Raw genomic sequence first — 142,721 nt, 5'->3', positions numbered from 1 at the left:
CACAGGAGTGTTTTCCTGAGAGATTAAATCAGAGAAAGGATGGCTTTCCTAGGCAGAGCAGAGGCCGTGCCCTGCTCAAGATCTAATTGCACATTAAGGCTCCATAACAGCACCCTGCCCCAGCATAAGGGGCGAGGACAGACTCCACATTCCCCATTCAGGAGCTTCCCATGGGACAGCTGGATCCGAGTCAGTGGGGAAGCAGTCCTCCTACGTCTGCACTCAGCCTGCGTGACAAAGACACTGTTAGGCAACCCCAGCCAGCATGGAGGTTGTGGCCATTGCTCATTGCTCTTGTCAGCATCCCAGCAAAGGAAAGCGCTGGGGGTAGCAGTGAACGGAGTAGCTGCAAGAGGCAGCTCAGAAGAGAACGGCTTGAGCGAAGGGCTTAGCGGAGAGTACTGCACAGCGTATGCCTCGTGGTGATGAGCGGAGGAGGAGAGAGTGAGCGCTCCCGAAGGAGGGCAGCATGGCTGAAGCACTGGACTAGGAAAGCCGTCTTCCTAGCAACCCTGCACATGGCTGCTTGGCAGAGCGGCTGGCATTACTCTGGGCTGGGGGGCAGGCTCCTGCAGCAGCCGAGTGGCGGTACCTGTGCCCTGTGGGGGGAAGGCTGTGCTTCAGGCCCTCCTAACCAAGCGCCTGCAACATGTGGTGGCCTGGATGGGGGGCCTGGGGGCCTGGGGAAGGCAGGCAGGCCTGGAGCAGCCACTGGTGGAGGAAGGGGCCGCACCGCCGGGCTGAGGGGCGAAGCGTGGGTCCCCGGCCCCCCCGGCGTGTGGGGCCAGGCCGCGGGGCTGAGGGGCGGCGCGCGGGTCCCCGGCCCCCCCGGCGTGTGGGGCCAGGCCGCGGGGCCAGGGGGCGGCGTGCGGGTCCCCGGCCCCCTTGGCGCGTGGGGCCAGGCCGCGGGGCCGAGGAGCAGCACGTGGGCCTCCGTCCCCCCTGGTGCGTGGGGCCAGGTCGCGGGCTGAGGGGCGGCGCGCGGGTCTCCGGCCCCCCCCCGGCGCGTGGGGCCAGGCCGCGGGGCTGAGGGGCAGCGCGCGGGTCCCCAGCCCCCCCCGGCCCGTGGGGCCAGGTCGTGGGGCTGAGGGGCGGCGCGTGGGTCCCCGGCCCCCCCCGGCCCGTGGGGCCAGGTCGTGGGGCTGAGGGGCGGCGCGTGGGTCCCCGGCCCCCCCCGGCCCGTGGGGCCAGGTCGTGGGGCTGAGGGGTGGCCCGTGGGTCCCCGGCCCCCCCCGGCGCGTGGGGCCAGGCCGCGGGGCTGAGGGGCGGCGCGCGGGTCCCCGGCCCCTCCCGGCGCGTGGGGCCAGGTCGTGGGGCTGAGGGGCGGCGCGTGGGTCCCCGGCCCCCCCCGATGCGTGGGGCCAGGTCGTGGGGCTGAGGGGCGGCACGTGGGTCCCCGGCCCCCCCCTCGATGCGTGGGGCCAGGTCGCGGGGCTGAGGGGCGGCGCGCGGGTCCCCGGCCCCCCCCGGCGCGTGGGGCCAGGCCGCGGGGCTGAGGGGCGGCGCGCGGGTCCCCGGCCCCCCCCGATGCGTGGGGCCAGGTCGTGGGGCTGAGGGGCGGCGCGTGGGTCCCCGGCCCCCCCCGGCCCGTGGGGCCAGCCGGCGAGCACCGCTGCCCTTCGGGCTCCCCCGGCGGCTCCCACCCGGCCGGCCCCGGCCTCGCCTGCCGGCGGCGCAGAGCGCCCACGCCGCCAGCAGCCCCCACGCCGCGCGGCCCCGTAGCGGGCCAGGGCCCCCCCCGCCTTCCCCCCTCCGCCGCCCGCGGCCCAGCAGCGGCACCTCGCGGCCGCGCCTCGCCCAGCGGGCGCCGGGCCGCAGCGGGCTCCTCGGCCTGGGGCCGCTGCCCGGTTGGGGTCGGGGGTCGGGGCTGGGCCTGATGTTGAGGACAGGGTTGTGGTGGCAGCTGGGGGGGGCGGGGGGCGATCCCCCCTCTCTGAAGGCAGTGGCACAAGCGCGGGGAATCGCCCAGGCGGTCGCGGCGCCCGGGCGCCCGGCATGCCCTTTCCCCGGGTCCGGACGAGCCCCTTTGGAAGCCACTGAGTCACGTCTGTTCGTCTGAAAGTCCTTGTTTCAGGGCGGGAGGCCATAACTCCCGGTGTACAGCGCTTCCCAGGGCGACCTGCCGCGCCGGAAGCCGCTGGCGCCCGGGGGACGCGACGCCTGGGGGACATGGCGCCTGGGGGACGCGACGCCTGGGGGGACACGACGCCTGGGGTACGGGGCTCCTGGGGGACACGGCTCCTGGGGGACGCGGCTCCTGGGGGACACGACGCCTGGGGGACACGACGCCTGGGGGACGCGGCTCCTGGGGGATGCGGCGCCTGGGGGACGCGGCGCCTGGGGGACACGACGCCTGGGGGACGCGGCTCCTGGGGGATGCGGCGCCTGGGGGACGCGGCGCCTGGGGGAACACGGTGCCCGGGGGACGCGGCGCCTGGGGGACGCGGTGCCTGGGGGACGCGGGACACGATGCCTGGGGGGCACAATGCCTGGGGGACGCGATGCCTGGGGGACGCGGCTCCTGGGGGACACGGCGCCTGGGGGAATGCGGTGCCTGGGGGATGCGACGCTTGGGGGACGCAGCGCCTGGGGGACGGGCCCCCGCGTACCCTTCTGCCTGGCCCCCGGCGGCTCTGCCAGAGGCTCCGCTGTGGCTCAGCCGCGGGAAGGCTCAGGCCTCGCCGAACCTGCTCCCATCCCTCTTGGAGGTTCGACCATGGAGATGGCCGGTGCCTTGCGCATAGCTAACGGCCCCCTGTTCCTCGCTGCCTCCCTCAGCGTTGCCTATGGGATAGAGCACCCGCTTTTTTCAGGAGACACAGCGACTCCGGCCGGTCGCTAGTCTGTGCCCGGGGCTGGGCACAGCGGTCAGGCACAGCCCGCAGAAGGGCTGCCCCGTGCTCTGGAGCTGTCTGCCCCGGGCAGACCCATGGCCTGGTGCTCTGGCACTGCACTCTTGCAGCAGCGGAGCTCTGGGAAGCAAATTTTAACAGCAATTAAAGGTCACCCTCGCCAGGCAAGGGCAGGGACAGGAGACAAGGGAAGAAACCCCAAGTTTAGCCTGTTTCACTCAGCAGGGCACCCGTCTGCAGAACTACCATCTCCCCAGAGGTCTGGAGGGGCCTGATGTCTTCAAATCACGGGTCACACTTGTGGATGATGAATGCAGCCTCCGGCCACGGGCTTGATGGAGGCAGAGCAATGGGCTGTTGCTGAAGGTGAACTCTGCAGGGCAAGGGCCCTCTACCCTTCTCGTGCAGTGCCTGCACAAGGCTTCTCTACCAGCACAGCTCCTACCTAGCTCACAGAGCATAGAGAAGCCTGTGTGTGGTTATCGCACCCAACAAAAGCAGCTGGATTCCAAAGACTCTGTCCTTCAGTGCTTAAAACACACACAATTTTTCTGCTCCTACAGGGAACTGTGGATATATGTTTTTCTCCGTGCTGCCAATATTAATTAGATGTCAAGGGGGGGGCAGTTCTTTAAAAATTGTATTTAGTCAACAGTTTCGCATGTCCCAGTGTGGCAATGATCATTTCCAGCTGAGGGGTTTTTGCATGATTCATTAAGAGGCATTTTTTTCATGTCTGGTTTCATTCTGAACACCATAATGCTTCTTTAATGCAGTCCTTGCTGCTCTCTGTGTATGTGTGAAAAAACTTTTAAATTAAGGATAGGAAATCTTTTGCTCTCTCCAGGAGGGATTATAAACATGAGCTGTGAGATGCCAATATTAACAAAATAAGTGCAGTTTTGAAACTGAACTGTAGACTTTCTATATGAATTTCACCCTATAAAAATGCCTATAGATAGTATTCCAAGAACATTCTTTTGATTTTAGAGAAGTTCGAGAGAAGTTAAGCACCACACCCATAGCAGAAAGTTAGCTCCCACCTGACCTAGCCCTAACCCTGAACTACAGAGGGAAATATATAGAGATGCTTCAAGTAGGAAGTGGGAGATGGGATTAATTTGTATGAGCTGTCACTGGATACTGTGTCCCATTCTGTCACTCACCATTCAAAAAATAGGCTGAATAAATGGAAAATGCTGAGATAAGACCTGTGAAAGTGATTCAAGGTTTGGTTTCTGCTTTACGGGGAAATGCCAAGGAAATGCACCTTATGCAAGAGAAATAGCTGGTCACAATCATCACAAAGCAAGAAAGTTCTCAGTAGCCAATGGCTCTTTAAAAGCAACAAAATCTGGTAAGGGGGGACACTGAGGCAAAATGCGTCAGGGTTAGAGGTAGCCTGGCTCTATCTGGGCATGGCAGAGCCCACAGCTGCACGTCTATGCTCCCGTCAATAGCAGGATACAGCCCTTTGGGTCCCCTTTCTGCCTTCTCCAATAAATCTCTACCTGATAATTGAGGGTAAGTGCTTGCCAAGGAGGAGTGAAAATAACCTCTGAACAATACAGCAAGGGATGGTTCTCACAACTGAAGTAAAATCCAGTCTTCCAGGAGACTGGAGACATGGAGCAGAAGAAACTCCCATCTTTTATGCATTCCAGTAGGTGACTGGCTGCTAAAACACCTGGCCTAGAAAATACCTCACCTAGAATTTTAGCTGAGCTCTACATCGGTGAAGAAGTTTTAACTGACAGAGGAACAAGCTGGTGGAAATGTGTGAGGGTCCTGCAGACTTCTGGTCTTGAAAGCTGTAATGCCCAGATGCAGCAGACCTGGCCCAAGCAAATGCCATGATCTCTCTTCTCTGACACTTTTAAGGGCCTTAAAAGGCTCTTTTCAGCACGGAAATCTATGTGGGAACACTGGACATTTAATTTTTCATGAAAAACATATATTTTTTTTTGTGTGTGAGGGAAGGAGTTTTCATTGAACTGCACTCCTTGGTGAAAAATGAACATTTCCAGAACTAGGGTGTTTTTTCTTCCACGCTTTCAGTGCCTCTCCACAAAAAAAAAGAGGAACGGCAAACATATTTAAAAGCCATTACTTAGTCCCTCCCCCCCACAAAGCCTATTCACTATTCACTGCTGTTTTAGCGGTGCTAGGGTCCATAATACCAGACTTAGCCCCTTTTCGCATGTCCTTGTTCCTACCTTCTGACAGTGGAGGGCAGCACGCTGAAGTCTCAGTTCTCCTTGTGAAGCTGTGTAGCTTTGAAGGTAGGATCTTTATAGGGCACAAAGAAGCTGCTTTAGTGGTGATCCAGAGTGCCTCTTCTGTATGTTTTGATGTGCAGAAAAGCTGCAACCTACAAAGGGGTCAAAGAAATTTCAACTCAACAGCAGCTGAAAAAACACCTAGGGTCAGACCCACAAAGGTATTTAGGTGCTTGACAAAGTAACTGGGATGAAGGGTCCAGATTGGAGTGGGGTGTCTACTATCCCTTCCTGAGGCATGCCCGAAACTACCAGAGGATGGAGGTACGTATACAGCACTCTTTTGTCCCTTGATATTCCTCCACACTTGCAATTCTTTGTGCCACAGCCAGCAAGAAGTAGCCATAATGCTAAGCTCATCACAGAGAAGCTTGCAGAAGACAAGCTGTGCTCCCCAAAACTGCTCCAAGACATCCCATGTCACCTAGCAAACCTACCTTTTCACTTCAGAGAGGACTTCTTCCAGGCCCTGTCACTAGCAATAGGGCACAGAAGAGAACCAGTGCTGGTGCTGCATGTTTCTGAGATGAGGGCAGAGGGGTCGTGGAAGGGGAACCCTGCCCTGTAGCAGGCATTTCTTAGGCTGTGTCAAATCTGTAAACAGGATGGATGCCCAGAGAAACCCATTGCACAGTGATCTCCTAATCAGGTGTGGATCCATGGTCTGACACAGTCTGCTCGCCCCTGCACTAAACAAGGTATATATGTCCAACTGGCATCTTCACAACCTTTTGACTGCATCCCAGTGAACCAGACTGAGGCGCCTTGTTTTTGTACTGTACAAGTCAGGGCTCCATTTCTTCTATGGCACTAGTGGTAGAATGAGTAATTTTGATTGTGTGGCTGAACCAGAAAAGGCAGCTGCAGTTCAGCTGGAGTCATCCTGACTCCAGTTTTAGTCTGTGGAATTTTCAGCTAATTAAAAGAAAAAAAGGTTTTGTTTTCAGGAATCTTGGCGAAAATTTTGATACCACTCTCACTCCTGCAAGGAGGCAAGAACAGTGCTGGAGTGTCGAAGTTAGAACTGGAAGCAAGGGATCCTGTATCAGAGGTGAGTGCCTTAGTTACTACGCCTTGTATCTCTGGACATGTCCCACTGCCTTTCTCTGTAAAGCGTAAGAGTGTGAACACACAGGACTGTGAGAAATGACTGCCCCTAGCCAGAGAGGGTAGCTGAATCTTGGCACTGCATCTGAAGAGGTTAGGAAGAAGGCAGACTATTCCTCTGTTGCATCCCCATGGGCTCTGCGAACATTCTGAAGTCCTGCTGTGAATCTAGCAGAAAGCAATGAAAGAAATTTTAGTATTTTATTCCCTCCCTTTTTCTCAATTTTTCATTTTTCCCTTTTGGTCAAAACTGTTCCCCAATTTGACTTACAAATAACTACAGAGAAATGGAAACTGTATTCGTGTTAATATTGCTATGTTCAACCTCTAAACCAAGAACGAAGAACAAATACAAATCTAATATCAAATCCCCCACACCTGATACAGTCATTTATGCTTCTCCAAAGCATTAAGCTGCTACTAAATCAGAATCGTCCTTTTTTTACACTCTGATGTTGGGTGTACATGACTTAATGTGATGTGAGTCACTGGAGAATCAGGCTTTTAATGAATGGTCTGGCAATGACTCTGAAAGCACCCGGGAAAAGACATATGGGAGGAAGCAGGGTTGTCTTTCCACAGCCTCTTTCTTGACCCTTACCTCATTTTAAAGATTAGAATCAATGAAAACACAGCAGCCCAGAAAGAACAGAATAGAGTCCAAAGCACAAAGCATTTTAATGAGGCAAAGTATCCTGCTAAGTCTTTAGGTTTATTGGTATTGAGTACGTTCCAAGCCCAAAGAAAGGGACTCAGAAAGAAGCTATTAAAATATTTGGCTTATGGGATCTGCAATGTAAGCATGATTAAAATTAACTGTAGGCATGAGGAATGGATCTGACTGTACTTTTGCCTATATAATAGCTTATCAGCTACAGGAATCTCTTTTTCAGCAGTAAAATATCTTTATCTTCAGTAAAAGGTGTCCAGTTGAGCATAGGGTGTAACAGAATTGCCCAGTACTGGGAAGAGAAGCAGATACCTTCATTTGACCATAATATAATAATGGTTTGGATCCTGCTTCCAGCTGGGGAAATCAACACCAGTAATCTCCTTGGTCCATGTGGGCAGGTTCTGGTGTTTGAACACCCTCTGCTTCTGATCCAAAGGCCACTAGAAGTCATGGAGATTCCTGTTGCCCACAATGAGTTCATTAGCACCATTTAGCATTCCCTATAGTTTAGTACATTCAGTTATTGTAATAACTTAAGCACTTTCAAGTTTACCGTATCTAACGGTAGGTGCCCAGCTTGCAGACTGGAACTGGAGCCCAGGTATCTCTCCAGTGCACGTGCACAAAGCTCCCAATACTTCTCCTGCTGAGTAGCAAGCCACCCAGAAATTGCTGATCTAGAGTGTGCAGAAGAGTTTGGGCATCTGAGTCTGAACTGCAGGCAAAAGACTTCATCCATGCAGGATCCAGAGCCCTGAACAGGGCTAACAGGAAGATCTGCTCCTCCTGGATGTAAGGAAGTGAGTAAAGTTTACTCTTTTCCAAATTCATTGCTGACTGTTACTGGTGACACTGCAAGAATTGTAATGCTACGGCACTGGACAAGAAAATGGGAGATCAGCATTAGGTCTCTGCAGCCTAAAGAAATTCAGGCTCGATCCTCCCCCAAAAAATCCAAACCTGGGAGAAGTGCAAGAGCCAGGCTCTTCGATTCTTGCTTTTCTGGAAGCAGGACTTTAAGAATGACGGGAGGGAGAGTTACTAGCAGCCATACAAGGGACCAGTGGACATGGCTGACAAGCAAAGACCCTGGCTGATGTTAAAAAAAGAACATATAATCAACTTAAACACATAATCGGGACTTAAGTAGGGGGACCTCAAGCATATACATGTAAGCAAGGAACTGCCTACAAGACAGCATGATGGGGAAACCTCTCACACTCTTTCTGGGAAGCTAGCAAGCTTAGGTGCCTCTCTGAAGTGCCTGCACATTAATGCACAGCAGTATGGGGAATAAACACAAGGAATTAGAGATCTAGGTACAATTGCAGGGCTGTGATCTCATTGGAATCTCAGAAATGCAGTGGGATAGCTTGTGTGACTAGAATGCTGCAACGGATGGATACAGGCTCTTTAGGAAGGACAGGCCAGGAAGGAGAGCAGGGGGAGTCACCTTTATGTGAGGGAGCAGCTGGAATGTATGGAGCTCTGCCTAGGGGTGGGCTGACTGAGAGCTTATGGGTGAGGATGAAGGGGCAGGCCAGTATGGGTAACGCTGTTGTGGTTGTTTGCTATGGGCCGCCTGATCAGGAAGAAGATGAGGCCTTCTACAGACAGCTGGAAGTAGCCCCATGTTCGCAAGCCCTGGTCCTCATGGGGGACTTTAAGCACCCCAATATCTGCTGGAGGGACAACACAGCAGGGCACAAGCAATCCAGGAGGTTCCTGAGGAGCATCAATGACAACTTCCTGGCAGAGGTGACAGAGGAGCCAACGAGGAGAGGTGCTCTGCTGTACGTCATACTTATGAAGAAGGAAGGGCTGGTTGGGGATGTGAGGGTCGGGAGCAGCCGTGGCTGCAGTGACCAGGAGATGGTGGAGTTGAGGATCCTGAGAAGAGGGAGCAGGGCAAACAGCAGGATCACGACCCTGGACTTCAAGGGAGCAGACTTTGGCCTCTTGAGGGACCTGCTTGGAAGAATTCCGTGGGATAAGGCCCTAGAGGGAGGAGGAGTCCAAGAAAGCTGGTTGATCTTCAAGGATCACCTCTTCCAAGCTCACGAGCAGCCCATCCGAGTGAGCAGGAAGTCAAGCCAAGGGGGCAGGAGAGCTGCGTGCATGAACAAGGAGCTCCTGGCAAAACTCAAACAGAAGAAGGACGTATGCAGAAGGTGGAAGCAGGGACAGGTAACCTGGGAGGAATATAGGGACATTGTCCAAGCATGCAGGGCAGGGGCTAGGAAGGCCAAAGCCCATCTGGAGTTGAATCTGGTCAGGGATGTCAAGGACAACAAGAAAGGCTTCTTTCCATACATCAGCAGCAAAAGAAAGGCTAGGGGAAACGTGGGCCCGCTGCGGGCCCTGGTGGCCAAGGGCACAGAAAAGGCTGAGGTCCTGCATGCCGCCGTTGCCTCAGTCTTCACTGATAAGACTGACCCTTAGCAATCCCAGGCCCTGGAGACCAGGGAGGAAGTCTGGAGAAAGGAAGACTTGCCTTTGGAGGGGGATCGGGACGGGAATCACTTAAGCAAACTGGACATACGCACGTCCCTGGGCCCTGATGGGATACACCCATGGGAGTGCTGAGGGAGCTGGCCGATGCCATTGCAAGGGTGCTCTCAATCATCTTTGAAATGTCATGGAGATCAAGAGAGGTGGCTGAGGGCTGTAAGGAGGAAAATGTCACTGCAGCCTTCAAAAAGGGCAAGGAGGAGAACCCAGGTCAGCCTCCCCTTGATACTTGGAAAGGTGATGGAAGAGCTAATCCTGGAAGCCATCACCAGGCACATAAAAGACAAGAAGAGGATGAGGAGTAGTCAGCATGGATTCATCAAGGGGAAATCAAGCTTATTTAAGCTGATAGCCTTCTATGATGCAATGGCTGACTGGGTAGATGAAGGGAGAGCAGTGGATGATGTCTCCCTTGATTTCAGGAAGGCTTTTGATGCTGCCCTTGATACCATCCTCAAGGACAAGCTGAGGAAGCATGGGATGTATGAGTGGACGGTGAAACGGACTGAAAATTGGCTGAATGGCAGAATTCAGGGGGTTGGGATCAGTGGCAAAAGCCCCAAACACACGTAGGCCGAAAGGGCCTGCCTTGAAACACCACTGAAATACATGAGAAGTGCCCAGACGGGGAGGGCAGGGCAGATCTCAAGTGGTCTGCAGCGGCATTGCCTGGGGCAGCCTGCTTGTGCGGGGGCCTGGCCCATCTCCTGGGAACGACGGGGCAGGGCACGATGAAACGGGCAGGGTGCTGGGGGCTCCGGCCTGCCTGCCGCGGCTTGGCCTTGTCTCCAGGAGCTCTCGGCTCCCTGGGCTGCTCCAGCAGTGGCTGCGCTACGCGGACCTCAGGCAGCACCTGGGTGTTTTCCTGCCGGCAAGTCCAAGCAGTGTGGGGCATCGGGTGGCCGTGGCCCTCCGCGAGGCCCACACCCACCTCGGCCTCCTGGCCATAGGAGGAGGCCTGGCCAAGAGGCAGAGGACCCTCCTGGCCCTGCCAAGGCTGTCGGGACCACACTGGCTCTTCTCCCTCCCTCCAAGCACCCTTGGCCCAAGGCCTTGGCGGTGCCCTACCCCAAGCGCCTGGGCACCCTCCCGCCTGCCTTAACGCGCCTGGTGGCCTTCTACGGTGACATGACTGGCTCGGTCCAAGAGGCAAGAGCGGCGTGTGTCGTTCCTCTCCACTTCAGGAAGGCTTTTGTCACTGCTCCTGTGCCATGCGCAGAGGCAAGACACGGAGGTGGATTGGAAACCAGCTGAAGGGCAGAGCTCAGAGGGTTGGGATGAGTGGCGCCAAGTCTAGTTGGAGGCCTGTAGCTCGCAGTGTCCCCCCGGGGTCACTACTGGCTCCAGTCCTGATCAGCTTCTTCGTCAAGCAGCTGCATGATGCGACCGAGCGCACCCTCGGCAAGTTTGCTGGTGCGACACAACTGGGCGGAGGGGCTGATGCAGCAGAGGGCTGCGCTGTCGTTCAGAGGGAGCTCGACAGGCTGGAGAAAGGGGCAGAGAGGAACCTCCGGCAGTTCACTGAAGGGAAGGGCAAAGCCTTCGCCCGGGGGGGAAGAATAACCCCCCGCACCAGTACATGCTGGGCCCGACCTGCTGGAAAGCAGCTTGGCCGCGAAGGAGCTGGCAGTGCTGCTGGACAGCAAGTTGACCCTGAGGCAGCAAGGGGCCCTTGTGGCCAAGGCGGCCAACGGTCTCCTGGGCTGCATTAGGCAGAGCAGAGCCTTGCCAGCAGGTCCAGGGAGCTGATGCTTCAACTCTCCTCAGCCCTGCTGAGGCCACCCCTGGAGTAGTGGGTGCAGTTGTGGCCTGCGCGCTACAAGACAGCTATGGAGCGAGTGCAGCAAAGGGCTGCTAAGATGCTGAAGGGCCTGGAGCATGTCTCGTGTGAGGCAAGGCTGGGAGCTGGGCCTGTGGAGCGCGGAGAAGACAAGACGCCTGGGGGGACTCTTATCACTGCATGTAACTATCTGAAGGGAGGGTGTCAAGAAGATGGCGCCAGACTCTTCTCAGTGGTGCCCAGTGACGGCACAGGAGGCAGTGGGCACATGATGAACCACCAGCACTTCCTCTGAAAGATAAGAAAAACCCTTTTTACTCAGCGCCAGTAGCACCACCATCTCGAGATCCTTGGCTTTCCTGGGGCTCGCTGCGCTGCCCTGCAGCACCCTAGCAAGGGGCGAGTTTGTGGTTGCTCCTTTTGCACGGTGTGCTACCAGGCCCTGCACCGGCGGGGGCTGCGGGACCTCTCGCGGGATCGGCCCGTTGCTCCGCGTCTTCCCCCGGAGTAATCCCAGCTCTGCGGGAGTCGTCCCCGTTGCTGGTGCTCGGTGCTCCCCGAGAGGGCCTGCTCGATGCCTGGCCTGCGGGACGGGCTGCGGTGGCTCTCTCGGGCAGGGGAAGGCTGCATGTGCCTGCTGCGCCGCCTTCTGCTGCTGCGCCTCCGTGGCTGCTGGTGCCATGCTTGGCGCCGTGCCGGGGGCAGGCTGTGTGCGGCAGGAGCAGAGCTGGCTGGCTGGTGGGCAGAGCTCTCGGAGGTTTCGCCACGAGAAGGTGTTGGTGCAGGAGCCCGTGGAGAGCTGGCGTAGGAGGGCCCCGGAGCGTCCTCCTGCCCAGGCGCCTGGTGGCCCCCCGACGTGGAGGCATGCTGGTGCCCGCCTGCAGAAGCTGCCTCCTGTCTCCTGGGGCCAGTGCTGCGGGACCTGCGCCGCAGTCGGCCCCTGCCTTGGGGTCTTTGCCAAGGGCCAGCATGAGCAGTCGCCCGGGCCCTGCGCCGTCGCCGCCTGCTCCTTGCTGGCGAGTGGTCCTCCCTCCTCGTGTGCTGAAGGCGCCTGTGGCCATGATGGTCGTGCCTGGGGGACCTGCTTCGGGCCCTCTCGGGGGCCCCAGCGTGGCCACTGTCACTGCTGGAGGGGCTGCGGTGCCGCCTCCTTGATGCCCAGCGGGAAGCAACTCTGCCTGCTGGCCGGCCGGCGGACGAGCTGCTCTCGGAGCAGCCGGTGCGGTACTCCTGGTAGTCGTCGTCGGCTCGCACCGTGTGGAGGACGGAGTGGAAAGGCCGCTGGCAGAGCGGGCACTCGGCTCTGGTGGCCGACCACTGCCGGATGCAGCCAAAGCAGAAGCTGTGCATGCAGAGGCTGACGTAGGCGGCGTTGTCCACTGGCTCCAGGCAGATGGGGCACAGCAGGTCTTCCGAGGGGTCGGGCGGCATTGCCTGCTGCCCGTGGCTCGAGCTGTTGCCAGGGGCAAAGCCGCCGTCGCCTGGAAGGTCTTCTGCTGAGGACATCATGTGCTACAGAGGAAAGAGAGCTAGAGCTTGTGACGTGTCCTCGAGACGAAGGGAGGAGAAAGCAGAAAAGCGGTGCAAGTGGAGAGGCACAGAGCTGCGCAGTCTTCTTCTGGGCTGCAAGGAAGCAGCAGGAGCCCTGTTCGCATGTCAGCCAAAAGGACCCCCCTCAAAACAGCCCCCTGTGGCCCTGGCTTTCCCCAGGAACGCTTCCCCTCGAGGAGGGCCGGTCCCAGGGGAAAGGCCATCCTGACCCAGCGAGGGCAAGGAAGGCCGCGGCAAAGGGACTGGGTGGGCTACAGGCTGCGCGGTGGGGGCACTTCTTCTCCCCCATGCTCACCCTCAAGTGCTGCACCGAGGCAGTCCCAAGCAGTGCCCGCACCCCCCGCTGCCTTGCAGCAGCCCAGCTCACCTGCACTCCTCTGGGCCTGCACAACGGGGAAGAGCCCGGGCACCTTCCGGGCTGCCCAAGGCACCGGCACCCTCTGGGTGCCCCCGGCCGCGGCACCGCAGCCCTGCCGGCTCCACAGCCCCCGAGTCAGCCAAGCAGAGCTGCTGCTGGCCACCAAGCAAAGCCCCCGAGGCCAAGGCGTCGCCCTGCCGCGCCCTGGACGCCTGGCGGGCCACCCAGCGGGAAGCTTGGGGCAAGTGAGGCCGTCCCCACTGGGCGGCTGCCTCAGAGCACTGATGTCACAGCAGTCCCAGGAAGTCTCTGCTGACGTCACAGGGCTCTCGCGGCCACAGCCAGAAGACGCCCAGCCTGCGGGAGCAGCCCGCTGCTTGCACTGGAAAGTCCATTGCACAGCAGGCTTCAGCCGTGGGGGTTTGCCGGGCCTCTTTCTGCGTGGCGCTCTTGCTGCTTGCGACTGGGCCGGGCTTGCCGTTGGCGGGACTGGCGGTCGGCGGCTGGACGTTGGGTGCCAATCTCAGGCGTGCTGCGGCCTTGCTCCTCCTGTCCTCTTTGGGCAGAGGTCAAGCCGCACGCTGCCAAGCCTCAGGGTGGCCAAATGCCACCAGAGTTGTGCTGCTGACCTGGACAGCTGCTTCTGCCCAAGAGTCCAGCTAAACCTTCCCTCTCTTCCCTCCACCCCCCAGGCCGGCACCATGAAAAGGCGTGTGCTGCCTTGAGGAGTTGGGGTTTGTTGCTTTTTTCCCAAAAGCACCACTTGTCCAGAGTTGGGAGCTGTGTTGGCCACAAGAGGCAGAAAGCCAAAGGCTCGCTAGGCGACGCCCGAAGTGCCCAGACAGGGAGGGCAGGGCAGATCTCAAGTGGTCTGCAGCGGCATTGCCTGGGGCAGCCTGCTTGTGCGGGGGCCTGGCCCATCTCCTGGGAACGACGGGGCAGGGCACGATGAAACGGGCAGGGTGCTGGGGGCTCCGGCCTGCCTGCCGCGGCTTGGCCTTGTCTCCAGGAGCTCTCGGCTTCCTGGGCTGCTCCAGCAGTGGCTGCGCTACGCGGACCTCAGGCAGCACCTGGGTGTTTTCCTGCTGGCAAGTCCAAGCAGTGTGGGGCATCGGGTGGCCGGGGCCCTCCGCGAGGCCCACACCCACCTCGGCCTCCTGGCCATAGGAGGAGGCCTGGCCAAGAGGCAGAGGACCCTCCTGGCCCTGCCAAGGCTGTCGGGACCACACTGGCTCTTCTCCCTCCCTCCAAGCACCCTTGGCCCAAGGCCTTGGCGGTGCCCTACCCCAAGCGCCCGGGCACCCTCCCGCCTGCCTTAACGCGCCTGGTGGCCTTCTACGGTGACATGACTGGCTCGGTCCAAGAGGCAAGAGCGGCGTGTGTCGTTCCTCTCCACTTCAGGAAGGCTTTTGTCACTGCTCCTGTGCCATGCGCAGAGGCAAGACACGGAGGTGGATTGGAAACCAGCTGAAGGGCAGAGCTCAGAGGGTTGGGATGAGTGGCGCCAAGTCTAGTTGGAGGCCTGTAGCTCGCAGTGTCCCCCCGGGGTCACTACTGGCTCCAGTCCTGATCAGCTTCTTCGTCAAGCAGCTGCATGATGCGACCGAGCGCACCCTCGGCAAGTTTGCTGGTGCGACACAACTGGGCGGAGGGGCTGATGCAGCAGAGGGCTGCGCTGTCGTTCAGAGGGAGCTCGACAGGCTGGAGAAAGGGGCAGAGAGGAACCTCCGGCAGTTCACTGAAGGGAAGGGCAAAGCCTTCGCCCGGGGGGGAAGAATAACCCCCCGCACCAGTACATGCTGGGCCCGACCTGCTGGAAAGCAGCTTGGCCGCGAAGGAGCTGGCAGTGCTGCTGGACAGCAAGTTGACCCTGAGGCAGCAAGGGGCCCTTGTGGCCAAGGCGGCCAACGGTCTCCTGGGCTGCATTAGGCAGAGCAGAGCCTTGCCAGCAGGTCCAGGGAGCTGATGCTTCAACTCTCCTCAGCCCTGCTGAGGCCACCCCTGGAGTAGTGGGTGCAGTTGTGGCCTGCGCGCTACAAGACAGCTATGGAGCGAGTGCAGCAAAGGGCTGCTAAGATGCTGAAGGGCCTGGAGCATGTCTCGTGTGAGGCAAGGCTGGGAGCTGGGCCTGTGGAGCGCGGAGAAGACAAGACGCCTGGGGGGACTCTTATCACTGCATGTAACTATCTGAAGGGAGGGTGTCAAGAAGATGGCGCCAGACTCTTCTCAGTGGTGCCCAGTGACGGCACAGGAGGCAGTGGGCACATGATGAACCACCAGCACTTCCTCTGAAAGATAAGAAAAACCCTTTTTACTCAGCGCCAGTAGCACCACCATCTCGAGATCCTTGGCTTTCCTGGGGCTCGCTGCGCTGCCCTGCAGCACCCTAGCAAGGGGCGAGTTTGTGGTTGCTCCTTTTGCACGGTGTGCTACCAGGCCCTGCACCGGCGGGGGCTGCGGGACCTCTCGCGGGATCGGCCCGTTGCTCCGCGTCTTCTCCCGGAGTAATCCCAGCTCTGCGGGAGTCGTCCCCGTTGCTGGTGCTCGGTGCTCCCCGAGGGGGCCTGCTCGATGCCTGGCCTGCGGGACGGGCTGCGGTGGCTCTCTCGGGCAGGGGAAGGCCGCGTGTGCCTGCTGCGCCGCCTTCTGCTGCTGCGCCTCCGTGGCTGCTGGTGCCATGCTTGGCGCCGTGCCGGGGGCAGGCTGTGTGCGGCAGGAGCAGAGCTGGCTGGCTGGTGGGCAGAGCTCTCGGAGGTTTCGCCACGAGAAGGTGTTGGTGCAGGAGCCCGTGGAGAGCTGGCGTAGGAGGGCCCCGGAGCGTCCTCCTGCCCAGGCGCCTGGTGGCCCCCCGACGTGGAGGCATGCTGGTGCCCGCCTGCAGAAGCTGCCTCCTGTCTCCTGGGGCCAGTGCTGCGGGACCTGCGCCGCAGTCGGCCCCTGCCTTGGGGTCTTTGCCAAGGGCCAGCATGAGCAGTCGCCCGGGCCCTGTGCCGTCGCCGCCTGCTCCTTGCTGGCGAGTGGTCCTCCCTCCTCGTGTGCTGAAGGCGGCTGTGGGCATGATGGTCGTGCCTGGGGGACCTGCTTCGGGCCCTCTCGGGGGCCCCAGCGTGGCCACTGTCACTGCTGGAGGGGCTGCGGTGCCGCCTCCTTGATGCCCAGCGGGAAGCAACTCTGCCTGCTGGCCGGCCGGCGGACGAGCTGCTCTCAGAGCAGCCGGTGCGGTACTCCTGGTAGTCGTCGTCGGCTCGCACCGTGTGGAGGACGGAGTGGAAAGGCCGCTGGCAGAGCGGGCACTCGGCTCTGGTGGCCGACCACTGCCGGATGCAGCCAAAGCAGAAGCTGTGCATGCAGAGGCTGACGTAGGCGGCGTTGTCCACTGGCTCCAGGCAGATGGGGCACAGCAGGTCTTCCGAGGGGTCGGGCGGCATTGCCTGCTGCCCGTGGCTCGAGCTGTTGCCAGGGGCAAAGCCGCCGTCGCCTGGAAGGTCTTCTGCTGAGGACATCATGTGCTACAGAGGAAAGAGAGCTAGAGCTTGTGACGTGTCCTCGAGACGAAGGGAGGAGAAAGCAGAAAAGCGGTGCAAGTGGAGAGGCACAGAGCTGCGCAGTCTTCTTCTGGGCTGCAAGGAAGCAGCAGGAGCCCTGTTCGCATGTCAGCCAAAAGGATCCCCCTCAAAACAGCCCCCTGTGGCCCTGGCTTTCCCCAGGAACGCTTCCCCTCGAGGAGGGCCGGTCCCAGGGGAAAGGCCGTCCTGACCCAGCGAGGGCAAGGAAGGCCGCGGCAAAGGGACTGGGTGGGCTACAGGCTGCGCGGTGGGGGCACTTCTTCTCCCCCATGCTCACCCTCAAGTGCTGCACCGAGGCAGTCCCAAGCAGTGCCCGCACCCCCCGCTGCCTTGCAGCAGCCCAGCTCACCTGCACTCCTCTGGGCCTGCACAACAGGGAAGAGCCCGTGCACCTTCTGGGCTGCCCAAGGCACCGGCACCCTCTGGGTGCCCCCGGCCGCGGCACCGCAGCCCTGCCGGCTCCACAGCCCCCGAGTCAGCCAAGCAGAGCTGCTGCTGGCCACCAAGCAAAGCCCCCGAGGCCAAGGCGTCGCCCTGCCGCGCCCTGGACGCCTGGCGGGCCACCCAGCGGGAAGCTTGGGGCCAAGTGAGGCCGTCCCCACTGGGCGGCTGCCTCAGAGCACTGATGTCACAGCAGTCCCAGGAAGTCTCTGCTGACGTCACAGGGCTCTCGCGGCCACAGCCAGAAGACGCCCAGCCTGCGGGAGCAGCCCGCTGCTTGCACTGGAAAGTCCATTGCACAGCAGGCTTCAGCCGTGGGGGTTTGCCGGGCCTCTTTCTGCGTGGCGCTCTTGCTGCTTGCGACTGGGCCGGGCTTGCCGTTGGCGGGACTGGCGGTCGGCGGCTGGACGTTGGGTGCCAATCTCAGGCGTGCTGCGGCCTTGCTCCTCCTGTCCTCTTTGGGCAGAGGTCAAGCCGCACGCTGCCAAGCCTCAGGGTAGTCAAATGCCGCCAGAGTCGTGCTGCTGAACTGGACCCCTTTTTCTTCCAGACAGCAACCTTGCCCGCTTTCCTGGAGCAGGAAAATACATGTGCTGCCTTGAGGACTTCTTTCTGTGTGTGGGAGGGAGGGGATGTCTTTGAAAGAAGTGGCACGGGGCCAGAGCCTGGCGATTTTGGGGGCTCCTTCTCCTTGGTACAGGTTAGGGGACATTTCAGCAGACTGCCCAGAGGCAAAAGCATGGGGCCTGAGCGAGTAACGCACGAGTGCTGGGAGAACTGGCCGCTATCATTGCGAGGCCACTGCCGACCATCTTTGAGAGGTTGTGGTGATGCGGGCAGGCCCCTGAGGACTGGCAGGCAGCTGTCTTGAAGAAGGGCAGCAAGAGGGTGCAGGGAGGGAAGGACATGTGAGGGCCTTGTGTGCGCTCGCAGCTCTTCAGGGCCCAGAGCAGCCTCCCCTGGGGCCTGCCGCACAGCCTGCCCGTGGGTCCCAGAGCCCATTTCCACTCAGGCTGTGGCCTTCAGCGCTGCCCTGAGCTGTGCGGCAGGAGGGCTGGGCTCCAGCTCCGCCACTGCCATGCCCATGCCTGGCGGTGGGCCCCGCTGATCCTGGCCCACACCTCCAGACTCCCTTCCTGGCTTGACCTTGCTCCTGCCTCATCCCCTGGCACCTGCCTGGCCGTCCTGCACCTGGTCCTGACCCGCACCTGCAGGCTCCCTTCCCAGCTTGGCCTGGGCCCAGCCTCAGCCCCCCAAGCACACCTGATGACCTGTCCTCTCCGTAGATGCTGTCATGAGGCCTGGCTCTGCCCTGCTCACTTTGCTCGCGTGCTGTGGGACGCGGCCTGGCTGGCGAGGCCGCTGCCCTGCCGGCAGCTGTTATTGCCCTCGGCTGCCGACTGCCCGTCCCCAGGGAAGGGGCGGCCCTCGCTGCACCCCGACGCTGCACACCAGTCAGGCTCAGCTCGATGACAGGGCAGGCGATGAAGCAAACCATCGTGCGGGGCAGTTGCAAACACAGGAAGGAGCAGAAGGTGTTTGGGAGTAGTCGGCACGGCTTTAGGAAGGGGAAATGAGGCGGGAGCATGCCGAGAGCCTTCTGCAATGAGATGCATGGCTTGGTGGAGGAGGGGAGAGCAGTGGGTGTTGCTTGCCTGGACTTTAGGAAGGCTTTTGGTGCCTGTCTGCCCTAACGTCGCCCTAGACAACGCAAGGAAGTCCAGGTTAGGGAACTGGACAGGGAGGTGGAGCGAAAGGCAGCTGAACTGCGGGGCTCAGAGGCTTGTGATCAGCAGCACAGAGGCCATCTGGAGGGCAGTGGCGAACGGAGGAGCCCAGGGGAGGACAGTGGGGCCAAGGCTGTCGCTCACCTTCATTACCGCCCTGGAGGATGGGACAGAGGGCAAGGCTGCAGCAAGCGTGCAGATGAGAGCAAAGAGGCAGGAGGGCTTGAGGCAGGGGCTGGCTGGGCCGCCCTTGGGCAGGCCCTCGACAGGCTGGAGAAAGGGGGTGCCGGGAAGCTCCTGAAGCGGAGCGCTGGGAATTGCCAAGTGCTGCCGCTGGGGAGGAAGAGCGGGAGAGGCTGGGGGCCACCCAGCTGGAAAGCAGCTTTGCCGCCAAGGAGCTGGGGCTCCTGGTGGACACCAAGGTGAGCAGGAGGCAGCAGCGTGCGCTGGCAGCATGCTGGGCAGCATGCTGGGCAGCATTTGAAGCAGCATTGCCAGCAGGTGGAGGGAAGTGAGTGCAGCAAAGAGAGGCAGCAAACAGACGCAGCCGTTTGCACAGCAGTTCGTGCAGAAGGGCGCCAGAAGGCAAAGAAGGCACCTCCATTTTCCACAGTGGCGTGTCCTTCCCCAGGCATGGTCATGACACGCCACAGAGCACATTCCCCAGTGGCTGTTGGAGGTGCTGCATCAGCTGTGTCTGAGGCTTCAACCCAGAAGCCTGGGAGGGGAAAGCCTCCGGGAGGAGGAGTAGACGAGTTTTCCAAGTTAACAACTGGCTGTGCCTCTGGTGTTGGCAGCAGGGTTTTGGCTTCTGTGACCATGGGACCCTGTCTGAAGATCAACAGCTGATGGGGAGAGATGGGATCCACCTTACCAAGTGGGGCACGCGCATCTTTGCCAACAGATTGGCCAGCCTGGTAAGGAAGGCTTCAAAGTAGGAAAGAAGGGGCAAGGGGAGTGGTATAGAGACAGGGTAGTCAGTAAAACACCGCTCAAGTCAGGATGCCTCCAGCGGGTGCATGCAGCCAGGGGAGGCAGCATGCAACATGGCTCTGGAGGATCCTCTTGCACCTCTCCTGGGAAGCTGACATGCTTGACTGGCTCTCTGAAACGCCTGTATACCAATGCGCACAGCATGGGGAATAAGCAGGAAGAGTTAGAGATCTGTGTGCGGTCGCAGGGCCATGATCTCATTGCAGTTACAGAGAGCTGGTGGGATAGCTCACATGACTGGAATGCTGTCATGGATGGCTACGTGCTTGTTAGGAGAGGCCGGCCAGGAAGGCGAGGTGGTGGAGTTGCTCTTTATGTGAGGGAGCAACTAGAATGTGTGGAGCTCTGCCTCGGGGTGGATGAAGAGCAAGTGGAGAGCCTATGGGCAAGGATTAAAGGGCAGGCTAACATGGGCGACACTGTTGTGGGGGTTTACTACAGGCCACCTGACCAGGAGGAAGTCGTCGATGAGGCCTTCTACAGACAGCTGGAAGTAGCCTCACAATCACAGGCCCTGGTTCTCATGGGGGACTTCAACCACCCTGACCTCTGCTGGGAAGACAGCACAGCTAGGCACAAACAGTCAAAGAGGTTCCTGCAGAGCATTGATGATAATTTCTTGACCCAGGTGGTGGAGACGCCAACGAGGAGAGGTGCAATGCTAGACCTTGTACTAACAAACAAAGGAGGTCTAGTTGGAGAGGTGAAGCTTGGGGGGTGGCTTTGGCTGCAGTGACCGTGAGATGGTGGAGTTGAGGATCCTACGAGGAGGGAGCAGGGCAATGAGTAGGATTGCAAGGCTGGACTTGAGGAGAGCTAACGTTGGCCTCTTGAGGGACCTCAAGAGGGGAATCTCATGGGGTAGGGCCCTAGAAGGAAGAGGGTCCAAGAAAGCCGGTTACTATTCAAGCATCACCTCCTCCAGACTCAAGATGGGTGCATCCCTCTGAGGAAGAAGTCCAGCAAAGCGGGCAGGAGACCTGCGTGGCTGAGCAAGGAACTCCTGGCCAAACTCCAACAGAAGAAGGAAGTGTACCGAATGTGGCAAAGGGGACAGGCCACTTGGGAGGAATACAGGGACGTTGTCAGAGTGTGCAGGGATGCGACGAGGAAGGCTAAGGCCCATTTGGAATGAAATCTGGCAAGGGAGGACAAGGACAACAAGAAGGACTTCTTCAAATACATCAATAGCAAAAGGAAGCCTAGGGAAAATGTGGGCCCACTGGTGAATGGGGCGGGTGCCCTGATAACAAAGGATATAGAGAAGGCAGAGTTCCTGAATGCCGCCTTTGCCTCAGTCTTCACTGCTAAGGCCAGTGCTGAGGAATTCCAGACCCTGGGGACAAGAGAGGAAGGCTGCAGAAAGGCAGACTCTCCCTTGGTGGAGGAGGATCAGGTTAGAGATCTTTTGTCCAAACTTGACACCCACAAATCCATGCGCCCCGACGGGATGCACCCACGAGTGCTGGGAGAGCTGGCGGATGTTATCGCTAGGCCACTCTCCATCATCTTGGAAAGGTCATGGCAATCAGGAGAGGTGCCTGAGGACTGGAAGAAAGCCAATGTCACCGCAGTCTTCCAAAAGGGCCAGAAGGAGGAGCCAGGAAACTCCAGGCCTGTCAGCCTCATCTCACCCCGCCCCCCCCCCCCCCCCCCCCCGGAAAGGTGATGGAACAGCTCCGCCTGGAGGTCCTCACTAAGCATGTGGAGAACAAGAAGGTGATCAGGAGTAGTCAGCATGGATTCACCAAAGGGAAATCATGCTTGGCCAATCGGATAGCCTTCTGTGATGGGATGACTGGCTGGGTAGGTGAGGGCAGAGCAGTGGATGTTGTCTCCCTGGACTTGAGCAAGGCTTTGGACACTGTCTCCCATCACATCCTCGTAAGTAAACTCAGGAAGTGCGGGTTGGACGAGTGGACGGTGAGGTGGGTTGAGAACTGGCTGGATGGCCGAGCTCAGAGGGTTGTGGTCAGTGGCACAGAGTCTAGTTGGAGGCCTGTAGCGAGCGGTGTCCCCCAGGGGTCAGTGCTGGCTCCAGTCTTGTTCAACGTATTCATCACTGACCTGGAGGAAGGGACAGAGTGCACCCTCAGCAAGTTTGCTGATGATCCTAAACTGGGGGGAGTGGCTGACACACCAGAAGACTGTGCTGCCATTCCGAGGGACCTGGACAGGCTGGAGAGCTGGGCGGAGAGGAACTTGATGAAGTTCAACAAAGGCAAGGGCAGGCTCCTGCACCTCGGGAGGAGTAATCCCAGGCAGCAGGACAGGCTGGGGGTTGACCTGCTGGAAAGCAGCTCTGCAGAGAAGGACCTGGGAGTGCTGGTGGACAACAAGTGAAGCATGAGGCAGCAATGTGCCCCTGTGGCCAAGAAGGCCAATGGTCTCCTGGGGTGCCTTAGGCAGAGTGTTGCCAGCTGGTGGAGGGAGGTGATCCTGCCCCTCTCCTCAGCCCTGGCGAGGCCTCACCTGGAGTCCTGTGTCCAGTTCTGGGCTCCCCAGCCCAAGAGAGACATGGCCCTACTGCAGAGAGTCCAGCGGAGGGCTCCAAAGAGGATGAGGGGACCGGAGTATCTCTCCTCGGAAGAAAGGCTGCGAGAGCTGGGCCTGTGTAGCCTGGAGAAGAGAAGGCTGAGAGGGGATCTGATGAACTCTTTCTGGAGGCCTGTGCCTAAACCACCCTAGTCAACAGAGGTATGCAGATGTCTGCTAGGTCAGCAACTGAATCAGAGACACTCAAGGCCGTGTAGCATGAGATTTCATACTGGTATTTCACAATGCTGTATGTTATCTTCTAAGTCTGTCCCAAATCTGGACCCAGCAGGGCACCGTGTAACCAAAGTGCTGTCATTTTAGTGAGGTATAGAACTGAAGAAATGAACCATCTGGGCGGGGTCATCTCCTGGTCATATACTAGGTCATATACATAGCTCCTTGGGCCATGTAACAATGTGCAGTTTTGCTGGAAACCATCCAAGTGCTCAGATCAATGGATATTCATAAAGAAGAGAAACTAAAGACAAAAATGTCAGAAGACTGATTGAAAGAGGCAGAGGTACCCCATTCCTGTGTCTACATAAAGGGACCAATTGTCCATTATAGGGAATGTTACACTGTCATTTGCAATCATAAAGAGGAAGTGGGAAAAGGCACCTTTATCATAGCAGTGTGTGTAAGCTAGTCTGGACATGGAGCAGTGGTTACCAGTCTTATTTCTCCTATTTTCCAACACCCACATAAATATCCCTATATTTCATGTCTTACATGAAGCCATAGCATAGCAAATTCTCATCAGTGCTATTAATTGTGAGCTCTTTGCTTCTGCAAATTTGTTTTACATCCAGAAATGAGTCCCAGCTCCTCTATGCCTCTCAAGACATAATGGTGGTGAATGCTGATACTCTTGTACTCAGAGCATTAGTAATAACACATACTACATACTCCTGCCTAGCCAAGCGAAACTTTTTCATACATGTTGTGAATTCACAGCAATTTCTAGCAGCTTCCCATGAAGAGACTGTGTATCCTCTTGCAATACACTTTTACCTAGAATGGTTTTGAAAGAAGATCATGAACTTGATCCTGCCAAAAATTCTCAAAAAAATCAACAGATCTTAAGCATTTGAGCTGGCCTGTGAGTTATATTTTTTGAAATGATATGTTGCTTGACATCTAAGAAACTTTCTTTTGACTTCTCTCTAATACCACCAATTATTCTTTCAAGTTTAGTAGACAGAATTTTAATTATAACTTCAGTATCAGGGCTCAGTAGGCATTCAACCTGCACTTACTGTGATATCTAGACTTCATGGATATATTAGAAAATATACACCAGCAGTGACTTTGGGCCTGAAAGTGTCTGTGTGCAGGCAGGCATATGTGTCATAGGAATGTGGGATTTTTTGCATTTCGTTTGTGTGGTTTTGGTGATCTTTCTTTAAAATTAGTCTGTGAGTTACAGGAGGCAAGTAACATGCTTGGTAAAGAGAAATGCAGTAAAATAATCTAGCATAGTTCTTTCTGCTGAATATTATTTTTTTTTCTTGTAGGACTCCCCTCCCCGCCAAAGAACCCCCCCCACAAAACCAAGGCTCTAGCAATGGTTGTTGTGCTGGTTAACAGCTGTGTAAGAGGTCCATGATATTGCAGGGACACTGACTGGGCCACAGCATTTTAAGGCAGGCTAAACAGCGCCAGTCTGATGCTACAAGACAGATTCTTCTGTCTCCTCCACCATGTTAGCAATGTCAAAGGCAGGGATGACCAAAAAGACAACAACTAAAACTGGGTTCTTTCAAAGCGGTAAACACATCTATTGACTCTGATTTCAGAATGTGGCACCAGCTACTGTCCCCAGAGCAAAGCTGATCCTGCCTCATATCCTGGAGATAACAACTGATGGTTGAGCTGGTCTGCATCAGATATTTTCAGGTGGCTGTGGCAACATGTCAGCATTTTAGCTGCCTGGTAACTCCACAAGAGAAGCCTCTCAAAATTTCACTTGTTAACTGGGTAAGCATATCAAGGTGTGTGTTGTTGAAACCTAGGTGAGGGGTATGATCCTGTATGAAGCTGTTGCTCTGGTGACTCTGCCTGAGAAAATAGCAAAACTGCAAGAGATAACACTTCACTACTTATCTTTGAGCAAAACACTGTTAGTGAGTAACTAATATACTATTACTAATATACTATCAGTGTAGTAACAGTCTTTTACTCTCAGCAACCTGAACGATGGCTCATCATTGCTACTGTCAACAGATACTTCATTTTAAGATAATAGATAAAGATGTTGCTGAAACAGGCTGATTTTGTATTATCTGAATTTCTAAAAACAGCTTGGTGCAAATTCAGGCTCATTTAGTGCATTAGTTTTGCAAATGCTGTTGGGATGATTTTTATAATGAACTTTATGAAATCTAAGTAGAAAGATGAACCTCTTTTTTTTTTTTTTGATCACTTCAGACATGCAAGTTGCCTGTCTGCCTATGAGACGCTAGTGAGGTCCATTAGAAAATTCCTAGTGTCTGAAATGTCTTCTTTAGACTATGTCTGAATTGAAAAATAAATACACACACCCAGATTCTGGGTTTAGAGGCTGAGGAAATTGTCTATGGGGAACTTGTGATATCCAAGGCTCTTTTACAGACTGGCTATGTGCTCCGAGTGCACCAGTTACCAGTGTTGCTCAGGCTGGTCTAAATCCACTCAAGTAAAAGCTTGCATAAGATTTTTAACGCCATTTTCAATTTTCTATTTTGTTTTTTCTATGCCTTATGCTGCTAAGTAGGTGATGTTTGTTGTGGGGAGGTATGTGAGTAAGCCCTTTTTCACTGTAGCAATTATAAGAGCAGAACTTCCTATACACTTTCCACTGTTATGGTTATGGGGTGAAGGACTTTCCGATTAAAAACCCTCACTGGCCAATTAGCCTCCTGAACACTAAAATATCACAATGTCCTCCTGTTATGGTGTCCTATGTAGCTATGAAATTCTTCCTGGCAGGTCAGCGGGGAGCAAATAAGGCAAAGCTGTTAACTGATTTAGTGGTCATAAATGAATATAGTGACACATCTGCTGAAAAGGCTGGTCAAGCAGGCAGCTACCAGTGATGAATTTGTTAAGAATTAAGCTGTTACTGCACATTGGGGAGTCAAGTGAAGCTGAAAAGCAGCCAGGTCTGAAGGCAGATAGGAAGGTGATAATGGAAGCAGCTGTTCTGTTCCTGCCTGGGTGACTGAACAGATGCTTACAGTGCTGCCTCAGGGCATTCAGGTCAGATCTGAATTAAGAATAACAACATTCACTGATAGAGCTGATCAAAATAAAGAGTTTGTGTTTCAGGGGAAAAGTGGACATCTTGAAATGTGGTTTTGCTCCAAATTCCAGCAGAAAGAATTACACTGGAAATTCTGCACAGAACAGCATTTAAGGATAAGGTCAGGAATGTTTATGTTGCAGATTCAAACTTTCATAATGAAATATAATGTTGTTTTCATCACTTCATTTTTTTTGGATTATTATTGCATTCTTTCAAAGTGTATCAGCTGTATCATGCAGTGCTGCTGCTAGCATTTCATAATATAACAGAAGAGTAGACATGTTTACAATTTCATTTTTACTTTACAGTCATTATAGGGATCAATTAATCGGCCAGGACAGAAATAGCCATTTTTGTAGGTCAGTCTCCTTTGCTGTAGTGAAATGAAATACTTGTTAGCGATTAAAGTGTAAGCACAAGATGCAAGTGAAAAGCTAGATTAAAAAAATGCTAAATTAAATAATAACTTTGGTATACAGAATCACAGAATGGTTGAGGTTGGAAGGGACCTCTGGAGATCATCTAGTCCAACCTCCCTGCTCAAGCAGGGTCCTCCAGAGCATCTTTCCCAGGGTCGCATCCGGACGGGTTTTGAATAACTCCAGCGAAGGAGACTCCACTACCTCTCTGGGCAACCTGTTCCAATGCTCTGTCACCCTCACAGGAAACACGTTTTTTTCTCAGGTTTAGGTGGAACTGCCTGTGGTTCAGTTTGTGCCCATTGCCTCTTGTCCTGTTGCTGGGCACCACAGAGAAGAGACTGGCCTCATCCTCTCGACACTCCCCCTTCACATACTTACACACGTTGATCAGATCACCTCTCAGCCTTCTCTTCTCCAGGCTACACAGGCCCAGCTCTCGCAGCCTTTCTTCCGAGGAGAGATGCTCCGGTCCCCTCATCCTCTTTGGAGCCCTCCGCTGGACTCTCTGCAGTAGGGCCATGTCTCTCTTGGGCTGGGGAGCCCAGAACTGGACACAGGACTCCAGGTGAGGCCTCGCCAGGGCTGAGGAGAGGGGCAGGATCACCTCCCTCCACCAGCTGGCAACACTCTGCCTAAGGCACCCCAGGAGACCATTGGCCTTCTTGGCCACAGGGGCACATTGCTGCCTCATGCTTCACTTGTTGTCCACCAGCACTCCCAGGTCCTTCTCTGCAGAGCTGCTTTCCAGCAGGTCAACCCCCAGCCTGTCCTGCTGCCTGGGATTACTCCTCCCGAGGTGCAGGAGCCTACCCTTGCCTTTGTTGAACTTCATCAAGTTCCTCTCCGCCCAACTCTCCAGCCTGTCCAGGTCCCTCGGAATGGCAGCACAGTCTTCTGGTGTGTCAGCCACTCCCCCCAGTTTAGGATCATCAGCTAACTTGCTGAGGGTGCACTCTGTCCCTTCCTCCAGGTCAGTGATGAATATGTTGAACAAGACTGGAGCCAGCACTGACCCCTGGGGGACACCACTCACTACAGGCCTCCAACTAGACTCTGCGCCACTGACCACAACCCTCTGAGCTCGGCCATCCAGCCAGTTCTCAAGCCACCTCACCATCCACTCTTCTAACCCACGCTTCCTGAGTTTACTTACGAGGATGTGATGGGAGACAGTGTCCAAAGCCTTGCTCAAGTCCAGGTAGACAACATCCACTGCTCTGCCCTCACCTACCCAGCCAGTCATCCCATCACAGAAGGCTATCCGATTGGCCAAGCATGATTTCCCTTTGGTGAATCCATGCTGACTACTCCTGATCACCTTCTCGTCCTCCACATGCTTAGTGAGGACCTCCAGGAGGAGTTGTTCCATCACCTTTCCGGGGGGGGGAGCTGAGGCTGACAGGCCTGGAGTTTCCTGGCTCCTCCTTCTGGCCCTTTTGGAAGACTGCGGTGACATTGGCTTTCTTCCAGTCCTCAGGCACCTCTCCTGATTGCCATGACTTTTCCAAGATGATGGAGAGTGGCCTAGCGATAACATCCGCCGGCTCTCCCAGCACTCGTGGGTGCATCCCGTCGGGGCGCATGGATTTGTGGGTGTCAAGTTTGGACAAAAGATCTCTAACCTGATCCTCCTCCACCAAGGGAGAGTCTGCCTTTCTGCAACCTTTCTCTCTTGTCCCCAGAGTCTGGAATTCCTCAGCACTGGCCTTAGCAGTGAAGACTAAGGCAAAGGCAGCATTCAATAACTCTGCCTTCTCTATATCCTTTGTTATCAGGGCACCCGCCCCATTCACCAGTGGGCCCACATTTTCCCTAGGCTTCCTTTTGCTATTGATGTATTTGAAGAAGTCCTTCTTGTTGTCCTTGTCCTCCCTTGCCAGATTTCATTCCAAATGGGCCTTAGCCTTCCTCGTCGCATCCCTGCACACTCTGACAACGTCCCTGTATTCCTCCCAAGTGGCCTGTCCCCTTTGCCACATTCGGTACACTTCCTTCTTCTGTTGGAGTTTGGCCAGGAGTTCCTTGCTCAGCCACGCAGGTCTCCTGCCCGCTTTGCTGGACTTCTTCCTCAGAGGGATGCACCCATCTTGAGCCTGGAGGAGGTGATGCTTGAATAGTAACCGGCTTTCTTGGACCCTCTTCCTTCTAGGGCCCTACCCCATGAGATTCCCCTCTTGAGGTCCCTCAAGAGGCCAACGTTAGCTCTCCTCAAGTCCAGCCTTGCAATCCTACTCATTGCCCTGCTCCCTCCTCGTAGGATCCTCAACTCCACCATCTCACGGTCACTGCAGCCAAGGCTGCCCCCCAAGCTTCACCTCTCCAACTAGACCTTCTTTGTTTGTTAGTACAAGGTCTAGCATTGCACCTCTCCTCGTTGGCGTCTCCACCACCTGGGTCAAGAAATTATCATCAATGCTCTGCAGGAACCTCTTTGACTGTTTGTGCCTAGCTGTGCTGTCTTCCCAGCAGAGGTCAGGGTGGTTGAAGTCCCCCATGAGAACCAGGGCCTGTGATTGTGAGGTTACTTCCAGCTGTCTGTAGAAGGCCTCATCGATGACTTCCTCCTGGTCAGGTGGCCTGTAGTAAACCCCCACAACAGTGTCGCCCATGTTAGCCCGCCCTTTAATCCTTACCCATAGGCTCTCCACTTGCTCTTCATCCACCCCGAGGCAGAGCTCCACACATTCTAGTTGCTCCCTCACATAAAGAGCAACTCCACCACCTCGCCTTCCTGGCCGGCCTCTCCTAACAAGCACGTAGCCATCCATGACAGCATTCCAGTCATGTGAGCTATCCCACCAGCTCTCTGTAACTGCAATGAGATCATGGCCCTGCGACCGCACACAGATCTCTAACTCTTCCTGCTTATTCCCCATGCTGTGCGCATTGGTGTACAGGCGTTTCAGAGAGCCAGTCAAGCATGTCAGCTTCCCAGGAGAGGTGCAAGAGGATCCTCCAGAGCCATGTTGCATGCTGCCTCCCCTGGCTGCATGCACCCGCTGGAGGCATCCTGACTTGAGCGGTGTTTTACTGACTACCCTGTCTCTATACCACTCCCCTTGCCCCTTCTTTCCTACTTTGAAGCCTTCCTTACCAGGCTGGCCAATCTGTTGGCAAAGATGCGCGTGCCCCACTTGGTAAGGTGGATCCCATCTCTCCCCATCAGCTGTTGATCTTCAGACAGGGTCCCATGGTCACAGAAGCCAAAACCCTGCTGCCAACACCAGAGGCACAGCCAGTTGTTAACTTGGAAAACTCGTCTACTCCTCCTCCCGGAGGCTTTCCCCTCCCAGGCTTCTGGGTTGAAGCCTCAGACACAGCTGATGCAGCACCTCCAACAGCCACTGGGGAATGTGCTCTGTGGCGTGTCATGACCATGCCTGGGGAAGGACACGCCACTGTGGAAAATGGAGGTGCCTTCTTTGCCTTCTGGCGCCCTTCTGCACGAACTGCTGTGCAAACGGCTGCGTCTGTTTGCTGCCTCTCTTTGCTGCACTCACTTCCCTCCACCTGCTGGCAATGCTGCTTCAAATGCTGCCCAGCATGCTGCCCAGCATGCTGCCAGCGCACGCTGCTGCCTCCTGCTCACCTTGGTGTCCACCAGGAGCCCCAGCTCCTTGGCGGCAAAGCTGCTTTCCAGCTGGGTGGCCCCCAGCCTCTCCCGCTCTTCCTCCCCAGCGGCAGCACTTGGCAATTCCCAGCGCTCCGCTTCAGGAGCTTCCCGGCACCCCCTTTCTCCAGCCTGTCGAGGGCCTGCCCAAGGGCGGCCCAGCCAGCCCCTGCCTCAAGCCCTCCTGCCTCTTTGCTCTCATCTGCACGCTTGCTGCAGCCTTGCCCTCTGTCCCATCCTCCAGGGCGGTAATGAAGGTGAGCGACAGCCTTGGCCCCACTGTCCTCCCCTGGGCTCCTCCGTTCGCCACTGCCCTCCAGATGGCCTCTGTGCTGCTGATCACAAGCCTCTGAGCCCCGCAGTTCAGCTGCCTTTCGCTCCACCTCCCTGTCCAGTTCCCTAACCTGGACTTCCTTGCGTTGTCTAGGGCGACGTTAGGGCAGACAGGCACCAAAAGCCTTCCTAAAGTCCAGGCAAGCAACACCCACTGCTCTCCCCTCCTCCACCAAGCCATGCATCTCATTGCAGAAGGCTCTCGGCATGCTCCCGCCTCATTTCCCCTTCCTAAAGCCGTGCCGACTACTCCCAAACACCTTCTGCTCCTTCCTGTGTTTGCAACTGCCCCGCACGATGGTTTGCTTCATCGCCTGCCCTGTCATCGAGCTGAGCCTGACTGGTGTGCAGCGTCGGGGTGCAGCGAGGGCCGCCCCTTCCCTGGGGACGGGCAGTCGGCAGCCGAGGGCAATAACAGCTGCCGGCAGGGCAGCGGCCTCGCCAGCCAGGCCGCGTCCCACAGCACGCGAGCAAAGTGAGCAGGGCAGAGCCAGGCCTCATGACAGCATCTACGGAGAGGACAGGTCATCAGGTGTGCTTGGGGGGCTGAGGCTGGGCCCAGGCCAAGCTGGGAAGGGAGCCTGCAGGTGCGGGTCAGGACCAGGTGCAGGACGGCCAGGCAGGTGCCAGGGGATGAGGCAGGAGCAAGGTCAAGCCAGGAAGGGAGTCTGGAGGTGTGGGCCAGGATCAGCGGGGCCCACCGCCAGGCATGGGCATGGCAGTGGCGGAGCTGGAGCCCAGCCCTCCTGCCGCACAGCTCAGGGCAGCGCTGAAGGCCACAGCCTGAGTGGAAATGGGCTCTGGGACCCACGGGCAGGCTGTGCGGCAGGCCCCAGGGGAGGCTGCTCTGGGCCCTGAAGAGCTGCGAGCGCACACAAGGCCCTCACATGTCCTTCCCTCCCTGCACCCTCTTGCTGCCCTTCTTCAAGACAGCTGCCTGCCAGTCCTCAGGGGCCTGCCCGCATCACCACAACCTCTCAAAGATGGTCGGCAGTGGCCTCGCAATGATAGCGGCCAGTTCTCCCAGCACTCGTGCGTTACTCGCTCAGGCCCCATGCTTTTGCCTCTGGGCAGTCTGCTGAAATGTCCCCTAACCTGTACCAAGGAGAAGGAGCCCCCAAAATCGCCAGGCTCTGGCCCCGTGCCACTTCTTTCAAAGACATCCCCTCCCTCCCACACACAGAAAGAAGTCCTCAAGGCAGCACATGTATTTTCCTGCTCCAGGAAAGCGGGCAAGGTTGCTGTCTGGAAGAAAAAGGGGTCCAGTTCAGCAGCACGACTCTGGCGGCATTTGACTACCCTGAGGCTTGGCAGCGTGCGGCTTGACCTCTGCCCAAAGAGGACAGGAGGAGCAAGGCCGCAGCACGCCTGAGATTGGCACCCAACGTCCAGCCGCCGACCGCCAGTCCCGCCAACGGCAAGCCCGGCCCAGTCGCAAGCAGCAAGAGCGCCACGCAGAAAGAGGCCCGGCAAACCCCCACGGCTGAAGCCTGCTGTGCAATGGACTTTCCAGTGCAAGCAGCGGGCTGCTCCCGCAGGCTGGGCGTCTTCTGGCTGTGGCCGCGAGAGCCCTGTGACGTCAGCAGAGACTTCCTGGGACTGCTGTGACATCAGTGCTCTGAGGCAGCCGCCCAGTGGGGACGGCCTCACTTGGCCCCAAGCTTCCCGCTGGGTGGCCCGCCAGGCGTCCAGGGCGCGGCAGGGCGACGCCTTGGCCTCGGGGGCTTTGCTTGGTGGCCAGCAGCAGCTCTGCTTGGCTGACTCGGGGGCTGTGGAGCCGGCAGGGCTGCGGTGCCGCGGCCGGGGGCACCCAGAGGGTGCCGGTGCCTTGGGCAGCCCGGAAGGTGCACGGGCTCTTCCCTGTTGTGCAGGCCCAGAGGAGTGCAGGTGAGCTGGGCTGCTGCAAGGCAGCGGGGGGTGCGGGCACTGCTTGGGACTGCCTCGGTGCAGCACTTGAGGGTGAGCATGGGGGAGAAGAAGTGCCCCCACCGCGCAGCCTGTAGCCCACCCAGTCCCTTTGCCGCGGCCTTCCTTGCCCTCGCTGGGTCAGGACGGCCTTTCCCCTGGGACCGGCCCTCCTCGAGGGGAAGCGTTCCTGGGGAAAGCCAGGGCCACAGGGGGCTGTTTTGAGGGGGATCCTTTTGGCTGACATGCGAACAGGGCTCCTGCTGCTTCCTTGCAGCCCAGAAGAAGACTGCGCAGCTCTGTGCCTCTCCACTTGCACCGCTTTTCTGCTTTCTCCTCCCTTCGTCTCGAGGACACGTCACAAGCTCTAGCTCTCTTTCCTCTGTAGCACATGATGTCCTCAGCAGAAGACCTTCCAGGCGACGGCGGCTTTGCCCCTGGCAACAGCTCGAGCCACGGGCAGCAGGCAATGCCGCCCGACCCCTCGGAAGACCTGCTGTGCCCCATCTGCCTGGAGCCAGTGGACAACGCCGCCTACGTCACCTTCTGCATGCACAGCTTCTGCTTTGGCTGCATCCGGCAGTGGTCGGCCACCAGAGCCGAGTGCCCGCTCTGCCAGCGGCCTTTCCACTCCGTCCTCCACACGGTGCGAGCCGACGACGACTACCAGGAGTACCGCACCGGCTGCTCCGAGAGCAGCTCGTCCGCCGGCCGGCCAGCAGGCAGAGTTGCTTCCCGCTGGGCGGCAAGGAGGCGGCACCGCAGCCCCTCCAGCAGTGACAGTGGCCACGCTGGGGCCCCCGAGAGGGCCCGAAGCAGGTCCCCCAGGCACGACCATCATGGCCACAGGCGCCTTCAGCACACGAGGAGGGAGGACCACTCGCCAGCAAGGAGCAGGCGGCGACGGCGCAGGGCCCGGGCGACTGCTCATGCTGGCCCTTGGCAAAGACCCCAAGGCAGGGGCCGACTGCGGCGCAGGTCCCGCAGCACTGGCCCCAGGAGACAGGAGGCAGCTTCTGCAGGCGGGCACCAGCATGCCTCCACGTCGGGGGGCCACCAGGCGCCTGGGCAGGAGGACGCTCCGGGGCCCTCCTACGCCAGCTCTCCACGGGCTCCTGCACCAACACCTTCTCGTGGCGAAACCTCCGAGAGCTCTGCCCACCAGCCAGCCAGCTCTGCTCCTGCCGCACACAGCCTGCCCCCGGCACGGCGCCAAGCATGGCACCAGCAGCCACGGAGGCGCAGCAGCAGAAGGCGGCGCAGCAGGCACACGCAGCCTTCCCCTGCCCGAGAGAGCCACCGCAGCCCGTCCCGCAGGCCAGGCATCGAGCAGGCCCTCTCGGGGAGCACCGAGCACCAGCAACGGGGACGACTCCCGCAGAGCTGGGATTACTCCGGGGGAAGACGCGGAGCAACGGGCCGATCCCGCGAGAGGTCCCGCAGCCCCCGCCGGTGCAGGGCCTGGTAGCACACCGTGCAAAAGGAGCAACCACAAACTCGCCCCTTGCTAGGGTGCTGCAGGGCAGCGCAGCGAGCCCCAGGAAAGCCAAGGATCTCAAGATGGTGGTGCTACTGGCGCTGAGTAAAAAGGGTTTTTCTTATCTTTCAGAGGAAGTGCTGGTGGTTCATCATGTGCCCACTGCCTCCTGTGCCGTCACTGGGCACCACTGAGAAGAGTCTGGCGCCATCTTCTTGACACCCTCCCTTCAGATAGTTACATGCAGTGATAAGAGTCCCCCCAGGCGTCTTGTCTTCTCCGCGCTCCACAGGCCCAGCTCCCAGCCTTGCCTCACACGAGACATGCTCCAGGCCCTTCAGCATCTTAGCAGCCCTTTGCTGCACTCGCTCCATAGCTGTCTTGTAGCGCGCAGGCCACAACTGCACCCACTACTCCAGGGGTGGCCTCAGCAGGGCTGAGGAGAGTTGAAGCATCAACTCCCTGGACCTGCTGGCAAGGCTCTGCTCTGCCTAATGCAGCCCAGGAGACCGTTGGCCGCCTTGGCCACAAGGGCCCCTTGCTGCCTCAGGGTCAACTTGCTGTCCAGCAGCACTGCCAGCTCCTTCGCGGCCAAGCTGCTTTCCAGCAGGTCGGGCCCAGCATGTACTGGTGCGGGGGGTTATTCTTCCCCCCCGGGCGAAGGCTTGGCCCTTCCCTTCAGTGAACTGCCGGAGGTTCCTCTCTGCCCCTTTCTCCAGCCTGTCGAGCTCCCTCTGAACGACAGCGCAGCCCTCTGCTGCATCAGCCCCTCCGCCCAGTTGTGTCGCACCAGCAAACTTGCCGAGGGTGCGCTCGGTCGCATCATGCAGCTGCTTGACGAAGAAGCTGATCAGGACTGGAGCCAGTAGTGACCCCGGGGGGACACTGCGAGCTACAGGCCTCCAACTAGACTTGGCGCCACTCATCCCAACCCTCTGAGCTCTGCCCTTCAGCTGGTTTCCAATCCACCTCCGTGTCTTGCCTCTGCGCATGGCACAGGAGCAGTGACAAAAGCCTTCCTGAAGTGGAGAGGAACGACACACGCCGCTCTTGCCTCTTGGACCGAGCCAGTCATGTCACCGTAGAAGGCCACCAGGCGCGTTAAGGCAGGCGGGAGGGTGCCCGGGCGCTTGGGGTAGGGCACCGCCAAGGCCTTGGGCCAAGGGTGCTTGGAGGGAGGGAGAAGAGCCAGTGTGGTCCCGACAGCCTTGGCAGGGCCAGGAGGGTCCTCTGCCTCTTGGCCAGGCCTCCTCCTATGGCCAGGAGGCCGAGGTGGGTGTGGGCCTCGCGGAGGGCCACGGCCACCCGATGCCCCACACTGCTTGGACTTGCCGGCAGGAAAACACCCAGGTGCTGCCTGAGGTCCGCGTAGCGCAGCCACTGCTGGAGCAGCCCAGGGAGCCGAGAGCTCCTGGAGACAAGGCCAAGCCGCGGCAGGCAGGCCGGAGCCCCCAGCACCCTGCCCGTTTCATCGTGCCCTGCCCCGTCGTTCCCAGGAGATGGGCCAGGCCCCCGCACAAGCAGGCTGCCCCAGGCAATGCCGCTGCAGACCACTTGAGATCTGCCCTGCCCTCCCCGTCTGGGCACTTCTCATGTATTTCAGTGGTGTTTCAAGGCAGGCCCTTTCGGCCTACGTGTGTTTGGGGCTTGTGCTGCTGATCCCAACCCCCTGAATTCTGCCATTCAGCCAATTTTCAGTCTGTTTCACCGTCCACTCATATATCCCATGCTTCCTCAGCTTGTCCTTGAGGATGGTATCAGGGGCAGCATCAAAAGCCTTCCTGAAATCAAGGGAGACATCATCCACTGCTCTCCCTTCATCTACCCAGTCAGCCATTGCATCATAGAAGGCTATCAGCTTAAATAAGCTTGATTTCCCCTTGATGAATCCATGCTGACTACTCCTCATCCTCTTCTTGTCTTTTATGTGCCTGGAGATGGCTTCCAGGATTAGCTCTTCCATCACCTTTCCAAGTATCAAGGGGAGGCTGACCTGGGTTCTCCTCCTTGCCCTTTTTGAAGGCTGCAGTGACATTTTCCTCCTTACAGCCCTCAGCCACCTCTCTTGATCTCCATGACATTTCAAAGATGATTGAGAGCACCCTTGCAATGGCATCGGCCAGCTCCCTCAGCACTCCCATGGGTGTATCCCATCAGGGCCCAGGGACGTGCGTATGTCCAGTTTGCTTAAGTGATTCCCGTCCCGATCCCCCTCCAAAGGCAAGTCTTCCTTTCTCCAGACTTCCTCCCTGGTCTCCAGGGCCTGGGATTGCTAAGGGTCAGTCTTATCAGTGAAGACTGAGGCAACGGCGGCATGCAGGACCTCAGCCTTTTCTGTGCCCTTGGCCACCAGGGCCCGCAGCGGGCCCACATTTCCCCTAGCCTTTCTTTTGCTGCTGATGTATGGAAAGAAGCCTTTCTTGTTGTCCTTGACATCCCTGACCAGATTCAACTCCAGATGGGCTTTGGCCTTCCTAGCCCCTGCCCTGCATGCTTGGACAATGTCCCTATATTCCTCCCAGGTTACCTGTCCCTGCTTCCACCTTCTGCATACGTCCTTCTTCTGTTTGAGTTTTGCCAGGAGCTCCTTGTTCATGCACGCAGCTCTCCTGCCCCCTTGGCTTGACTTCCTGCTCACTCGGATGGGCTGCTCGTGAGCTTGGAAGAGGTGATCCTTGAAGATCAACCAGCTTTCTTGGACTCCTCCTCCCTCTAGGGCCTTATCCCACGGTCTTCCAAGCAGGTCCCTCAAGAGGCCAAAGTCTGCTCCCCTGAAGTCCAGGGTCGTGATCCTGCTGTTTGCCCTGCTCCCTCTTCTCAGGATCCTCAACTCCACCATCTCCTGGTCACTGCAGCCACGGCTGCTCCCGACCCTCACATCCCCAACCAGCCCTTCCTTCTTCATAAGTATGACGTACAGCAGAGCACCTCTCCTCGTTGGCTCCTCTGTCACCTCTGCCAGGAAGTTGTCATTGATGCTCCTCAGGAACCTCCTGGATTGCTTGTGCCCTGCTGTGTTGTCCCTCCAGCAGATATTGGGGTGCTTAAAGTCCCCCATGAGGACCAGGGCTTGCGAACATGGGGCTACTTCCAGCTGTCTGTAGAAGGCCTCATCTTCTTCCTGATCAGGCGGCCCATAGCAAACAACCACAACAGCGTTACCCATACTGGCCTGCCCCTTCATCCTCACCCATAAGCTCTCAGTCAGCCCATCACCCACCCCTAGGCAGAGCTCCATACATTCCAGCTGCTCCCTCACATAAAGGGCGACTCCCCCTGCTCTCCTTCCTGGCCTGTCCTTCCTAAAGAGCCTGTATCCATCCGTTGCAGCATTCTAGTCACACAAGCTGCCCTCCCCACAAGTATTTGCCCCCTTCCCACACATGTACCTATGCATGATTTCATCCTGACATATGGGGGTGATGTAACCTGATGCTCGAATGTCTCTGTTAGCATTTGGGTAAATTTAGACATGTGTCAGGTAAGGACAATGCGGCCATCAGATTATGCTGGAGAGAAGCTGAGAAGTGGTATTGCTGATGAAGCACAAAGGAAGCAGAGGCGCTTCCAAAAATTAAAGCAGCCCGGATGGAACGAGAACCATCCAGAAAGCACGAAACCAGAACCCTCTCCGCAAGGCCTTAGAAATCGCCCAAAGCAGACACTGGACATGAAGATCCTTGATTTATCAACCATGGGGGTTGGCACAGGAACAGAAACGGATTCGCTACGGGTTTCAAAGCTGTTCAGCGGGCCAGGACCGCTCAGCAGTTAAGGGAGGAGGCTGAGAAGGCCTCCTCGGCCCAGGCGCGGGCAGCGCGGGCCACACGGCCCCTCGGCCCACTGAGCAGCCGGAGCCAGGCGGCTGCTGGCTCGGCCCCGCTGCCCCGCGGGCAGGGCAGGGTGCCGGCCTGGCCAGGCAGCTCCCCCGCCGCCCGCTCTGAAGTGGCGGCCCCGGGAAGCGCGGGAGGGCGGCGCCGGCCCCGCCCCGAGGCGGGCGCGAAACGGCCGCTGCCAGCGCCGCGGCCGGCGGCCCCGGGGGGCGGGGCCGGGGGCGGGGCGCGGGGAGGGCAGGGCTGTGCGCCTGCGCGCCATCGTCGGCTGAGTGCCGCGTGGGGGAGGGGTGGGCGCCGCCGCCGCCGCCGCCGCCGCCGCCGCCGCCGCCGCCGCCGCCGCCGCCGCCGCCGCCTGCGGGCCGCGGGGGGGGGCGCGGGGCGGGTCCTGCCGCGGAGGAAGCGGCGCGAGCGGCCGCCGCGGGCGCGGAGTCATGAGCGGTGGGGCGGGGACTGGGGGCCGCCGCGGCGTGTGAGGGGTCGGCGGGGCTGGGGGCGGGGGGGGCCCCCTCGCCGCAGAGCGATGGTGCCGGAGCGGCGGGGCGGGGGGCGGCGGCGGCGGGGCCGGCCCCCTTTAGCGCCGGCGGAGGCGGGCGCGGGGCAGCGGCGGCCGCCGCGCCGGGTGCGGGGCCCGCACCGCCATCTCCTCCGCCTCCTGCCGCCGCTGCTGCTGCTCCTGCTGCCCGCCGGCGCCGCGGGCCAGGCCAGCCCCAGCTCCGGCCCGCACGCCGCGGGCCCCCCGCACTGGCCCCCCGCTGGGCCCGGTCCCAGCCTCAGCCTCTACCTGAGCGAGGAGGAGGTGCGCCGGCTGATCGGTGAGTGCGGGCTGGGGCCGCTCCAGGCCCCGGGCGGGGTGGGGGGGCCGCGGCCGGGTGGCAGCCGCCGGGCGGGGGTCGCGGCGGCAGCGCTGCGGGTGGGGGCGCAGGCGGGGCCGGGGTCTGCGAGCCTGGCCTGGCGCTGGTTGTGGGGGCCCGGGAGGGGGTGGGACGGCCGAGGCGTCCAGGAGAGGAGAGGGGTGTCAGGGGGACGGGGGTGGCGGTGGCAGTCCGGGGGCCTGAGAGGGCGTGGGGGGTGCTCAGTGGGACTGGGGTGGGAGGTCTGTGGGGCTGGGGTGGAGGTGGGTGAGCGTGGGGGCTTGGGAGAGGATGGGGTGGGTGTCTGTGGGGCTGGGGTGGAGGTGGGTGAGCGTGGGGGCTTGGGAGAGGATGGGGTGGGTGTCTGTGGGGCTGGGGTGGAGGTGGGTGAACGTGGGGGCTTGGGAGAGGATGGGGTGGGTGTCTGTGGGGCTGGGGTGGAGGTGGGTGAACGTGGGGGCTTGGGAGAGGATGGGGTGGGTGTCTGTGGGGCTGGGGTGGAGGTGGGTGAACGTGGGGGCTTGGGAGAGGATGGGGTGGGTGTCTGTGGGGCTGGGGTGGAGGTGGGTGAACGTGGGGGCTTGGGAGAGGATGGGGTGGGTGTCTGTGGGGCTGGGGTGGAGGTGGGTGAATGTGGGGGCCCAGGAGAGGATGGGGATTGCTTTGTAGGACCAGCGTGGGGGGACTGAGGGGATCATGAGGAAGGCATGGGGGGAATGGAGGAGTCTGAAGGCACTGAAGGGACTCTCTGTGTCCAGCCATGTATATGTGTATGGGATTTTAGGGGAAGAAAAGTGTCCTGTTTTTTTGTTTGTTTATTTTTTTCCTACCGTAATAGTGAGTACTTCTCCAGGTTCAAGTGACTGGGAATATTGTGCTGCAGGAGCAGCGTAAGCCCTAGGAGAGATGAGTTCAGGCCTGTGATTTAATTAGTGAGGGGAGTGACATTCAGAGGGCAGAGAGGAGACCTGGCAATAATTGGGAGCGTGTGTGAAAGGAATCATAATTTCCAGGGAGGCTGATAATTGCTGCGCAAGTATTCAGAGACAGTCCTATGCGGTCTACCACCTGGCCCAGCACAGAAGACTCTCATAGCAGTTTTGCTCTTGGAGAGTCTCTGGTTTAAACAAAGATTTGTTTTCTCTAGACTTTGACTTGCTTAGGATCTTGTTTAGAGTTGATTGCTAGAGTCTCAAAACAAATACGTCAGTATCCCTAGTGATCTGGCCTCTAGTAAGCGTCCTTCTATATCTGTGTAAGCTGGAAACGAAATCTTCTAACAGCACAAGACTTTATTTGCATCAAATAGACAAAATAAAAATGTCTCCAGTTAATCTGATCTCTGTAAGCACATAGCTGACTGAAGTCAGGGGACCCAGAGCGTGAATAACTCTGTAAACGTTTTCTCCCTTATGGCTTGCGCTGGCGATTAGCATTCTATTGTCATCATTTTTACATTGTGTGTGCTTAACTGCCAGATGCTCTATTACAGATGCGGGATTTGAGGGGGAAAAAAAAAGTCTTGCTGTTTAGCTGGGTTTCTAAACAACTAATTAATCTTTGAAATACTGAATAGTAAGGCTTGAACTCTCCTGAGTCTGACGACTGAAATGAGTACGAGTTGAACTTGCTCAGACTTTTGTGGTTCACTAGCATAATTATTAATCATTCAATAGAACCTAAGGAAGACAAGCTTTTTTGTTTTGTGGTCATTTTTGTTTTTAAGTTAAATTGCATCTCTTAATCTCTCTTAAGGGTGGTATTGCTAGTGAGGCTAAAGTCGCTTACCAAAGATGTCCAGAGCTATTCTATGTCATGTAAAGTATATGACTCTTAGCAATCTCTTCTGTGTCCTCAAATGCTTGGATAAATCTGAGTATAATCTGAAGATAAACAGACACTTTTTTTTTTCTGTTAGCAGTATTCAAATCACCAGAAATCTGTTTAGATCCTGAAAATTAGTTTGCCTTATGTTGTTGATACAAATGGATTTTCACTGTAGGAATACTCCTTTACACATACTAGCTGTTGTACGTAATGTATAGTCTAATGAGACATATATAGACATAGACAAATCAAATCTGGGGTACCTGGATATATTCCTTTTGTAGAAGAAAGCCAGAGGGGCCAGATACATTGGTTGCAGTTCTTCCCACTTTTGAAAACAAAACAAACCACTATTTTAAAATGTTTGATTTTGTCATATCTGAACTATGTTTACACAAAATTAAGTTTATAGTTTAAGAATTTGCATCAGCTTGCATGAACTTCCAAAGAGTACACTGTTTTCTTCAGTTTCTGTAACTTCTTTGAGGGAAACAATGATCTAGTGGATGCTAGAATAGCCATTCACAGTATATAGGAAAATGACTTCGCTAGTATAAGCGAACTGTTAAGTTCAATGGAACTGCCATTCTAAACATGGAAGGTAGATTTTCTTTAGAAAGAAAATCTAAAACAAACTATCTCTGCTACTGCCTTGCTGTGGATGAACAGAACTTTAAGGTTTTCTGAAGTGTTAATAAACTCGAATATTACATAGCCTTTGGTGAGGTTTCGTGTTCTTTTATATTATCCCTATTCAGCTTTGGACTGCAAATTTAATATGGGACAAATGTAAGCACGTGATCCCATGTCTGTTGAGTTAGCTATAGAACGTGATATGACGCGTGTTACCAGCTTCTGTGCAAAGTTAGAGCAACCACATGATCTGGTATAAGGTCTGGTGGGACATACCCGTTCATGATCTTTTCACCAGTTCACTGATTTGCATTGCAATGTTTTTGATCTGCTCAAAAATAGAATTTAATGTCTTATGGAACTGTGACCCATGTTTTATTTTTAGATATGAGTCTTGTAAATGGAGGGTAAATAAATAAAGTGACTTGCCTAAGATTATCTGTGGCAGCTCTTCCTCCTGTGGAGAAGAGACAGGATTGATGGTATGGCTTATAGTGAAAACTGCCTGTTACTTTCTTGTATGCTTACAAGCTTACTAGATTTCCACTGTTAGGCTACCTGATTCTAACCATGTGTCTACCTTAGAATGAATTTTTTTGAAATCTCTCAAACTTTACTGAAAAGAAGACTAGAGAAAATTGGAAAATTGGCTTGCCTTACTGCATGAGATTGTGTGTGGTTTTTTTTTGTTTTGTTTTTTGTTTTGAAAGCTGTAGCAGTCTCATGGCCTAAAAGAAGGACAATATATGGCAGACAGATGGTCTTTATGTCAGAAATATCTCTTGCCGTTCCCATGGAATATGTTCCCAGTCACCCAAACTATAAGTCTTGTGAAAACCACAATTTTTTCCAATATTTGGTTATGTCAGATTCCATTCCCACCAGGCAGAATTCAGAAATAAATAGGATAAAGGTAGAAGGAGAGATTAAGTTTGTCAAGGGTGCTTGGTTGAGAAAATTTCAGAAACGAGAACAGGAGCCAGCAGTGTTTAGGAGAAAATAAGGACAAGAGGGAGTGGGGGAGGAGGAAGAGGAGAAGCATTGTTCGCTGGAGAAGGATGCTAGAGGACCTTTTGAGGAATGTCTGTGAACTCTCTCAGCACTGTGGTCCATAGCCTTTTAAAGTCAGCTTATATGGACAAGGACAGGCATCTTTTTGTCAGTAGTATGGGCCTTGCATAAAGTTAAAGAAAGTTGCTGCTGACATATGTGGATGTAAGTGGCTGTAGGATGGGTTTTATATTTCATCAGTTTACTCCTAAAATACAGGAGATTAACCTCAACCTAGATGCATGCATAGGTTAAAGTATTAGTGAGCTCACAAAATGGGGCATTCCAGGTAGGAAGTATCATTACTCTTACAAAAAGTGGCCAACTGTATACGCGTGATAACACCATGGGATTATACTATGGTGTTAAATTAGTGAGGTTTTTACTCAGTAGAGAGGCTGGCTGTACTTTAGTTAGTGGCTTTTCAAACTTTCATCTGAAATCAGAATGTAGTGCTTACCTAATACTAGAATGCTTCATCTGTCTGCCTTTCCCAATATTCTTTGAGATAAAGGCACATGTTTTTCAGGTAATGAGTTAAGATTTAGAGAACAAGGTCAAAAATATCCACTAATACTAGGTGTCTGATTTGAACTGTGGAGGATTTGAGCTGATCTTTTAAAAGTACCTAGCATTTTTTAGCACTTAATGTGTTAAAGATAAATCTCTCTTAGACTTTAGTTTCAGCTGTGAGTTCCTGGCAATTCTGCGAATCAGACTTACAGAAGACCTCAAGTTGTAGAGTCGGAATATGAGGAACATAGAATTAATAGCCATCTGTGGAAAATTTGGCTTAAGCAGTTTGCCTGGTGTTGCAGGTAGTTCTATCACAACATTAATGAGATAGCGTCCAATTCTTCATAGCAGCAGCAAGGTACTTAAGTTGTGAGGATATTTGAGGATGTTTTTTCTTAAACAGTCAAAGTCATACAGTGTTTGCATCAAGTCTGCAATCTTAGTGTTTTTTCACCTGGTTTCTTCTGAGTAATTACATTGAAAGCAGTCTTCTGTTGATTTTTTTTATATTTGCTCTTGCTTAATTATAGAGTTAAATTAATTAGCACTTCTGTGACTTTTTTGTGTTTTATAATTTTGTTTGAAACCAGTGTGCAGGTTACAAAAATGAGTTGCCACGATAGTGGAATGCCAAACTAATGCAAAATCTGTTACAGTAGAGATTTTTTTTTTTCTATCAAACTGCTGTTGTTTCTTCTAGATAGCTATGTTTTTTGGCAGGCTTGCGCAGATAGCGTATTGTGCGACTGCTGAAGATAGGGGGTGGTGTGATCTAGCACGGCTATTTCGTTCTTAAAGTATTTTCAGACAAAGATATTGAGTCTATACTAGTTTTATGAAGCAATAGTAATAAAATGCCATGCCTGGATTTGACAGTAAGCAGTAGAAACTGTAATTTATATCTGATGCATTTGTTCCATGGATTGTGATACATGAATATTAACCAGCTTTCTTGGACCCCTCTTCCTTCTAGGGCCCTACCCTGTGGCATTCCCCTAAGTAGGTCCCTCAAGAGGCCAAAGTTAGCTCTCCTCAAGTCCAGCCTTGCAATCCTACTCATTGCCCTGCTCCCTCCTCGTAGGATCCTCAACTCCACCATCTCACGGTCACTGCAGCCAAGGCTGCCCCCAAGCTTCACCTCTCCAACTAGACCTTCTTTGTTTGTTAGTACAAGGTCTAGCATTGCACCTCTCCTCATTGGCGTCTCCACCACCTGGGTCAAGAAATTATCATCAATGCTCTGCAGGAACCTCTTTGACTGTTTGTGCCTAGCTGTGCTGTCTTCCCAGCAGAGGTCAGGGTATCAGGAATCAAGAACACTTTAGCATGAGACATGGTCTATGAGAGCATTGTACAATGAGAAATTGTAGGCCAAATGTAGGTTTTTGAATTTTGGACTGAGAGTCAACACTTAATAGTTATTACAACAGTGATTGAGTGGCATCTTAATCTTATAATGTTGCTATTTTGGGGAGTTAGCACCAGGAATTCATGTAGTAAATGTTTTATGATGCTTGCACTACTCTTATAGTGACTGGAAATCCTCTGCATCCTTTGTCTATTGCCTGGTTTGTTGTCACTTTTGCGAAAGAGACCTGAAAATCAATGTGCTGTGGAATGCTAGATGGTCAAATTACTGAAAGCTGAAAGTATCTTTCTTGTGTTTTTTTGCAATGCTTCAGAGCCTTGTTAAAAGCCTAATCACACATCTTTCACTGTATTGGAACCTAGAGCGCCATTGGTTAGCTGGTACTGTGCTTATAAATGATTAGCACCTAAGATTACATTTCCATGTGAGATCAGCAAGTTATTCTGTTTGTACGTGATTACCTATTTAGGATATACACCAAGGAGGTCATCTTGTAGTTGCTGCTCTGTGAAAGAGGAGTCTGCTGAAGCAGAGGTAGTTTGAGTACCCTAAGGTCTTGAAGTAGCAAGTGCCTATGTGACCCATGACCTCTAGTTCAGAATCAACCTCTGATGTGTAGAAGTTCTTAAATCTTTATTTCCTAGCTTTTAAGTGCTCGTCTGAAGAACAGTAGTTTTCTTGCACTTTATATGCAAAAACCCCCAAATATTGTATTGTTTTGGTCCACATACTTTTGCAGAAGTGCAAGATGTCACCTGCTAATGGTCCAGTTTATCATTCAAAAGGAACTTAAAATCAAAAATCGCTGTAGCTATGTGCTGCTAGAGGAAAGTAAGCTTCTAAAACCTCTTAATCTTGACAAGTGTCGTGCACTGTAACAAAACTGAGTTGCTGATGATGGCCTAAAAATAGTCTGACATAATTCACTTAGTTGGATACGCTATTTTTAGGATAATTATTTCATTATATCTCCCAGGAAAATCCTGTAGTGTACTGATAATAAATGACTGCTGCTTATTAGACAGATTTTTTTTTTTCTTTTAGTGTTGTAGGCAAATTTCACACTTAAGTCTGCTTTTGAAAAATAAAAGGGCTTTTAAAAGATGCGTGCAGTAACATCTGGTATCTTACAAGCTGCAGCAGGTTGTGACAAGTTACTTGCATCATAGAGTTGAGCAATCTGTTTTCATTTTGGAACCTTTCAGAGAGCTTGGATGCTTGTCTGTCTGATTTACCATGTACCATGGTTAATGTCAATATTATTTTGAGGTTTATGAGAACAAGCTGGATTTAGAGTTCCTTTGCCTTTTTCCTTTCTATTACCTCACTCTTAATTTACAAAGTTCAAATAACGTGTGGATAGATGTTTCTTCAGAGATGGGTATAGTCATGTAGACCCACTGCCATATTTGTGATGTTTACAAACCAACAGAGGAATATGTTTTTAAAAGTTTGAAATAGTCTGTGGAGTAACGTCGGGAATGTTGCCAGTGGAGGCAACTTTTAACTTGAGTTAGGATTCCTTTCAAATAATGTATTCTGTGTGACTTCTATTAGGAGGGCTGATTAGATGAGGGAGGCGTTCTTAAGTTCTTATGAGTACTGATTTACTCAATATTACTGAAATGGGTGGTTGATTTCTGAGGCCTAATTTATGACACCAGCTTGTGTGTTGGAATTTAAAAATGCTGAGAGTTCAGTCTGAGTCTTTCCTAGCAAAAATAATTTGGTTTTGCCTGCTGACCGTTTAGGAATGACAGCATGGGTACCAAAAGGCTTAGCTTCGTCATGCATTTTTTTTGTCTGAACTCTGCCCTTGGAGGAAAAAGTTGTCAGTTCCTTGGAGGCCAAGGTCTGTCTAGTGATAAATGTTTGTGGCTCTTGTAACATTGATGGGTCAGGCACTTGGAAAAAACTTGACTGCTGAGACTGAAGCCTAGTCTGAGGGGGAAGAAATCCACTGCTCTTTAGTTCCCAAAACTGCATTCCTCTCAGTGGTAGTCTTATACCTGTGATCCGTTTGATGAAATCTTATTTATTATCATTAGTTGTTTGTCTTCTCAGAACACATGCCTGCTTTCTTCTGCTGGTTCTTGGGCAGAATGGGAACAGGAGGGAGGAAACGGAGGCAAAGAACTCCCTACATACATGAGAAAAGCCTTCTCTTTACTTGCAGAAGTAGCCAGCAAGAACGTCTCACAATGCTGTGAACTAAATCCACCAGTAGACAACAGCTAGGTAGTGGGAAATACAAGAGGTAAGAACCTTGTTTACAGCAGTGAAAAACTGCTGGGTAGCGTTTTCCTGAGAATGAGAACTGTGGAGACAGCTATACTGTACTCGCTGATATGTGGGTGCTTTATAATATCAAGCTTTTTAGGAAGCCCTGTGTGTTCCCCTTCTTCCCCCCTTCCTTCTCTTCTACTAATTAGAATTATGTTTTGCTTTGCTTCTGGAAAAGCTGAATTAATGAGACATTCCAAATGCATTTTGGTTGATAGTTATTCTAAGCTGTAGTAAAAACAGGATTTCTTGACAACTAATTCAAAACTAAAACTGTCCAGAGTGAAATATCTCCAAGTTACTTGGTGTCTTGCAGTGGAAGGGCCCTTTCTTAGTAACTGAGTGTATAGTATTAAAATTGTGTATCAGAGCTCAATTGGGAAAGTAGGGAGTAAATGAAGGATGAAGTGCATTTAATCAGTTGTGCTTGATGAATTAACCCCCCCTCCCCCCACATGATGACGGCACCAGCAGATCCCACGTAAGAATGAATGCTAACGCGCTTTGAAAATTGCTTGTGGTAGCACAAAGGGTGAGATGGTAGAGGCTTCAGATGTGTTATTTCTCTCCCATCTCTGCTTTTGTCCTTCTTTCATGCGGATAACTCGTGTGTTTGCACTGACTGCTTTGGAAATCTGAGCAGAAGCAACAGCATGAAACTAATGTGATGCTTTAGAACTTGTCTGCCAGTTACTGGGTAGTGAATAGCCACAATTAAATTCACCAGTATATTGATTTCACTATGCTGCTTGGAAGAGATAAGAGCAATAATGTAAGAACAGCAATTCCAGTGAGTAGACTTGAAAAGATGCAGCTGCTCAGAACGCATAATGGCAGAAGCACAAAGTGCGGAGTTGAGCAGGCCGATAAGCTACAAACTGTTACCCTCTGAAAACTGTTGTGGCCTATAAGAAGTTAGTTTATGGCCTCACCACGGAGCTTAGTTTTCTTTGTAAGTAAAGAGTTTGCCATAGAAGTAGCAAATAGACCTGTAATAATTTGTGTGCAAGTTAGTCTTGTTTTAAACTATTCATGACACTGTGATTGAAAGTCTTCTGAAGGGTCTTAACATATGTGAATGTTACTTAACATACATGAATGTATTATCACATTAGCAATCCTCTGGGTCACAGTTAGAAGCATGAATTTTGAGGCCATGAGGAAGAGGTCTGATGCATTGAGGGTGTTTTGGTTTTTTACTTCTTTGGGGTACTTATTACTGAACTGGTTATCCATGTGACCACCAATGGGGACAGTATTCTGAAAGTGGCTTATACTGTTGTACCTTATTGTCTTTCTTACCGAGATGACTGAATCCACTCGTGTGTGGATTCCTACACTGGGAAAAATTGAAGTGGCACAGCTTGTATGGGTAGGTGACACCAAAACTTTGCAAATACACACTATTCATGAGTAATTTCTGACCTATCTTGCTTATACTTTTTTTGATTGGAATGATTACTGCGATTCAGTTCAAAAGCTTTGTTTACTAGTAAGCCTTTCATCTGAAGTTATTTTATTTCAATGTTTACTACTGGACAATTGCAGTTCATGTGGGTAGAACCTTTCCTTTGTTTTCTCTTCTCAATGTTTAGTTGTATTTCAATTGAAAAGGAGCGATTTGAACACATGGAGCTTCATTTGTGCTACAATAAGTGTATCTCAGAGACATTTGCTGTTGCTGAGAAGTTATTTTTTTATTTCATAAATATACCTAACTGTACTTTGTATGCTAAGAACAAATTTGTGTATAATTTAAATATATAAAGTGACCTTTAATGAGCAAATTAAACAGGAACATCTTTACTGTTTTTCATTAACAGATTCTGGAAAAAGAACTTCAGGGGCTGACCTTTTGAGGGCATAAGGTTTTCAGAGTTAGGCAGCTCAAGCTAGAAAGTAGTCATATCTCAGCGTAGTGCTTTGTAAGCAGACCTCCTCCTGAGGAGAGCTCCTTAGCTTATGTCTTGTGTGCCACCCTTCTCTGATATATAGGGCAACAAGAAACTTGAGGCTTGAATTGATCTTGTAATCTGGAGGCAGAAAAGTAGGGAGCAGTTTTCTTCTGCCAGCTGATGACAGTATTTGCAGTCACTTTTTTTTATGGAAGCTTCGGAGAAAATTTAGTGGTGGTGGCTTCCCTAGTTCCCTTCCTGTTGCTTCCAGCCATGTGTCTACACCATACCTATTTCCTGTCCATCCAATTTATTCTTGCCTGCTAGTTGTTGTATTAGCCCATGACACTCTTTTTTCCTCTTGCCTTCAAATATCTCAGCACCTTGGATCTCTTTCATATCTTTCCTTTGGAGTCAGCCATTCAGGTGGCTTGCATACACTGTTCTGACTGCTAATAGCAAAGTGACTGCTGGTTTTGGGAGTTATATTATGTCTGTGTGTGTGTGTATATTATACATATATGTGTGTACATATAATATATATGTACACACACATATTTATATATGAGATAGACTGGCAAATTTCACTTAGAAGGTGTTCTCAGGAGCAGAGTTTTCTTGTATTCTGCTCTGAGGCAAGAGAGAGATTTCTTTTTTCCCCCTTAGTAGAGAGTGTTGTCTTCTAAGGATTTCCTCAGCTGTTTTTAGATTTTTTCCTCATAAATAGAATATATCTGTGTATGTTTTTTTTTTTTCCTGTAAGTGCAAAAAGGAAGAACAGCAAGGTAGGCTGTTGAAATGGAATTGCTGCTGTTTTATTTGTCTCTGAACAACAGTAAGCAGTTGGGACCTAGGAACAATTAATGTCATCTTTTTAGCGTGGATTTAGATAAATACTGTCAAGCTTAATAGGCTTTCACTTTAGCAAGTGCTGTCTGTATTCCTCTTTGGGGAAGCTTGTTGCATGAGGGACGAGGTCTGCTCTGTGGCTTTCACAAATGGCTTTCACAAATGCCTTTCAATGAGAAAAATCCTGTTTGCTAGTTGTGGTAAGCTTTCAAATTGTATTAAACAGCATCAACAAGGTGCCTTGTGCCAATCCTTCAGTGAAGAGTCATGCGAATTTAATGAGAGCTCCTAACTAGGAGTTTTTCTCCTGTTTGCTAGATGCTAAGAAGTTTGGATTCCCTCCTAGAGAGTACTAATTGACTTTCAAGGATGCAGTCATTGTCTTGAAGTTATGTTGAGTATTTCCTTAAATTGAGTGCTTTGCATATCGTATTCCATATCCAGCTCATGGAAAAATTACCTCCTTATGTACACATAGCAAAGTCCTTTTATAATTTTCTAATTTTATTATTTAATAGTTGGACACAGTCTGTGTGCTCTCAGTGACTACTTGGACAGAGCTAGGTGAGTTTACAGAGTACCTAAGCTATTCAAAATGAGGCATCAGTCTCTGTTTGGAGAGGTTTTCTGTGTAAATGAGAGTGAATCTAACTTTGGAGCCTCACCAAATCACTGTGTGTTACATTAGCAATCTAATTTTAGGCCAATTCCACCAAAAGTTTGCATGTTTCAGTATGTCTTGCTGATGGATCAAGCAGTGATTCTATTTCTAGTCTGTTTTCCATGCATCTGATACTGTTCTTTGAAGTTAAAAAGACTGGTTCATGGGCAGTGTATATTTGATTTCCTTGTTTTGTTTAACTCCCAGCAGTGTTTTCAGCCTTGTGCAACCTTATTGTTGAACTGAACTAATTGAATACATTCAAATTAAGAAAATTTGTACTGGGAAAGTGTTCTCTCTACCCCACAAAGAAAGTTTTTGCAGTTAAGAGCTGATTTTAATCCTTCAGCAGTATTTTCTTGTGCTTAGCTTACTGTAACATTGTGTATTTGCAGAACCTGTTGTAAAGAAACTTTTAGAAGTCACTGGCAAAGTTTAGGATTTAAAGTCAGCATTTCAGGCTTTTGTGTATTTTCGATGAGAGGAAAAGGAGGAGAGGGGAGAAAAGTATGTGATCACTTTCTTCAACAAAATGTTCCTGTGCTGGCCTTCCACCTCTTTGTGTTTGAGAGCCTGTACAGACCTCGGAAACGTATGATGGCGAAGGGATGTTGAAGACTGAGGTTCTTACTCTTTTTCATGTGGAAGTTTTATCCTGGAATAAAAGGCCTCTGGTTTGAGCAGAGGGCTAGCCCAAATGAGCTACTCGAGAGTTGGGGTGTCATTCTCTGGAGCATGCAAAGCTAATAGAATATTTAGAATGTTTAGAGAATAAATAGAATAATGATATAAAGCTAATAATTTGTATAACTGTAACTTTTTCCAATTTATGTCATTCTCGTGTGATGTTCACCCTGCCCATCTCTAAGTTCCTTCGCACAGAACCTCTGTAAGGTGTTATCTAAACCCTTAACAACCTTGTAAAGGCTAGGAGAGAGGTTTCATTGGAATGGGTGTGAATTATTTCAATGGCTGTGACTTAAGAGCAAGAATGGCTTACTTTGTGGCGGTTGTGTTGGTCTGATATCCCACTACAGAGTTTTCTCAGCTGTTTGTGAAGTAACTGCTACAAATTAGACTAGTGTATTAACATAACTGACACTGATTTCGACCATTTCTGTAGCACAGACAGTAAGCTCCAAGAGGGCTGGATAGACTGCTGGGAGAGCTCAGTTGTATACATGCTGTTGTTACCAAATTCCTTTTTTTTTCTGAAATACTACTTCCTGCAGTATGAATACTAGCCCTACTCTAATAGCAATCTCATCTAACTTTCCCATTTCACATTCATTTCAAGTTTCTCATATTTTAGGCAGAATGTTCCCAAATTATGTTGTAATAATTTGAACTCTATTACCTAGGATTTCCTCCGAAATATTCTTAAGAATAAAAATGTATTACTACTGGTGTATGTTGCAGGATAGATGTGCTTCTTAAGAACAAACATCTTATTTTTGCCGTATTGATAGAGATGGGTTTTTTCTATTTTCTTTTACTTAAAATAAAAGAGTTGAAGCTAGACTGCATTTACACAGGGGCGATTGAAAAGTAGTGCTTTGTTAGGCTGCTAGGGTGATATGATCCAGTTTTGTCATGAACACAAGGGCAGCCCAGCATCTTTTGCCTTTTAGAAGAAAAACTAGCCTCTCCCCTTCTTGTCTGAGCTGCTTCAGAATGTTTTGTTATGTTAAATAGTGCAGCTGAATGACTGACTCTCTGTGCTTAAAAACGTCTTTTTTGTTTGTGTTCAACTTTAATTTATGCTTTCAAGTTCGTGCCCAAGGATGGAGGTACAAATATATGGAAGTCAATAATGAGATTTAGGGAGCTGCCTGGGTAAAAGTGTGGGGTTTTTGCCTTGAAATGAGAGCAAAGCATTGGCTGTCCTGTTTTCATGTGAGTTGCTTTAGATTAGTCAAGTTCAAGTAATGAGGAATTAAATCCTTCAGTATTGTGCGTTCTCTGCATATGGACTTATTTAAGGAGACTTAATATACCGCTTAAATCAACAGAAATATTCTGCAAACCTTTTCCCCCTCTGCAGTTTGTGTTGCTTAACAATTTTTCTGGGTACTCCTTTTTAGGTTTTCCTCTTTCTTAAGTATTTCCATCTTTTTAAGTTTTACTGCCTTGCCTAGAAAATGATTATTGAAGAACTTCCCACGTTCCCTAGTTCTTTGTAATGCTTCGTCCATTTATTTCTTCTAGAGCCATCTGTTTTCTTGTTTCATCATTTTATATATGACATAAATCATTACATACTAATTTGGATCTATTCCAGGATGTTCTGAGTGCTCCATTGTATTTGCCCTACTTAAAATGCAAGGTGGGGGAAGTTTCCAGCACCTTAGGAGGAACCTGATGCCTTGCAGAACTACATTTTTTTTCAAATGGTATCAGTCAATATCATTTAATATAGCATTGCAGTTTACTAAGCATTCTTCTTGAAATCTGAAATACTTGGAAAACTTGATTCTGCCTCCTGTTCCCAGCAACCTGCTTCACTTAGGTTGATTACATTTTTTTTTCTGATGCTTTATTCTGAGATGTACATGTTTTAAGAAACGTTTGCGATTGTAGGTTTAGATCATGTCTTGACTGCAACTTGCTTAACTTGATACCATTTTTAGAAGGCGCGTCTGCATGGTTTGAAGAAACTTAGACTACCTAAATAAGGAAGCAGTGCTATTTCAGTATAAGCTTGCTTTAAGCTGCTGCTGCTGCAGTCCTGCTCTCCCTATTGAGTACTCTTTAGCATTCTCACTAATTCAGCGGGTTAAACTGACAGAGAAGTATCACCCACTTTTTTTATGCGTTGGCTTTTTGCCACCTCGACTCCCTGCACTTGGGCTGATGAAGGTTTAGGTAAGTAAGGTTGCAAAGGGGGGTGTAAGTATGCATGTCTGAGGGGGAAAAAGGTGAAATGGAACCAAAGGAATGCTGCATTAATTAGATTTAAACTATCATGGTAATGGAGCCTGAAGTGCTTCCTGCAAACTCCTTAACCATTTTTAATGTCTGTTTCCGAGAGAGTTAATGTTATCATGTACTCAGTCTGGAAATCTAAGTAGTGAGGCTGGCGCAATTTCATTGTGTATTAAAAAGTATGTAGATACAAGGAAAAAATATCTAATTGAGTAGGAATAGTTCACAGCTAATACTAAACGAGAAGAACGGAAGCTACTTGACTCTTCACTGAGGCTGATTATTGTCCTCTTAATCAGAATTTGCAGAGTGACACTCAATTTAATCTGCAGAATGTGTTTGTAATGGTATCCTCGCTTGCTGTTTTAAACAGTCCAGGTTTGTTTTTGGAGGCTGGCGGCCTGTGCAACAGTGTTTTCCCATTGCAATCCCCTAGAGAATTCTAGCCTGACCAACACATGTGCAATTGAGAAACATATTCATTATACTAGCAAAAATATATTTCCTGTAGAAGTCTATTGGAGCCATTTACACACACTCTATTGCGGGGTTGCTCTAGCAATATCTGTGAGTATGGGGAAATTCCCCTTCTTTCAAGAGGAAGAATCACAGAGCCAAGAAAGCTCGTGAGTGTAGTGAGTGGAGTGATGACAGCCTGGATCAAAAATACCTAGTTCAAGTGACTAACAGGCAAAACACACCTTCCTGCCTGGCTACCTGTCTGAAGAACAGGAAAGTTGATTTTTTTTTTTTTTTTTAATTAGTGGCAGGTCAAACTGCACTACTTTACATGTTGTGCTGGCCCGATGGAGATAAATGATTTAGACAAGGCACTTCAGGAATGTAGGATTTTTAAGGAGTGGGAAGGAATTAAAAAAAAAAAAAAACAACAACACTTAGGGATGGATGGATGGTCCACAAGCAAAAAGCAAAACTATACTACGGAGGATGGATTCTAGAATGATTAGAACTTGCTCATCTGTTGTGGTCACAGGTTCTTAGTTTTGCATTGCAAATTGAATTTTGCCTGTAGTCTGTTGCTGGAAAATCACACAGAATCACAGAATGGTTGAGGTTGGAAGGGACCTCTGGAGATCATCTAGTCCAACCTCCCTGCTCAAGCAGGGTCCTCCAGAGCATCTTTCCCAGGGTCGCATCCGGACAGGTTTTGAACCCTTCTCCAGGGAAGGAGACTCCACTGCCTCTCTGGGCAACCTGTTCCAATGCTCTGTCACCCTCACAGGAAACACGTTTTTTTCTCAGGTTTAGGTGGAACTGCCTGTGGTTCAGTTTGTGCCCATTGCCTCTTGTCCTGTCGCTGGGCACCACAGAGAAGAGACTGGCCTCATTCTCTCGACACCCCCCCTTCACATACTTGTACACGTTGATCAGATCACCTCTCAGCCTTCTCTTCTCCAGGCTACACAGGCCCAGCTCTCGCAGCCTTTCTTCCGAGGAGAGAGGCTCCAGTCCCCTCATCCTCTTTGGAGCCCTCCGCTGGACTCTCTGCAGTAGGGCCATGTCTCTCTTGGGCTGGGGAGCCCCGAACTGGACACAGGACTCCAGGTGAGGCCTCGCCAGGGCTGAGGAGAGGGGCAGGATCACCTCCCTCCACCTGCTGGCAACACTCTGCCTAAGGCACCCCAGGAGACCATTGGCCTTCTTGGCCACAGGGGCACATTGCTGCCTCATGCTTCACTTGTTGTCCACCAGCACTCCCAGGTCCTTCTCTGCAGAGCTGCTTTCCAGCAGGTCAACCCCCAGCCTGTCCTGCTGCCTGGGATTACTCCTCCCGAGGTGCAGGAGCCTGCCCTTGCCTTTGTTGAACTTCATGAGGTTCCTCTCCGCCCAGCTCTCCAGCCTGTCCAGGTCCCTCGGAATGGCAGCACAGTCTTCTGGTGTGTCAGCCACTCCCCCCAGTTTAGGATCATCAGCAAACTTGCTGAGGGTGCACTCTGTGCCTTCCTCCAGGTCAGTGATGAATACGTTGAACAAGACTGGAGCCAGGACTGACCCCTGGGGGACACCGCTAGCTACAGGCCTCCAACTAGACTCTGTGCCACTGACCACAACCCTCTGAGCTCTGCCATCCAGCCAGTTCTCAACCCACCTCACCGTCCACTCGTCCAACCCGCACTTCCTGAGTTTACCTATGAGGATGTGATGGGAGACAGTGTCCAAAGCCTTGCTCAAGTCCAGGTAGACAACATCCACTGCTCTGCCCTCACCTACCCAGCCAGTCATCCCATCCTAGAAGGCTATCTGATTGGTCAAGCATGATTTCCCTTTGGTGAATCCATGCTGACTACTCCTGATCACCTTCTCGTCCTCCACATGCTTAGTGAGGACCTCCAGGAGGAGCTGTTCCATCACCTTTCCGGGGGGGGGGGGGGGGGGGTGAGATGAGGCTGACAGGCCTGGAGTTTCCTGGCTCCTCCTTCTGGCCCTTTTGGAAGACTGCGGTGACATTGGCTTTCTTCCAGTCCTCAGGCACCTCTCCTGATTGCCATGACTTTTCCAAGATGATGGAGAGTGGCCTAGCGATAACATCCGCCAGCTCTCCCAGCACTCGTGGGTGCATCCCGTCGGGGCCCATGGATTTGTGGGTGTCAAGTAACTTCTCTAACCTGATCCTCCTCCACCAAGGGAGAGTCTGCCTTTCTGCAGCCTTCCTCTCTTGTCCCCAGAGTCTGGAATTCCTCAGCACTGGCCTTAGCAGTGAAGACTGAGGCAAAGGCGGCATTCAATAACTCTGCCTTCTCTATATCCTTTGTTATCAGGGCACCCGCCCCATTCACCAGTGGGCCCACATTTTCCCTAGGCTTCCTTTTGCTATGATGTATTTGAAGAAGCCCTTCTTGTTGTCCTTGTCCTCCCTTGCCAAATTTCATTCCAAATGGGCCTTAGCCTTCCTCGTCGCATCCCTGCACACTCTGACAACGTCCCTGTATTCCTCCCAAGTGGCCTGTCCCCTTTGCCACATTCGGTACGCTTCCTTCTTCTGTTGGAGTTTGGCCAGGAGTTCCTTGCTCAGCCACGCAGGTCTCCTGCCCGCTTTGCTGGACTTCTTCCTCAGAGGGATGCACCCATCTTGAGCCTGGAGGAGGTGATGCTTGAATAGTAACCGGCTTTCTTGGACCCCTCTTCCTTCTAGGGCCCTACCCCATGAGAGTCCCCTCTTGAGGTCCCTCAAGAGGCCAACGTTAGCTCTCCTCAAGTCCAGCCTTGCAATCCTACTCATTGCCCTGCTCCCTCCTCGTAGGATCCTCAACTCCACCATCTCACGGTCACTGCAGCCAAGGCCACCCCCCAACCTTCACCTCTCCAACTAGACCTTCTTTGTTTGTTAGTACAAGGAAAAGATTTGTTATAGGGGAAATGTTTTAATTGACGTTACTCTGATTTATAAAAATGAGTGGCTGTCGTCAAGTACCTTACAGCAGTGAAATACTGACATTTTTCAAGTGTATGTGTAGGAGTTTCCATGGTTTCAGAAAATATTTGTGCAAATTCACTAGATTTCTCTTCTGCGAGTGCTGTTCAAAGACGCCACCTTTTAATTTAGCAAGTTCCTGATCCACAGTCACTGGAAGCAAGGAGGAGTATATAGTGAAGTGTCACTGTATACTTGTCTTGGTTTTTGTTTCTTCCCCGGGCATCTTCCATTGGCCCCTGTTAGAGACAGGGTACTAAGCCAGCCAGACTTTTTGTTTTTTATGAGTTATGAGCTGTGTTACAAAACTACTTGGATTATTTTTATATGCCAGTCTCTTAACTGGAGTGTAACTTTTTGAAGCAATAAAACTTGAAATTGATTCTCATGCTGCTCTTGTATAATGTTGTTTGAGTTCATGTAATTAACATCACCTGGTAGTATCTAACTTTTTATGGCAGTGCAGGCATTAAAACATTAGCAGTTTATATAATCACATCACTAAGTTTTGTAGCGTGCTGCCTCCATTGAAGCCTAAAAATGTCTTTTTTGGGTGGGGGTCATTTGTTTTTGTTTGTGATGTTTTTGCAGATCTAGGTTTTTACACTTGAAAGCTTCAACAGGGTAGCCTTTTATGTGGCTTCGTATAGAACAACGTGCTACTGTACACGCATCCATTTTTTTAAACCAGTTTCTCTGTAAAGATTATATTACCTCAGGGATTATCCCATTGAAAATTCTCTGATGTTGCAAGTTCTGAAACAGTGTTTCTTTGAACCTCTAATCATTGAGAGCATTTATCAGCAAGAGAAGTTTAGCTATTCCAAAAGCAATTTCACTGTTCCAAAGGTGAATTTTGATTTTATTTTATTTTTTCCCCACCCCGTTATTCTTTTGTCCTAATCATTTTTTGGAATAAATTGCACTTACTAGGTTTGATAGAATATTTCAATAAATTGATGCCTATAAGTTTCCCCATCTTCATGTTCAGATCTAACTGCAAGTGTCTGGTGTTTGTGAGCTCTTTCACACACTCCTCCTGCATTTAAATCTGATGCAGATTCTTATTTAGATGTGTATGCATGTGAAAATAATCTAGGCAAGTTGTTTTGGAATCTTATTTTCTGTTTATGTGAATTCAAAGTTTTATCTTGATTCAAGCTCTATGCGTGTGTATATATTCGTGGGTGCGCTTTTGCTTGTCACTTGCCATTAAGATTTGAGCATAAAAATGGACAAACTGAAGGTTTAATTTTTTTTAACACTTGCACCTTTTCTGTTTAGGATCTGATTTGAGAGCACTTCTCTCTGGGATTCCTCTGTTCTATTGATTTATTACATATATCCAGTCTCTCCCCTTCCTCCTGTATCTGTGATTATATGCTATTGGGTTTTGATTTAAGTTTCTGGATACTAATGAGCCAGTAGGGAATAGAAGTGGTTAATAGCAACAGAATTGAAGGGAATCTCTTGGCTGTCTTTCTGTGCCCTATGAAAATAAGGTGGGTTAAACCTCATTCTGGAATAAGAAAGCAGTTATCACTTTGCCCTGATCTGTGCCCAATTTTTGCAGTAAATAGGAGGAATTACTTCTCAAGTTGGTTCTCTTCCCTTTCTTCAAATGCAGCTTGTCTGCATAGTTCTAGTCACTATATTTGATTTTTTTTTTTTTTCCTTCTTAAAAAAAAGCATTTCATGCTTTCCTAAATTCTTGAAATAGTTTCAGGATGCCTTGAATGCTGTCTTTCTAGAATCATAGACTCTCTGATTTTCTTAACTTTCTAACCGTAATAAAAATAGCTCCATTATTTATGTTCCCAATTGTATGATGAATATTTTAATTGGACTGTGTCCCCTCTGTGTAGCTCATACTTGCAGCATGCACCTGTGTCTGATTTGCTGAATTATGCTCTTAGTATGTCAGTAAATCACTGAGCCTGGATAGCATTTGACTGGGAGGAATGGAGGAAAACGCTGTAGATAGACATAATGGGACTGATCATAAATACAGTATGGTTTTGCACTGAGATGGAGCTGGCATTAATTTTACAGCTACAGGGGATGGGGTTAATTTGTAGTGCATGCTTTGCCGCTAATGTCACCAATGGCAAGCTGTAGGGTCCTGTCCTGCATCTTGAAATATATGAAGCAAAAGATAGAGATTTTCAGAATTCTTTATATCAGAGTATGCATCTCGTTTAGGAAAATGCACTGTAATGTTCCTCAGGAAATAGCTTCGTGGATCTCTCAGTTTTCTAGGTTTACAATAAAGTTCAGAAAGCAAATGGTAGCCGCTAAATACTAGTGCTGCTTGGTGTACAACTGTCTCAAACTCCTCTGGTTACACACTTTGTCATATGATCTAATTACATTGAAGTTAATCCCACAGTGCTTATGTTTCTTGGCCTAATCAGTTTGGAGAGTGCTCAAGAAACAAGCTCTTCCAGTAAGAATTACTTGCAATTAAAGAACTGATAAGCCAAAGCAAAGCATTTGGAGTCCGCAATTATAAATAAGAACAAAATTGGACCTTTCTTTCCCAGGAAAAGACAGAGATTCATTCATGAGAGTCTGTAATGAATTCTGGGGTTGGGGGGGGGGAGGGATATGAAAAATCTTACCTTTCCTTCCATGACATTCCTTCCTTTGTCAGTTTATTTGGCTGTAGCATCTCTCTGAAAATGCTGCTTTGTAAGAATTTGAAGCGCTCTTGTGTTTAGCTCTAACATTAGCAGGTCTGGAGAACAGTGTTTTTGAATTTTGAGGCTTTAGGAGGTATGTGCCTAGTCATCCGAAAAAAAGTGGAAGTAATGGTAGTGAAAGTTGTTTGTCAGAACATGCGTTACTGCTAGTTCTGCTTTTCCCTCTTACTTTGGTTTTTCTTTCCTACTCTCGTTATAGGTCTTGATGCAGAGTTGTATTATGTGAGGAATGATGTTGTTAATCACTATGCGTTGTCCTTCAATCTCTTAATTCCCAGCGAGACGAACAATCTTCACTTCAGTTGGCATGCTAAATCCAAGGTAAGCAGACGTAATTCCTGTTCTGTGTTTGAGTATTTGGTGATTTGTAAGTTCCCACTATTGTAGTTGAACTGTCTTTTTCTTTGCAAAAATTATCATATGCTAAGTGCAAAATAATAATTATCCTAAGTTCTTTATTTTTTTATCTATATGATCAGAGGCAGTGACTTAAGATACTGTATGTCCAAACTGTCTTTTTCTTGTTGTGGAAAGGTTAAGCACTTCTTTTGAAGTATTTTACACTTATTGCTTCAGAATAAACAAATATACAAGTTACCTGGTTATGGAACGTCTTTTGGTGGTGAATTGAACACACAAAAGAGGCAGCCATGAACTGGAGTCTCTGGTAATGTAACCAAAAGTAGAGCAGTTGTGTTCTGGTGATTCTAGAAACATATGCTTGGAGAGAAGTACCTATAAAAGTGCCTATCGTATAGGGTGTTATTACTGAGTCCCAGGTGAAGGGACTTCTATTTCAGTTAATCACCATTGCTGGAGCATGCAGCAACAGCTGTCATAAAGATTGCATATGCTTTTACATTTGAAGGACTTCCAGTTACTTAAATTCATCTACAATAGTAAGCTTTTATATGTTAAGTCTCTGCCAAAAGTTCAGTCTTTATTTCTCTAAAACATGAGCAATGTTTGTTCTTTTTTTGTGTAAGACTGCAATAGAAAGCAGTAATATGTAATAACTTAGAAATGAAACATCGGAAGATACCTTCTGCTAGTGTTCTTCCATCCAAGTTGTAGCTTATGTAAATTTTGGCCTGTAAAGGTATTGGGTAGAATGCAAGCCAGTCCTTTTACTGGATATTGCAGTCTAAGTTCTCAGGCAGTAGATAATGCACTCTGAGTGAAATTCAATCACTTACCATTTGAATATGATCTTTTAAGGAGTTTCCCTATTGTTACAGCTTGAGCTATGAGCTAGGTGCACCACTAACCCTGTTTCTTGAGTTTCCTAGGGCCTATGGGTGAATTTTTGATAAGAATTTTTGAGCTTCTGTAGTCTTGCTTCAGTTACTGTGGTTGCACCATTGTATGTCTTCAGACAAAATACTGCTGCCAAAACACTAATCCTGTGGGACTGGCATAGTGCAATTTGTAGGGGTTCAGATGTTGGATCATGTTTCTACTCTTGACATCTTGACTAAAAAATTACTTAACAATAACTTGATAATATAAATGCATCTTACTGTATTTGGGGGTGGGGGGGAACAGGAGAGAAGAAGAGGGGACAGACAATGAGACCAAATTCATTTAGCTGAGTGCAGAGTGGTAGGATAAGTTTCCAGATGGGGACTCATGGCTCAGTTACGGTAGGTCCTATTCTCTGTGTGACTGAAGAGTTGCAGGATCAGCCTCTTTAAGCGGAAACAAAATCTTGACGTAGTTGAATAAGATGTTTTTAAGCAATTTTGGCCATATAGTTTATAACTGGAAAGTTAGACTAGATGAGTGGGAATTTTCCTAACTGCTGTAGCTTTAGTGAGTAGGCTTTTGAACAAACAAGTAAGAGTAAAAGTATCAGTGAATGAGGCCTTTTTTTTAAAGGAGCACTCTAATTTCTGGCCTAAATTTTCAAGAGTGATTTCAAGAATGGCTTCTGTTTTGGGTTTCTTAAGTCTCAAAAGTCCGATATTCGGACTTCATGTAAGAAAGTTCAGTTTGGGCATCTAAAATCCCTAGCATTCTCTGGATAATTTTTTTCTTCAAATTCAGAATTTGTATTTTATTTTCAGAATTAAATAGCATTTCTTTTTACTACTGGAGAGACTTATTTTGTTTACCTGTTTTTAATTTTCCAACTGTTGTTGCAGGTTGAATATAAACTGGGATTTCAGGTAGATAATCCCATGGCTATGGATATGCCGCAAGCCAACATTTCATTACAAGGAGAGGTTCCTCGCATACTCTCAGGTAAATAAGCGAATTTCTACCCCCAGTCGCCCCTCCTTTGAAGCGTACGCCTATATTGATACTAATAATGCTTTCTGATACTTGGTAATAATTCTTTGTTTTTTCCAATGTGTGTAATGTTGCATAAGAACATTATCTGTTAAACGTCAGATGTTTATAGGTCTTCTGTGGCAGTTATGGCACTGTTAAGAGGGAATTATAAATTGAAGCTACTAGTCTGTTTGAGAGTAAATATTTTTTCCCGTGTTTGGTGGAGGATACAGGCCTTCCTAGTGAGGAATCATGGCATTTTTTCAGTATATACTAAATTCCTGTTCCGTTTCAACAAAAATTAACAATTGCATGGATTTTAAAATCTATATCCTTTAATTTCTCTAGCCTATAGAGATGTAATTTCAGGAAGCATAGGAGTTGTTAAGACATTGATGTTTTTAATGGTAAGTTTAAAACTGGGAAAACTATTTTGAATGTTTACTAGCTCCTCCATAGATTTTTATACTAGAAACAAATATATTTGTTTTGGAAACTAATAGAAAAAATGTATTTGTTTCAGTGTAAACATCCATCATTCCTTCCTCATTCAACTGCGATTCCTCACTGCCTCGTTCCTCGTGAGTTAGGTCCACAAGTGCAAATGAAATACTTATTTTCTTTTTGTATTACTTTTTTGTGCAAGCAGACAGAGAATTGGACTTGTTCTCTCTGCTCTGCTGACATTAGTAATACTGATATATAAGCGAGAAAATAAATTCTGTCGTATTAGTTTTAAGTTTTTGGTTACAGACAGATTTGCAGAGACCAAAAGCTTCAAACTTAACTGCTGTGAAAAAGGCTAACTTTCATAGCATTTTGAAAACACAATGAGGGAAAAACAGAATCCTCTGTTTTTCTGTGATAACAGGAACTAGCCTGGGCTTCTCTTGTGAGAGCGCTTTAACCTCAATGCTAATGGATGGCTAATGGTTATCTACCCCCAGATATGATTTGTTTTAGTAATCTATAAACTCCACTATGGTTCACTTAAATTTATTTGAAATCTGTAACCATTAATCCATTAATACTTGTCTGAAATTACAAGGATTGAAGACTAATGTTCCTTTCTTAATAGGAAGTTCTTTAAAAATGTCTATTTAAAACATCATATAGAAAGAATCAATCCTTTAAAGATTGTTTTACCAAAATGTCTGAAATATAATCAAACTTAACTGTTGTTCATTTGCAGTGTTTCGTGTTGAACTCTCCTGCGCTGGCAGACTTGACTCTGAGGTCACAATATTAATGCAGCTGAACTTGACAATAAATTCATCAAAAAACATCACAGTCTTAAATTTCAAACGAAGGAAAATGTGCTACAAAAGTAAGACATTTAGTTTCAAAAATTCAACAACTGTTAATGTTACAGCAGGATAGAAAAAGGGCGTGGGAAGATATTTGATGAAAGACATGAATAATAATAATCCACCAGGATAAATGACAAAAAGTAGAGGAAGAAACTGGAGTAACATTTGGCCTTTCAGAGAAAAATGAGGACTTTTTTTTTTTAACCAAAAGAATGGACAAATTCCCTAAATATGCCCAAAATATGTGAAACGAAGGAGGAGGGCAGGAAAGAAAAGGGTTAGTGATGAAGTTAGTATGTTGATGTATTCTGTAGATTAAGACTTTTTCACATATATAACAAAAACCCGTTTTCTCTGTTGAGCTTGGAAGGAAGAAACTAGTTTTCTCAAAACTACAGCACTCTAAATACTCGTATTGTTTTAAGACTTAACAACTAAATCCACTTAGCTTACAAATTGAGATAAATTCAAAATGGATCATTTCATGAATATAAGCAGGTGTTAGTCTTTCAGACTTTGAGTACAAAGGATGGTAAATAATGCAGACTTCAAACATCCTAGATCAATTTTTGTGTGTTTTGACTTAGGGATTGAATCTGCAAGCACAATTTGTTCTTAGATTGTTACTTTCTCCTTTTGCCATTTCCTGCAAATATCTTCATAGGCATTGAAAGAAAACTGTTTTGGAGAATCACAAGAACTGTACCCTTCTTAAAATTGGCTGCAACATCCTAATCTCAGGCAGATCGTGAAGATGCCCACTTCTCTCTTTATGTGCTTCTGCTGGTGTTGTTCCGTTTGCTTAGAGCCTTTGGGGACACTAACCAGTTTTCAAAGGGGAGCCTCTCACTTCTTTTGGCTATGAACTTCAAGTATGAACTTGCAGAAAACGTGGACTTTTTAGAACATAATATTACGATACTCATGCTCCTTGCATTGATGTTATGGGGAAAATAATTCTTAATTCCAATTAATCTAGTAGAAATAGGTCTTACTGGTAAAGAATATTTTGAACAACAGCCATTTTTACCTTTACTTCATGTCGTCTTAGGTGCTTTTTCAACTATTCTAAGTGGGGGAAGTCTGTACTGCTTAGCATTCATAGTCTGCTAAACTGCTGAATGAGCAGAGGAAGTTTCCGTAGGCGCTTATACAGTAATTGGGCTGTGAGGCAAAGCCACTTCCTAAATTACATAAAAATAATTCTTACTAAGATCATGTTTCTGTGGGTTCATGAAAACCTGAATTACTTTAAAAGTTGTATATGGAGTGGTATAGAGCATCTTGAGATTCCCACTTGAATTGAGTGCGTGAATTAAAAATATATAGGAACTTGTTAGTGGTTTTGCTCGCAGCGTACCTTAGGAGAAACTCTTAGGTCTAAAAAAGACAAAAAGTAAAGGTCAGATGTTTTTTATTTTCTTCCCAGGGTTACTTTTTGCACGAGTTGAGGCTGAACTGGCGTACCCAAGGGGTCAGAGGATTACCGGGGGTGACACGGGAGGACTGGCCTGGGTTTGAGAGAGTTCTTTCCAGTTGGGAGCAGGAAATGGGCTCTGTGAGTGGGACTGCTCCATTGCAGCTGCAGAAGTCCATCATGTTGTCTCAACTGCCTTGTGAATCCTCACAGTGGGGGTTCATCTGGAAGACTTTGCCACAGCTTGTTTTCCCTTGTTTTGCATCTCTCACCTTAAAGGGGCCAGATTTGTAAAAAGGGGATAAATCTTCACTAAGCTTTTTAAAGAACCCCTTTCACATGAGAACCTGAGTATTGTCCTTGTGGCTTTTGTTCCATTTTATGAGTGTCTAAATAAGCATTGTCTTTTTCATCCTTAAGTTTAAAACCGCCCTCGTGATTGCAGCATCAGCTGACAAGGGGAGGTACCCATGGCCCAGTCCCTAACTTCTTCCTAGGATAAGTGTCATGAGACAGGAGCCATAATTTCTGCCAAAAACTGAGAAGTATTGAATGAACGCTCAATTAAGAAATCATTTCTTATCCTAGGGTAAATGATTCTGTGAGTTTGTTTAGTGTGTGTGTTTGTGTGTATTTATACAGACACCCCATACTCTGCACCCGCTCTTTCTACTATCTGCTCCTTTGGGATTTTGTAGATAAACCAAAAGGGTTTGGAGGTAGGTAGATTCTGTGGGTTCGAGCATGGCCTCAGCAGACTCTGCTGACTGTGATAGTTTGGAGGAGTACCTAGGTATCAGTATTGAAATATATCTGACCCATATGTCTTAAAGCTTTAAGTGTTATTTTAAAGTGGTTAGCTTTTTAAAATGGAAATCTAGAAATAACTGTAGTCCTTCAGTCACCTTGCCTATTTGGAAGAGTGGGTTTGTTTTTTGAGAAATGAGGCAGTGAACTTCCTGTTAAGAACTACAATCATAAATGTGTACCGAGCTTAATGGTTTTCCCTCGTCTGTTTAGAACTTGAACCAGAAGCGAAATCTCCAACATCTGACAAAAACAGCAGCAAAGCTATCTGTAAGTAATTTTGAGTGTGCCATTTACCTCAGTTTTAAACAAATGAGAAACTTGCAGCATTCCCTATGAAAACATTCCCCAAGTAATCTGCACTAAACCAGTGTTTTAGTAGGTTTTTATTAGTCATTTTAATGGGAGTATATACTGGTGAAGAGTGAGGGGGGAGGAAAACTGTTTCTAATCTTATAACAACTTTTTTATATCTTGATGGTGCTGGTTTCCATGCATAACTTTGATCTATTTTCTTGACTTCAGGACCTATTGGTTTGCTATTTTAACTTGTCAATATTGAATGAATGGAATGAGGTGATTTCTTTTTCTTACATGCCTCTTCTAGCTGAAAACATCCCTGTCAGTGTGCTCAGCTACTGTGGCACTCACAATGTGAAGTTTTTGCTAAAATGCTTTTGGAAAGCCATGGAGAACATTGCTCAATTTTCTCTTCACCACCTGCTTCTGTCCCAGGGCAACTGTCACCTCCATAGTACCTGATCTTAAATAGGGGATGGCTAGGGCCACACTGTCAAGGTGCAATGGCAGAATTTTGCCCTAAAATTCAATGCAGTTTAGATTCTTTTGAGAAAGAGGATTAACTGCCCTGCGCTGCTAGTGCATTAAGATGTAGGTCTGGGATCCATAATCCACCCATTATACTCTAAAACCAGAAGCAGAAGCTAAAGTTATGTGCTATGGAACAGTCGGTGAGTAAGCACCACTGGGATGCTGCATCTAGGTATTAATCCCATTTTTATTTCCTATATTGATATATGTTCTGGTGTCCCATTGACATCTGTTTTTCCAGCCCCACTTAGCAAGTCGGTGGCTGTAATTTTGTGTGCTACGTTTGGGGCTCAGCTGAACAGGGAGCCTGGTTTGTTCATGCTGCTAGTACCTGTATTTGCAGTGTGGGAATGGTATGAGGAGTACTGCTGTGTTTCAGGGCAAGAGCACTTGCCTGCGTGGGAGCTGTGGAGGAAAATTCGAGGGGCTGTGCGGAGCAGAGACTACTGGCAGTCTCTGACAGCACAAGACCATTTTAGGAGGCTCCTGACTAGCTTTTTTCACTCAGTGGGAGCTTTCCTTCTGTCCCAACATAATAAATGGAGGCATTGAGCGGCTTGCTGTCCCTGCCCTGCTTTGCTGCAGCAGGAACCATGATGCCTTCCCAGCTAGGGTGGCCATGGTGTCCAGCCTCTGCTGGCTGGCTCCGGTTCCCTGCTGCCACCTGGGTACCACAATGTTTTTGCCAGGGGGGCCCGGGAGGACACTGGGGGCAGCAGCGCTGCCTTCCTGTCACGTCAGCTTGCTTGGAATGATTGAATATCGTTTGCTGCCTTTTTTGAGAAAGGCTCAGTAACTTCTCACTTTCTATTGCAGTTGATCCTGTAAATGCAGCTCCCACCACTTCTACTCGTGTGTTTTATATCAGTGTAGGGGTGTGCTGTGCTGTTATATTCCTGGTGGCAATAATATTAGCTGTCTTGCATCTACACAGTATGAAAAGGATAGAATTGGATGACAGGTATGTATTCAAGCTTTTCAAATGTATTACTTTTGACATGCTTATCCAGGTTTGTTGGAGTTATGGAGGTCTCTGTAGTGGCTTGCTCTTGGTGTCAAACTGTATTGATCACAAGGTGTATAGAGTTGGTAAGTGCTGTGCTCCAGAAAGGCAGCAGTTGCAGGCGTTCTGCTGATTATGAGGTGGGAGGGTTGTGACTTTTGGGATTTTGCAAGAATAGTTGTCTGAGAGACACAGTGGGAAATCTGGATAGAGTCAGATCTACAGGGATTGTCACGATTGAAGGAAAACTTAATAGGTATCTGAGCGCACTGAAATCTGTTTTTTACTGCTACAGGAGCCCAAATTGTAGCTTTTTGTATTTTGATTGATTTACCAGAGTTCACTTTGGCGGTAGCTTGAAGTCTAAGGATTGCAGTTGTTTGGTTCCAAAGCTGAAAAACTGGATCTCTTCTGAAAGTATTTTCAACCCAAATAAACCAAATTGGTAGAGGCATGGGAGAAGAACTTGTAATATGAACCCAAGGGCAGTACAGTCAGCACAAGTCCTTTCCTTTTTTTTTTTCTTTTTTTCTTCCCAAACTTGAGTGGGATTAAACAGGAGAGAGGGAGGCCGAAAGGATGGGTGATTGGATGCTCAACTGAAGGCTATGCGAGCGAGCTGCATCAAATGCAAATGTTTGCAAGCAGTGAGTTTTGAAACAGAATACTTGAAAACAATTAGGCTTAGGTTATAGTTACTGTTGAAAGTGTATCTTGACCTGCTTCTGTTCCTGCCTGCAGCCTCTCCGGGTAGCTTTTCCCTTACCTCAGACAGATGACTTTCTGGGCTCGTGGTGCCATGGTGACTAGTGCTAGAGTTTTTCTGCTCGATATCCGTTCATGTGTTTCTTTTGTTTTTCTTTCTGCCCTTTACTCCTCTCATGTCCCCAGACCACTTGTTTTTTGGGAGGAGGGGGAGAATGTGGGTGATATAAGTAGTAATATTTTGGTTCTTGATGATCTAACCAAATGATTTATCAGCTTTTCTTAGTTCCTTTTTGTGCCTAAATTTTCTACTGCGGGTATTTAATCCATACCAAGTTTTAAAGGATGAGCAACTTTCTTTTATCCGTAAAGGAAAAGCATTAAATTTAGAATGTGTAAGTGCAGAGTCTCTCAAACTTAAATGACTGTCTCAATCTAGCTGTGTTACTAAGTTTGTTCTTTCACTCCATTGTGCTTAACTCTTGTGGAGATAAAAGCTAAAAATTAATCTAATGCTAATACTTTTTTTTAAAATGGCCTTTTATAATTTCTATGAAGTTGGTGTAGATACTGGGATTTGACTTTTTAGAGGGCCACATGGTGATTTGCTTTTTGAGCTCAAAGGTACCTTGCCTTGCCTCACAAAGTATTGGATAGGCTCCTCAGTAGTTCCGGGTGAGAACTGTGGTCCACCAGTGTTGTAGCAAAGGCGCAACAGAAGCAAAACATGCCTGAAAACCAGAACTGCCACAGCTGCATTTTTGAGACTGTTCCCTGTACTGTGCGCAAGACCCAGTAGAGAGACTGACAGGTAATGTTTCCATGCTTGGCTGAGAAGTTGGTGAAATGAACCTCTGTGTTCATAGTTTCAGTGTTATATTAGTACATAACATTGAGACTAAAATATTGTGCATGATTGACTGCTTCATGGAGCAGCTAGTCAAGGAACCATAAGAGAAGAAACAACTTCTGATTTTGTTTTGAATAACAAGCTTCTGATTCCAAGTGTTGCTGTCGAAGGGTTCTGAATCAAAGATGGTAATGTAATCAGGGTTAACAACCCTCCAAGAGCAACAAGGGTTGGAAACCCACTGCTGTTGCTCTTAATATCAAAAAGTAGAACTAAATAAAAGGAGGAAGCTTGTTACACAGAAGCTTAAAACAGACAATTGAGTTTACAATCTGCACAGAGACTATTTTAAGAACGTTGTTCTGAAAGTTCAGAGCAAATGCTAACATACCCCCTACCAAGGGCACTTGAAAAAGTACCAGAGGAAGTTGGCATGGCTAAAAAGCAAGATGATGGAGATTATTAAAAGTAAGAAAGCATCCTTCAAAAAGCTGAAGTTGTGAACAAGTGAGAAAAACAGGAAAGTCTGCAAACGAGCTGAGCCGGAAAGCAGAATGAAGCAGACCAAAAAAAGTTGTTTTTCAAACTTGCAAAAGACATGTAAAAGTGTTTTTATTTATTTTATTTATTTATTTATTTATTTTTTTCCAAACTTGCCTGCAGCAGGAAGCCAGCCAGAGAATCTGTAGGGCTGATAGGTGATCAAATTACAAAAGGAGTTTTCAAGACAGGTAAAGCCATAGCAGAAAAGTTAAATGCAAGTTCCGCATCAGTGTTCATCGCACTTGGGAGATGACCATGCCGGAGTGCTGCTTCCTGGGGAACTCATTAGAGAATGAATTACATTGAAGTGGCTTGAAGGTGCAGTAGCATAAACAATTAAAGCGAGCAGGAATGAGTTGCCAGCACCTGAGAAGACTCGTTCAAAAACTCTAAAGGAAGCTAAGATGGAATAGCTAGACTGCCAACGGTGGCTTTTAACCTCTTGCTTAAAAATATCTTGGAACCCCAGACTGGGAAGACAGTGAAACATGGAACTCATTTTCAAAAAGGTTTCCAAGGAGAGAGCTAGTCTGCCTATGCATCAGTGAGCCTGATGTTTGTATCAAAAATTAGTCAACTCTGTTCTAAAGAAAAGAATCGGCAAACACATCCGTGATTATAGTATAATATGGAAGAGTGGAGTTGAATTTTTTTTCTTCTTTAGATTCAGATGATCTGAAAAATTCAGGTCAATAGCAAGGAGATAATATTTGGTTAATGGAAGTGAGGGTTGAATACAGAATTGCAGGATGATCTTTGAAGAAAGAAAGATGACAAATGAAATACAGTGTAAGCAAATAGTATGTGAAGTGCAAGGGAGAAAGTAAACATAATTTATTGTGCAAAAATGATGGCTTTGGGCTGACTGTTGCTAACTGGGAACATAATTGGGGTTGTTATAATTCCATGCAAATGCTAGCTCAGTGCAGGTAGGGTAGAATATTTTGGTCTGTAAGAGAGAACTGGAAGTACGGTGGCATAGGATGAGCAACCGTTTGCAGCAGTGAATTAGGGACCAGCTATTCAATGTTTGCTCCAGCACAGGAATTGTAGGGCATCAAACAGAACTAGCAGCTGACATGCCCAAAGCAAGCAAAAGGAGATGCTCTTTCAACTAAAATATAGTTAAGTTTTGCAGGGTGTTATAGGTGCCAAAGGTTTACCTAAGTGCAAAGAGAGATTCTACAAATTAATGGAATAAAATCCATTGATAGCTCAAGAGGCCCCAGAACTATGAATTCCTGGAGAACTGGAGGAGTATGCTAGGGAAGCATCACTGTGCTTGCCCTTTTCTTATACTCTCTGCTGGGCATCGCTAGTGCCTGTTTGCTGCTGTCAGGTAGCCATTCAGCATGTGTGAGGGATCTGTACCTTTCTATTTGGCTCGGGCTACTTCTTTCAAACTCTTAAAGTCAGTGTTGATTCTCAGCAGGATGTTAATACTGAGAAGCAAATACATAGAAGACTTCCCTGGTTTTGTTGTTCTTAATATGACAGATGGGCTCTTGGAATAAATGCTTTGGCACCTTTTTTCTTAAAAGTTGGGAACACATACTGGAAAAAGCAAAGTGTGCAAAACAAATAGGAGGGAGTCATTCACTCTCAAAGTACAGAAGTGTTAAGCTTTTTGAATTGCCTGAAATATAGTTTGTCATGTAAGAGAGAGACTTTAAAAATATGTCATCCTTCCAAAGCCTAGTCTGGAAAATGTGTTTCACTTTGATATACTAATTTTGAATTTTTGCATTTAAACAGTCATATTCCTCTCCTTTCTTGTTTTGAAACAGCATTAGTGACAGCAGTAGCTCACAAGGCTTATCCCAGCCTTCCACACAGACAACACAGTACTTGAGAGCTGACACGCCAAACAATGCCACGCCAGTAACCAGTAAGTGTTAATCTGTTTACAGACCTTTGCAACAGACCATCTTGGATACACCTAGGATATTGCTGGTTGGAGTTGCACTGATTTAATATTGAGGAAAGCAGAAGAGCATGAATAACCTCCTGGCTCCTATCAGTTTGCCTCCTCTGATTTAATGTGGTGTGGGTTGTTCCCCCCCCCCCCCCCTTATTTCATAGTCAGGATTGAGGCCCCCATATATCCTGGGGCCCAAGAGTCATCACGAGTATGATCCTGCGTTTCGGCCGACAGGATTTCCTCCCTGTATCTAGATCAGCCTAACAGAAGGACTTCACTAGTATTTGTGAAGCATCTATTTTGTTAACACTGGGAAGAAACTGCCTTATGCAGTACCAAACAGAGGAAGGGGTAGAGTTGAAAAAGATAAGAGGAAGTGGAAGGATCCACATAGCCCTAAGATCGCTTGCCACTGAGCGGCGACCGAAACAAGTGTGGTCATCAGTCCATAGTGCTGATGTTTTTTCTTTCCACTTTGTTGCCGCAAGCAGCGGAGGAAATAAAAGGAAAAAGGCTTTACAAGGGAGCTAGAGAAAAACAGTAGTGCTTTTACTACAGCAGTGTAGTAAAAGAAAGGGTGAAGGGGCAATGGTTTATATATTATGTAATGGACTGATCTGGTAACTGGTACTAGCTGTTCTATAAAGTGGAAAGTTATGTTTTGTGTTAATTCTGTAATTACTCAAGGTATTCAAAATCTATGGGGTGTTTGTTTCTCAAATTATTTTGTCCTCTATAGTAGAAGGATATTCCATGCAGCATAAATCTGGTGAAAGAAGTGTTTCGAATGTAGGGAAGCTGGAGGGTATAGGGTAGAAATACCTTCTTACATGCAGGGTTTGAAATTAAGTAGGAAGATTTGATACAGCACTTGGTGTGCAGTTCTCTGGCTACTTAATCTCATCTGAAGTTGAACTGACGGCAAGATTTTGCCTTTTCCTTTGTGCTGGCGCTTAGGCGGCTAAGTTGCAAGCCAGTTCAGGGAGTTGAACCAGTCAAACTGATTTGTTTTGTAAAGCAATTGGTTTCTGCTTGACTCGGCTTTCTGAACTGGCTTGTTGCATAGCTGTGCAAGCACTGATGTTGGTGCCAAGAGGAGTATGGGTCTGCATGACTGAGCACTGGAAGAAGGCTGGACTGCGTTACCCCAAGCTTAAATTGACTTAAGCTACTGTTGGAGAACCTGCTTAAAGAGATCTAAAGAGAGGTGAGAGTTTATGTTAAAGTGAGGAAAAATGTGAGTCTGACCTCTCAGTGAAGCCAGGCAGGAGGAATGAAATGTCTTTCTGTTAATCTCAAGTTGCTGTTTTTTTTCGGAAGAGTGGATGTTGCCAAACTGAAACTGAACTTTCCACAGAGTTGGAGAAGACCTTAGAATATGACTAATTCTTGAACTGTTTCCCCACCACCACCTGTTTTAGTTGTTAATATCTGATCCCAGTGCTGGTGATGTCATATCAACTTCAATTTTTTTAGGTTGTCCTGAAAAGTGACATCATTTGGTTAACTTGAATAGGACCACTGGAAACTCATTAATGAACCTCTTGCAAAAGGGGAGAGGAACGCTTGGCGTGAAGGTGGCCTACAGTGCAAATTCATATTATTAAACCCTCCTCACCCTGATAAGTGTGATATTTGCTGTACTTTAGTGATACCTGTTTGATTGCTGTGTTCATCTCTACTGTTTCAGAATGTCCTTTAGGTGTTCTGTGACAGCCCCAGTAAAATGGGAGACAGTGAAAATGAATGTAAAAATAAAAACGCAAAATAAACAGGAAGAATGTGCTTAGGCCTTTTGTAGTCTTAGTAGCCTTGTTTTTGGTAACGTTTGAAACTGATCAAAGTGATTCTCAAGATTTTCCTCTAATAATTAATTCATGTTCTTAGTACAAAAATACTCAGGCCTTTCTGAATATATTAGCATTTCTAGATGTGTCTCATGCCCAAAGGAGGGCACTGATAGTTTTGGGTTTTATATTCCTCCCACAGCACATGGGGAAAGCGTTTTCTTCATTCCACAAAGTCATGAGACAGTCACTGACCGTGATCTTTGTTTCCTTGTTGTCATAGAACTGCAAAGTTGTGTTAACCAGCTTCGGTGTGTAATATGGAGTTCTATTTACCTTGTGTTAATGATGAGACTTGCATGACATTTATAAAATTCCCTGTATAATTTTTTTCAGCTTATTATATATGTGTCGTTTTTCTGTTTTTGTTGTTTAATATTACACCTTCTCTTCTTAAGTGCACGCTGCTTGTATGTCTTTACACCTGTAGGTGGTGCTGAGGGGAAGCAATGTGCTTGCATTCTCATAATAAAGGTATTTATATTGTTTTGTTTGGCTCTGCTGGCTCCTCAGGTTATCCTACGTTACGAATAGAGAAGAATGATCTTAAAAGTGTCACTCTAATGGAAGCAAAAGCTAAAGTGAAGGACATAGCCATCTCCAGAGAAAGGATAACTCTAAAGGATGTTCTCCAAGAAGGTATTTACAGGACTTGGACACTTGTCGGCTACAACATAGTGCATTTACAACATGGTGTAGCTATGTTTTATAGCTAAATTTTTTGAAAATTTATCATTGAAGATAATTCAGATCTTCATAAGATCTAGGTGGAGGGAATGAATGATGATCGATGGTGGATGAATGAATGGTGTTTATGTTTCCGGGGGGTAGGAAGGAAGCATTTTTCAGAGTTCATTTGAACAGGGGAAGTGACTACTTGTGAAAAGTAAATAGTTCAGCTTGTCCATATTGATAATCTGATCCTTTAAAGGAGTGAAAGCAAATGTTAGATGGCTAAAGAATGAGATGATCAGTTGTGACTGTAAGAAGCAACTAACTCTTTTTCCTAAATTACTGCTACTGCAGGAGGGCTTTACTCCAAAAAAAAAAAAAAACCAACAAAAACAAAACAAAAAAAACCAAAACCGTTTCAGTCACTTAAATTCATGCAGCCTCCCTTTAGCAGCTTCTGATTTGGAAATTTAATCAACAGAGGCAAATTTATCAGCTCTGTGGAAAAATTTAGGGATTACTTGAGTCTTCATTTAATATTTATTTTGGAAGTGTTCGTGTACATTTTTATTTGGTTCTTGTTGATGTTGACTTTTGTCAACAGTCTTAAATATTTGTTTCATGTCAGTAATCTTTACAACTGCAGCTTCTCTCTTAAGCCTATGTCCCCTGCGCTTGATCAGAATTCAAACTTTTCAGAGCTGGAGATCTGAGATATTAAGTAGTCCTCATCCTTTGCAGGCAGAATTGTTAATTACTTTGATTCCTTATCTGAAAAACAATGGGAGGATGCTAGAACTCCCCATTTAACGTATGGCTTTAAATCTTTAAGCAGATGCTTCTTTCCTGGCTGTAGCGTTGGTTCTACAGAAAGCTTCCTTTATGCGTAGGATGTGTTGTGTGTTCCTTCATGCTGTTTGTTACCTGTAGCCTTAATGTTAGGAGTTATCTGAGGACTAGAAGCAGATTCATAACCACAGTATGTGCCACAGCTATGCTTCTGATGCTTACCACAGAGTGATAGAGATACCTTATTCTGCTGGCTGTGGATTAAACAGCTCTTGAATGCAATCCGGACCCAATTAGTAGTAGGATCTTGTTTCTTGGCCTGCAACTTGCATTTGAGATTTCTGTCAGGAAATCAATTTGGGGTCTGTCAAAACCTTCAAAAGTTAATCAAAGGACTAGAAGCCAGATCCTGATCAAGAAATCATCTGTTTGATTTTTGATTATAGCAGAGCTGGTTCTCTGTGATCTAAGAATGAAAGTGCTTCAGAACTGAAGAAGTGAATAAAGTTTTCAAGAATTCCAAAGTGCTGCCATTGGAACTCAAAGCTGTCTTGCAAATCTTAGCCAGAGGTTCATTGGAAACTTCAAGTATCTTCAATAATTTAACATATTTTAACACTTTAATAATTATTTAAAAATTGTGGTTTTGCCATGGTTGAATCAGCTGGAAAAGGCAAAGCTCAGGGACTGAGAATGCACAAGGGAAGAGGAAAATGCAGGCCCTGTCTCCTTATGTCGCATGTCCTGAACTTCTTTCTCTTATTGGTGACAGAAAGACTTAGCCTCCTGTTCTTCAAATATGGTTGTGTGCACTGCTGGGCTTAAGCAGCACACGATTTTGAACCTGCATTGAACTCTACATTTTGTCTTACATCTAATAAAATTACATATCTAGGAAAAAAAAAAAAGAATAACAACTGTTTCTAATGAAACTGTTACACTTCAGTAAACACAGTGGGTGTTGACAGTAGGCCAACCTTTTACTGTTTTCTACTGAGGTAGACAAATGGCTCAGAGGTTCTGACTGGAATGCAAATAGCATAATCTGCCAGAAGCCCAGAGGAGGACTAGGCAGAAACCTAGATGGCAGGCACAGAATGCTTTCTGTAAGTATTCTAGCATACTGATGATACGCTTGCATCTTAGCAGAGCAATCTTTCAGTGTACCGTTTAAAAAAAAAAAAAGGGGGGGGAGGGAGACTGTATAGGCAGGCTGTGTTACAGTCGGACTATTTTTAGATACTGCGTTACATGACAATTATTTTCTAGTTGTAATTGCTTTTACATTCTTCCTCCAGTCTCTTTAATTCTAGCATTTAAAAATAAATGGATAACATCTTGTAATGAAGCATGTCATGGAATCAAGCTGTTTACTTTTATTGGCTTTTCTGAATCACCGTATATTAGAAAAGTGTATTTGAAGCACTTTAATTGTAGTGTTTTCAAGAACCAAGACAGGAAGGTTTTCTTTAACAGTAAAATAATTCATACTGCATATTGTGATTGCCTGCAGTTTCCTTAGTTAAACTGCCTCTTAATCATATTAAAATTCCAAGATCTCTATCTTGAAGCATTTACTTGCAATTCCGTGGTTGATGATGGAAACATTGCATTGTCTCTAAGTGTTTAGGAACTAAAGGAGAGCTACGCTTTATGCTAGGAGAAAGGCAGCCAGACTAAGACAATCCCTATCGAAGATCGTTCAGCCTCGTTAGATGAAGCAAATCAGTGGGAAAGAGAAAGGGATATAACGTAAGAAAGGCCTGCATGCAGATGGCACACATTGGTCCCATGGCATTTGGTACTGTTTTGTCACTTGAGCACTTTTTGTGGAGATCATTCTTGAGAGGAAAAGAGATTGTTAAAGAAGGATGGTCTAGCTGGACAGTTTTTCTATTTCAATTAAAAAAAAAAAAAGACGCGAAGGCGTTGCTATCCTCAGTTCTATAAAAAGTTAATTCTGAGAGTGTTACAGTATTGAAATTGTTTTCATTCCAGATGTTGAATATTGTTTTTCTTCCAGCAGTAACTTTAACGTTAGTGTTTGAAAAATTTTTGGAAGCAGAGTGACCAAACTCCCAGCTAAGGTCAAACATTTGAATAAGTCAGTGCTCCATGGGGAGGGATGTTTACTAAATCCAGTATTTCCCTGTGAACGTTTCCAAAAAAATTTCATCTCTTGGTGAGAAATGTTTTGACTGGAGAATTCATGACTGACTATGAGAAGATGATGATGGCTGGAGGGGTTTAGTGCAGGCATTTGATGAAGGCTGTGAACTGTCATCGGTATTGATATTCAGCTGGATTCTGTTGCTGTTATTGATTCACTTTGCCTCTTATTTGTGCTTTTTTTCTTCTTTTTTTTTTTTTTGCTCTTTCTCCTGAAGAAGGTTATCTAAACTTTGTGAATTTAGTACATGAAGTTCTGAATTCACCTTCTTCTGGAGAAGTGGTTGGGTTTTTATTAGAATTTTGCTGATTTAATAGGGTATTCAGGACTTCACATTTTATCTTCTGTTATTCCTAAATTTCTGCTGTGGCTAATAAGAATACATTTTAGGGTAATGTTTTCTTAATAGATACTAAATTCTGTTGACTTTATCAATATATGTATTATGTAGTTATAAGTAATTGTGTGTTCTCTTCATAGGCACATTTGGGCGCATTTTCCATGGAATTCTAATAGAAGAAAAAGACCCCAATAAAGAGAAACAAGTTTTTGTCAAAACTGTTAAAGGTATGATTACATAAAGGAGGTTGGGTTTTTTCTTTGGCATTCAGGGGTTTGTGCTGTGGTGCGTGCTGAGGAATCTGCCTTTAACCTTCCACCATCCCCCAACAAACAAACAAACAAACAAATACAAATGCTTACTCCTTAAAAAAACAAAAGCAATTTAGATGCTGCCATTGGTAAGAGAGTAAAAATCCTGTATGGAAGAAAAACGTGTGCATTCTCCACCATTGCCTTCAGTTACTGCATCTTGCATACTTGATGGGCATCAAGTCTTCTAAGGAAAATCATATTTGACAGCCCCTTCCCCTTCATCCCAACATGTCAATTTCTATCCATTTACAGCCTTTTTCCCCAGGCAAGTCGCTGAAAAGTTGCACCTGGAAGGCTTCACAGCATCTTTTATAAGCATGCGTGGCTGTTTAAAAGAATAGGGCTTAGTTTCTGCCATCATTTAAATGAATTATCTTCTAAACTGAATCTGTACAAATCTTAACATGCTTTCTTCCAAAAAAAAAAAAAAATTCTCAGAGTGATTTAAACCATGATAGGTAGATCTTAAGAAATAAGAAGTAAGGTAGGCATAGACGAAAACTACTACATGTATCCTACAGACTGGATCCAGAATTCATCCTCTGCACTCATTATTATAAGTGTTCTCCAGTAGCTTACGCTTGTGTTACAGCAGTCCTATTAAACTGCTTGTACATTGGTTACTGTACTGGTTATTTTTGTAATTGGTATATTATTTTAAAATTTTTTAATTCTCTTTTCAAAGTGGGGAAAAAAATATTTAGGCTTCTGTAAGAATTCTGCATTTTTTGCCTGGCTAATAACTTTAAAATGATAAGAATTTAAAAGAGAAAGGAGATCAGTGAAGCTGCCAGTTGAATTAAATCTTTGTTATCCATTCTGTGGCTTTTTTTTTTTTTTTTTTAGGAAAAATCAATATTTTGCTTAGCGCAAGCAACCTTCTATTATTGTTGGTATGTTTCTCAAGCAATCAGTTGTATGCACGTAATAATAAGAAAACAGTATAGTAAAGTCACTTGGAAAAAGCTTCGTATTCACTTCAAGTGGAGGAATAATTTTTTTTTTAATAATGTGATTTAGAATAACAGTAAATATAAAAGGGATGCCTACTTCTTGAAACTATCACAGAGTAGTCTGAAGTGGCAGCTGGAGATAGATGCAGTTGCATTCCGTAGCTGTACCCTTGTTCTTGAAATAGGCTTGGCAGGATGCTGTGGCTCACCAGTGGAGACAGGTCAGTATCAGATGCCCTGCCTGCTGCTCCAACAAGATACCCTGAACTTAAGATGACCCAACTTGTCTGTGTTGTGAGCTGGGTACCAGTTGTGCGTCATCAGCATAGGCATATGCATACAGATATGCAATCTTGTGTGAAGTTAGCCCTCTTTCTTGCTTAATAAGCAGTAGGGTAGTAAGAGTGAAGGGCTGCTTTGCGGGCAGCAGTGACTGCAGAAACAGCTCTCAGGTGAGACCAGGTTAAGGTTAACTTATGGGTAATTCTGTATCAGCATCCAGCAGTGCTTGACTTATGCTCTGGGTCAACTTCTTTTGTTTCTGCTAATGAGACTTACCAAGGACTGAGCAGAGCAGTGAAGATTTGCTGCTGTCACTTCTGCTCCTCCTCCTGCCCCCTAGATTCAGACCGCCAGTTATTCTTAGGATCACATGACAGTTCTGTGATTTCTTGAGGATAGCCTCTGAAATGTTCACACTTCCATTCTTTGTTTTCTCTCCCTGTTGAATCTGGGAAAGACTTCTGAAAAGCACATACACTGCCCTTGTGAAGATCTTGGAGGCTACCATTTAGCAGGATGGTGGTAGCCAGAATTATGACTACTGAAGAAGTTTGACATAAAATTAATGCTATATATATTTTTTAAACAAAGCAAGTGTTTTCTTGTAGTGAATTTTGCAAGAAGCAAAAGAGCATCCTTAATCAAAAAAAAATTATACTTCTTACCAGGACCCTAGGTAAGAATACTTTTCTTGTATTCTGCTCTTCTGTATTTGCCTCTCCTTGCCAAACAGTTCTGGCTGTCATCTTGCTTTCGTTTGATATGGTTTCAAAAGACTTGTTCCGTATCACAGAAGTGTGGTGCTCATCTGTGAATGACAGGGTCCTCTAATCCAGGGCATCATTCACAATTGCCCATAATCACCTTTTCTGTCTCATTTAGTTCTCTTCCTCCCTGAATTAGAGACACAAAAGCTACCACTCTTATAAGCAACAGTTTGACGTCTGTACAGCACAGTTAACTCTGTAGTTTAGGATTAATTGATAAGACAACATCTGCAAGAATACAGTTTAGCTGCTTTCCATCACCACTTGCTTAACTTCTTCACTAAAATGGGCATTCCAGTCTACTTTTCAAGCTATGCATCTCCTTTGAAATGGCTTGTATCTTTAATGCGGTACGCATCCTGGTTTCTCCTATCCCTTCACCTTGCAGTGAAAGATTAGCAGTCTTAAGGGAATAAAGGTGTTCCCTAAACAGTCTTTAGAGATTCTTATCAGCTTTAAAAAGAATCTCTATGAATAAACAGTTTATAATAGGTTCTGCTGTTACTATTCTGTGAAATAATACTGATTTGGGAAGCAAAAAGCTGCTAGGAGGAAAAACTGTAAAGATACCTTTTTCTTCTTACAGTACTTCATTTGCAGTACCAATATTGAGGACCCTTCTCTTACTCTGACTGCAATAGCTGCATGTGTAGCTGTGTCATGGAATAAATTGGGAATTGGGTCTGCTTGGAAAAAAACATGCAAAAATTCTCCTAACCAGAATTTTTCCTTGATCTTATTTATCCTGTGACCATGCACAAAGTGCTATTTTCGGACAAATGAAGGAGTAGGGCAAGACCACAAAATGGGTGTAGGTATGAGAGCTATTAAACTGACTTAAACATCTGTATTGCTGAACACAAAACAAGAGCTGGAGGGTTATGAGAAAGAAAGGAAAAAGGCTTTAGGTCTTGTAGGTAAGTTATCCCAGCAAAAGAACGGGTTGCTATCCTGTAGGTGGGGGAAACACCTTTCTCAGAACTTCTGAAAAATGTACACTGGAACTATTTCAGCACATGCTGTGAGGAAGAAAGTACAAAGAGTATTTACTTCAGTAATCTCGTTGAGAGGAAAGATAAGCTCTGATCCAGCCCAGAAGAGGTAAGACATTTGAACTATTGTGTTGACGGTTTTGACGTTAAAGTAGCTGCTGTTTTACATCTGGAATTCCCAGCAGAAGAATTCTAGACCAGGCAAATGAGATCAGTAGACTTGTTTCCGACCTGGAATTTCGTAATCTTAGAGAAAATGAGAGCTTCAAGTCAAATTCAGAAGACTTTTTTGTTAGCATGGCTAGACAGTATTACGATATCCTCCATCGGAAATGACTCTCCAATCCTGAGACTGATGCAGCTTTGTCTTCCCATTTTGCCACTCGTTTCTTTGACGTTGGTAGCAGGTAAAAAATCTTAAGTTGCATCACTGACATGTCTTAGTGTTTACAGAAGAACAATAGAAACTGTTTAAGCATTTGATTGATAGAAAAGCCTTTGATCTATGGAAACTTGGGCTAGATTGTGGCCTTAGTTCGTGCAGTTGTATACTATGTCACTGGATATAACCCTTCACCTCTGATACAAACAGCAGTGTACTAGCATACAGGTGGCTTTGAGTGGATGTTACTGTTTTGAGCTAAGCTGGTCGTAACAGCTTTGCAAAGCGCCACATAAAACTAGTGGTGGCTGGACAAGTCGAGAAAGATACTGGTTTACAAGAAGCAGTATGCATGAGACTAGAAGTATTCTCTGAGCCATAGGCAATTCCTTTATATTAGCTTTTGGGAGAAGCCCTCTGATGTACTAGGGGACGAGTTAAAGAAGGATTATTGGTCCATTCAAGTAATGGATTCTGAATACCTCTCATCAAGAAAAGCTGAGAGGATAGTTAATGCTGTGAACGTCACGGCAGTTTAATAGGATTTCCAAATTCCACTACTGTATCTGGGCTTTCCTTATGTGCTTGTCATAATGGACCTTTCCTTTCTCAGTTGTTAATGTATTACAAAATCTTTAACTTTTCAAGGTGGGTTACTTCCTAATAATTTAGACAGAGGAGAATGCGCTGTCAGTTTATTCTTTTCACGTCCAGGAGATGATGAATGTTGTGACTGATATGCTCATTAGACAATAGTTACATCTTTGAGCATTTCCCGCTCTTAGAGGAAATATGTCTGCAATTTTGTCAGTTTGCCTGTCTTTCCCATCTTTCCCATCTCTCCCTGGGATTAGAATTCTTTTGCCAGCAGGATCAAAAAGTAAAGATCCTAGACTGATTATAGCAATAACTGTGGCTGCCTTTCCCACTTCCTCCTTTCCTGATGTTCTCCAGCATTCTGGTAAGGTGTTAAGCATTACCATAAACCAAAAGAGTGCTAACTGAAATCAAGAAGCTTTGGTTTTTCTGAACTTAGTGCTTATGTTTCCTTCTGAAGTGATCTATTGTTAAGGGAATCGGTAACATACAAAAACGGAGAAAGTCTGGGCCTGCCTAACTTTGTCCTGAAAGAGACCTCTAAGCGAAAGAGGCCTATCAGAGAAGTGTTCGAAGTAATTTCCAGGAATGTATTGTATTCCTCACTTTCTCAAGCTGGGATTGACCCAGTAGGTCAAACTTTCAAAGGCCCAGTTTGATTTTCGTGGATTAACATCAGTACAAGAGACGAACAGATTTGAGATTGCTTATTTAGCATTATTTGAATAGCTTCTTGTACATCACAGAATTTGTCCCTGAGAACTGGACTCTTCAGTATCTAGGCTCTTTCACCTGAACTGTTTGTTACGTTATTGAATTACTTTTCCACTGATAAAGTGTTTTTTTGTTACATAGTTTGTAAGCTGACTGCAAAGTTGGAAAAGCTTTTCTTGAAATCTCAATGCCACATTTGTTTATATATGGTCTGAAGGTGGGATCCATTCCTGATTGCCAGAAGTTCCCTCCAGGTGCTGTAGACCGCAAGTTGTTGTTCTTTCATCTAGCTGTAGTGCACTCCAAAGAAAAATGGCAACAGGCCCTGGTTAGTGACAAAACTTCCAGTGTGTATGTTCATTAAATATCTTAATTCATAATTACAAATGTCTTTTTTAATGCTGTATCATCTAAGATAATGTATCTGAATGCCTGAATCTTCAGTATGTGGAATGTTCTGTGACTGGTATCTAAACAGGAAAGTTTAAAGCAAACAAAACAGGGTACCAGTTGGCAAAATGAGAGGTAGCTTTCTGTAGAGTCTAGTAGTCTTCTGAGTACAAAGGTCATACACCTTGGGCAAAAAATGTCACTTATTCCTACCTTTTCTAGATTCTTTGTGTTGGCCACCTAGTTGTTCTTTTGTAGTTACAGTTAACAGTTTCACTGAGTAATAATATGCTAGCAATCATCATGAAAGTTTTAGCTTTTTTTATATCCAAACTTCTTTATAGATAATTTCTCTTCATTCTTTCTTTAAAAGGACATTCGTGAAGATTACTGTTAAAGATTTGTGTCTCACCGCCAGTAAGAACAAGAGCACATATTCCTACCATATTTGGAAACTGCCTTTCTTGGAATATTGGAATCTGCAGATCAACAAAACCTGAATAGGTTGTTTGTGAGAAAGATGAGAGACTCAGTTGGCACTTGGCTTGTTCATTGTGCTTCTCGCTCTGCAGCAGAATTGTTTTATGTAGTTGTAATGCTTGATTTTTTTTCCTTCCTGATAGGACGTTTCCAACCACTCTAAACTTTGGGAAGCGTCTCAGTTGGCCTGGTTCTCTTGCCAGTGATTGACTGATTCTCCTTCTACCTTTATAGCTGCGTGATGAAGCAAACTTTTTTTTTTGGGGGGGGGGGGGGGGTGTAAATCTCTAGATCCTCTTACCTGAGAAAAGGAAGAATGCGCACAGTTTTCTATTTTGATTTACAGGAACATACTGTTCAATTGTGTTTTTCCTGCAAAGGAGAAAATTCTTTGCAGAACAAATGGAATTGTAATATTCCAGGAACATACACAGTGAATTTTAATTTTGGAGAGCCCTGACTCATTTAGCACGTACTGGCCAAGGTACATTTTTGTTTAAAAACAGCCAATAGTGCTATTCAAGATAATTTGACTGCTTCCATTTCATTTTCTAACCACTTACAATTTTTCTTATGTTTCAAGAGTGTTTGAAAACAATCCACCCATGGAAAAACACTGGAAACAAAGTCGTAGTGTGAATGAAGTTTTGTAAATGTCGACATAGGTCGCTAAAACACTCTTTTCCAGCAGTCTTGGCAACCTCCAATGTTATGCTTATTTATTGTGGATCTAGTTAAGAGTAGATGTTCAAAGTGCACCAGCATACACAACCTTGATCATGATATTATAACGGAAGGCTTGCAGAAGGACCTTACTATGAGTGTACTTGGTACATCTCAGGACTGCGGGTGGCTTCAGAATGTTTGTAGTACACAAGGCTTCTAGTATGAGTCAAAACAGGGCTGCAGTGCAAGTTTGTGCGGTGCTGTAGATGTGAAGAAACTCTGCAGATATGAATCTCAAAGAGATTCTTCATTGCCTTGTTTCTGGCCGAGGAAAAAATGTCTCCTTCCAATAGCTAAGTCATTTTGATGAGCCTTTGCAATGGATATTCTGCATCAGAAGGTGTCCCGTGAGGTCTTTTCTGTGTAGTTATCAAGAAGGTGTATATTTAGCCACTTATCTGAAAACAACAGCCGTACTGGTTCTGATCACTGTTCTTAAAGAGCTGCAGGATGAGCCAGGAGCATCAGAACTAGCAAAAATCTTTGCTTAAGCACATCTCACTTCCCTTAAATTATTCCAGTTGTCTGGGACAGATGCGCTTGCCTCTTCCGCTCCCTACTTTACTGAAGTGATCACAGATCACTGTTAAGGCAGTAAAGTATCTTGCATCAAAGTTCTGCCATTAGTATGGCTGCTATCAAGATTGATGTTAAGATTTTTTTTTTTTTTGTCTTAGGTACTGGGGAGACTTGGAGGAGGAGTTGTTATCATGAATCAGAACTGGATTGACTGGCTGACAGGTCATATGTAAAAACAAGCCTGAATTAACTGAGCATGGCTTACAGAACTTTTACTGCCTTCATTCATGTGATGTCTGTTCTGTATTATTCATGATTTAGCTGAAGGTAAATTGGTGACCCTTTAGGTCGCCTTGAGTACGTGTAGGAGGTGTAGGAGAGAAGATCCAGAGAACTGTAGACCATGCAAAGTAGGGAAAAGCAAGAGGCAGAGTTAAATGAGTTAAGTGCTTATAAAAATCTTGTGTTAACGGTTTGAAGGCTTTCTTATTTGTATCAGGGATGCAGTTCTACAGAACCTTGAGTGTACATAGCTTTTCCAAAAGGTACCATTTTTAAATGACATTGCGTTTATAATTATAGGCAGTCCCTTGTTAAAAGCACTACCCTAACTAAAAATATTTTCAAGTTCATGCCTTATATGCTTTAAATGTTCATACCAATGCACTCTTTAAGTAAATCAGTGTTTAACCTCCCAAAATCTGATTATAGGATTTTGCTTCTCTTGAAGAAAGGTAATGGTAAAAACTTCAAGTAAGAAATGCTTCTTCTAATCTGATGTAAATTTTCTTAAGTTTCTTTGTAGAAAGATTCCTGAATTTAAAGAATTAGGGGAAAATAGCAAATTTTTGAAAATTAATTTAGAAATGCATTGTATTTGTCATGTAACCATGGTTCACTAAAAGAGACTTTAAATAGTACAGTCTACACAAAAGCATTCAAGTAGCAGCTCTCAGAGGTTGATGCCCAAAGCCCATTATGTTGTGCTACTGAGTATAAAGACTTGCTATTCCACATGCTTTTGCAGGAAAAAGTTTTACTGTTTCATCTCAAGACACTTTCATTTTCATACAGTTAAGACCACTACCTGTATTTCACTTTTGTTAGCTCTTTCACGTATCAGACAGTTAAGAGACATTGTGACATTAGATCAGTTATGCCTCTCTTCCCTATTTTCACTTAAATCACTCTTAAATCTTTGCCATGTAACGAAAGAAAATAGCTACAAAATGAAATCTAACTGCGATGGGGGCTGTTGCAATAGCATGATTTTGGGGTTTTATTCTTTTGACTAGAATCACTCAAACTTTAAGTGATGATTTATATTCTATTTTAAATTTTATCTAGTACAGAACCACAATCATTGCATTGTGTTGTTCTTCTAAATTGGCTTTGGTATAAGTTAGGGGAGGACTAGCCTTGTACTGCTATTGTTTTGTTCTGAATGTGTTGAATTTGTTGGTGTGTTTTAAGTTTTTTCCATACAGAAAACAAGGAAATAATATTGATAGGAAAACACAATGCGGATGCTGGAACTGTTTTACAAGATAAGATTTAGATTTCCGTATATACTTGAATATGAGTCAATCATCCTTTGGGTGCTCAGCCACTAAAAACATAATCTCTGAGCTGAAAGAAAACAATGAAACTTTTTTTTTTTAAAAAAAAGGACTATGTGATGGAGAGAGAAAGACATTGACAGAAGACTGTACTGTCTGTACCAATATTGCCATGAGAAGATGAGTAGTTTTGTTGTCTGAACCAGAGTAACTTGTTCTGTAGATTTTTAAGTCAGTTTTAAATAATCTCTGATTCAGGTCTTTAGATTACTGCAAGATGGGTCTTACAATTAAAAGCAAACCAGTTAAGTAAGCACAGGGCCAAAGAGCATATAAGCAAGTATAAGACAGTTGATATAACCAAACTGATGAACTTTAAAGCTTAAACCTACTAACGTCTTTCCTCCCTTCATCATAGTTTGAGATGAAAAAGCTGTGGCATTTGGGATGCTAGTTGCTAATGCGTCTAAAGCTGAAGCTTTGTAACTGGCAGCCTGCTAATTCCTGTAAATTTTTTGTAATGTACTTTTTCACCTTTATGTTCAATGCTTCCTGCCCTTTATGACAATTGTATTGTTCTGCCATTCATGCCTATATAATTTCATCTTAATGTAGTGTCTTAGATTTTTTTATTTGTTTGCAAACTCTTGCAAACTTCCTAAACCTATCTCCTTTGTATCAAATTTGCCACTCACAAAACACTTGAGGGTTACCGCTGCACAGTAGGGCCCTTTTTTTCATTCCTTTATGTATTGGAATGCAAGCTCCAGACATTTAAGTAATGTACAAGTGAGACCACCTGCATTGCAAGAACCTCTTCATACCCCTTCCCCCTCCCCCAACATTTATTATCAAATATAAGGAAATGCACAGTGTTGATGCATCCCCTAATACAAAGCAGCCATAATTGTTACTAATCTAATGGTACCTCCGTAGCTGGACTTTCTCCCGAGTGCCGTGTTTCAGGATCTGGTGGTCTTAGCCTTTCTGGCCTGTGCTGCTCATTAGGGGTTTCTAAGCATACTCGAGGTTCAGTTCGTCTGGCTGGGACCTGTATCTTAATTGCAGCATGAATTTCCCCATCTCCTCTTTTCCTTTGCAGCTGTTTGCTTTTGGGAAGGCATACTTCCTTTTTATTTCCTCCTGAGCTGAGGTGGTGAAAGAGCCTCTGAAGCAGAGTAACTCTTACCTTAAAATATCATTCCTTTCCCTGGCTTAGAGAAATCTTTTTAATCCAGCTGATGTTTCCTGGCTCGTAGGTCCTTGAGTTGCGTGTCTTCTCTCATAGGCAGGAGCTGTGTTGTGCCTGAAACTGCTTCCACTTCAACAGATTGACCTACCTGGAAAGCTAAGGGAAGTGAATTTGTGTATTATAGCTGGAAACAATCTAATAGCTTGCTATTGCCATGAGGGGGAGGTCATGCTCTCTCTCCAGGCCTCACGCTTTCTTTCCCTACCTTGTGCATATCTGCGCAAACCACACTCACTGTTCTAACTCAGCAAAAAGGTGAATTTCTTTTTTTGGTGAGGTGAGAGTTGAATTGGGAAAGGGTCCAGCGAGTTGTCAGAGCTGGTAAAAGAAAGAGAGGGCAAGACTACCAAGAAGGAAAAAGAGCAGATAAGTTCTGTTTCCTCTCCCTTTCCTTCTCCCCACTCTCCCTTCTCAGGCAGTAAAACGTTGGTTCATGTAATATGTAAGTTTGTCCTAATCCAGCAAGGAAAAGCAATCGGTCTATTTGGGTTCTCTTTCCTGTACCGGCTTGTTGCTCAGGCTCATGAGCACTTGTTCTAGCGTGAAGGAGGGACAGAAGCATGCACCCAGGTATGAGGAAGGTGGGACCGTGATGGTATCAATTTATATCAGTTTAAGCTATTATAGATATACACTGACAAAGGCACATCAGCGTTGGGGCTAAAAATAATAATAATAATAATGTGATAAAGCAACTTTCATAACACTTCAGCATGGCTAGAATTTTTTTTTGAAAGATTGGGAGGAAAACCACAAACATTTGACTTTAGGTAACCTTGAATATATTTCAAGCAGACAGTAGTAAATGAATGAATCAAGAAATCAGTGATTTGAATCATCAGTTAATTGGTATGTTCTCTGTACTTTTACGGTTTTGGGAAATGTGTGGCATGCTATCCCTCTTCCTGCACACAAGGTTGGTGCTCCTGGATGTGACCTACACTGTCTAGTGCGCAGTTCGCAACTGCCCAGAAGCTGTCAGAAAGTATCAGAAGTATAGTCTGTCAGCACCTGGAGTGTGTGTTTTGTTTTGTTTTTTCTTCACCTTCACCCCATGCGTTCAAACAGAAAGATGCCTCAGAGCTTGGCTTACTCATTTTTAAAAAGTAGGCAAACAAGTTCTGTTTGTGCTCGGATGACCTGAACTGACTTGCAAATCTGGACCAAATTTGAATTCATATGTTATGTTGTGTTGTTTCCAAAGTTATACTTACAGTTCCTTTGCTTTTTTTTTTTTTTTTTAAATTAGATCAAGCCTCAGAGGTACAGGTGACAATGATGCTGACTGAAAGCTGTAAGCTCAGAGGACTTCATCACAGGTAAGCAATAAGCAGTATTTATAAGCAAAACTCTGTGTGAGCTGCAAATACTTGTGTTTAAAGCTTCTACAAAGGGGGGAAATGTTTTTTCAGAATTCAGAAAAAAATGGCATGTTTGAGATTCTTTTTATAAGCCATAAATTGCTGAAAAGAGTTTTAAAATGCCCTTTTTTGTGTCACTCTAAAATATGTGCTAGATATGCTTCCTTTCACAAGAGTACTTGCTATGTTTGTGTGTGTATGGTTTTTTATTTTTTGCTGCACAATCAGTAACATTTGCTGATATCAGTATGTGGGAAAAATGAGGAAAGCCTGATTTGGTGTTTCAGGCCTAGCAGTGCAATGTGGTTAGATATTCTTCTTCTGTGTTTACTGTTAATTCTCAGTTGTTACAGAAGAAGGTGCTGCATGCACTTCTTAGCTTACATTGGTTCTGGTGCAGGCTAGTTGTTAAACATAATGGTTTCTTATTGATTATGAGCAGAGTAAGTATATATGCAAGCCAGTGTCCATTTAGCCAGTTCACTAGTCTGTCTTGCATTGAGCATAACAGAGTACTGTGATTAGATATCGTCCTACATAGAGACAAGGAGATCCTTTCTAGGACTCTGTGCACGTGTACTGTGCTTGTGTGGTATCATAACCTCTCTGATGGGATTTATTCCTAAAGAATTACTGGTGTGATTTTTGGGGTGGTGACTTCAGTTTCAAAATCAATACCCAAAACTGCTTGAGTTAATGGCAGTTTTGCCGCTTGAATTAAGGGCTGAAAATGGCCTTAAAGATCTTAATTGCTGGCAAGGATGCAGGTAAGAGGAAACTCACACTTACTTCTCAAGTCCTTGGACTAGTAATTAATCTTCTTTTTACCGGTAAAGTGAAGGAGGTGAAAACAGTTGAAACAGAAGTAACGAGTTCTATAGAGCATGTAAAAGTTGTTTTCCTAGGAATTATTATACTTACGACCTTGTCTAAAAGACAGGCTTATTCTGTTACGAGAACTCAGAACTTCAGTGTTCCATTTTAAAATCATTGGAACTCATTGAAAACTTGCTAATAGGCTTTCAATAGGAGATACAGTTTCCTTAACGCTTAAAATTGAAACTATGTATAGTTTGATACACGTTCATACAAATTCATGTTTTGATACTATTGGAAGATGTTTATAAACAGTGCAGTATGGGGATTATCCAGCCTATGAAAAGGAATGAAACATCTGTGTTAACTCCTATGGGATACTTCTGCATTTAAGGTGCAATTCAATGTTAAGCTGACTCAAAACTAAATGTTTTTGTACTGACACTTTCATTGGAACAACATAAAGCATTTTTCATTGTTTTGTCTTTTTTTTTCTTCTTCAAGACTACTCTTTAATGGAACCAGGTATTTTCTACATAGAGTTACATTTAAAGAGTGGCATTATTCACAGTATTGTATTCTTTCCCTTCCAAACCAACTGAAAAATTTGGAGGGTTTCTTCCTAATGGGAAAAGATCCAAACATCTGAATTTTTTACTTATATGCTTCATATATGTATACGCGTATATACATATTAACAGCTTCGGTTATTTGGAGACCTTGTGTTCTTCATCCCCTAATGCAAGATTAATGCTTTTCTTCAGCATTGAGTAATTTTCAGTTAGTGTGTTTAGAGATCAAGATTTTTTTGTCAAATTTCAGCTTCATAAAATTAGGAATCTCTGTCCTTGTCTTTCAGGAATCTACTACCTATTACTCATGTCTGTATAGAAGAGGGAGAGAAACCAATGGTGCTGCTGCCATACATGAATTGGGGGAACCTTAAACTTTTCTTGCGACAGTGCAAGTTGGTGGAGGCCAACAATCCTCAGGTAAATTCAAGAAATCTAACTTGCTGACCACTTGGGTTTAATTCTGAAGACTTGCTTTCTCATTTATGCATGCGCCTTAAAATAAATAGTTGCAGTGTTCACCTTTCATATTTCAACAATGAAACAATTAGCAAGCAGGTTTCCTAGCAAGTATTTATCTTGATTCATACATGTTCTTGGTTGCATGTTTGACAGCTATTGAGAGGCCATGAAGTTGGTTTAAACTCTGATTAGGGTAGAGACTGATACATCAATATATTTTTAAAAAAGGAAAAAAAAAGAAAACATAGGATCATGGATTTAAGTTACAATACATAGGGGAGAATTGTGTATGGACAAATTTAAAGTTACCATGATTTCTGTATGCTTAATAGATTACCCATAATGTACTGCTGTTCTTAATTAAATTTTATATGAAGCATAAGACATTTATACAGCAAAACCTTAGCAGGTTTACTAATATTTTCTTATGCAAAATAGATGAATTTATTTAGCTTTAGAGACTAAAGGGAGTGTTCTCTGCAGATTTTCCTGCTGGGATGCTCTATAGAGTTCATAACAGTTCACTGTGTTTTCAGTGAAAGCTGCTTACATCCACTTCATGAGAAGTGGGAAAGAAAAAACATTTGGTGACAGCATCCTTCTAGAAATGCCTTGACAGCAGTAACTGCAAAGGTCAACATAAAAACAGGAAAAGCTTAAAAGGAAAACTGAATAACAGTATTTACTCATGGATATGTCTATATAGTATAACTATCCCTCTCATTCTGATTGCCTTGTCTTTCCTTTTCTTCAGCTTTGCCTTGATTTGGCTTTTATCTTTAGACTAAATCAAACAAGGTGAAATCTGGCTTGCTAAGGTCAGCATTTGTCCCCATTATGTACCAAATTTCAAGCTACCAATGGCTGCCTATGTCCTTGTTAATTTACAGGGCCAATAAAATGTGATAAGCTGCTAGGTTCTTTCAACTTTAAGCAGCACAAGAGGTAATCAATCTGAGTTATAAATCTCTGTGCAACACGCTCTTTTCCAGGAGTTTAGACAGTAAAGGTGTTTATAATATGTATTATGTCAAAGGGGAGTTGCTACCACTTTTCCCAAGAAAATATATATAAGACATTATGTCAATCATAAAGTAATTATCTGTTATTACACTGGTTACCTTTTAATAACAAGCTGTGACTGGACTTCCTTAACTATCAAAAAATGAGACATTCCATGTCTTAATTTATTTGTAGAGTAGTTCCATCTTAAAATATGCAAAGCAAATGTCTTAGTTTTCTGCATAAAATATGTTTATTCTCCTTATTAACTATCTGTTAACGAAGAAACCAGCATACTATTGTACTCATTCAGTGTTTGGTTTATTTTACCCCCAAACTTGCAACTTCAGTGTGTCCACTTACATATTGAAATTTCTGGAGCACTGCAGGATTTGAAGAGGGAAAGTGCAGTGTGTATGTGTGTGTGTATGTGTATATATATATATATGTGTATATCTGCAAGGATTTGACACATATAGATGTATGTATGAATTACTATTAAATTATAAAAACAGAGCAACAGCCTTTGATACTAGTTTTCAGCAATAGGCATCAATGAGAATATGGGTTGCTGTTTGTACTCTGACTGAAATGTGTTGGTTTTCAGAGAAACAGGAAGTGAAAAGTGCGACAAGAAGCAAAAATGTACAATTCTTGCTTATGTTCACTACTAATCCAACGAAAGCTGTCTAGCAGTAGGGAAGGTGCAAGTTGGAAATGTTCCCCCCCGACACACACCACCCTTCCTTCTCCTTCCCCCTGCAGTATTGTGATGACTGTTCTTCTGTGCTCTTGTAGGCAATTTCTCAGCAGGATCTTGTACATATGGCTATTCAGATTGCCTGTGGCATGAGTTATCTGGCCAGACGGGAAGTCATTCACAAAGACCTGGCAGCTAGAAATTGTGTGTAAGTACCAAATGGGGTAAGGTCATCAGGCAGAAAGCATTCCTTGACTAGCTAGCACTAAGATGGACTTTCTGTAATTGACCTGATCTCTGCTTCAGTGCATACTACTGGATTTTCTTGTTTGTTGTTTTGTGGGTTTTTGATTTTTCTTCCAAAAAAGTAGTAGTGTCATCAGTGGAGGAGTTCTCCTCTGAAGAGGAGGTGAAGCAGAATGCTTGGTTTTTATGAAAGCAGAACACAGAACATTTTTGAAGACCCATTAGACTTACATGACTTTCCTTAAGCTTAAATTGCAGAAGATAGTCTAAGTTTCCATTAATCAGTGGATAGATTTTATATGAAGTTATTATTTTCCTTTTTTTTTTCCTTAAAAATAACCTAATGGCTTTGATATCTGGTTATAAATAAAAAGTGAGAAGACATGCACTGACGTATTAATGAACTAGCAATGAAAGGAAAGTAAAAAGACACAACCTGCTGCAAAGGACATTGACAGGAGCTGGTCTTGTACCCCAGAGCTGCATTAGTCAATGAAGTCCCTTCTAATGAAGTAACTGAACTACTTATACAATCTTAACCTGAAATTCAGTATTAGAGGTGATTTTTCACTTATAATGATGAGCTCTATTTTACTGTACATTTCATTTGCCAAACAATACATCATCATTGGACCACTGACTCGTATCTTTCATTCTTTTGGTTACAATGCTTATTTCTTCCTGAAATAAGTTAAAATGCCTCATTGTCTACTCACTTTGCTTGATTCTTGCATCTGTTGTTTTGTGAAATCTTTATTTATAGAGTAGGTTTTATCTCAAAGTAGTTGTCCACGTGTTCTTTCTGACCTTTGGGGTAAGCACTGCAAGTAATCAAGAGGCTTTGTAACTTAGTGGTACCTACAGGGTTTTCTCAGGCCTTTCCTTCTACCAATGCACAGGTAAAAAAGTGGAGCACACTCCCTTATCTTCACTTTTCACAGAATCACAGATTGGTTGAAGGGACCTCTGGAGATCATCTAGTCCAACCCCCCTGCTCAAGCAGGGTCCTCTAGAGCATCTTTCCCAGGATCGCATCCAGGCGGGTTTTGAACCCTTCTCCAGGGAAGGAGACTCTACTACCTCTCTGGGTGACCTGTGCCAGTGCTCTGTCACCCTCACAGTCAAGAAGTTTTTCCTCATGGTCACATGGAACTTCCTGTGGTTCAGTTTGTGCCTGTTGCCACTTGTCCTGTTACTGGGCCTCATCCTCTCGACACCCCCCCCCCCCCCTTCACATACTTGTACACACTGATGAGATCCCCTCTCAGCCTTCTCTTCTCCAGGCTACACAGGCCCAGCTCTCGCAGCCTTTCTTCAGAGCCCTCTGCTGGACTCTCTGCAGTAGGGCCATGTCTCTCTTGGGCTGGGGAGCCCCGAACTGGACACAGTACTCCAGGTGAGGCCTCACCAGGGCTGAGGAGAGGGGCAGGATCACCTCCCTCCACCAGCTGGCAACACTCTGCCTAAGGCACCCCAGGAGACCATTGGCCTTCTTGGCCACAAGGGCACACTGCTGGATCATGTGTAACCTGTTGTCCACCAGCACTCCCAGGTCCTTCTCTGCAGAGCTGCTTTCCAGCAGGTCCACCCCCAGCCTGTCCTGCTGCCTGGGGTTATTCCTGCCTAGGTGCAGGAGCCTGCCCTTGCCTGTGTTGACCTTCAGGAGGTTCCTCTCCGCCCAACTCTCCAGCCTGTCCAGGTCCCTCAGAATGGCAGCACAGTCTTCTGGTGTGTCAGCCACTCTAGTATCATCAGCAAACTTGCTGAGGGTGCACTCTGTCCCTTCCTCCAGGTCATTGATGAATACGTTGAACAAGACTGGAGCCAGGACTGACCCCTGGGGGACACCGCTAGCTACAGGCCTCCAACTAGACTCTGTGCCACTGACCACAACCCTCTGAGCTCAGCCATCCAGCCAGTTCTCAATCCACCTCACCGTCCACTCTTCCAACCCACACTTCTCAGTAGTCTAGGTTGGAAGTGTGACTGATTTACTGGCTAAGTTCCCGCTCTTTGACTTCATCTCTTTCAGCTTTTTGTCACCTTTTGGAATGGTTACTTTTTTCCTTATTTGCCAACATCTTTTTTTCGGTATATCCTTGGAAATATCGCTTGGATCCTCAAGGCATTTGTTCCTCCAGCATCTTCAATAAACAGTTGTTGAACCACTATGCTGTATCTCATATTGGGGGGAGGATTTGCTTTCGTTGCTCTCCCACAGCCCTTGAAGTTATTGAAAGCCCAGTTTCTGTCTTTGCACTTTTCATGGACTTTGCTTACAGTCTACCAGTGTGCACTTTTAGTGCTTCTGGTATCTGTTAGAGAGCTCTGAATGTCTGTTTCAACAATTAATAGTAAACTGTAAGTTGGTTACTTGACCTCAGCACTGGTCCTGCTCATGAAATTTGGACCAACTTATCTGCCTACCCCTCAGAGTTGTCTTGGGGATCACTGTTCTTACAACTTTTGTCCCTCCTGCTCTTTTTACAAAATCACTTAGTCCTCTCAGGTGCAATCTTTGGCCCTGTTCAAGTATCCCAGTAAGACCCAATAAAGCAAGACCTTACATCTAAAGGGGGTAAGAAAAGGGCTGCAAGACACTTGAGCGTGCATGGTTGTACTGATGTATTCATTTAACTACAGCACCAATCAGGTGTGCACTACTGGCATCAGATACTGTTGATGTAGGAAACAGTGAGACAGAGGGAGCAGTGAAATGCACACTGAAGCAGTCCGTGCTTTTCAGTGGGTACCTCTGAGCCAGTCCAGCAGAATCTTTCCTGGCTCTTAGATTACATAAGGAGGCTGAGTTTGATAGCGTTCCTTAGGGTACTCTTCTCTCGATTCCCATTTGTCTTCCTTTTTGATTACCATGTTGGAGAAGAGGTGGTACCACAGGAGACAAAGATCATAACTCCAGGGAAACAGCTATGTGGCAAGCCTCTCAATTTAGTACAGTGAATTAATTACCTCATGCTCTTCATGTGCGATGGGTTAAAAGTTTGAACAGCTTGACTCTACCCTTCTGGGCATCAAAGTTCAGCTTTTTTTGAGTTGCTGTACATGTGATCCTGAGTGCTGGCAACAAAAATCATGATTCATAGCGTACTTGGCACTTTCTTCTCCAAAGGAAATTCAGACAGGAGTTAAATATCTACTGATTAGTGCACCCTTTCAAGAATTCTTGGGCTCGCCATAGATTTTAGATAGAAGTAGGTTACCATTCACCAGGGTTCTTTGAAGTACTTTGTTCATGTGCCCCTTTGCTTCCCAGGTGTGTTCCTGGCAACACCTCTGTGAGGTAACAAGCTGAGAGGAGTTGGTATGAAATGTATCAGGCCTATGTATGTGTGTGCCAGCTTCAGGTAGGGAGCCAGGATTGCAATAGATTTTGCAGATTTGTTAAGGGGAAAATGCTTTCAGTCTCAAATGCCTGCGGTACAGTGAGGCTCCGTTAGAATGGAAAGTTACCCTTTATATTGTATTTGTTTACAGATTTTAAGAACTTCTCTGAATTTCATTTGTTTCTCTTAAGAGTGACTATATAAGGGAATCTCCTACTCTGTAAATTTTGTGGGAAATGGACAGAATTGAAAGTGAGTAGGAATGGGATAAATAAAAAGGTCTATGGGATAACTAAGCAGAAAACAAATCAAGCGTTTCTATTAATTTTTCTTATCACAATAAAGAAATCTTGGACAAAATCAAAAGACAGCAAACGAGATGTATTTAAAAAAAAATTATTCGTACATTTTTGTCACAAGATGTTAAAGCCAACATCTTAACCATATTCTGGAAAGTCAGATATTTGGGAACATTGAATTTTGTTTGCTCTCTTATTTATTTAAAAGAGCATTGATTAACATTCCAGAGAAATTTAAACAAAAAAACCCGGCAAGTTTAAACACTGAATACCTGCTAAGGGCTTTTTTGTGCTTTTGGGGGCATCTTTTGTCAATTAAAAGCGAGTTTCGCTTAGCTAGTATCCTGTATGTGACAGCAATCAAACTGAATTTCTTCTGTTGAGGCAGTATTTGTGCAAACAAATACTATCTTATTAGAGCAAATGATGTTGTTTGATTAAAGACAAAACTTCAGGCCACAAATGATATAGATTGCTTTAAAGATTTAAGCAAAATAAGATCTAATAATATCTTACTAGAGCATCATTGCTACAGGAGTGCTATAACTAAAATATTTGTTTAATGGATCAGAAAGGGGATCTCCAAGTGAATGTGAATAATTTAAGGGAGTTGTTTGTTTGCTTTAACTGTACTTTTCTGTACTTGTAAATGTTTAATTTCATTTAATCTAAAAGGCTTCTGATTTTCTAGTGCTTATCTGTTAACACAGAATAAATAACCTTCTTGGATAATATTCAGTAACCACAGAATAAGCATGCCTTGATCTTGAAGAATGCTAACACTTTGAAATGTTGACAGTGTGATCAACATTCCCCAATAAAGTCCTAAGTCTGAAACTTAAGGTGGAGCATAAACATTTTTCTCAAAAACTGTAATGTCAAATTTGCTGAATACTTCTTATTCTTTTAAATTAGCATTGACGATGCACTTCAGGTTAAGATTACAGACAATGCACTATCGCGAGACCTATTTCCTATGGATTACCATTGCCTGGGAGATAACGAAAACAGACCAGTTCGATGGATGGCTCTTGAAAGCCTGGTTAACAATGAATTTTCCAGTGCTAGTGATGTGGTGAGTTTTTTTCTTATTTATTTTTTGTGAATGTATTTTGCTGATATTTTTCCCTTAAAACCTTTTTTTCAGCTCTTTGATGTAATGGCATTGAATAGATAGTGACTTATGCAGAAAAGCAGCTGTATACCTGCTTCCAACGCTAGCTGCTGTTCTTGCAGTAGATGGTTTAACTGTCAAGCAGGTGCTGGTTCTTGGGACATTTCCTCCTTGAATGAATGGTTCTTGAACACTTCCCCCAGTCTCCCATAGGAGAATGGCTTTGAATTTGGGATAAACAGATTAAATTGTCAGTGTTACTCTTGTACTGGGCAGCCCCAAACTGGACACACATTTCAGGTGCGATCTCACAAGCAGAGAAAAGAGGGGAAGAATAGTTTCCCTTGACCTGCTGACTGTACTCATACAGCCCAGAATTCAGTTGGCTTTTTTGCTACAAGGGCACACTGCTGATGCATGTTAACTAACTGGTCCACCAGGACCCCCGGGTCATTTTCTGCAAAGTTGCTTTCTAGCCAGTCAGCCCTGGCCTGCCCTATTAGTTGGAATTATTCCATCCCAGATGCAAGACTTTGCATTTGCTTTTGTTGAACTCTGATGTTCCTGTCAGCCCATTTCTTCAGCTTCTTGAGGTTCTTCTGAAGAAGCCTGATCTTCCAGCCTATCAACCACTCTGCCCAGTTTGGCATCATCCACAAAATTCCTGAGAGTGCTTTTTGTTACATTGTTCAGGTTGTTAATAAGGACATTAAACAGTATTCCAAAGCAATGCCACTAGTAACCAGCTGCTAGTTGGACGACTCCTGCTGATCACAGCAATTTGAGTCCAGCAGTCCAGCCAATCTTCCACCTATTTTATTGTCAACATCTTGCCAGCTTGGCTATGCTATGGAAGACAGTGTCAAGGGCCTTGCTAAAGTCAAGCTGAACATCCTTTCCTCTCCCTGTGTCCACTGAGATGATCGTCTCATTGAGGAAGGTAGTCAGGTTAGTCAGGCAGAATTTGCCCTGAATAAAGTCCGTACTGGCTGTTTCCAGTCACCTTATACTTCATGCGCCTAGAAATGGCTTGCAGGATAATTTGCTCCACAACATACTCAGTAGCTGATGACTCAGAAGCTGATGACTGCCTGGCCTGTAGTTCCCTGGATCCTATCTCTTGAAGAGGATGCCCCCCCCTCGCCCCATTGTCAGGAGCCTCCTCCAGTTGCTGTGACCTTTCAAAAATGATAGAGAGCAGCATTGCAATGACTTTAGCCTGCTCCCTCAGCCCCCTTGGATGCGTCCCATCTGTTCAAATAGACTTGTGTTTTTCCACTTGGCTTAAGTGCACCCTAACTCTTTTTTCTCTTCCCCCCCCCCCCCCTTACTGTGGGTAGTGCCTTAGTCCCACACACTCTGCTAGTAGGTCAGGGGCCTCACAGGCCAGAGGGCAAACCTTACCAGTTAAAACACAGACCAAGAAGGCATTTGGTACCTCAGCCTTTTCCATGTCCTTGATTATTAGCTCCACTGCCCTATTGAGGTTAGACCTATGTTTTCCTTAGGCTTTCCTTTGTTTCTGATGAAATTAGAGAAGCTCTTCACATTCCTTGGTAGTTTTAACTCTTCTGAGCTTTGATTTTCTGAACTCCATCCCTACACACTTATGCAGTATCAATAGCTACCCGAGAGGAATGTATCTCCTGCCTCCACCTTCTGTTTCCTTCCTTTTTAGTATCTGAGATTAGTCGAAACATCCATGCTGGCCTTCTACCATGCTTGCTGAACTTCCTGCACATTAGAATTGACTGTTTTTGTCCTTTTAGGAGGTCCTTGAAGATAAGCCTGCAGTAATTTGAGCGCTAATTAATGATGGAGCACTTGTCCATATGACCTATTTTCCTGTGATGAGGGCATTTTCTTTTGTAATGATATTTGCCTTAATGGGACTACATCCAGAGATTGTAACTTCTTAAAATCTAGCTGTTTAGAAAGCCTGTGAAAAATTCTAGTTGTATTTGTGCATCTTTTGAATGAAGTTGTCTATTTTTTTCCTCAATATCATGGTCTCTATACCAGTGTGCAGGCTGGGCAGGGGGCAAGGAAGGAAGGTGTCGGCTCTGGCCAAGGCATACTTCTGTACGTATTGAAAGAGATGTGTGTTTTGTCATAACAAACTTGAAGACAGAGCAGGAAATAGAAGTTAGCTATAACAGCCCATTTTATAGTACTAAATGGGATGAATTAGTGTATTGATTTCATCTTATCTTTTAAAACCTGGGATGTGAAAGTATTCACTGTTTGTGAAGGTTGGACTTGGAAATAAGAGCTGCAGTGAAATGCAGAATTTTAGTAGGATGAAGACACCTCAGTCTCATGTGCAATTCAGCATATATTCCAGATGATTTTAACACGAAACTGTATGTCTTAGAGTAAATGCTAAACATTCAATTTCAAATACAATGCACAATGGAAAAAAGCGTACCATCACTGCTCCTCGCTTGAACGTGGTACTTACTGGTCTAAATTCTGCTATTGAATGTCTTCCATGGGAGTTAAATTTCCCTTGTCTTCGAAGACTCATTTTATCAAACTGAAAATGAGCAGTGTGGGTTACTGCATTTCCTGGCATTGATGGAATTGGAGGCTATTCCCAGCAGTATGAATTACAGTTATGAAGGTGCCTTCTAGGCTGAAGGCTGTCCAATAAGTGAATCGGAACAGAAAGTGAGTGAGTTTCAAGATGTGTGCAGATTCTGTGCTCTTTGCTTTTATTTGTTACAGTCAGACAAAAGAATCCAGCTGGAATGCAAAACTTTTGTTTTGCATTATGTAAGGATAAATGCAACTCAGTTTCTAATAAGTAGTTCATGTTTTTTTATCTTTTTATCCATAGCTATTTGACTTTTGTAGCATGCAAAAATGAACAGTCTTTCTGGGCATAGAAAGCATTATCTACCCTAAGTGTCATCTTTATGTTTAGCTGCAGACTTCATAAATATGGAATATATTTTTGTCTGCTCATTTGGAACAAATCTAATTATCACTTGCATATGATTTATAATCGGTGATGAAATCTGTTACAACCATTTTAGCTACTGTCTGCTAAACTGCAGTTAGCGTGTGTTCTAGCCTTGCTTTTTGGATGCGTTTCTTTAATGTCATTTTGCTGGCTTAAAAGACTTCTAATGCGTTCCTCCACTGCCAACAGTTCATGTTAGTCAGCCGAAACATAGAAAACCAAAACATAATTCCTGTTGAGTTTTTGTTCTGCCTTCCTCCGTTTCCCAGCCCCTACTGGGTGTGGTGTGAAGTTCTGTTCGTTTTTGTCATTTACATGTTGTTATTTATGGAATTAAAAATAGCTATGTTCTTAAAGTAGCTTTGCTTGAATCACCTTTTATTCTGGTGTTCTAGGTGCAATATTGCCTATCTCATTTATCTTAACTGGCAGAAATAAAAAGGACATCCTCCTCTGCCTTTCCACACTACTAACAGATGACTGTTTGGAAGGGGAAATAATTTGCGCCCCTGTCATTCTTCAGCTCTGAGCTTCTTATCATTGCCCACTAGCAACATCCCTTAGTCAGTCACTCCTTCTCCAAAAAAGCCTTCTTGTTGATAAATTCAACACTCGCACAGAAAGCGGTACTGCCAGTTTTTAATATATCATGATGCTTGCAGTTTAAGCTGTGAATCATCACTGTTCAGTATCAGCATCATCTGTTTTGTCTCTTTGAACTCTTGATACAAGCTAGTAAATCGTTTTACTTGCGCTGTGCTTGTGCTTGAATGGATAGTTTGACTTTCATCTTTTTAAGCTTCTCCTTGCAGGGATGTTGGCTAAACAATGTATTGAACGCTCATCCAGCTGTCGGTTTTACTTAAATTATTTTTCCTTCTTGGGAGTCCTACTTCTGAGTGTATTAGTATGCATAATTTTGATTTAGAAAACTGATGGTTTGATACAGTCTGCTCCTCTGAACCTCTGATTTTCATGGACCTTTCTTGAGGAATTTTTTATAGTGTTTTAAAGAGTTATAAGTGTTAGTTTTTTTTCAAAATGGCTTATTTTCTGTTTCTTAGAACTGTTAAGTGTTTAGAAATGTCAAACTGGAAATATACAATAAATATATGATTTTTTTTAGCACTTAATCTTAGTGCCCTAAGCTTCCTATTTTAGTTCATCTTAACACCTGTTCTGTGTTTCTTAACTGTCCCTATTCAACGTGACAGTACTTTTACTTGAACTTGGGTATATGCTGCATTTATGTAAAACTTACTTTCTCCGAATATAGAACTATTTTGTTCTGACTGTTCGTAATTGATTTTGTGGAATGTCTGAAGGAGCTGTCGTTCTGGTGTGTGCTGTTAACGTGGTGCTGCACACAATTTCTTTTTAGTGGGCCTTTGGAGTAACACTGTGGGAGCTGATGACGTTAGGACAGACTCCATATGTCGATATTGATCCCTTTGAGATGGCTGCTTATCTAAAGGATGGATACAGAATCGCTCAGCCAATCAACTGCCCTGATGAACTGTAAGTGCTTGTTTACTGAGGGAGGGGAAAACGTCTGTTTTGTAACCAGCTTATTAAGCTGACCTTATCAATGAGAGCCAGATCTGCCTTTCTCCTGCCCGTTTGTTCAGCTTTTACACTGACCCTAATTTAAGTATTTGTGTGGCTTCACAGAAACCTGCATTAAGGAGCTCGTGCAAGCTAAAATTAAATATTTTTTTGTGGTGTTGAGTTTCACTTAATCCTCACCCAGCTCTTATTATTCTGATGCAGGGGTGAGATGGGGATAATCAGCAGGATAGGAAGAAGGAAGCAAAGGGGCTCTTTTGGTGTGGGTTTTTTTTTTTTAATCCAATTTTTTTTTTAATGGAACCACAGATTAAGAAGCCACTAGCTTGATAGGTAGAAGGAATTTCAGTTGTCTTAGGAAGACTAAAGGAAGAAATATTGTATGTAATGGAATTCAAATAGCAACACTTGAAGTAAATCTTAGGAGATACAGGAGAATGCAAGAGCACAGGTACTACCTTCTACCCGACATGTTCTTTTTCTAGTGGCGAATGTTTTTCACTTTCAGGTTTGGGGCTGCGGTTGCCTGGTGTATGTTCTTATGTCCTCCCCTTATCTTTGTGTTGCAGGTTTGCTGTGATGGCCTGCTGTTGGGCCCTAGATCCTGAAGAACGACCCAAGTTTCAGCAGCTGGTGCAATGTCTAACTGAATTTCATGCAGCGTTGGGAGCCTATGTCTGAAACTCCAGAAGAGATTGAATTCAGTAATTGGGAGAAGGGATGGCATACGTTTCCAGCTCTATGCATCACTCGGACTCACACACCTGATGTGTATAAAGCAACACCAAAGGGAGAAAGCACTTCTTCCAAAACACTGTGCCTTAGAATGCTTTAGTAGTCTGAAGTTTTTTGTAAGACCTCTTGATGTTGAATATTTTCTAGATATCACTTTTGCTAAGTTAAATCAAGACCTTTTTATTTGCCAGCAGTTTTTTTTTTTTTTAAGTGTAGTGATAGTGAATCTGAACACACGATTTGGATGGACTTTGCACTGTTACAGGAGACACATGATTTTTTTCTTTTTTTGAAGGGTATATGGAGCTGGTGGGGAAAATGAGGATAGGGGAGATCAATGCAAAAAACATACTGCAGAAAACTTTCCCTGCTTTTTAAAAATGTTGAAACTGAATCTTTATGACCAGCTCTAGTGTTTGTTCTTGTATGTATCTGGAATAGCTTTTTAGTATCAACTTTTTCTATTTTGAGACAACAGCACATTGTGGTTGGATCCACAAGCGGCATCTTTTTTTTTTTTTTTAACCCATTCATGAACGGTTTTTGGAAAAGCTGGTCTTCAAGATGCAATATCCCCTTTTTAAAGTAGTAAGTGATTATGTAAAAGTGATTCCAGTTTACCTCATACAGAGAGTGGTTAAGGTGGGGAAAAATGGTGCCCCTCCTTGTAGATAAAAGGCTGATATGATTTAAGATGGTTCTATATGCTAAATAGAGGCCTTCAGAGAAGTGCCAAAGCAGCCCTTGTGTGGGAGTCTTTCACCTCGGACTTCTGGATCGCAGTTTCTCTTTTTGAAAAGGTACTGGTTGTTTTTATGGGCTTTTGTGGCCTGAAATGGGCTTAAATATATAAATATATATTTGTAAAGACACTTGGCAGAGTAAAGAATGTTTTTCTATTACATCTAATGTGAAAGCTTGGTCCCTCACATTGACCTATGTATTGAATGTACAGATTGTTTGTTGGCATTGGGGTGGAGTTGGCATGAAGACAAGACGGATTGCTTCCATCCCTGCCTAACTAGTCTCTGAGACTTAATGTTTTGTCCTGCTACCTTCTTTATCACAAATTTCTATTCCACTCCAGGTTGTTTTGAGTGGAACATTAACTAACAGGAGTGAACAAAGAATTCCAGGAAAATAGATGGAGGTTCATTGATTCAGTGTCCGATTATTTGAGAATTCTTACCTTAGCATAGTAATAAAGGATAATTTTCAGTTCCCCACATGTGCTGTAGATTGCATCCTCTACAGAATTTGTAGACACCATGAAGCAGGTCGCACCTTAGCCCAACGTGAAATGCAAGAAATTGGTTTTTGTTTCACCCCATCTTTAGAATAAAGCACCTTTAACGTAGAGTGTCTGGGCAACTGCATGCCTGGGAACATTACCCCCATAGGCTTCTTAGAGACTACAGCTTTTTAGAAGACTTTTTGGTCTGCAAGTACAAGCAATTGGATCTGACTGTTTTGTGCAGATGAACTAGAGCAGCTTTTGTTCTTCTCATAGTTCTGAAAGCTACACCTTGTTGAAGAAAATCAATCCTTTCTCGTTAGTATCACACAAGGCAGGATTCTGTTCAGTCTTTATTGTGCCCTCAGTCCCCCAGACTGCCCCTTTGCATTGCTGAACTGAAGTGCAATGTCCCTCAAAATACAGGACCTTTATTATCCCTACATAGGTGTTACTTATCTGTGGTTACAGAACCAAGTCTTGCTTTCTTTCAGAGGGAAATTGTCCTGCTAATCAATATCATAGCTCAAAATTGGGCATGTTATGATGGTCTGTGTTCACTTGAGCAAACTGAACCAGCTTTCATTTGGTTTGCTTTGGAGTTATTCAGTTTGGGAATAACAGTAAGTTTTTGTTTGTGAGGACTTTTGTGGTCTTTTTCCTTTCTGACACAGAAAAACCCAGTGTTGATACTGGTTTATGATGACTTGGTTGTTAAAACTATCAATGGCAGAATTATTTCTCTCTAGATCTGTTTGATGATGAGATCCACAGAGACCATAGCTGTAAGATTTACTTGAGATTAGAAAACAGCTCAAAATGAAAATGGTACGCATATAGTATGCATTTCACAGGGCAGTATACGCTTCACTGAGCGCACTGTGGTAGTGACACGTATATATGTGTGCATGCACATACCCACGCACATGCACTGTTTATCTTACAAGATCTGCTCACCTCTGATAAGTATCTGAAGTGGCAGGTACACATCTAATGACTGTGGTCTTAAACTGGATTATGGACCTACTGAACTTCCAGCTGCTCTGCTGAATCTTCCCTACCTGTAGGAATGGTAAACTACATCAGCTTCCCCTTCCGATGATAGCCTCTGAGAAGGTACACCTTGTGGTATACTCTAAACTACATGCATAGAAAGACCTTGAGTCAAGTGGTGCTTTTTAGCAGAAAGTGAAAATATTGTCCAGACTGTGGAAGTCTGTGTAAGTTAGTCTTGAGCAGTTCTGTGGTAGCTGATGGATATGAATCATTCTGAAGAAAAGTAGTATTTTATTTAATTTAAGAAAAGTGGCATGGCATATGTGCAGCAACTTTACGTTGTATATGTTCCTCACAGATAAATCTGCATGCACAGTCAGGGCCATATGCAGATTTGGCCTCTCTGAATTAAATCCCAAAGTAAGACTTGGTCTCAACTCTGAAATGCTTACTTTTGAAAGCAGACCAATACACAGGCAAAATGAGACATGATGTTTGTCCTTATTCTGCTCCCATTCAAGTGAGAGTGTTAAAATTTTCACTGAATGTGAATGAAAGTGAAGATCCATTGAAGGTGTTTATGCAAGTCTTCCATTAAGAGCTCTGGGAACTGGGCGTTTGTGTTTTGTAGCTAAATGTATTAGCATATTAGCATATTTTCTCGGTGTTGCACATGACTTGCATCACAAATCATCTGTGACCTAAGGATCGTGCATATTCTGCATTAACCCAGCTTAAGAAATCTCTGTGCCTCAGGTGCACTTCTCTCAGGGTTGATGGATTAGCATTCCAGGATGCAGTCCAGTCATAGCCTTTGATTTGAACGCAAGAGGTTGTTTCTATTTTGGTGGGAATCCAGTGAAAGAAACAGAAGAAATCTGGTATACCTAAGAAAAGGGACAGCCTCCAACCAGCTAGCAGTATGCTGAGAACTCATGTGAATGAGATTTAACCTAAGTAGCATAGCTCAGCTACGAACAGCCTGATAGGGAGGGATCTGGGAGCTGAAATCTGCAGCGCTGCTTTTGGGGGAGTGAGACTTTCACGCCCTTGCACATCCAGTTATTTTTAAAAAGATAAGGGCATTCCTGCAGTCTTTTGTATGTTCCATGTGGTGATGCTCCTGGTCCTCTGTTGCTTTCTCCCTGATAATGACGTAGAGAATGTATCTTGTCTCCAGAGTTCATGCTTGCAAATATCAGAATGAAATGGCATTGCAGGGAGAATATACTTTTGAGGTGAGGAGACAGGCTTCACTTCTGATGTCTCATCTCGCTGCTGTATGTAGCTTCGTTCCTATAAAGAGTGGACCTTGCCTATCGTGACCTCTAACTACGTTCTGCCTTTGAGCAATGTCTTATGTCTAACGCTGCTTTGCATTTGCTAAGTATTGCTTATTGACACAAAGAAGGGGCTCCTGTTACTATACAGTAGCTCTGTATCACATGGCAAGGTCTGATTAGTGAGATGCAGTGGTGTGTGGGGTTTGGAGGGGGAGAGGGGCAAGTTATTGGCCAGATTGTCACAGAGTATACTAGGCTTAGGACTTGGGAAAGCTCTTACATGCTGGCTAGTGTTAGTGTCATTCAACCCTACCAGAACTGCCCCAGCTGAATGTTCTTTGATGGCTTTGTCTCAAGTTTACTTGAGACATCTACTCTTTTGCTTCCCTTAATTGGGAAGGGCAATAGCATTAGTTCTCTCCCCTTCCTTTCAAGGCACAGCCTCTGTTCCTAATTGCAGAAATAGGACAGTGTGGCTCAGTGACGCTAGGACTAAGTTCTCATTCCAAGCTCCTGTATTGTAACTTCAGGCTTCCTTGATTTCTGACTCTCTGGATAACGTATCCCTTTCAGGGTTGCTTGAAACAGTCTGGCATGTCAGGTTTATGAAGGGTTGAGAACAAAACATTTTCCACTGAGAAACCCAAGAAATATGCAAAGTTAAACAAAATAAGTACCCATGTGTATTTCGCATTCAGCTATCTGCTTCTGTGCATTCCTAGGGTGGGAGAGGCTGGTTGTATCAACCTAGTCTCCTCCCCTCCCTTTTTCCTACTCCCCTTCTGCCACCTCTTCTCCAACTCGGATATGTCTTCTGTATTCTTGGTTTCCGCCTTGTGGAAGGTTTTTCTGTCACAGACCTCACTTGAGTTAAGCTGTCTTGAGCTCAGTCCCCTCTCCCAACCTCCACCTCAGGATGGTGGTTGGGGAGGAGTCAGCAGTGCTGTTTGTCTGCCCTTTGCTCCCCTAAAAGGAAGGCGCTATGGCAGGGGTATATCTAGTGGCTCCCTACCAACTTGTCAGATATTTGCCTGATTGAGATCTGCTGCCTGCAGAGATGTGCCCTATATTCATCCCTTCCTCTAGTGGAAGAGCTTGCTTCTGATAAGTCCCTTCTTGCTTACGGAAGCAAGAAGGGCTTGGCTTCATCCTCAGATGCCTTCTTCAGACTTTGCTCCTTGTGATGAAAGGCCCCTTACGGTTCTCTGACTCCTTGGCACAGAGGTCAGGAGCTCCCTCTGTAGTTCTCAGTCTGTTGGATCAGAAACACTGTGTGATTCAGTTTGCATAAGAGAGACCTGAAGCTCTGAGTCCTGTAGCTTATAGATTGGAGCTGTCCAACAGCTTCAAAAAATTACTTAAAATGCTTTTTTTGAAGCAAGTTTTGTGCAAGTCCTGGGCTTGCGTGCTCAACAAAGGATGATTGCTCTCAGAGGCTGAGGTATAGGGGATAAAGTTAGGGGCACTGACTGCAATATGGTTGTGATGCTTCATCTCCTGGAATAAACTCAGCAAAGATTGGAAGCCAAAGCTCCAGGTACTGACTCAGTTTCTGTTGTGAGGCTTGGATGAAAGCAAGCAGGAATCTCTCTAGACCTGCCTGAGAGATGGCACCCTTTGCAGAATGCAAGTTGAGTGTTGTAGTTAACATGCAAGAGTTCTATCTTTAAACTTAAATGGTCCTAGATGTTCTACTTAGGGCTGGTCAACCACCTGCCCAGTCCCTGCATGCCCCACATCTCTGTCCAGGCAGCCTCTGTCTAATGCAGATGTTGCTGCGAGCAGAAAGGCATCTTTGCTGGGCTTGCTATTGGGTCCTATGGGATTGTACCTGTTCTGGCCTTTTCCTTGGTAATATTAAGCTTTTGGTTAAGCTTTTCCTTCCTAGGTCCAAAGCAGGACTTGTCCTTTGCAACATGGAAACAGCGGCTGACTTTTTCTGTTTTGCCTCCCATAGTAGGGAATGAGTGGGGGAAATGTGGCAGATGAAAGGGTTTTCCTACTACTTATTAGGAATCTGACCTTTGTGCACTTCAGCAAAGTGACTGAAGAAAAATACTGATACTTTGCTGGCGTGATATGTCATAAAAGTGTTTGTAGGCACTTTGTGGTTTTTTTTTTCAAGCCTCTTAAAAGCTGCATGCATACCATTTGGTTTCTTGTGCCTGGTTGCTGAGGTGGAGTTTTCTTAGATTAAACAATAATTTTACCCTAGTTGACATGAAAGTACTATGTTAAGCCCAACCAGGCAATGTTGTCTCTCACGGGAAGCCAGGAAATGTGTCCAGAACTGTTGTATTTGCCATCCTTCCTTTTTGCAGTTGGTGGTGTGGGTTCTCCATGCATGTAAAATCGATCTTTCTTGTTCCCTGTGTTCCTGGATTTGTCTGCCAATACACTGTTTACAGAAATCATCGGCGCTTCTTGCCAGTGCACTACACTATGCCTAGAGAAGGCTCTTATAAAAATGCAGTCTTTGATAAAGGGTAACCAGTGCTTGTACAAACCGCCAAGGGGAGTTCTGGAGCAGCAAGGAGACAGGAGTTTCTATTTGTTATACCTCTGAAGTAGGATGCTTCCAAATGGAACTCATGAGCTTGGCCAGCCCAAGGAACACAAATCAGAGAGTCGTGTCGTAAGTGTGTGTAAGCTTAAAATGTAGCTGTTGTAAAATGTGTATTACTGTTAATTAAAAGTTTCTGTATAGAGCCCAGTGCTAATGAGCTGATTGAGGTGAGCAACCAGCTGGGTAGGGGATCTGGCCGAGAGCGTCTTAGCCGTGGTCCGAAACAGAGAAGCACAAAGGAAGCCACTTTCTCCAGCAAGAAAAATGTCAGTCTGGGAGAGCCAACAGAGGAAAGAGGAGTTTGGCTGAGGAAAGTTGTGAAGAGAAGCCCAAGCGCATCAGTTGGGCATAGAAGCAAACAAAATAAGGCAACAAGGCTTTTTCTGCAGCTAAAGCCAAAGCAGGCAGGAGCCCACTGAGTGGGGAGTTGGTGACCCATGTACAGCAGTCAATTTATGTATGGTTAGCTGCAGGCAGCTCATGGTCTGAGGGAGGAAGCTTTGTAGAGAAGCAGACTGTCCCTCAGAGAAGGCCTTCTCCTAAATCAAAATGGAACTGAGCTGGTGAAACTTCAGATAAAACTGTCCTCCAGCTTTCAATGTTGAGCTAGGAGGTGGGACAAACCAACAAATAGGGGAAATTCAGGATGACTCATCCTCTAGGAGGAAGAAATTAAAAAATTCTTTGTCCTCAACATTGCAGATGGGACAGAAGTTGGCAATACCTCCCTGGGGAATGCTAAAGAACAGTCTGAATAAATATAGAGTTTACATGAAAGAGGAATCTCCATCACAAAGGCAGTTTTGGAGTCAATATGTTAAGCAGAAATCTTAACCACTTGTTGTTGTTCTTAGGCAACAAGTTAAACAAAAACTTAAGGCTACTTCAGGTCAGTCACCTTTTTTTCCTTCTCAGATGTTATTTTAAATTAGGATATCAGTAATATCTGTGGAGGCTGTTACTAGCTTTATTTTGGCAGAGCTGATGTTGGGATGGAACAAAGAATGTGGGTTCTTGGAAAAAGACGTGAATTCCAATTCTGCTCAACAGTTGGAGAAAACAATGTTATGTCAGAGCCAATTCTGGGTTCTGTAGGGAATTCTTGCGCTTCGGGGAATCTTTAGTGATGTGTGCTTGACTTCTCAAGTTTTTTGTACTTATGTAGCTTGGGATAATTTTGGCTGTTATCCAATCTCTTTATATGGTGCCAACTTTGTAGAACATCTGACCATGCTCACAATTTGAATTTTGACTTTTCAGTTGCAATCTCCAAAGACTCTTAGCCAGAAAGGACTCTTCAAGTAAGAGTGCTTGGGAGCTACTTGAATGCTTCTTCCTAGAAACAAGAGGACTTCCCTGCGTCAGAACAAGCTGCTTTTGCATTCATTGTCACAGATCTTTAAAAGTTTGATACTTGTTTACACTAGGATCATCTCTGTAGCTAACTCTTCCATCTAGTTATATTAGTGGCCCCTCAGTGCATTTCATGCACCCTCAGAAGAAAGAGGATGCTTGGTGATGTATATTCTGAAGGGACATCACAGTGTGGGAGAACTTGGATTTCAATTCAGAGACAGCGTTGCTGGGGCTGCTTGTTTTCTACCCTCCCAGTGGGTGGTATTCCAGCTCACCTTTTCAGGAACTTTAACACTTTCCACGGAACGTCTTCCTTTCATTTGTTTCGCTTCTGCACCCCGGTACAGGCTGGCGGCCAACCAGCTAGAGAGCAGCGTCCTGCTAGGACCTGGGCGTCCTAGTAGACATGGGCCACCATGACCACCACTTAATTGAACATGGGCCAGCAGTGTCCTGGGCTGTATTAGAAAGAGTGTTGCCGGTAGGTTGAGGGAGGTGATCATTCCCCTCTACTCAGCCCCACTGAGGCCACACCTAGAGTGCTGTGTCCAGTTCTGGGCTCCTTAGTACAGGAAAGACATAATTTTACTGGAGCAAGTCCAGCAAAGGGCCACAAAGATGATCAAGGGACTGGAGCATCTCATCTGAGGAAAGGCTGAGAGAGCTGGGACTGTTGAGCCCGGAGAAGAGAAGACTTGGCGGGGAGGGGGGGAAATCTTATCAATGTTCATAAATATCTGATGGGAGGGTGTAAAGAGGATGGGGCCAGACTGTTTTCAGTGGTGCCCAGCAACAGGATGAGAGACAATGGGCACAAAATGAAACAGGAAATTCCACTTGAACACAAGAAAACACTTCTTTCCTGTGAGGGTGGGTTGTGGAGTCTCCATCCTTGAAGAAATGTAAAACCTGACTGGATGTGGTTCTGGGCAGCCTAGTCTAGGTGACCGTGCTTGAGCAGGGAGGTTGAACCAGATGATCTCCAGAGGTCCATTCCAACCCCAGCTATCCTGCTGTTCTGTGATTCTATCACTTTAGTAAACAAGTTGTGCAACCCTACCAAAATATGTGAGGAGTTGAGCTAATTCTTCTGAGAAAGTTCCATGGTGCAAACGTATCTTTCTGCTCTGACCTATTACCATTTTGATGTTTGCCTTAGTCTGACTAATTTTGAAGTTAAAGCTTTTCTTCTGCTCTGTGTATTAGCTTTATTTACTTGATAGAATCCTATTCCTTTGTTCGTTAAAAATTGCTGTCCAACTTAAAGATTTCAGGATGGCTGTACTGGGTCAGATGAAGGGTCTTTGTCTTGTCTCTCATCCCTTTTACAGAAGGTGCGTAGAAAGGAGGAAGAACAGAGCAAACCTGTGCAGCGCCTCCTCTTGATTACTCTTCCAGCTATTTCCAGCTTGGATGGTTTTCTGAGCCAAATGATACTTCTGTCTGCTAAGACATGTATTTCTCTTCCATGCTCTTGTCCAATCTTCCCTTGAAAACGTGGGTATTTGGCATCTCCCCCATCCTGCAGCAAGGAGCTTTAGAGTCTAACTACTGAATGAAGAACCATCCACTCTTTGTTTTGTTCTGAAATTGTGTTTTCCTCACCTCATTTGATTCCCTTGGGCATTTGACTCAGAGGAGGCTGTGGACAGTCAGTGCCCTCCTGATGATGTAGGCTTCGATATATCCTCCTGCAAGTCAGGCTGTTTGCAGGGGTCTCGGGGCAGGGAGGGAGGGTGAAATGAACACACAGTCCCAGATGTGAGTAAATTGTAGGTTTATCTAGGAAGATAATGGAATTTTCTGTCTTTTCTTTTCTGATCCTTTCTACCTAACACTTGATTTCCTGCTAAGCAATGACCTGAAGTTTTCATGGAGCATTATAAGTACAGTAAATCTATACTAGTTCAGTGGTAAATTAAAATGCTGTTTCTAATACCTTGTTGCATAGCTGCATTAGCATTTCTTTTTTTTTTCTTGTGTAACATTCTTGTAGTGAGGAGTAAATTAATGTAGATTTCATCATGAACAATTACCTATACTGGAAGCTTAAGTATGACTCTCAAAGTAGTAAAAAAAAAAAAAAAAAAAAAAACCCACTACTTAATAGTAATAAAAAGAAAGCTTAATGACCTTAGCTGTGCATACAAAGCTAAGTTTTGTTACACAAGAAGGGACTTGTGGATATTGCCTTTGAGTCTTTATAGAAATGTATAACTCTTTCAAAGCGTCTTTGTTCCTTTGGGTAGTAAGAGCCGTTCTGGGTGTGTTTCTCTAATCATAAAATCTGGGAACTTTAGAAGAAAAAAAGTTAATTAAAACTTTTTTTGCATGTATTCCTATGAGGTGCTTTCTGGTGTGGTACCACATTACATAGCTGGCTACAACACAGGGAAACTTTTAGCAAATACCCCTGATTACTGTCCCAGTCTAGTGACCACTACATAAGCAGAAATCTTTTACTATTTTCCCAACATTAAATCTCTGCTTGTATTGGACCACAACAGATTGAACCCTGGCATTAAGCTTTTAGTGGATAATATCCTATTTCTTAGCATCTCTGCTCAATAGTGTAGCCATGCAAAATCCCAGAGGAGAAATTTGGAGCCATAGGAAGGAGAGATGGGTGGGGAGAACCCATTAAACTGTCTTCCCTCCCACAAATATATTTCCTCTTTGCAAGTTGTTGATGAGATTCTGTGTAGTCACAGGAAGCTTGTAAGCTGCCACTTCTTTTTATCTAGCTCCTATGTCTTGCGAAGCTCGTCTGATGATAACTGATATGAGGCTTGTGTTTGCCTCCAGCTCCCTGAAGCAGAAATCCTTCTCCCCCTTACTTTCCCTCAGTGACTGAATAGTTGGTGCTGCACAAGTAGGGCTTGAGCTGACCTTCTGGGTATGACAGGAGTTTCTGTGGTGGGTTCTCTGAAGCTTAGTGGTGGTATGGAGCACCTCTCTTGCTTGTCCTGTGCCCACTGCAGTCCTCAGGTTCCCCAGTTGTGGTGGCTTTGGTGCCTGGCAGGTGTCCCTGGCTCAGAAATGTGTTTCCTGGCTCTCCTGTCCTCTTCCTGGCTTTTTATGTGGTCAGGTAACTCCAGGGATTGAGGCTGTGAGACTAGCCCAAATTTGGCAGATAAATGTTGCTGCTAGACTGGCATGAGCTCTGCAAAGAAGGTAAAGGAAAACATGAATGCCAGCTTGATGCTTTTTTTTTTTTTTTTTTCCTCCTCCTTCTCTCTCCCAAATCTGCTTTCTTAAAAAGCCTGAGATCTGGAGTCCTGTGCTTATGTGAAAATCTCATCAAGGAATTAAGCCGAGTGTCTAGCCCTGAAGAATTGAAAACTAGAAGGCAAATAAGAGTGCAAGGTGTGTGTGGCAGGGGTGAACACCTCCCCTCTCTGGGTGGAGTCAAGCATGCTTCAAGGCTATGTGAAGGTGATCTGAGCTCTTCCCAGAGCAGGAATGGCAAGTCATCCTGGGGAAGGGACATTCCTCAGGCTTTCCCTCGTGAAAGCCAGGCCTGGGCAGCCCCTGCCATAGAGCGTGGCCCAGGCCTGCTTGGTATCAGGGCACTTGAGAGCTTGTGCTGTGGAAAAGGCCTGCCTCTTCCAGCACCCAGCAGATTCTGGAGCAGCCCCTGCAGCGAAAGCAAGGATTGGGAAGGGAGACTTCTGAATTTTACCCTGGCATAAAAAGCCTTTTTAACTCATTTTCTCCATGTGGGAAAAGAAAAGGATTATCCTCCTCCTTTTTGAGGAAGAGGATTTTCAACCAGGCATGGAGTAAATACCGGTAACACGTAAATCCTTCAGCAGTGCCCAAATTGCTTAGACAACACTAGCACAGGAAATCAGGAAATTGTTACTGCTTGGTGTTCAACTGAAAAAATACTGTAATCTTTTGAAACCATTTGGTGGAGGAAGTGGTTTGAAGTGTTGATTAATTGCTTGGACGACTTTGTCTTGAACAATTTAAATTCCCAACCTCAATTTTTCATTCTTTCCCCATCCGCCTGCTGCCCCAGACGAGAAATTTGTTCCAGTCACTTGCTTTGTTCAGCTAGTCCATGTTGGCCCTGTACATTTGTCTTCACTCGTTGCAACAACCCTTCAGCTTCTCCAGGATCAGTAAGATGCTATTCAAAAGCCACAGAAGAAGTATCTGTATAAGTGTCTCCTCCTCTTCTGCTGAAGATGCTTTTCCTGGGGCTCTCTGCTTGTGGCGTTTCTGCTCTCGGAACTGGCCTGGAGCTCAGTATTTTTTAGCTCTTCCTTGTGGGAAATCCCCACCTAGGATGCCCATGGGTCCTCATTTCCCCCAAGTATGTAGTTAACAGGCTGTGCTCTGTTAACTGTGTTTTTTTGTGTACAGGAGGAGAGAGGAGCCCTGCAGTGGGGTTGGTATCACCTTGCAGCTCAGCCCCTACAGCACCCTGATGAGGAAGGAGTTCGGCCACACTTGCTGCTGAGTCTCCTTAGCTGCTGTACCTCTGCTGGAGGAAAGGGTGGTGTTGCAGGGGAGGGATACCCTGCGGCAGCGACTCCTGGAAGTTTGGGTGCCTGTGTCGTTGCCCGGCCTTGCAGAGGCACTGAACGCAACCCCTAAATACTCCAGGGATTAAGTGCTTGGAGCTGGCGGCCTGAAGCGTTTGTAGATCAAACAGTTGCACGAGCTGTGGGAAGAGGACACAAAGCCTTTGTCCAGCTGCTGTGCCTGGAACTACAGGCAGTGGAAGCCCTGCCTGGCTCTGCCTGCCCCCAAATGAGGGGCTAATAGGCTGTAGGGGGCCCCCCTTGAAAGCCCACCACCTTGGAAGGGGTGCAATGAGGAGTTGTGCACTGCCCCCAGAACGTGAATCTAGCACCCCCTGGTGCTTTCTAGGCTCGTAGGAGGCAGTGCAAAACGATGCCTTTACTCCCCAACCTTGTGAATTCCCTCCAGGGCCCTGCTGGCTTGGGTCTTGCCCTGGGCATCCTGCCTGCTCCTGGGCTTTGCTTTATCAGGGATCTTCATGGAGTGTTACTTTGCAACTGAGCCATGCAAAGCTGACAAATGAGACGTAAATGCTTTTTGCTTGTGTGGGGGGGACTTGATTTCCCTCCCCCCCCAGAGAGATCCACAATTTTCAAGTCATAAATCAACTCTTTGGCTGCACTCTGGGGAAGGGTCACAGGCTGGGCAGGGGTTGCTGATAACTGCTGTCCTTGGCCTCCCTGTAGGGTTTCAGAACAGGGATTGTTTCTCTGCCCAGGGGTCAGGCCTGGTGATTGCTTCCCATGTGGCCCCCTTCCTTCCTGGCTCGGGAAGGCAGGAGTCTCGCTGCAGGGCTGCTGCCAGGCGCGAGGTGGCCAGCCACACAACCCCCCCCCCCTCGTTGCCTTTGCCCCTGTGTTATTTGTAGATTCTTGTGGCCACGGGCTCTGAGCACTTTGCAGGCAGCCGGGGCGATCTATTTGTAGCGCCTCGGCCAAGCAGGGTATCGGTATGCCCTTTTAATCCCAGAAAGGGGCTATGGTAGTGAAGCTGTTTGTGGTCATGCAGCCGTGTGCCAGATTGTGCCCGGTGTCTCAGGCGATGTGTTGACTGGCTGCTGGTTTTGCTTTTGCCCAGGTTCTCATCTGACTTGTGCACCTCTGGGCTGTGCAGGGCACTTCTGATACTTTAACCCAAAGCAGCTGCTGCTGGGATGTATCCTGGTCCCACTGTTGAGGGGTTAGTGCCTACAAAGGGATGTGCTCTAGCTTGAGGTCTTTGAAATGTGGAGTTCTCTCGTTCCAGTTTCTGCCTGGTTTTATACAACACAGAGTGAGATGCCAAGTGGCCGTTCTTTTGGGTGGCACACGCCAGCCTGCTGTAGCCTGGCAGACTCCAGCCTTGTGGAGACGCACAAAGCCTTGTTGCATTGCTTGTTTAAACAACAGCAGATGGCTAATGCGGTTGGTAAGGGAAGCGTGAGCAATACTTAGAAGCCTAATAAGCTTCTAAGAAGCATTAGCAATACTTTCAGGCTAAAGAAAATAAATGGATGGAAGCGGTAACACTTACGGTAAGGCATCCAGAAACAAAACAACTTGTGAATCTAAAACGTGGGCAGGTCCTGGAGAGAGGTCAAAGCAGCTGGCATATGTCCAGTGACCCACAGTGTGCAGTTTCCCTGCACCCTGGAGGTGTTTCTGTGAAGATGATGCTACGTGCCCTGACCAAACAAAGCAAAAACTACGTGGCAGCATCTGAAGTAATAACCAGCCAGAGGGAAATCTCTGGGTAAGAGAAGTTTAAGAGGCAGAAGGCACCTAACTTCTGTGCTCTGAGCACTGCTGCGACTAGGAAAAGCAGTTTGTTTCATATTGTGCCCTCTCTGCTTTCCTCCAGCAGAAATGTTAGCTAGACCCTCCAGCCTTCCCACAGAGAGGAGCAGCACTGCTTAGGATGCGTAGGTTTGCTTCCTTGATATCTCACAGGTTTCTAGTCTAGCAATAGGTCCCTACTGCTTTCAATGTCCACGCTCACCACAGCAGAGCTGGCATCAGGATCAGAGCAGCAAAGACAAAACGGCCTGTGCATTATATCCTCTGGATGTGAGGTTCTGGACAACGTCGTGGGTCTCAGGCTGCCGCAGACAGAGCACAGGGCTCTGCGGAGAAACCCTGTCATGCTTTGTGAGAGAAAAGGGGAGCGTGAAGGTGGGGAGGTCTGCATGGAGACAACATGGCAATTCCACTCAGCTTGGTGGGAGCAGACAGGATCCCTGCTCTGTAATGAGTAGGGAAAACACTATTCAGAGGCTTACAAAATCTGTTCTGGCTGTGAGACTTCCTTGCAGTGGAGGGATCTCTCTGTCCTGCATGAGAGAGACAAGGAAAGTCAGAGCTGGGCTGGCAGATGTCGGCTGCATCACAAACATAGGATAAGGTGACCTCTCCAGCGTGTCAGAGCAGCATGATATTTGGTAGCTATGTAGCAACGTGAGACACGGAGTCTACACTGAGTACCTGAACGTCACGTTCTTGTGGTTTCCTTGCGTGAATGCTGCTGGAGATGGAGCTCACGTCAACAGGATGGTTTCACTCTGTATCCATAGATAAGGCTGAATGACAGAAAATGTTTGCAATTAGACTGTTTAGTGAGTGTTTGTTTATTTGCACTAGACTAGATAAGTCTAGTGTGAGCTCACCAACATTGACCCATTACTGTGCATGTGAGGTTTTTACAGTTGCCCAGAGGACATTGGTCTATTTTGTAACTGCTGCTTGAATTAAAACAAACTGTATTCCTTCTTCTTCCTCTCTTCCTTCTCTTGGTCCAGGAGGTCCTACTTGCCCACTTTAGTGGAAATGCTGATTTTAGGCAAAAATCTGTGGTAACACTGACCTTGGCCAAGCTTTTTCTTTGGAAGCTGTGCCCTTGGTGTAGAGGAAGGAGTACCCAAGAAAGGCCTGGGGTTTGCTGGTGACTCAGATGTGGTGGTGGTAAAATAGGTCCAATTGAAATAGGTCCATTTCCTGGGGCCAGTAGGAACACTTTAGGCTAAAAGATGGAAGAAAACTCAAATGAACACAAAGCATTTGTAGATCTATTTTTGAAGGTATGAGGATAATGAACCCTGTGGAGAACAGACAAGGGAAGCACAGAGTAAGACCTGGGAGAAATGGGGTACATTCAGATAGCACGAAGCATTGTCACATGCTAAAGATCCCTTGAGCTAAAGGGCCCTCTGCAGTCTATTGCTGCCTATTTGTCTTATTTTTGTTTCTTTTCTTTCCATTGCATAGTGCTTGTCATGGCATTATGGACTTGCAGGATGTGGGGGTGTAGGACTGGGGCTCCAGTCCTAGCTCCATAAATGAAATGTCATCAGTCAAAAATGAACCTCCTTCACACTGTGGCTGGGGGAACTGGTGCTGGATCTCTGCGAGTGTCTTTCTCTACCGGTTTGCTGCTGAAAGCAAGCTCACAAGGCTACAAAGCAAGGGCCTGCATTTCTCTATTAGGTAACAGAGCAAGCAGGGCAAAGTTAGCTTTTCACGTGGCAGAGGGTGTGGGGAGTGTTCAGGAGCAGCAAACAGCCTGATCTGAGTGACATGGCATTGGGGTTTCAGTGACAATCTGCCATCTGTTTGCACCCCGCCCCTGGACCCAGTGGCACGGAGATGGAGCTTTTTGTTTACCAAAGCATGAGATGAGGTTGCCATATCAAGACAGGTTATCTGGTACCTCCCTGTATCACCATTGTACAGGGCAGAATCTCTGTCCAGGAACTGCATGGGTATAAGAAGCCCTCTTGGTTGCAGCATCGGTTATGGAACATAGTCTCCCAAGTGCTGGAGGATGTTGCGATGACCTGAAGCCCAGCCAGAAGGGCAGATATTGCCACTGGATGGTGGTTCTGTGAGCACAGTGGGTCCTGCTGGCAGCTGCACCCTGGTGATGCATTTCAATGTCCACTGCATCCATCTCTTTCTCCTGCAGCATGGGTCTTGTTACAGCCTGGTCCTTGTCTCTGTGCTCGTGGATGGCAAAAAGGCCTGCAGCTCTTAGGGGTCATGTTCAAAGGTGCCTGCTGAGCTTTGTTCCTTTGAAAATCTAGCCCTGGGATTGCAGTGGCAGCTGCTCTTCTTTCCTGCACTAGAAGTGCTGTGGCCTGCAAGCCTGGATGTCCCAAGTCTCTGTTGCTGGTGTATGTCTGTCATTGGAATCCTACTTATAGCCCCATTGAGTCTTCTCACTTCTTATAGCCAGTTCTGGCAGCTGCATGTCTTGTGCCACAGTCCGTGGTGTTCTTGTTGTGTATCTCATTGGTGGCTTTCTTAACTGGTGGACTAATACCACTGAAAATGAGCAAGGTGCTCTGATCACCCTCTCCACCACTTCTGTGGTTGGAGGAGGAGCTGGCAGCACAGATGTGTTAGGAACTCCATGTTCCTGCTCTTGACACCCCCCCCCCCCCCAGCTTTGGTGGTTGTTAGTGGCCCTAGGTATGTTTCTGCAGAGTGTATCGCCTGGTCGTTGAACCACAGAATTGTCCTTCCCTATTGCCATCCCACCTCCAAGGGAGATCAGGTCAACCTGATGGAGAAGATAGCTCTGATGCACTAACGTCAGTGGAATTCAGCCCCTCTGATTGCAAGAGAAGCAGTGCAGCACCAAAGAGTTAAAGAAAAAAAATGAGGTTGAACACAAATGCTTCACTTATTATCTCAGTAACTGATTCAACAATTCACTGATTATCTTAGCAACCACAGCAGGCAATTCCTGGCACAGTTTGGAAATATTGATCAAAGCCCCTTTTACAGGAGGGATGGTGACAGACATGGTCTGTCATGGAGGGGAGAAGAACTGGCAGCGATTTGCTTGCTGCCTGGCTGCCTTAAGAAAGGCAGCCATGCACCTGTGGTTTTTTTGTATGTATGCACAGCAATACTGTGAGGGCCTGCATGTGAGGGTGGCATAAGCAATTTGACCTGTTCAAAGCAGGAATTAGCTTTGCTGCTCCGATGATCTGCTGACTGGCTGCATGGGAGAAAAAGAGCTTGTCCCTGGCACACTAGGCGGTTTGAGCACTGCAGGACTCCCAAGGTAGTGGATAAGCACAAAACTTGGCTTTAAAGCACAGTGCTGAAAGCATCATTGACTTCTCTCCCTTTTGTGGGTAGAACACATGGCTTGTGGTGTGGAGTAGGAGGTGTAAGCCCCATTCTCAGCTCTGTCCGAGGTAGGACCTGGAGGTGGCTAGGCTTGGCTCGGCTCATGAGTGTAAAAGAAGGTGCACCACATTGGGAAGAGGCCTGTTAAATCCTATCGGGCCAGGAACCAGTCTTGGGGAGCAGAATTAAACGGAGCCCCTGGGAAACTGCTGTTCCCTCCCAGTCTGCATTGCTAGTGGCCCTGACTGCTGTCCTAGGACCAGATTCTGCCTCAGGCATCTCTGCCTTGTGCCATCAGGGGACCTCCTGAAACCCGCCCTAGCTAGGCTGTGTTATAGGCAGGGACTACAGCGAACGTGGTCAGGCTGATTTTCCCATACCTATCCTGATCCCTGGAGCCAGAGAAATCCAGAGAGCAGGCTTGGGAGAGGAGCCATATACTGATACCCATAGCACAGCTGAGCCAACTTGTGGAGAGCTATGGGCCAACGGCTGATGGCTCCGGCCAGCAATGTGCCTTATTAAACCCCAGGGTGTGAGAAGACTGCGGTATTCAGCTGAAGGCCTGTGAGACAGACTCTTCCCTCAAGGACACAGTTGTGGCCTTTCCTTGTCCCTTGGGGCAGAAGTCTCCATGGCTCAGGTGGCGACGTTGTTGCAGTTCCACCTTGTCCCATTTCCCATGGGAGAGGTGCCATGGGGCTGCCCTGAGTCCCCAAGACCTGCCGCAGGCTTCTGCCTCCTGCCGTGGAAGCGCAGCTTCCGGGAAGCTTGGAGCTCCTCTCTTAGCCCTTGAGAAAGATTGGATTAGTGACAGCTGGTGTCTCCTACTCCTCTGTGGAATGGCAGGGTCTTATGTTTCCTCCGTGACCTCACTGATGCTCAGTCAGCATCTCCCTGAGCCTTTTTAAGCCTTGGGTGTGCAGGATTAGCTAACCCTCATGGCTTCCTTTCTTTTTCCTTATGCTCTCAGTACAGAGAGATTGCTCCAGCACCACAGGGAAACCAAGGATTCAGCAAGAAAGCACCCAGTGCCTAAGGGAGAAAGAAGCTAATTTGTTGCAAGTCCTCCTGCGGGAGCTGATTGATAGTGTCAGAAATGCCAAGCCATGTGGCAATGCTTGTCCTGCAAGGGCTTCCCGAAGAGTTTTGGTGTGGTCACGTATGCAGGGACTGCTTCGAGAGAGGGGCATGTCCCCCTTTCTTCTCTTCTGCACAGCCCCACTTTTAACCCCTCCTGATTTGGGTTCTTCCCTCCCACTGCACCCTGTTGTGGGAGTGCTAAGACCTTAGGGTCTTCAAGGTGGGCTGGTCTGGGGCTGGACCAGATTAGCTCTCACCGCACTTGATATGGGCCCTGTCCTCCCTATACTTCTCCTCAGTGAAGTGCAGGCCAATCTTGCATGACTAACGGATGTCACCATCAGTAGTGGCAGGACCTCATTAAAGGGTGTTCCCATGGGCAGCATGTGTTACAAGAGCTCTGCCCTAGTGCAAGTATGGGGAGAAAGGAGGCAATACAGCCTGGGCCTCCATTTGAATAACTGTGATTTCCTGCTGATGCCCAGAGGTTTTGGGATTTGGTTCTGGAGCCTGGTGCATCAGGGAGGAGGCAGAACCTGGACATGGTTGTCCTACAGCCTCCAGGGAGGGTTGTGAATATGGGAAAGGAGCTAGGGCTGAGTCCTTCTGGGCTCCTCAGGGCTTAGAGATGCCCAGAAATGATTTCTGGAACCAGGCAGGAAAGAGGCAGGACTCAGCACCTGCATTGTTCTGTTTCATAGTTGTCTGTTTCATAGCTGGGGAACTGTGCCCCCGGTATGCTGTGTTCATGTTAGCTGAGGCTCTTGTCCCCAGTCCATGATGTTTTTCTCTTCTGGTTGAGTCAGGTGATGTCCTCATGCGTCTGGTGAGATGCAGCTTTGTCAGTAGGTCCACCTGAGCAGAAACAGACATCTCCTATGCCACAGAGATATTAAGCAGAAAGATCTTTCCACTATGTAGGACACAAACTCAGCAGGATTTGCTGTTCATGTTGGAACTGTCAAATCCTTGTATATCTTTGGGCCTTATAGGTGATATTTCTTCTCTAACCTCAAATGCCCTCCTGGGTTTGCTTATTTGGGTAGGACTTAGAGTTGTGAGAAACACTAGCGTTCTGCTCTCTAGTTTGAGTTCAGCTTCCGTTATTGGGTTATTTCTGCCACCAGGAAGAACAAAAAGTCCAACAGAATCCCCTCTGTCCCAGCAATGGAGAATGCCCAATTCCTCTCCTCCTCACCTCATGGCCAGCATGTGGGGAGGTTTATTAAAGCTCTGACCAAACACAGCGTGGGAGCTGGTTGCTCCAAGCTGCCTTTGCTCCAAGCTGTGGTGAGGAGAGGAGTTCGTGTAGCTTGTGCTGTGTTACCTCTGTTTGTGGCTTTATTCTCTTTGCTTTGGCAAAAGATGGGTCTGTAGCAGCTCTCCCAGCTAGTGGGGCACTGTGTGGCAAGGAGCACAAAAGCAGGCCAGCATCAGCAGCAACAGAGGATTGTTAGCCTGTGAGGCAGGACCATAAGATGGTCAAGCACAAAGATTAGGACCAGGTCTCCCTGCTTTGTCCCATCCCATCTCCGAGGCTCCGCATGCTCCCTAAACTGATGCCATGCCAGCCTAGCCCTCGACCATGCTTTCCCTGATCCCCAAACTCTTGCTGCCAGTTGGGACTCTGTGTCCTCCAGACTTCCCTTGCCATGTTTATAACTCTCTGCTGCGGAAGCCCTGGTTCAAATCCGAGGGGCTGAGCCCACTGAAAGCTGGATGGAGTGAGGCCTTTACTGAGGCTGAGCCGCACCTCTGCAAGAGGTAGCATGTGATTGCGTTGCTTTCTGTCCCTACGCTGCGCAGAACAGGGAGGGATCACGCCCCAGGCCTGTTCCTGGCATTGTACATCACTTGGCATATGGACCCATCTTTACATGGGCCCAAGCCATGTGCAACTAGATCCAGGGATCTGCCTCTCCTCCCCTCGTCCTTATGGGGGGAAGAGATGGCCTTGCCCAGCAGGGTCTGCTTGCCCCACACCAAAGGGGAGTTCACGTAGGGGACCTTGGATCCCTTTTGGCTGCCTGGGCATGACTTGGCCTCTGCAGAGGGTCAGGTTAGGTCTTGTGTCCAGGTGCACACAGCCAGGTTGATGCAATGTGTCTGTTCCTGTTCGGTGGGGAATGTTGCTCACCTGCCTGGGGAGGCATACGCGCTCGCACGGCTTTGTGCAGCCTGCCAAGTCTTAATCTCCATTGTTTGACAGCTGGCTCTCTGCTGACGTCAATTCCATGGCTCAGGGGGCTTTTCAGGGAGGAATGGGCAAGTCTCCGCATACGCGTGCTTGCAGACTTACCAGAAAAACATAGCACTGAAACCACAGAGGGAGTGGGGCGGAGGAGAAGAAAGAAAGAGGGGAGTGCAGCACAGAGTGAGAGCTGCTAGTTTAGAGGCTGAGCAGCTGTTCCAAGGACTGCTGCTCCCTTGCAGCAAGGCCCAGCCCCAGGATCTGTTGGCTGATTCATGCCTAGGCCTACCTTGTCAGGCAGCATCCATGAAGTGAAGAAAAACACCACCTTGCACTTCCATCTAGCTGGTAAGCTCTGCTCAGCTCCTCTCTCTTGCCCTCGCAGAACTGGGCCATCAAAGTCCGCCTGCACTGTACTGCACTTGCTGAGGGTCACTAAGGATCTTATCTGCCTTCCTGGTCTCCTCCTCAAAGCCAGTCAGCTGAGATCACTGATGCAATGAGAAGCTAGACATTGTCTATCTACTGCCAGGTAAATGCTGCTCTCCTCTCATGCTCATCTCAAGTCCTGCCCAGGGTAGAGCTGTGGTATTGTCTCTTCCTTTATTACATTTCATTAAAGAAACTGTTCAGTCCTATCTGGATTGTGACAGCTTTGGATATCGTTGTCCTGCCTCAAGATTGCTTTTAGTGTTAGCCAACATATGCCCAGCTACATTGTTTTTTCCAGGAGAATAAGCTCTGGCCTATTATGAGAGCAATGCTTCCCTTCCCCTGGGGCCCCTTGTAGACTGACCCTTCCTCCACCCATTAGAGGACATAAAGAGTAATCCAGCTTGTGCTGAGCATCCTTTGTTGCTATATGCAGGTGTGGTCCTGGTCGTGTGTGCCCATCTTGCAAATTATCACTGTTTGGATTTAAAAGCCTGGGAAGGGCTCTTTGAAGAGTCTTGGCATGGGGACCGCTGCTTCCCAGTCTGAACAGTTGGCTCTTCTACTTCCATTTGTGACCTTAACAGCATATCCTGATGGCAATTGTTCTCCTGGGCTGGAAATCCTGTCTGGTCTTTTCCCGTAGGACTTACACTCCCAAGCAACTTGAAGTCTTTGGACAATCCAGTTAACCTTTCCCATAAGGGAAATGACCCTTGCCCTTCTGCTCTGCTCTGCTGCAGCCAGGCAGGATCTATTCCTACCCTCAGCCAGAAGGACGCCTCTCTGACATGATTTGTTCTACTCTCTGGGTTTCTCTTCTCACTATGACTAGCATTAACGTCTTGAAATATTTTTAATCAAAAAAAGCAAACTGGAGAGTGAGGAGATAAAGGAGGAGGAAGCCAGGAATGTGCTTTGGATGCAAATCTTCCATGCTTCACCATAAGTAGCTCTGAAGGGATTTTTTTTTTTCCCCTAGTCTAGAAGGAAATTTTGCTGAAACTGTCCTGAAACTCTGTCTGGGTCATACCTGTGAAGTCAAAACCCTTAAGGCTATTTCAGGTCTATGCATAGAGCTGCAAGCCCAAGGCCAGAAAGGTCAAAGGGAGCCTTGAAAAAGAAAGTAGAAGATTTGCGAACTAACTTTTTCTTCTTTTCTTTTACCCCCTCCACCCTTAGACAGTAAACTAACATCAGTGTGGAAGAACATAAGTAACTGTTGGAGCAAATTACTTAATGTCCTGATTTAGGTTGCTTTTTCATTATGTTTGCACCTCTGGCATCAGTCTGTGTTCCTTCCTGACTACATATTTTTGAGGCATTGGAAACTGAAAATTGGATGATATCCACCAGGCAAGACATTTAGCAAAGCAGTTGAATTTTCAGATCTCTGGGGAAGTATATTGATTACTTTTTTCTTTAGAGGAGGGAAATATCAGAGGTTGCGCCTGCGTGAGCTTTGCTAGAAAAAGCTGGATTCCTCAGTGTAGTTAGTCAAACGCTATAACTCAGCCCTCCCCCAACAAAAGACGTTTTCAGGAGTGTTCCTTGAATTTCTGTTGCTTCAGGTTCTAATCTGGAGGGTACATTTGGGCAATGTAACTCAAATTTTTCTTCATGGGCGTAAAGGCTGCATTTGATCTCTCTCTCTCACACACAGACACACACACACCCCTTGATCATGTGATTCTAGGATCAGAGACTTGAAGAAAAATAGCACCAGAATTTGTCGGCTTTAGAAAGAAAGCATAAGGCCACAGCATCTTCTTCTGTGTTGCCTTGTCTTCTTGCATTCCCTCTGCATAACCTCTTTCACCTGTGTGGGTTCACACCTTTCATATTCTCTGTCCACAAACAAACAACGGAGTGACGTCTACTGGCATGCTTTCACACTGCGAGGACGTGAGGTGGCTTAGCCCAGTGGGGCACAGTTGTGTGCTGGGTATCCTTGTGCAGCTGTGAGATGAACAGATGTTCACAGAAAACCACTTTCAAACTGTGGTACAGACACTATCTTGCACCTACACTATCTTGTGAAATATTTATTGGAAGCTAATCATGTACCTCAAGCAGTGTGTCGGCCTATGAATATCAGCAAGACAAGGGTTACGAAGGGAGATGATGTTTTCTTAGTTAATAGAAGATGTTGCTTCCTTCAGCAAAACTGATCTCGCTGCACTAATGACAACAGTGCTGCTAGGTGCTGTGATTTTTATCCAAGGCTTATACAAAACGCAGTTCTCTGAAGGGCCAAGTCTTGGGGGTGCTGTGACTGTGGGAAATTGAGTAATTGCGTTTAAAATGCACAGCTAGCCTCATAACAGAGGAGTGAAGTGTGAGAATTTAATCATAGAGATAGGTTCAAAAACACACAGGCAAGGGACAATTAAGTGATCAGCTGCGTTTTTTTCAGCCCTTTTTCTGCATTTCAGGACCATCCTCATGATATCTGTATGCTTGGCCTTGGCAAGGCGATGGCAGCTAACTTCTCTTTTCCTGTCTGCGGCCTTGTGGGAGAATCCAGTTACCCATGGGGAAATTGCGTCAAATCAGCCCAGATCCTCCTGCTTGTCACACCTTGTCTCATACTCCTTTCCAAGGTGCTCCTCTTCACACACAATCAGGGGCCACAGTGCTCTACGTGGCTGTAACTCTGCTCAGCTTCTCTGGGTTTAGTGATTGCCCTTGGATTTGTTCCCTCCTTTGTGAACTTGTCCAGTCTCCTTCTCAAATCTCTATAAGCCCTGTAAGGTTTTAGCCGAGGTACTTGCATGTTTGGGAGCCTGGGGTGATGAGCAGAGTGCTTCTGGAAAAGGAACTGAAAGTGGAATTTGTCTCATAACAGCACTGATGGGTGAAACCTTTGGGGAGCCTAAAGTGAAAAAGCTGGTTTCTAAAACCAGAGCAGTTTGTTCTTCTGTCCTGATGAGAAATGGGATCTGGGGTTTGGATCTTCTTTTTGGCTTGTCATTTTGGAACGGCCCTGAACATTGCAGGGCTGAACCTCATCTGGTGCAGCCGGGTTTGCAGTGGCTGAGGGAATCCTCCTCCAAAACACCCACCAGTCTGGGATGGGGCTGACTCTGCATCTCTCCTAGAAGAGCTGTCAGTCTTAGCTTGAAGATCGCATGGAGAGAATCCACCCTCCCTTTGGTAGTTACAAGACTGGTGATCTTGAGATCTTCAAAGCCCTCTTTGAAACAATGGCTGTCAAAAACTTTTCCAGATGCCAACAACTTTGCCTGTGAAGGAACTGCCATTGCTTTGCTTGCCCCAGGAGCTAGGGAGTATCTGGTGGAGAGTGGGTGGGTGGCTGGGATTCAGGGTGCTGGTGCTGAAGGTGCTTGCTAGTGTAGACAAGCAGCCCAGCCCTTCAATGCATAGCGGCCTGCCACAGGCTTGTGTCCGAGACACATGTTGGGCGGCGTCCTCCCCTTTCTGCTGTGAAACCCCATGTGCCATGGCTTGCCCAGCCTGCTGGTCAGCAGGCCTGTCATGTGGGGCCACAACCCACAGGTTAGCTGGTACCGGTCAGAAAACACAGTTCCTACAGTGCAGTACCACCAGGAAGAACAGGCTGGTCTTGCTTGAAGATTGCTTACAACCCAAGGGCGCAGGCGATGGATAGAGCCTGGGAGTAGGTTTTAGCTTGGCTTGAACCCTCAAGCACTCCCTTTCTTTTTGAGGATAAGGCAACTAGCCCGGAGAAGAGATCAATATCCTTTGACTGCCAGACAGAAACTGGTCTTTTTTGTAACAGTATTGTAAACATAATTATTTTTGTCATTTTCACCCACTTTTAGTGGGACTATGTAAGAAAAAGGAAATTGTTTCCATCTGCCAGAAAGTCATTTTGAACCATCTGTGATCTCTCCTTCCCCAGACGTTATATTCTTCCTTTTAAAAAGTTAAGCCAGAAGGTTGTCTTTTTCTTTCTTCTGATAAAAGCCATGTTTGGATGAAAAACATGATGGCCCAGTTTCAGCAATGAGGCAGCAGGCCTCCATAGCCAGCGAGGATGGTCCTGGCAGGTCAGCTTAGCCTGAGGCTGGCGGTTTGTTGTGTGGTTTCCACACTCTGGCAATGACGTGATTTGGGTTCAAGGGCATGAGATGCCTCCGAGGATCCCTAACTCCCTTGCATTCCTCCCCAGTTTCTGGCCTCGTCCAGCAGGAGGAGGTTGTGTCATCAATCAGAAACACAGGTTATTTCTGACACAGAGAAACCTGGGGCAAAATTGAAACTTAATAACTTACAACTCAGTGCGTGGTCATAAGGCAACATGGAGATCTTGCAGAAGTTCATTTAGCAGTTGATAACCACAAATATCAACAAGTCAGGCAGTTGAAATGCCTAGGAGCAGTAATTAGGGAGAGCAATCTCAGAAAGAAAGGAGGGAACATGCAGAGCTGGAATGTCTGCTCCTTCCCTCTGCAGGTGAGGTGGGTTTTTTTGTTTTTTGTTTTTTGGTTTTTTTTTTTGCTCCAAGCAACAGTTGAGAAAGATGAAGCTTTGCACATGCATGGCTGCCATAAAGTCTCTGAGTTTTGTGTGAGAACTGGGAACTGAGAGGGAAAGAAACAAAGGGAAAGCAGTTAAAGTATTTGTTTGGTCTTTATGACCCAGTAAGGATTAATTATCTGAGGTGTGATGAGACAGGGAAGAGAAGGGAATGGCCATTGAGGACAGTGAGACAGCGTGTAGGCAGTTTTGGAGAACTGGTGCAGTCAGAAGCCTTTGGAGAAGACCTTGGAGGTGTACTGTCAGGGAACCACTATGCAGGAGGGCTGCTGGTGTTAACCATGCTGCTGGAGCACTGGAGGAGGGACTGAATAACCCCATTGTCTCCCTTCTAGGCCAGTTTGCTGTGACACCTCAGCCCTACGCTCATGGTATCTGAGTAGGCATGCTCCCATGATGCCTGGGCTCCCATCTCTCCTATCAAGGTGGTGGGAGGCCAGCAGGCATCATGGATAACTCAAGGGTGGAAGAACTAGGCCCTGAAGCACCTGTGTCCCTGGCTGCGAGGCTGCAGCAGGTCCCCCTGGAAACCAGAGGTGTCTGAGGGGTGGGGATCTTTAGGTTCTTCCAATAAAAAAATAGTATTTTCTGTGGAAAGAGGATTGTGAAAAACGTGAGGTCTGTGGGGACCCTCCCATCACAGGGAAGCAGTCCCTGAGCACAGCACTAGTCTCTGAAGCCAAGCACTAGCTCCATCTCACATACACTTCTGTGGTTAATTTAGCACACACAGATAAATCCAGCTGATCCCTGTGGTGTCTTTTCTCCTGGGTAGCTAAAGGAGCAGAGGATGAAGTAGTTTAGGTTAGAATGAGGTTCAAGGTTCAAGATTTTGCCCATTCAGTGATCATTAAAGTTTAGAATCTTTTTATTAGATCTGCTTAGGAAAAAGCAAACTTGAGGGGAGAGCAGTGCATGTTGTCTCCCTGGACTTGAGCAAGGCTTTGGACACTGTCTCCCATCACATCCTCATAGGTAAGGAAGTGAAGTGGAAGTGTGGGTTGGATGAGTGGACGGTGAGGTGGATTGAGAACTGGCTGGATGGCCGAGCTCAGAGGGTTGTGGTCAGTGGCACAGAGTCTAGTTGGAGGCCTGTAGCGAGCGGTGTCCCCCAGGGGTCAGTGCTGGCTCCAGTCTTGTTCAACGTATTCATCAATGACCTGGAGGAAGGGACAGAGTGCACCCTCAGCAAGTTTGCTGATGATCCAAAACTGGGGGGGAGTGGCTGACACACCAGAAGACTGTGCTGCCATTCCGAGGGACCTGGACAGGCTGGAGAGCTGGGCGGAGAGGAACTTGATGAAGTTCAACAAAGGCAAGGGCAGGCTCCTGCACCTCGGGAGGAGTAATCCCAGGCAGCAGGACAGGCTGGGGGTGGACCTGCTGGAAAGCAGCTCTGCAGAGAAGGACCTGGGAGTGCTGGTGGACAACAAGTGAAGCATGAGGCAGCAGTGTGCCCTTGTGGCCAAGAAGGCCAATGGTCTCCTGGGGTGCCTTAGGCAGAGTGTTGCCAGCAGGTGGAGGGAGGTGATCCTGCCCCTCTCCTCAGCCCTGGCGAGGCCTCACCTGGAGTCCTGTGTCCAGTTCGGGGCTCCCCACTCCAAGAGAGACATGGCTCTACTGGAGAGAATCCAGCGGAGGGCTCCAAAGAGGATGAGGGGACTGGAGCCTCTCTCCTCGGAAGAAAGGCTGCGAGAGCTGGGCCTGTGTAGCCTGGAGAAGAGAAGGCTGAGAGGTGATCTGATCAACGTGTATAAGTATGTGAAGGGGGAGTGTCGAGAGGATGAGGCCAGTCTCTTCTCTGTGGTGCCCAGCGACAGGACAAGAGGCAATGAGCAGAAACTGAACCACAGGAAGTTCCATGTGAACCTGAGAAAAAACTTCTTGACTGTGAGGGTGACAGAGCACTGGAAGAGGTTGCCCAGAGAGGTAGTGGAGTCTCCTTCCCTGGAGAAGGGTTCAAAGCCTGTCTGGATGAGATCCTGGGAAATATGCTCTAGAGGACCATGCTTGAGCAGGGGGGTTGGACCAAATGATCTCCAGAGGTCCCTTCCAACCTAGACCATTCTGTGATTCCACATGTGGGCAGACAGGTGGCAAAATTAGTTCTCCTAGAGAACCCTCTTTCCAGCCTTTATGCGCCTGGCTGTCATTTGTTTCACTCCTTGCAGTCATGGAGATAGGGAAGTCCCTGGCTCCTGGAGCTGATTGACCAGCCTGATAAGCCATGCAAAAGGGAATGGCATAGAAATGTGAATTATTTCCCCCCCCCCCCCCACATATGTACTTGTAAACAGGAACTGGAAAAACAAGAAACCACAGAAGGAGGAAAGAGCAACTGAAACGGTAGGTAACAGGGCTGTTCCATGGTCCAAAACAGAACTGTAGCTCCACCATCCCAAACTTGCCTCCCAGTTATCTCACTGGGCAGTGAAGACTGGCTGCAACTGAGCTGATCTGTGGCTCGCATCTGCTAGCTGCTGCTCTCCACACTGGCTAGGCCATGTGTGGATCCCTGCTTGAGTCCTTTCTGCCTCCTTTCCTCGCTCTGCCTGCATGCCCTAGCTCGAGAAGTTTTACTATTCCTTTTTCTTATAATTTCAGCTCTGGGAATAAGAAGGGTGAGAAATGAACCAACCAGAGCCTTTCTGCTTATGACTTCCTCTGTTTTGAGTGGCCTTGGAGGATGTGCATGCAGAGTTTTCCATCCTCCTCCTCTCTCTGTGCATACCTCTTGCTCTCTCAAGCCAAGCTAGCCAACTTCCACCCCAGACAAGGTCAGCCTTTCCTTCTGGAGTGCTATAGGTGGAGGTCTGTGCTCACTTTTCATCCCAGCTACCAGCTTTCCTGAGGGTATGGGAATGTTTCAATGCATTTGAATAAGTCATATTGTCACGTGGATGGCTTTATAAGAGACATAGAGCCCAGGCATCACATCAACAGACTAGGGAAGTCCTGCCACAAAATCCAGGAAGGAAAATTCTGAGAGAGTTCTCTTAATGAAGGTTAATGACACAGCATCAATCTGAGTGAAGGGCTGAGCATGTTTTGTAGGTATTTTGTATTTGTAATGCAACAGCAAAACTATTCCTTGCTAGCGCACTTCCATAAAAGAACATAATCACTGAATCATCCCCTTGACTGTGTTGCAAAGGTCATGGGAAACAACCCAGGTCCCCAAACCTGAGTGGCTGCACAGAGGAAAGAGGTTGCACTGAGAAGACCAGGGTGAGGAGGCTCATCCTCTTGTTTGCTGCCCAGCCCACCATGCACTTCTGGTCACAGGCTGGCTTGTTGGTGTGTTTTTGGCTTGCGTTAGCCACAGCCCCACTGCCTCTGAGCCAAGTGCCAAGAAGAAACATGAAAAGAGTATAATGCGGTATAATAGTGGAGGAAATTAATGTATATGAACACAGATCTACTGGAAATCAGGCTTCTTAATTCTCCCAGTAACAGAACAGCTTAGCTTGGTGCTTGTCCATCTGCTTTCACACAGTTTCTCCAAAACTGGGAGATGGCTCTCCAGCAGTTTGCTTCTGAGAAATGGTCTTCCCTGTGTGCTGAGATCATCTGCTAAAACTTACTAACTTGGTCAAAAATGACTCCAATGCAACTTGCTGTTTATACATCTGTATGGTTTTGGAGTTTTTTTTTTTTTTATACAGAAAATATCTTTCAGAAAGAAACAATTTATTTTGCTGAACAACCCCCTACCTGCAAATGCAGCAACTTTCAGGAAAAACAATAGGTAGAGAAGAACCAAGAATGGTGGAAAATGTTGCATCTTGATTTAACACATTTTCTTACATTTGTTTAAAGATCCATCCCCATGGAAGCATTTGCCACAAGGATCTAATAACCTCTTTGGCTTCATGCTGGCCTATCTGTCCCCTAATGCTCATATGTCAGGAATTGCAGCACCTCAGCAAATTGACAGTGAGGTCCTGGGGCAAGGAGACATTGCTCCATGAGAGGCTGTGCCCTTTGCGTTCTCCAGCCCTCAAGTTTTTTCATAACTGCCCACCCCTCGCTATGTATTTCCTAAGGCCATGAAGCAGGGAAGGGAGGGAGTTCACTAACAAGAAAAAAAGTCAAGAATCAGCTTGATTAAACAGACTATTATTTGCTAACCTAATCTCTGCAAATGGACAATGCATAAAAAGCCATAATGAGAACCTCTAGCACCAAAGTAACACCCATAAAAACTGTTTCTGGAAAAAGTACTTTCTTCCCAGTCTTTTAGTAGTCTATTGCAGAGTGTTCCTTTTGGAGTACAAATATTTTGAGCAGATTAAATTATATTTAATTAGTTTTTGTTAAAGTGTTGCCAAACTACCCTTTTATTAGCTACATGGAAACTCACTTAGCTTCTGAAATGGCTTGAAAACAATAAAGCAGGGCAAATATCCTATTCACATCATGCTTGTTTCCATCCTGTACAGAAAAGAAAGGGACCACCAGACTCCCTGGGATATGCAGTGACTTTCTAACCTTGTCAAGACAGGCTGGAGTGAGTTTAAAATAACCTCTGTGATATGTTTCGCTAGTCTGTGCTTCCAAAAATTTTAGGATTGCTTCCAGTCTCTTACTTCCCAGTGGAGGAGGTGCCAGGGCCCCAGCTCTCTGGGAGGAAATGGAGGATGTTTTCACGTCGCCCAGGTTCCTGTGACAAGAAACTCGTGGCTATCATGGCTGTCATGCCTCAGGAGGCAGAGGTGAGCCAGGAACAAGTTGCAAGTCTAGAGCAGCAGCAGGGGAGGTTATGACTCCTCCCTCACTAACAGCACAGAGGCCTTTCTTATCACAGCTCTGTAAGTCTTCCTGGCACCTACCTGTTCCTTAAGTAGAAGAAAGATTAGGAGGTGATTTGTCTGTGATCTGTGAGTGCCAGCACAAAGATAACAGCCCGATGTTAACAGGTTTTCTGCTCAAGCTGGCAAAGTTGTTCCAAGAAGCTGAAATTCAGTAAAGTTCAAGCCATAAATAAAATGAACATTTCCAACAGTGGGATATAATTAACCAGCACGTGAAGCTTAATCAAAAACATGATGTCACGTCTATCGCTCAGTCTTTACATCAGGAGTGAATGCCTTTGTGCACCCCCTGCAAATTCTCCATCCTATGTAACACTGATACTGGATTAGACCAGCCAGCTAGGATACAGGCGTGGTCAGGCCAGAGCAGGTCCAGAATCAAGTTTCTGGCTGGGGCCACCATCAGCTAGCATCAGGAAGCAGGTCTAGGAAGTTTTGGAGCCCTGTGGCACATAGACATGGGAGGTACCCGCCACGTTAATCCTCATCGTGCTCACAGACCCAGATGTCCTTTTAGACTTTGAAAGCAATCAAATGCACCACTGTGGGACAAAGCAAGTTTAGCTTCTGGTACCTCTGTTAAGCTAGCTGCACTGTCCAGTCAGCATGAACATGACTGTTGGTAGATCCTCCGTCCTCACTTGCTCTACTCCTAGGTCATTAGTTTCTATTTCCTTTCCTTTGACTGTCTGGCATTTGTTCCCAAATTATTTGGGCTCATACTAGTTTCCTTAAGATCTGTCTTTTCTGTCTCATTTCTGTAATTTTCCGTACTGTTGGAGCCTAGCACATTCCCGTTTAATTGGGAAATTAAATTAGGGGGAAGAATTATGACTCTTCAGGCCTGCTTTTTCTAGGGTATGCTTGGTTTCAAGTGTCTCTTCTTTAATTACTGACTCATCCTAAGTGCTGAATCCTTACCAAGAGCACCCTTCTCACAAGTGTTTATTGTACACAGGTATTGGAGGAAAAAATACCCAGACACATGCCTCCAGGTGTGTTAACCAACCTGGCGGTATGTAGCTTTCTCTATATCTGGTCTGGGTCCAAGCCCTATCTGTGATAAGGCCCAGATGCACCCAGGGAGGAGGCTGCAGCGCAGGCTTCTGGAAGAGAACAACCCACAGAAGTGCAGGAGGAAGAAGTGCAGCTTTAGCTGCTGTTGCCCAAGGAGATGCCCACCTCACACGGCCATTGTACAATGAGGGGCCGCTGCCAGGGGAAACTCGTTCCCTTCCACAAAGGACTTGGGTGCAGGAGACAGGATTGCCTTGGCTGGTCCTGGTACAGATGCTGGCTGTGGCTTAGCTCACAAGAAGTGGCTTAGCCTCAACTCCGGGGATGGAGGGCTGTGCTGTGTTATGAGAAGTCCCGGGCTAGTTTCCAGCTGAAGGTGCAAACAGCAGGCTATTTACAGAACAATTTCTCCTGTGTGGGTGCTGCTGGGCTCTCTTGTGAAATGTCTTGGCTGAACCAAGCCTGTATTGCTGCGAAGGGGGCTGGTTTCATAGGTACAAACTAAAGAAGGCAGGAAAAAAAGCTAAGGGGAGCAGTGCATCTTTAGAAAGGGGAAAAAAAGCCCGAATTCCTGCACTGCCAGCAGCAGGCAGCTGCGATTTCTTATGGTGCTGCTCTGCAAGGAAACGACTGATCTCATGCTTTGGGGTAAGAGCCCGCTAGTGGGGCCTGCTCCTACATAGGCTGTGGGGCCTTCTTCCAAGGACCTGTCAGTACAGCCCAAAAACGGCTCCTGAATGCAGCTAGGGTGCAGGCCATCCCCATCTGGCTGTTGCCAGGGTCCCTCACCACTGCTGCTGTTTCAATAGCTCTTACGTTGATGACCTGTGGGAAGGACACCCGATTTATTATGCCAGGGAGTACCTTGATCATGTAATATTGATATATATTTTCCCAAGCATCTGCACATGGCAGCCAGGGCATGGCGTTGCCCTGTGACCATAGAAAAAGTCAGCCATGATCCCCAGCTTCTTTGGTATTGCAGAAGGCACCCTCTCCTACGTTAGGAACTAACCATCTCTGCCCATTGCAGTCATTTACTCCGTGGCCTGTGTTCGCAGTCAGGCTATAGCATTCCCCCTCTTTCTTCCAGATGTAATGGACAAGAATTATTAAAGCCCCTTCTGGTTTCTATCTATCCTCAGCTTTGGATTGCACCCTTTGTGACTTGTCTGGTTAACAAGACAAGTGACTAACTAGCTTGATCAGCTAGCTAGCTTGACAGTCCTCGAGTCTTCCTCCACCTCTTAAAGAGGCAGCAGATGTGCCAGGCTAGAGTGTTGAAACCTCACCAGAGAAGGCCTCCCCGCATGGTTCAGGGTTTGGATGATTCTCCTCTAATGTCCTGTGACTCTTTACAGTGTGATATCTGCACCTTCCTCTGTTTTGTGTCTGCCCCGGTCCTGAAGGCCATCACTGTTCTGATAGACAGGATCATGGTCTCATGCCGGCACCGGAAGCCAAGGAGGAGACAGGGAAGGACTTGAGCGTGGTTTTGATATGTTCACAGCCATCTGAGCTGTAGAAAGGGAAAAGTGCCTTGCATGTTGGCTGGGACTGTGTATTGTCACATCCAGCAGCACATGCAGAGCATTGCAGGGCTGGAGGCAGGCACAGAGGGCCAGAAGTGTGTTTGTGTGAAAGGCGTGGGGTTTCACATCAGGCCAGGAGTGAGTCAGGATCAGTGCTGATTGCTTGGCTCCTTTGCTATTCTGAAAAATCATAGAGAGTGTTTGACAAGGAGTGGAAATAATGAGGCTGGGGGGGGGGGCAGTTTTTTAATGGAAATGCATGTTTGAGCCCTTAGCTCTCTTTGCTAAGTACAGCCCTGGTCTTTTCCCCTCGCGATAAGAAGAGAGAAGCAGGTGCTTGAGACCAATCTGGAACTAAAGATGTGCTGGCAGGCCAGGAACATGCACACGACAGTCGGCTGACCAGCTGCTGCTCAGCAGGACATGAAACAACAGATGCACTCCCCTTCTCTTTCAGCAGGGACGTTAATCTAGGTTTGCTTCCCCCAGTCAGCAACCAGTTCCAACAGCATCTGTAGGAATTAATTGTTCTTGAGAATGTGGATGAGTTAGTAACTGGCTTCCTGCAGTTTGGATGAACCGAGTGTAATGTGTGCTGCTGTTCACAGAAGGAGAAGGGGACAGGGCTCTGGCTCATTCTAATTCTTCATGGCATCTTCCCCTTCTACCGTCATTGCTTCATTTGTGCCCAAACAGAGCCTGAGCCAGTGTTGCTCCCCTGAGAGCAAATCTGATGGTGGGGTTGATTGCATCTTGGGAAAAGGAGACAGATCTCAAAGTGCCTTTGGCCTGTTGTTGGCAGCTGGAGGTGTCGAAGAGGATGGCTTGGGTCTCTGGAAGACCCCACATGCAAGGGCCTCAGGGGATGGGAGGAGATATTGTCTTGCACTCTGAGTCATGCAAGAGAGGAACTGTTACTGGGCTCCACCTATTCCAGCTATGTTACAACTGCTGCGTCGTTTGCTCTAGCAGGGGAGATGGTTCAAGCCCAGAGATACCGCCTGTAAGCTATGAGTCAGTCATTGTCCAGAAAGTCTCCAAGGGATAGACATCACAATATCTTATTTCCCTGGCTATCTTCTCAGCAACTGCATCCTACAGCTGTCCTGGCTTCTTCATGTCCTGTTTTGTTTGCCTTCTGGACGTGGAGTGCTGTCTCTGGAAGGGGAAGTGTTCATGGTGCCTTTCAGTCTATTCTACCTAAATTTAAACTGCTATTTTTATCTTGATAGTTGCATTGTGTCTCTGTATTATGAACAAATAGCCCGAACGTCATGAGAGGAAAGCTATCATCAAGTGTTCAGTGCCATGGTGAGATGAGCTGCTGTCGTTGCATATCAAGACCTCATGCCTGAAAAGCCCCATCCCACCACAGGCGTGCTCTCTGAGAGGGACATATTTTTATTTCTTAGCAATGGCTCCCCAAAGGAGCAGGAAGGAGGCAAAACCAGAAGTAAGATAATCTGCTTCTGTTCCCATTTAGCTGTGGAGACCCTGCTTGAGTGTTTCCAGGCAAGACACCCTCTCAAAAGAGTGTCAGCACACAGATAATGCAGGCAGAACATTTCAGGAAGCAGTTCCCAGAACTGGCTTAAAATTTCCTATTGACTTGACCTAAAGGCTGTCCTTGCAAAAGAAAGAAAAGTGAAGCCAGGGGTCAAACGACAGGAGCAGGCATTGAGGAAATGGTCCCAAGTTGAAATTAATGCATTTGCAAGTACAGCATGCGGTTAAGAGTGAGTCACAGAGCTTTTCTTTTCGTGGTGATTAGGGGAGTGCAAGACTGTGGATATTCTGTTGTCTTTTTGCCATCATGGAGGAGAGGGTCTGTGCTGAATGGAATGAGGACTTCAGTAGTTCTTCACCAAAAGGAGGCTGACACACTTGGAAAGGGATGGCTTGGCATCCCCCATTGACCCAGTGCGAAAGACCATGTACAAAAGGTTCGACAGCTGACCGCAAAAAGCACACTGGTGTCCGTGCAGATTTTCATTGTCCTAACCTAAAATTTCCTTGGCATTGACCAACCCTGTTAAGCTATTCCTGCTTAACACCAGTTCCGCTGCAGAAGGACTGCGCAGCCCTAAAAGCTGACCAAAGACTACTTGTGCAAGTCTTATCCTCTGCCATCTTACACATATGGTGGACTCCAGTAGGGAGTTCAAGGGACTTTCTTTTCTAAAGAATGACAGTGTCTCCTGAACCTTCCCTCTTTCTGAGAGCGCAGGGAAACTATTTACAATGTTATTTCTAAGAGAAAACAGGTAGTTTCCTGCCTGAGCTATCAATTCACACTTGAGTCAATTGCCTTTGGGTGATGTTCAGTGGACTGCCGTTGGCCTGTAAACTGCATCTTTTTTCACTTTGGAGCAAACCTCCTCGTACAGTTCCTCAGGCTCCTGGCTCAGTGTTGGGATGCTAAAGGCAGCTGCAGTGAGGTCCCTCTGTCAGCGGGATCTCAGCCATCCCTTTTGTTCTGGAACCAAAACCTAATGTCAGGTCCTTGATTTCAGTCACAATTGTCAGATACGGACTAGGAACACAATATCTCTGAGCCAAAATAATGAATTTTTAAGTTGAGAGAATTCACTCCCAACAAGAACACAACATCTGTCTTGTCCAAAAGGCTTTTTTTAGGTAGGAGTGATCTATCACAGCTGTCAGAGCAATTTACTGATTTCCCTGTAAAAAATAAATATTTGTCTCATTTTTAGGGTGAAGTAGGAAACTGAAGTTAACCAGCCATTGAAAAAGCATACTTGGCTGAGAAGTCAGTCTGTCACCTTACAGGATGGTTCTGAAACAAATATTAGCGAATTGTGAAGGCATGCTGTGAGTCTAGCCTAATTAGAAGTGACAGTCCTTCACAGGATGAATGTATTTCTTGATGCTCTGCTTCCTTATTTATGCTTCAATCAGCGATCATTACTCTTCTTGGAACAGCTGTAAGTAATAGGTCAGGTTTCTTCACTGACGCTAAATCTAAGCTTGCCTGATAGTGCTGAAATGCATGAGGTACAGAACTATGTTTGCTGGACTTGGTCCAAAGATGTGGTCTGTGAGTCACTCCCTCAGCCCCACCACAGCAAAGATAGTGGTCTGCGGTACACAAGACAGTCCAAGAGAAAAAAATACTCTTTCTGATAGGTAGTCCTCAGAGTAAGACAGCATCCACAACGTTCTGCATGACTTCCAGAGAAGACTCAGGGCAGCCTGCGCTCAGGGATACCAAGAACTTCAAACGCTGACAAAAACCTCATGCATGTAGTTATAAAAGCAAAACCAAATCAGAAAAAGAAACCTTACTGTGTCTTAAATCTCTGGTTCTTTACAAGTTTCTTGAGGACAGCAGCACTGGTGTTTTACAAGACTTGAGTCTACAACTCCAGCCAAGGCAAGCTCTGATCTTCTCCAGTGGGGCCAAGCCACATTCAGAGGGCTGTATTTTGCCATGAGTATTCACATAGAACTTTGTACAGCAAAGTTGTGTCAAAATCAGGAGAAGAGCTCACTAAAGGGAGGAAAGTTCCGGCTATGTGAACAGGATGATTCTGCATCTTTAGCAAATAGGGCCATGTATCTTTCCAGCTCACGGCACCTCTGGGAACCCTTTAGTTTGTCCCCACAAAATAAAGGAGAACATGAAAGAAAGGATTCTGTATCCAACCTGTTTGATTGTAAATGCTTTTATTTATTTATTTATTTTTTATCAGCAAAGGCACATTTTGTTTCAAAACTAAACTTTCTCAGGTCCATTTAGAAAAAGTTTCAGACTCACCGACCCATTTTTGAAAGAAAAATACAGGAGCTTATTTTTCTCTGAAATGATAATTTTGGAATGTGAGCTAATCCCATAGCTATAATCGAATAGAAATGTGTTGAAATTGTGAAAGGGAAACATTTCAGCCAACCTGAACTGAAAACTTCTCTGTTAATGACCCTTTTCAAGAATAGGGCTTTTTATCTGGATTTGGGATGTCAGTGGTTTGAAATTATTCCAGCTCTCCAGGGACAAGAAATCTGAGACTCTAGCAAAGCAGGACTGAGATTTCTAAATTGTTACCACTTTAATTTGTTTCCATTTCTTTATGGAAAAACTGATAAAAAAATATTTTTGACTCCTCTTCTTTCCCTTACTCCTCTTGTATCTTCACAAAAATTCACACCAGATCACTTCACCTTTGGTAACCTTGTTCCAGCGCCTGTGGACACAGCTCTTAGGGAACTTGCTCCCAGGCTCGTCTCCCTCAGCAGGCCATGGAGGAGGTGCAAAGAGGCAGAGTGCTCCAGTGGGGTGGAATTCAAGAGCTTTAAAGCTTGTTCCAAGGCCTGCTCCTTACTTATTTTATGAACTGAGAGGTCTTTTCACATTTTTGTACCCAGTTATTTTTGCTTGTAGTCCATGTAGAGTATAGACTGAGTAGCTTATTTATTTGTTCCTCTAGCTCTAGGCTAGCCTTGACCCTTAAGGTCTCATGATTCCTTTTGTGATTTGCTCATAGAGGCTAAAACGGATCCCACCAAAATTTCTTGCATCTACATTTGCCCCATTAAAAAGGATGGTTTCATTAGCTGTGCCTGTGGTGTCTGGTTGGATTGCTCTCTGTTGCATTAGATGTAACAGTTCGATGGCTCTCGGTCACTCTCCGCCCATGCTCTGTATGTGTTCAATAGTTCCTCCACTCCCTCATGCTGAAATTGAAGAAGTCACAGGAGGATGGAAATTGTGATGAAACGATTAAGTTGTGCACCAGCAGAAACAAAATGTCGTTTCCATTGGAAAATATTTCAAGGTGTTTCAGGCTTCCAAGATGAAACAAAATCTTTCCTTGCAAATTGTCAGTTCCAGTCATTGTTCCAGTTTGAACAGCAGTTTCCAAGGAAAATAAATACATTTTTGTCTTTAAATGGCTAATGTTGATACCAATTCAAAATGAATCTGTCTTACTGCACATTCATAGTTAGGGCATGATTTTTGTTATGATCAAATTTTTTTTGTCATTTTTGTTTCAACTTCTCCAAACAGAGAATTTCCAGCACTTTTTGCCCCATAGGTGTTGCAGCTTTTCTTCCTGCTAAATTGTGATTCTCTGTCAGGCTTGGGTAGAAACGGAGACAATGTACAAAGCCACCTCTCAGGCAAAGAAAGGAGAAAACAAGAGGCTGGAATAAAAAGTGAAAGCCACTTGGGGTGAAGAGACAGTTTCTGTCCTCAGTGCAATCACTGGAGCAGCCTTCAGAAAAGGCTGAGCTGACAAAGCAGCTCTGACATAGGAAGCAGTTCAAAACACGTTCAGAAGAGCAGGAGCAATAGCAAGGAAAAAAGCCTCCAAGCTGGGGAAGTGGACTGGAGGCCAATAGTGGAGCTGTTGTGACAAGGAACCTGGCTGCTTTCGGGAAGAAGAAGAAAAGGGTGCATCTGGGAGGAGGGAAATGAAGAGATCTGAATTGCTTTGGTCATGCAAAAAAAGGTTCTGTCAAAACCGATTTCTAGCACAGCTCTGCAAAACAGATGTCAGCAGGGGCTAGTGACTGCCAGATCTCAGTGTCTTACTCACAACTGTGCCGGCACTGCCTTTGCTCATGCCCACTGCAAGGAGAAAAGGTTTTTTTGATTTGTTTTGGTTTACTTTTATTGAAATTCAGGATGTTTTATTTAATGAATTGACTCTAACACAATAATATCAAAATCACACATGCACACATCTCATAGTATCTCTGTCTGGTAGAGGAAATTTTGGAAGATTTCAAACTGAACATGGACATTTTCTGAAATTTCCAAGTACTTGAAAACAAGAGTTGGATGATTATGCAACTTTGTTGGAGTTCTTGTTGCCACTGTCATTAAAAGTTAATACACAGTATTATAAAAATATTTTTCTGCAAATTAGTAGATTCAGAACTGTTTTCATTGCAAACTGCACATCCAACACACAACTGTCATTCTGTATTTAACAGTGCCCAGAACATCAAGGCTTGCGGTGAAATGAATACAATCTTGTGGCCAGATTTTAGGGATCCACTCTCTTTTATCCTCTTTTTATTGAATTCAACCTTTTCCAAAAACAAGCTGACAAGCAGCCCAACGTTGTGGTTTAACTATGCTTACCACAACTTCATGAGGGAACAAATCAGAACCATTAAAATCTCACAACTCCCCAAGTTTGGATTAGCTTCTTTCAGGTGGTGGGCTAATAGTTTAACAGTTTTATTAAAGCTTTTTATGTACTTTTTTTTTTTTTTTAGTTTTTGTTCTAATTGTGCCTTCCAGAGCACTATGAGGTCTTTAAGAGGGGGCAGAGCAGCTACATAGAAAAACTTCCCAAGGTAAAAGGTCAATAAACCCCCCAAACATCAGCTCTTGAAGAAGCTGAAGATTTGCAGTGTGACATGACAGATATGAGTCTTGCCATCTCCTAAGCCATTAAGAGCGCCTCTGCCTTTCTGCCCCTTTGAGGAGCTTTTGCAGGAACTTTGTGGTCATGTTGACTCTTTGCCTCTCAGAGAGTGGAAACTTACCAGGAGGACCGCAGAAAAATTTACTCTCCGGGGGTTTCGAGATGCTTTCTCAGTAGGGAAACAAGGCTGCTCTTTCTCTAGGAAGTACCTGGCTGAGGATTTGGGGGTAAATCTTGCCGAAAGCCCCCAGGAGCAAGGCTGGTGTCGGTCTGTGCACCTCGCACTGACCCAAGTAGTGTCCTTAACTGCTCTGACTGCCCAGTCAAGACTGGCTCCAGCGAGGAACACGGGGACAGCCGTGGCCAGGATGCCGTGGGGACTACCTGTACCATGTAAGGAAGAGTCCAGCCAACATGTTGAACCAGCTGGGCCAGAACGGCCCTCTGTTTTCCCAGGGAGAGGAGACTGGAGAGCCGCCTTCCCCCGGTGAGAGGTGTCCTGGGTATGGCCCTGGACACCCCACCAGCATGGCCCCTGCCCAGCTCCTCTTCCTCTGTCTTAGGATGGGGACTGAAGGGAGGAGAGGCCAGGGAGTGACACACAGGTCTAGCTAAACTGGACAAAGCTTCCCTTCCTGCCTGCCTGCCCTAAAATCTTCAAACATGGTCCCCCAGTTGCTGCTGGCCCCACCCACAGAAAGCAGTGCAGGCAACTGGCCGGCATGGGGTGGCGTTGAGGCAGCAAAGCCCTCCTCAGCAAGGAGCAGAAATTCTCCACAGTACTTTAGGACCTTGCAAAAATGATTTACAAAGCATTTCAGCCACTTTCATGGCAGTTAGACTTGCTCCCATCTGGCCCTTGCTTCCAGCGCTGTGGCAATTCCTGAACCAGGTGTTAAGCTGCAGTCCTCAGTCTCTCTCTGCTGCAGAAAGGGGAAAAATAAGGAAGGAGAAATATAGGGAAACAAGTTTTCCTCTGCTTCAGGAGGAAACATGTGCTGATAGCAAGTGCTTGGAATTTCACTGGTGATAACATCCCAAGCAGGAGGTCAAGTCTCTAACAGCCAGAGCTCTGGGAGCTCTTTCCATGCAGCCCTTACCAGGGATTGCTGCAGCAAATCTACCTGGACAATAACACCAACTTTCACTAGAACTGAGTAAACACTTTGAGATTGAGAAGGGAAGGAGGCCAACTCCAGCAAGCACAGTTTGGGTGCTGGAGTACTAATGGGAACATTCCTTTAAAAGCATCTTGTTTCCCCTGGTGGCTTGTCTCAGAGTAGTGGTACTGACTCCTAAGCTGAGCAACAAAGAGAACATGACTTTCTTTTTTCTTTGAGACAGAGTGAAGATGCTTTTGCAGGCTTTGCGTGTCTGTGTTAAACAGGGCAGGAGCTGCCCTGCAAGCACTGCATGCTTGCAAGGTCGCTGTCCCAACATCATTCCCTTCGGACATCAGCACAGCCAGGCTGCAATGTGATAAATTAGGATAAGCACCAGACATATTTAGCAGACTGCTGCAGGGTGCTTCTTGTTCTACCACAGTGCTATGTGTATGGGGAGCTTCTTAGGGGCATGCTATGGGACGCTCAGCAGCAAGCAATGGGCTTTGGAGGTTTGGTATCAGGCTGAGGTAAAAGGTTTCTGTGATTCCTCTTCATGACCAATCTCTGCTCCTAACTGAAGAGATGTTGGTGTATCTCACAAATGTTGGGTGCCAGACCTTCACAGCAGAAAGAGGAGGCCTCTGTGAAATTGAGCCCTCTGTGAGCTCCCTTGGCTCTTTTTCTGGAGTAGCTCTCTCTGATAGGCCAGTGCTTCTGGATTATCCAGCTGAAAGCAGCTGTTAGATGCAATGATGCTGGAATAAAGAGAGGAGAGTTTGAGAGGAAGGTCAGCTACAGAGCTTTACCACAACCCAGTGATAGTGATCTCTCCCTCAACCCCCCATCTCCATTGCAAGGCTGGACTGAATGTGTGGCAGAGTCCTGGAGGCATTTCAGAAACTCTCATCACCTCCTTCCTCCCTCTGCTGGGATGTCCCATCTCCAGCAGCCAGGATATGGGATATCATTCTGGATGGGAGCCTCCTTGAACTGCTGATGGTCTGATTTGATCACACTTCTCTCCCTCACCCCTTAAGATGGTCTCTTGGACTGCATTAACATCTCTGTAAACCTACTGCCAGGGGTTTAACAACATTCCTATGAGTACCAGAGGGTTTTAGTGGACAATTTTGTGGTTGAATGCAGTCCTTTCAGTGGAATAACAGAATTGCCCTGCAACCAATTTCAAAGATAGACCTGCATTTACACACAAGAGGGCCTCAAAAAGTAACTGGGATCTTTCCGTCTCTCCTGGGCACACAGGTTCACAGAGAAAAGAGTCTAACAGCGTTATGGAATTTTACAAAAAAATGCTTGACCCTCTACCTTTCTTGCCTACAGAAGTCTTGCTTAGGGGCACTGTTCCTGAAATATTTACTGACTGTAAAATTCATTGGCAGTGGGCAGAGTTAAATTAGATTATCTCTCATCACATACATTCACTTGAAGAAATTGCAAGGAATTGCAGTCCTGCTTTGAATGGCACACTCAGATCCTTGTCTGTCTCATTTAATTGATTTTACTACAGGGCACTGATGCTTTAGATTGTAAATCCTTTGAGGCAGGGATTGTCTTTTTGTTCTGGTTTTGCAGAGTGCATCGTGCAGCAAAGGCCAAGGCTCTGGTCTGAGGCTCCTGGTGCTAGTATAAACATATAGTTATTGTGAATATTGTACTCAGAGAAGGGTGTGAGAGTTTAACAGCAGTGGCTGGAGGATGTG

General features: G+C 46.7%; 1 protein-coding gene across 2 annotated transcripts; it reads left to right on the top strand.

Annotated features, from left to right (window-relative positions):
- The first annotated feature begins 37,762 nt into the window (after positions 1-37,762).
- On the top strand, positions 37,763-101,728 carry RYK (receptor like tyrosine kinase). 2 transcript variants are annotated; one of them, XM_068954215.1, is made up of 15 exons: positions 37,763-38,054; positions 58,436-58,557; positions 60,381-60,480; positions 61,703-61,837; positions 64,258-64,314; positions 65,692-65,836; positions 69,764-69,864; positions 72,258-72,383; positions 75,856-75,942; positions 86,892-86,961; positions 88,679-88,811; positions 90,654-90,763; positions 95,360-95,519; positions 99,905-100,041; positions 100,659-101,728. In XM_068954215.1, the coding sequence occupies exons 1-15, from the start codon at positions 37,763-37,765 to the stop codon at positions 100,768-100,770; spliced, it is 1,887 nt and encodes a 628-aa protein (XP_068810316.1). In that variant the 3' UTR covers positions 100,771-101,728. The 2 variants fall into 2 exon arrangements, with proteins under 2 accessions (XP_068810316.1, XP_068810315.1); XM_068954214.1 differs by having other exon boundaries at positions 69,764-69,865; positions 72,250-72,383.
- The last annotated feature ends 40,993 nt before the right edge of the window (positions 101,729-142,721 follow it).

Source organism: Struthio camelus, chromosome 9, assembly GCF_040807025.1.
Source record: "Struthio camelus isolate bStrCam1 chromosome 9, bStrCam1.hap1, whole genome shotgun sequence".
Taxonomy (NCBI): domain Eukaryota; kingdom Metazoa; phylum Chordata; class Aves; order Struthioniformes; family Struthionidae; genus Struthio; species Struthio camelus.
This window is presented reverse-complemented; position numbering and strand designations above follow the sequence as displayed.

What these genes read in the sequence shown, in the direction of transcription:
- RYK (XM_068954214.1), top strand. Translation starts at nt 37,763, where the DNA reads ATGGTGCCGGAGCGGCGGGGCGGGGGGCGGCGGCGGCGGGGCCGGCCC. An exon ending in TTTTGTCAAAACTGTTAAAG is followed by an intron (nt 75,943 to 86,891) that starts GTATGATTACAT and finishes TTTTTAAATTAG; the next exon opens with ATCAAGCCTCAGAGGTACAG. An exon ending in TTTCCAGTGCTAGTGATGTG is followed by an intron (nt 95,520 to 99,904) that starts GTGAGTTTTTTT and finishes ATTTCTTTTTAG; the next exon opens with TGGGCCTTTGGAGTAACACT.